The sequence below is a fragment of the Musca autumnalis genome, unplaced genomic scaffold, assembly GCF_047663935.1.
Source record: "Musca autumnalis isolate F117 unplaced genomic scaffold, ASM4766393v1 scaffold_4, whole genome shotgun sequence".
In the NCBI taxonomy this organism is placed as follows: Eukaryota; Metazoa; Arthropoda; class Insecta; order Diptera; family Muscidae; genus Musca; species Musca autumnalis.
The window spans coordinates 142,031,521-142,150,569 of NW_027411977.1; the positions used below are offsets into that span (position 1 = coordinate 142,031,521).

A 119,049-nucleotide genomic window follows, 5' to 3' on the forward strand; every position below is an offset into this window, starting at 1 on the left:
TTTTAATAAACAAAAAATTTAGATTACTATATTATAGAAATAACAAAAGAGAACAATAAATTTCAATACAACACAAGATTGTGGTTTTTATTTCAACACCGAATGGGGAAGACAAAATGAATCGCTTGGCTTTGTCAACAGCTGAATAACCTCAGCCTAGTACTGTACGAAAAAAGGAGTTGGATCTACGAACATATTCCAAATTTTAAAAGTAAATACCATTTTCCTAGATTACAAAGACGGTTCGGAAGTTTGCAGCGTACTATGGTTCAGAATTGGGTTTTCCTGGTCAAAACGGATAGAGGTATTTTCATATTTTTTATAATAATAATTCAAGGTCAAAGTTAAAATATTTAGTTTTTTTCATATTTTGCATCAAAATATGAGTGTTTTTGAGTTTTTCGTATGTTCCAATCTATTAAAAATTTTCAAACACCAAACATCTATTAAAAAGGTCAAACAACAATTTTTTTTGTAAAAATTAAAAAAAAATCCAAAAATGAAATATTTGTTCACAAATTAATAGTACGTTTATATATAACCGGATTTAACAAACCGACTGTGTTTCAAATGTCAATTCCATTGCTAATATTTCAAATAAATCCTTATAAAAAAGGTTAACCCTGCAAAAGGCTATAATATAAACATGGTCTAAAATAAAAGTACTCCTTGGGTTTTCATAAAAGCAATATAAAATTCATACATATTTTTAAAAATGTCAATTTGTGCAAAAAAGCTATAATTAGTATGGGGAACGGCATGGTAAAAAACACACATTTTTACACATGTGATTTCAATAAATTAAAAAAAGTGTTAAACGAGCGGAACGGGACGCGTACAAAAATATATATGTATGAGGGAAAAGAGGACATTCTCAGACATCATTCTGCGAAAACAATAACATGTTCAATCGGTGACTACAAAAATTGGGGTTTTCGCCAGGAAAATCGATTCTTGAGCCATTGTGCAGCGTCCGTTCGTTGGCATTTGTGCGGTAGCTATCATAAACAGTAGGCCTAATTATTTCACTTACAGACCAAATCAACAGAGTCTATGAAGAATAAAATTATAGAAAGACCATAAAGACAACTGAAAACTTCAGGACACAATCTCAGCAAGTATTAGATTCCTCTACCAAAAAAAAAAAAAAAAATAATAATAATAATAATAATAATAATAATAATAATAAAAATAATAAAAAATAATTTTGTATTACTGATCACAACGATTATCCGCTATTAAAATTTCAAACAAATTCAAGAAATGGTCCTTAACTGGATTAAAGCGCAAACATGTCAAGCTCTTGCGGAGCCGATACATGAAGAAAAAGGCCGACAAAGCTCATCTTGGAAGTGGATTTAATTTTGGGTGTCGTTCCTACTAGACTAAAACCTTATCTTTGAAATTAAATGAACTGGTTAACGTTGAGACGTGCCACCTGAACGATCGTTGTTTCCATAGTAATCTGCAGGGTAGGACCTTTCAAATTTTTTTTGTCGTTTTAGGGACGCCCTTTTGGTCACCGTTGTATTTTTTAGTGCCCTGGGTGATTTGCATGGGCTTGCCTGATGGCTACGAAACGGCTCTCTCTTTGCCAAGAGGATTTAATTTCTATTACTCTAGAACCTAATCACGTGATTCGATTCGATCGAGAATTTGCTCGTGAATAAGTTTTCGACACGAAAAAAAACAGCATGACAAGACTCGATCGAAAACGTTCAAGCAATATTATCGATTTTTTCGATAGTAACCGGTAATCGATCAGGTTCTTGAGGGGGGTTAATCCCACATACATACGGTCCGTTTAGTGACACGTTGGGACACGCGTTGTCCCAAAACAGTTAAATTATGTTTAACTTTAAAGCGCTCGGCACATATGGTGCGTTGTGCGTCGCGCTACAACAACCACATGAAAAATGTGTAAGTGATGCCAAGTTTTTGAAAAACAACAACATGGCTGGCGCATTAAAGTTAAACATAATTTAACTGTTTTGGGACAACGCATGTCCCAACGTGTCACTAAACGGACCGTATGTGCCGAGGGCTTAAGCCTTACATCATCACTTACACATTTTTCATGTGGTTGTTGTAGCGCGACGCTCAACGCACCGTATGTGCCGAGCGCTTTAATGCTTCAGCCATGTTGTTGTTTTTCAAAAAACTTGGCTTCACTTACACTTTTTTCATGTGGTTGTTGTAACGCAACGCTCAACGGACCGTATGTACCGAGGGCTTTAATCTGTATTGCGATGCGTTTGTGTTTGATATTTTGATATACGCTTCTGTATTACAGATTGCGCTGATGCCAGAAAGGAAAATGGGGGAAAAATTGCGAAATGAGATACGAAAAAGCATTGGAGACACATTTTATTTCCTTACGCATCGCATTATTCTTAGGCATCGCAATAGAGAGGTAGACAAAGGTGACGCCGAAAAATGTGTTTATTTTAAAACCAAAATTATGAATGAAAAATGTAAATATTTGTGGAATTTGCTGAATAATACATTGAATAATAACTTCGGAATGAAGTAGTGCTAAGAAAATAAGAAAATTATCTATGTTTACAAAACCTTTTTGACATTGTTGTAACAGTTTATTAGCAATAAATCTAACTTAATAGTTCTCTCCCCAAAAAAAATGAGAGAGAATTTGGAGGGTTTTTTGCTTAGTCTCTGAGAGAGTCTTTCCTTTGGTAAACAACGGATGATGTATTATATTAAATTAATTTTTTTGCGGAAATGCTTATTTTTATTTTAACTATTTTTAAAGACTGCAAACAGTAAATTTTGGCTAATGACACTGTGCAACATTTTTAAGGTGATCTTGTGCAAACAATTCGAACTGAGGATTTTTTGAAAGTACAGACCCAAACGACAAGAAACCCTAGTTGGGTTTTGTTGTGTCAGATCCAGCTCGTATTTTATGGTCCCATCTAAACATGGTTAAATATTGAGTTTTTAAAGAAATTCGGGGCTATATCTCTGAAACCAATGCGAATCTTCTTCTGACCTCTGAAACAAATTTGTAGATAAGGACAAGAATAAAATATTTTGAGAAATAATGAAATCGAAAAACTGCATTTATTGCCTCATATTTCAAAATATATGCAAAAATTCCACAATTTTTATACATTTCGCACCGTATCTCCAAAACCGTTAATTTTTTCTGAATATTTTCTTTTGGAAAAATATTCCGTGTAATACACAACTCTTCAGAACATGTCATTGTTGTAAAATGCCTCTATGCCGTTGTTTTCAGTAAAATTTTCAAAGACGATTTACCGCTGAAACAACATGAGGTAAGCATTTTAGAGTTTCAGAATGTTCTAAAGAATTGTTGAGAACTTTATTTGGAAGATTTTTGCGAAAGGTTACTTGGTTCAACTCCCAATAGTTTAGCCGATACTGACCAGAATTTCAGCAATTATGTAAAATGTTCTATATTTTATAGATTTTGATGCCCTAGATGGTGTTTTTCTTATGCGGTTTTTTTCAAAAGATAAGTTCTACTAGTTTATGGCTACAATATTGCTAAAGACAGCAATGCCAAATTCCTATTCGTTTCTGAGATAAAGGCCTGATAAATGCAAAAAGTGTAGATTTAGCCCGGTTTAGATGAGGCCATAAAATCCGAACTGGATCTGACCCTACTAGGGTTTTTTTAGTCTAAATATGTTTGTTCAAAAAATGCATACTAGAAGTTGATTGCATTTTCAGTGTTGCATAGTGTGAATGCATAAATTTTTATATATTTGTTTTAATTCTAGTTTTATTACTATTTCTCAAACGAGTGCAAAGGATTTTTCTCAATTTTTCTTATTTTGTGTTAAAAATGCTTAGATTTTTTTACTAATTTTATTTTTCTTCTAAAACCGGCAACAAACAACACTTTATTACATTTAATACAAAAAGGCATTAAGAAGTCTTTAATTTTATGGGTTTACGATAGGCAATTTAGCTACGAGTAAGTTCTCGCAAATTTATGCTCAATAACTCCATAATTTTACTCGATAACGAATGTTGTCATCCCAATTTTGAGTACTCGGTTCGAACACAATTCGTAAAATCGGACACGGACTTCTACTATCCCAAAGACAAACAATTCTCTACTCGAAAACGATGCTATATTTTATCTTATAAATTGTGCTAGATTCCATTTTAAATTCCGCAAATGAGCACAAAACCTTCTAAATTCCGAAAATTCTATGGAGGCTATATGGGTGATTATTTTGAACAATTCCCCGCGAGTTTTGATTTCCCGCCTTTTCAATTTGAAGGAAAATGTGAGAAAACTCATGTGGAGTTGGCGTTCAGAATTCGGTCTAGAAATAAATGTGCTAAGTTTTATCGCAAAAGGTTAAGATTTGGATATAGCTCCCATATATATTTTCGGCCGATTTCACGTATTTGCTACACCAAACACGCTGTATACGTCCCACTTTGATGAAATTTGGAATGTGTGACTGAATTTGGTCGAGAAATAAAAGTGCTAAATTACATCGAAATCGGTTCAGATTTGGATATAGCTCCAATATATTTTCGGCCGATTTCACGTATCTGCTGCACCAAACACGCTATATAGTCAGATTTCGATGGAATTCGGAATGTGTGACTGAATTTTGTTTAATAATAAATGTATGTACCAAAATATATTGAATTTGGTTTAGAAATAAATGTGCTAAGTTTTATCGTAATCGGTTCAGATTTGGATATAGCTCCCACAAATATTTTCGGCCGATTTCACGTATTTGCTGTACAAAAAACTATATACGTCCATTTTGATGAAATTTGGAATGTGTGACTGAATTCGGTTTAGAAATAAGTGTGCTAAGTTTTATCGTAATTGGTTCGGATTTGGATATAACTCCAATATATATTTTCGGCCGATTTCAAGTATTTGCTGCACCAAACACGCTATATAAGTCCGATTTTGATGAAATTTGGAATGTGTGACTGAATTCGGATTAAAAATAAATATATATTTTACAAATTCACAGTGGTGTAGGATACCATATAGTCGGCCCCTCCCGATTGGTTTTTAACTTATTTCTTTGTATTTTGTTTTATCTTTATAAAGCTTACATAGTTTCCTTCTCCGTAGTAATGTAACGTAGTAGAGCCCGAACAAAACTATTTTTTATTTTTATTCGTTTTTTTTTCGTTCTCAATTTAGAATATCATGTTTTTTATTTCGTCTTCCACTTGTTTTTTGTTTAGTCTTCTGTGGCAGAGTACGTAAAAATACTTTAAATAAAATTTCCAATCGTTTCGTTTCGTATTTTCCATAGGAACAATACAAAACGAAACATAACCCTCGTTGGCCGAGCTCGCTGTTTAGTTTCGTTTTGTTTACATTCGTGAGTACGAACAAAACGAAAAGCGAAAAGTACTCAACTCCACAACAACAGATAGAAAACTAAATAGTACTTAACACATGTGAATAAATCAAAAACGTTTGGTGGTTGATAAAATTCACTGTGGTATGCTGATGCCATAGACTAATGAAAAGATAGACGAAGGAATGCTCTCACCGAGTATGTTCGAATTGAGTATGCTTACAGAGGTACTCAAAATAAAATGCCAAAAAATACAAGTTAATAAATATTTTGTTTTGGCAAAAGGCTACATGGGGTTAGTTTTTGATGGGAACAATATCCTCAGACAAAAATATCCATGAAAATATTGCCATTTTCCGCAAAAACTTTTTTGAGTTTTCGTGTTTGAGTAGGTTTACGGCGCAAAATTGAGTATTCCTTCGTCTATCTTGCTTATAGGTTTGATGCTAACTTATAGGGTTGTTAAGCAATCACATGTGTGTGTCTGAGTGTGTCATTGACCATAACGCACGGCAAACGTTTCCCAAAAATACTTGTCGTTTCGGTGGTGAATGAAACAACTCGACAAAGCATAGCTGAAGTTACATTTCACCAATCGTACGGTTTCCATCTTTTTACGTTGAAAAGTTTGTGTTTTTGTTTTGGTTGTGAGAATGAAACGATTCAGAGAAGCTGAAAAGTTTGTGGCTTTGTGTGATTGGTACGGGAATCGTTTTGTTTCTTTCCGTTCATTGTTCTGTGGTGCCAGAATATGGTTAATTTTTTATGACTCAAAATATTACTCACATTAATTTTCGAGGATGAGATTTACCTAGCTCATGGAAGTGGTTCACTGTCGGTACGAATATAAAACAGTTTTTGTTATCAGCTTTCAACACAAAATTTTATAGTTTTCCAGATGTTATGCATTTGCCTAGCAATACACTATGACATTTTTATCAAAACTATGACTTAAGTCGCGTTCTGCGAGTACATGACCACAATGACTACCAAAACATGACAAAATTAAAATAAATAAATATCAAAAAATACGTTTTTTTTCAAAAACATCGACCCAATGGTCCTAATTTTTATTGATTCAGATACACACGTGTACTCATACTCGTCTAAAGTATAACAGATGTGACTTATATTGGGTAACTAACTATTCGTCAAATCCTCAATACATACTCAAATACAAATATAATTTTGAGGTTTGGATGTTTGTTTATAGACTACTTGTACATACATATAAAAAATTACATTATATATAATAATTATGTATAAATATGTTTGTTAATAAGTACGTGTTGACTAAAACTATGTTTCAAAAAAATAATATTTTCGTATTTATTTCTATTTTGTTGAGTTCGTCAATACTTTTTTGAATACAGATTTTAATACTTTAGAAGATTTTGTTAATACTACTGCAATGACATGTATATTTCTGATATAACTACATAGTATTATATATGTGTACATACATATGTATGTATGAATGTATGAAGGCTGCGCCCCTAATGAACATACATATGTATGTATTGTTACTATAATAACAATTAAATTATAATGTTTATTACTATACAAACAATTCATGGTGGGTCTATATTTATTCGTTTCAATCTATTTATTCGTGTTCTATTAATTATTTTATGTTTGATTTGATATTATTAATGTTTATTCTTTGTTTCTTTGAAGGTAATAAATATTTTATAGGGTTTCTTAATTCTAAGTGTAAAAAACAACAATAATAATACCAATTATTTCTTACGGAGATTGCTGATCATCAAGGAAATATATTTCGATACGCTACAAACCAAGGCATATTGAACAGGTAGTGGTATTACACCAGCTGTTCCAATATGAAGTATCAAATTCCTTTGTAACAAATTTATGTTTGGTGTAATTTCCCAAACAGCGTAACCCTGCGTTTATAAATGCCAGTATTGGCAAGATAATAGCAAAAATACAAACCTTTTTCACAAATACATTTATAAATGTTTAAATACCCAGCAAACCAAATGTCTGATGTCCGACACGTCTGAACAATTTCGGAAGCAAAGTCGTTCAGATTTCGTTCCGATTTCTAAACGATTTTTCGGAGAGGAAATAGTTCAGATTTTGTACCGATTTCGTTCAGATTTCGGAACGAATGTCGGATAGAAATTTCCTTTCCGAATTTCTTAAGGATTTTCTTCAGATTTCGTTACGAAATCGGACCGAAATCGATCCGATGTCGCTGCGACATTTTGTTCCGAAATTATGTCAACCACTTCATACAACTTTCGTTAAGATATCGTTACGATTTCGGACGATACCTCCGACATTTTGTTCCGATTTCGTTACGAAGTCGGTAAGATTGGTTTGCTGGGTATGTATAGAGAAAAGCAAGGCACATTTATAGAAGGTAGAAGTGACAATCAGCTGTATTTTAACTTTCTTTTTCGTATAATTTGGTTTTCAAAATGTAAAAGGGTTACTCGTGAAATTTGAAACTTCGAAATTTTGCTACCATAAAATACTTCTTTTAAACGTGTAATAAAAATTACCAACGAAAGTTTTGAATACGTTATATTTACATTTTGATTCAAATTTGTTCCATTTTAGATGATTTTCAAAATGTATTTACGTTTTTCTGAAAAATATTTGGGAACGACCCTATTATTCAATACTTATCTCTGACAATTAATTTTCAAAAACAACAATGTTGTTTTTGTAAATTTGTTAGTAGTTGTATTTCGTGCATATACCTTTTATAAATTTGCCTTGTAGAAAAGTATAAATGTATTGTTGAAAATGGTTTGTAACTTTGCTATTGTCTTGCCAGTGCATAATGGTCCCAAATCCAAATTTTCTGGCCAAAACTATTTCAACGTCCATTTTGTATTGAAATTAATTATTAATTTTAATAAATGTGTACAAACAGCAATTCTTACTTTTTGTCGACCAAAATGACCAAAAACTGCCAAAATTTGTTGAACAGGGTGGTCCCGTTGTGTGGGGTCTAAACCAAAACATTGACCTATGTTAACAATTTTTGGTACGAAGGATTCATATCTTCCAAGAGGTTGAAATACCAAATTTCAGCCGAATCGGTCATAAAGTGTCGCTAAAATTCACAAAATATCTAAAATCGGACGGTACTTTTATGTGGGGGCTATGACAAAAAATGGACCTATTTTCAAAAAACTTTCACATACTTGTTTTCTGCACTCTGAAACCCTTAAATATGAATTTTAAGAAAAATCGGTTGATAGATGCAGTTATTACCGTTCTATTCCAATTTGATACTACGTACAGTCACAACAGGTATTTACAAAAAATTCTCCCATCTTAAAATAGAAAAATCCACTTTATTTTAACTGTGGCAAATTTGAGCAAGAATTTATTTCTCAATTTATTAGTTCAGACCCCCAGCTATCTTCCAAAATCAATTTGGAGTTGGACAAACTTGGACATTTTTTTAAAAGTTTAAATATATTTTAAAAATATTTGTAAAAAACAATTTTTAATATATGTATATATATATATATATATATATATATATATATATATATATAAATTGATTTTACTACGCTAATTTTACAAATTTCATCGTCATTTTTTTAAATATTATGAAAGTACTCATTAACAGCTTCCCGATTCATAATAACTTTGGTCTCACTTCTGTATATTTATGCAGCGACGAAATACAACAAAAATTGTATATTTTACAGCACAAAGTCCGTTTTATTTTTACATAAAAAAGTGTCAACTTTGGTACTGCGCCAATCAACGAATACTAACGTTATTTACAAAAACTAATTATTTTCAGATGACTTGAGGTGTTTTTTATTATTCTGTGCAAAAAAAGTTAAAATTTCGAAACTTCAAAAATAGGGTTTTGGCCAAAAATTTCCTGATTGAAACCTAAGTGCAGTGCTGTCTGTGTGTGTCGTAAGGGTTCGTTCACTCCTCGACAGATATGCGAGAATATGGTGTGTAATGATTTAACAGTACTATGGATTTTCCGGAATCCATGCTGATGTTGTTACAATCGGCAGAAGGGAACTCGGGCAGTACGATTCGCTCGGTTGGAATTTTTATCTGGCTTCTGTAGCGGGATCACCCTGTCAACTTTCCAGGCCTGATATAATATGGGTGGCTAACGATAAATTGAGGACAATTGCTGCCATCTGTCACTCTCACGTCGATGAAATAACAGCCGTTCTATCATCCTTCATTCCCGTATTCGGAAGTAATTAAACCGTTGGCCACAATTCATTTAATCCTGTACAAATGTTCAGATTGTGAAGGCACTTGTGTTCGTCTATGAACTTGTTGATATCAAGAGTATGTTTCTGAAATCTTAGGTCTTTAGGGGTTGTAAGACAAAGTTTATCATTTCCATTTGCTAATCCCGTCACGGAGACAACGATGATAGGAAGGTGGTCTGTGCCAAATCCGGACACGTGAATTGCAGGAATAGACGAAGACAAACATATACATATTTATTAAGGTGACGGCCGGCCCCTGGTCGAAGATCCTTCCGAGTCAATCCGGTGCCGTGGGATTGGGCAACATTATTGGCTTTTTTTCGAAGTAAAGGGTGTTTTTTTAAGCCCGATAGAACTTGAAATTGTAAAAATAACACAAAAAATTAAATTGTAATCAAATGTTTTATTCGAAAGATCAATACGTGACATTAACATTTGAAAATGATTTCGGGCATATGGGCACCGCGGCTGTTCTTGACGAAGTGCATTCTGGACCTCCAATTTTTGGCCACTTTTTCGAGCACTGCTGGCCGTATGTCACGAATAACACGAACAATGCTGGCCTCCAAGGCATCAATTGTTGCTGGTTTATCAGCATAAACCAGTGACTTCACGTAGCCCCACAGGAAATAATCGAGAGGTGTCAATCGCACGACCTTAGAGGCCAATTGACAGGTCCACTTCTCGAAATCAACTTATCGCCAAATTTTGATTTCAATAAGTCGATGGTTGCGTTCGCCGTATGGCACGTAGCGCCATCCTGTTGAAACCACATCTCCTCCGGATCAATGTCATCCATATTTTCACACAAAAAATCATTGATCATGGTGCGGTAACGATCTCCATTGACCGTAACGCGAGCTCCGGCCTCATTTTTGAAGAAATAAGGTCCGATGATGCCACCAGCGTGAAAACCGCACCATACGGTGCATTTTTCTGGATGTAATGGAGTCTGTAGGGTCTCTTGTGGATTGGTCTCACTTCATATGCGGCAATTTTGCTTATTAACAAACCCGTTAAGCCAAAAATGCGTCTCATCGCTGAACACAATTTTGCGATAAAACAACGGGTCATTTGCCAACTGCTCTAGAGCGAATCGACGACTGATTTTCAAAGTAAATTTGGATAATTTCGTAGCGTTGTTCAAGCGTGAGTCTATTCATGATGATTTGTCAGAGTATACTGAAACAAATAAAAAAAAGTTTCATCAACAAAATATGGACTAAAGCTGAAATAAACACAAAGATGTAAAATAAACACAAAGATGTTTCATCAAAATTTAATTTTTTGTGTTACTTTTTACAATTTAAAGTTCTATCTAGCTTAAAAAACACCCTTTATTTGTTACACATATCACTCAAAAAATGAGACATCTCAAAAAACCAATTTCGAGAAAAACGCGTTTTAAGTTGGCGATATTTTGCAAACGTCTAGCCAGATATCAGTGCAAAATTTCTGTGCTAGATCAAGCATGATTTGAAGTGTTTTAGTGCTTCTTAAACTCAAAAGCAAAGTTCGGAAAAAGTGCAGATTAAGAGATGCTCTCGAATCTCTTTGTTTTTTTTTTTTTTGCAACAACTTCGCTACCCCATTACGACGGTACAAGTGTTTTAGGAGCACGTACTTACTTCCTGAGAAAATAGCCCGAAAGCTGTAACAAAACCCTATGACACCATGTATTGTGGCTAGAGGGCATTGGCCCCATCCATATTTTCAACATTTTTGGCACAAGTGCAGTTTAGGGACTATTGTCGATTCGACATGAAATTTATTTCCTTTCACGACGGTAATTAAAATAACGATGCCTTACCCCTTGGCGAGCAATGCCAAATCTTTTCCACTAATAAAATAGTTGTTTTAAAATATTAAAACAACAACAATGGGATTAAGCCAGACTATTTTGAAAAAACAAAATTGCAAACGCTATCCCAATAAAAAAACGCCACAATGCTTCAAATTGAAGACACTGGCACGACGTGTGTAGTTTTTGCTGTAAAGCAGACCAACCAAATTTTGGTGTGTGCATTCGTCAAAATTCGACGACACATACAAGTGGAAGAGGTTTGAATTGTTTTCGCAGACACTTTCGTCGGAGTTGTATGAGGTTGCCAAGGAAAAACTTCTCATTGAACTTTTTTCTTTGCTTACCTTTATACTTCGAGCTGACGATTGATGTTTGGGTATAAAAAGTTTATTGTTAAAGAAGATATTGAAAAATAACTTCGGTGGAGAATATCCACAAACAAGAAACAAGGGAACTGATGAGATCCAGTGGCGTGGATCGAAACTATAGTATTCCCTGCCTTACCCCTTGGCGAGCAATGCCAAATCTTTTCCACTAATAAAATAGTTGTTTTAAAATATTAAAACAACAACAATGGGATTAAGCCAGACTATTTTGAAAAAACAAAAGATGACTGAGTACGTAAAATTACAAATTGAGTAAATGATTTGGCCGAATCAATGCATTTCGAATTTTTTTTTTCCAAACGTATATCAAGTTCCGAGAAGGTCTATATTGGAAGACATCTTCCGGTACCTCCAGCACAAAAGTTAAAAATTATCGCTTAAGTGAAGTTTAAGGGCTGTTCGAGGGTCAATTGCAAATTTTTACAGAAAGTACTTCTTGTAGTCCTGTTTAAAGAGATATAATGTTTTTCGTGGGCAAGTCCATGCTTTCTTATATTTTGTCCTCTATTTAAACAAGTAAAAAAGTATTAGTTGGCTTTTCCGACATAGATATACCCTCAGCCTATGTGAATTAAAACTTTCATCTACGAACAGATGGAATGTATTTAGGGTCCATCCAGAATTTTGTGCCCTGTTTTGGCCATCTGAACTTGCCGACAAAAATCTGGATTAGGGTTAAAGTTCAAAAGTGTTGCGGGGGAAGTACTTTAAGGAATGGACCGACATAGTCCATTATGGAAGTGGATCTTATTTTGGAGTCAAATCTTTTTGATAGATTTCAAGCCCACTTGAAAACACGGAAAACATAATATCGCTGAAAACAGGACTACAATGAACAGACCCTAAACTGCACTTAGAGACAAATGTTGAACTTTTATGGGGGAGGTATCCTAAGAGGTATCGGCCAAGTTAGAAGTTAAACTAAATTTGGAAAAAATATTAGGAGATCTAAAGTTTGGACCAAATTGGTTGAACCGTACTAGAAATATCGTGCATACAATTTTAGTGACATTGTTTTAAATATTGGGGGAAGTACCGGAACTTGTTGCCCATGTTCGAGCTGTAACTAAGTCAAAATATGGCGGACAGCTTTCTCAAGAAGTATGGGCTTGCCCCTGAAGAAACTTTTATCGCCGTAATTGAGGCAGCGAATGCAAGTTGCTTCAATAGAATTTAAGAGCAGGCCTTAAAGTGAACTTATCCGAAATTTTGTGTGAGAGGTACCCGAAGGAGTAAACAGATATAGTCCATTTTTAAACCAGATATACCTCTGGTAGATATATTAGGATGTGTAAAGTATGGACCACATCGGTCACACCCTTCAAGAGTTATCGTGCGCCAATTTTTCCGAACATTTTTGAACTTTTGTGGGGAGGTACCTGAAGGAGTGGAACGATATGGCTTATCTTCGAACTTAAACTATGTTCGGACAAAATACCGAATCGGCATATCCGTTCGAATGTTATCTTGCGCTCCTACCACTGCACACGGTGTTATAGGGTTTTTTGAAACTTTCAGGCTATTTTCTCAGAAAGTATAGACTTGCCACTGATGAAACTTGTACCGTCGTATGGGGGACAGTGAATACAAGTTGCTAAAACAAAAATAAAAGCGATTCGAGAGCAGGTACTAAACTGAAATTTTCCGAAATTTTGTGTGGGAGGTACCCGAAGGAGTGGACCGATTGAGTCCATATTGGTACCTCATCTAAGTCTGGTAGAAATTTCACAATGTGCAAAGTATGGACCACATCGGTTACTCCCTGCAAGAGTTATCGTGCGCACAAATTTTCCGAACATTTTCGAACTTTTGTGGGGTAGGTACCGGAAGAAGCGGACCGATATAACCCATTTTTGAACTTAAACTAAGTTTGGACAAAATATTACAAATTTTGAACCGGATCCGTTGATCAGTTCGAGAGTGCGCTTCAGCAAGCCAGGCAGGCAGACGGACGGACATTGCTGAATCAACTCCAAATTGTCTGAAACGGATTTCGTCCAAAGATAGCTGGGGTCTAAAACCATTACTTCGATGAGGCACATTTTACTCGTATGAAAGTGTATATACCCTCGTTAGCATAAATGCTGAGGGTATACAAAATTAGAACCCAATAAGTTACAGAATATTTACTGGAAGTTTGGCAAAAATCGACAAACTATTTTATTAAGTTTACGAACCACTAAGAGACCTCAAAGCATGATTGTTCTTTTTGGCTCTTGTGTAGTTATCTCTTTAAGTTGGGAAGATGAAATTCAATCGTCAACGTAAATTGACGATATGGGAAATTAGGATATGTGTGAAAGTCGTAAATCCTGGTCGAAGACTATACAAAATAGATCCCATTTGAATTGAAAAAAAACGTTTGACTACAGAATTAAATAATAATAACAATGACTCTTATAAAAGTATTGGCGTTTCCATGCCAACTAATTGAATACAAATTCTAAGTGGGAATAAATAATCGATTAGAAATTCTTAAACTTTTCAATTTTTTATGTAATGACACGTTTTTGCTACAGTTTTTCTGTGATATCAATCAAGTCGATGAAGTTTGGCAGAAATGTGATGAAATGTTTCATTAAAACGTTATGGAATTTAATTTTAGAAAATAATTACTTTAAAACTTTACGTTGACCAAATTTTCAGTTTATGGCTAAGAAGGAAGAAAATGAGTTGTTCCTAAGTCTAAGCTCTCGACCAAAACCTTAAAAAAATTTTTTGATATTTTCCACGTTTGGCTTCGGTCTAAATTATTTAATTACATCGATTTGATTTACCTCATACATTTGTGTTTGTTTTTTCTATTCTACTTTTAATTAGAAATCAGAAATTAATTTGTTTTAGCTAAAATTAAATATTAATTCTACTTTACATATGTCTGTCTATTGATTGGTAATTATTCTATATGTATGTAGTTAACATTGATATGCACTATTTGCACTGTGTAAATGTTAATCTAAATGATATTTCAATCTTCATTACATATGTATGTATGTGTGTACTTACATATCGTCGAGTGATATTTGTTCTGAGTTTGTGTATATTAAATATTTATATATGTATTACTAATAATACTAAAAATATTAATAACAATATTTACAAACTATTTAAGGCGACATCAAACGGTTACTCTCGTTTCTACTTCTATGTATGAGTATCTGAGGTGACCTGTACGCGGTACTCACTTGACACAAATGACTCAGAAAACAGTGAGCTATGCAGATTCGTCATTCATTGCATGATGACATTTTTTGTTTCCTTTATTTGATTTTGAAATGATTTTCTTGGCACCTTCCTCTTCAAGCACTTCAAATAATATGATCACTGTCCTCGTCCACATCCACATCATCGCTTCTTCTTTCGTGATCCAATAATCCAAAATTGAATGTTGGTCCCTTTATATAGGAGTTACTTGCGTGCCAATCATAAAGTAAATCTCACAAAATCGTACAGACCGCAAACAGGGCTATCACGAAGAATACCATGGCGACAATGTCTTTGTGCAGGCTACGATCTCGATAGAATGGTCGGGTACTGTACGATTCTTTGCGTATTCGATTCAAGAGCCACAGTGGTATTACCAATTGCATTATATCGGGTACCATGAAACCAATGTCGCGTACAATTTGATGTGCATAACCTTCGCCTCGTACCACATTCAAGAAGAACTGATCGAAACTGCTGGCCACAATGTGCAGTATCGCAATTCCAACAATGCAAAAGATTTTCTTCGATGTCACCGGATTTGTACTGTCGGCTAAATGCATAACCATTACAGAGGCCACGATTTCAGTTAACTGTAAAGTAAAATGAGAAAATAAATCAAAAAATTATTTTAGATGATATAACAAAGACATTTTTAAATGATCCATTCAGATTCTCAGCAAAGTACCCTGCCAGCATTTGGAAGTGAGTTTCTCACTCCCTCGCCTAAGACGTCACTCCGCGGGCACTCCAAGGAAGATCTTTGATGAATTACACAAACAATTTCTATAGCTTTATTGGGATTACCTTTTATGGCGTATGCCGACACTTCGGAGTGACTTCCAAGGCGATTTTTTACATTTATTTAATAACTCAACACATTTGAACAAATATGGAATTTTTGTTGTTGTTGTTACAGTATTTTAAATGTATGTATGTTTGTTTTTCTGCTTTATCTGTCTCTAAGTATATCTCCAGTTCTAGGAATGTGGCTGTTTCGATGGGATATGACCACATATCTACTGGAGTTAGGAGTAGATTTGGCAGGGCAGTTAAAAAGTGCAGGGTGTCGTGCGGGCCTGTGGCGCATGCTGCAGATGTTTTGCACGGTGCCATCGATCCTTGCCCTATTCGAATTCAGACAGCTGAACCATCACGAGCGTAGTTGTGGCATTACTACTCTGGTTCGTCGTGGTAGCTGAAGCTCCTCAGCAGCGATAAATGGGGGATGTTCTCCGAAGACCGCATTCACAAGATAGTTTTTTGTGGCATAAGCGACTGCGTCCGTGTGAATGCTATTTAAAACAGGTTTGATAGGCTTGTTGTCCTAGGGGTTCTCTCTTGCAACGTTGGACCTATCTTTCTAGATCAAGAAGATCCCTCCTGACATGCCTGGGTGGGGTCCTGCAACGTGGGCACGGCATTGTGTTGCTATGCTGGAAGAATCTTTGTCTCCTCATGAAAATGGTGCACTGAAGACAGGAGGAGGCACCCTGCTACAGTTCTCTGGGCGACATTGTGGCAGGTTTTAAATTTTTCCATTACGCTGGACATACATTCGCATACCATATTGGCTCAACAAAGCTTACCACAGACCGACATATCGCATTATATGTGACCAACAAGGTTTCTTTATATGCACCCCAAGTTCTACCGGCTAGGACTTAAGGACCATGTTCCTACATGTCAGTTTTTCGCAGATAGCTGCGGCATGCGTAGTAGTGTCGAATGTAACCACTAGAGTTTTTAGCAGTTTGTGGTTGGAATTCTGCTACCGTTGACCACGACATTCAACACATAATGAGATGCTTACGTTGCACTACTTGCTTGGGTGTTTCCGTGAGAGCCATCCCAATCACCATCTGGTGGGTAGGCCCGACACATTAAGGCACATCAGTAAGGACATCCATGTTCTAGAGGGAGAGGTCCAACGATACAGGAGAGAACCCCTTCCTAACTGCGGCCTCCATGTGGTGAACAGATTGGCCGTAGATGTACTGGTGAGTATCTGCATAATTCTCGAGTGGAAAAAGGTGGTAAGTTCGGTTAAATAGGAGTTCAGTCTTTCACAGATGTCATCAGGGTAGGTACCTGACGCTAGGATCCTGCAATCATCCGTATACCTTACGACATCGGTACCGTCTGGAGGGGGCGGAGTGCAGGGGACGTAGAGGTTAAACAGTTCCAGAAATATCACACCGCCTTGGGGAACTCCCTGTTTGACTGTACGACGTTTGGACTTCTTGTTCCTGAATTCCACATATATAATTGATTATCCAATGTTTCAAACTTAGCAGGAGGTTGTCTGCTCAATGTCCTCAAACAGCGTGGAGTGCCTGACTGTATCAAAGGCTTTTGATAAGGCAAGCGCCACCATTACTGTTCTATCACACGGCGGTCTTTGGTTGAGTCCTCGACAAATATGTGTGAAGATGGCGTGCAGCGCTGTTGTCATGCTGCTTACGGAAACCATGCTAATGATCGGCAACTTGATTGCTATTTCTGACGCTGGGGAGTCCTTAAGGGTCTTTGCTACGGACGACAAAAGCGAAATCGGCTTGTACGAATCACTTTTGCTAGCATACTTGGCGTCAATAGTGGGACCACCCTGCCCATTTTCCAGAATTCGGGAACAATGACGGTTGCAAGCGACAGGTTAAGACATTTAGTGAGACACTCAACTCCCCGCATATTCAACAATTTTGAGCATTACCAAGGAGATTCCATCAGCGCCCAATGCTTTGAATGATTTAGCGTTCCTGATGGCATTGGCAACAGCATCCGTTGTAAAAAGTGGTCATACCTTCCTTCTTTTCAGGGTTCGAGAACAACTTAACCGTTGCCCACAATTCACTTATTCCGACTCCAATGTTGCAACTATTCAGATGATTTAACACTCGTTCCGCTTATGCTCACCGACCAACATGTGGATTTCCAGTGTCAGTTCCTTGACTCTGGGGTCACTGGGGTTGTCACAACGAAGCTCATCATACTCATTTGCTAATCCCGTCGCCTCTGCGTGGAAGTTTTGTCTCTCTTCGGGTATGCGACCAGTAGGTATATGACGAGCGGCTGCAGCAGTGATGATGTCTCGTCCTTTCTGCTACCCGAACATCAGAAGGGTTGGACAGATCTGTGAAGCGGCGATTAGTGAACTCTCTGAAACTCGGTCAATTAGCTTGCGGCGGTCAGAGGTGATGAAACCAGTCGGTCTGCTGATGGACACAATTATGGAGAGATTGTGTGACCCAAGAGAAACGACGGGTTGATAGGTAACGTTATTTGTCAGACCATGTGACACGATGGTTATATCTGGCGAACTGCGATAATCTCCATGAATTCTGGTAGTTCTTCATTGATCGTGCAAAACGTAGACCTATCAATCTGCTCAGCCAGCACTGTACTCCTCTGGTCATTTCGGAGGACCGAATGCCACAACTTATGATGACCATTAAAGTCACCCACGACCAAAATCCTTCCAAAAGCGGACTAATTGAGTACATATATTTATCGGCGGGATGTGTACGTTAAGCAACTCTACCTCGACAGAGGTATTGATATGATTGATATGCCTCTATTACAATGTACTGGGCTATAAGTTTAGAAACTTATACTAATGGGAGCTACATATATACCGTAAGTTCAGTAGACGTATATTTGAATCCAATAATACTTATATTTTCTTCTGTTTTTTAAGATGCTGAGCGTTCGGAATTCGCCAACAATTGCGCATATGACAGCGCTGTTAAAACTCAATGCTTTCCCCGCTAATTTGGGGTGATTGTAAAAGCGCTGTTTTAAACGCTTTCGCCTGCGATGTCCAGGTTAACTGAAATATGTTTTCACCACGGACTTTAGCGACTTAGCTAGCGCTACTAAGTCTAATGAAGATAAACTTAGTTTACAATAGTGAGAAAATTCCGTACGATTTTCTGCTGGGAACCTTGCTGAGGTTTCTACCTTTACTATTTTTAAATCAACAACTCCAAATAAATACCTACCGTAAAAAATAGCTGATGATTCCACTGCTGATAATAGTCATCGTTGTAATAATTCAAATATGCCCACCATGCATAGTAGTGCGAGAATATCGATAGACTGAATAGCACCAACATCGACCAACGTATCCGCTGTTGCATTATCAGTACAATCAGACGTTTGATACATTCGTACAGGCCAATTACAGCGAACACGGTGAGCAGCCACATTTTAAAGGTATTCTGCGTTGCATTGAAGTACATGTGTTTGTAAGCGGCCACCCCCGATTCGTATGGTCCCTTAAAGACGGTATCCCAACAGGAACAGGTACAGAAATGTTTATCGACATAGCGAGCGTAATTTTCCCAGAAATACCATAAAATCGCCATGTGTGCCGGTGGTATAAGTGCCGGCGCCAGTGTACCACAGGCAGCTGGCAGCCATTTGGCATCGAACATTTTGGTTAAGTGCACTGCCAGAATTTTCATTGTTGAATTGCGGATCTGTTGTCTAATGCCGACGTTGTTGAAATATGTTTTGTTGTTTGTTTTTTGTAAATCACAGCGAATGCAAAAAATCTGTAAGAAAGTGAATAAAAATTATACAAATTATTATTGAATTAACATTAAAAACATGTAAAATTCTAAGGAGTACCAAGGAGAATTTAACTGCATTATGGGGCCATGAGGAAAACTATCAGATTTTATATACTGTTCAAAAAGTGATTCGAATATTCAGATTCATGCACATTACGAATGTTGTTCCTAAAGCCAGAAATACTGGTTTCCTCTGCGAGAGATATAAAAAAGTTTTCACACGCGAAGGTGGTGGAAGGACTCAGCCTCAAAAGGCCTACAAAGGCAGCTTACGTAAAAACCCCCACAACTGTTTGGTGAAAGGACGCGTGAGTCCGTCCGGATAATCACCCCAGATGGCCATCTGGTAGCAATCATTGATAAGTCTCATCCTAATGGCAGGATCAGTGATTGGTAGCTAGTAGACAGTCGTGTGAGATCGTAACTTCTGAGTTTGGCGGGGCAGATGTTTTCAAGGGCGTCAAGACAAAGAATCAAGAGATTTTCTCATCCTGAAAGTAAATGGCTGTGACACACTTTGGGACTGCTGGCGGCGGCGGACGCGGCATTGAAAAAACAGGGGCCTCTAGACCGACAGTTGGAAACGGGTCAGCTTCTTACAGGATGGGGATAGTGCGATGATGAAGTTCACAATGGACAGTATGAACGCGAACTGTATCAACATGTATGGGAGAACTGTACTTCGGGTTGGAATAGCTTCGGTTTTGAATCCTGCAGTCGTCAATTTATGCGAAAACTAGCGGACAAGACAGTTTGATAATGGTCTGTGATGCTAATGCTCATCACTGACACCAATTTGAGAGAGGAGTCAATATTCGATTTTATTTCAAATAATTATCTAAGAGTATGCATATGGGTAATAGACCTCACTCTTACAAATATGGAGGGTACTTCTAGAACATTGATGGGCAGAAATGCTCTGCCTCACACACAAAAGTGTAAAAAATACATGAGTCTCTCGTAATTTTCCCACCATTGTTCTAGAACAGACTAAAGATGAGAAGTCTATGAGAAGTCTTGCCCATTAACGTATCCAGGTATGAGAGCTCGGACAGTTTAATGCAATAAAGATCTGGCCAACTCAGGAAAGTCAGCGTGAGGGCATACAACAAGTCTAGCAGGACCACACTTAGTACATATTGGGGTCAGGAAAGGTAAGATAAATTCTTAAATTAACTTAAGTGAGACAATAGAGGGAGTTAATGTAGCGGTAAGATTTCACAAGTTGACCTCAAAGGACCCAAAAACCTATTGGGAGCATTAAACTAAGTGATGGTATGTGGACGAACTTCGCTCTAGAGACTCTAGATCTACTACATGCAGAAAAATATATGTTAGAAATATGTTTAGATCCAAACAAATATTTGTTTGGGACTGATTGCAAACAAATATATGTTTGGATCCAAACATAATTTGTTTGTAACATATCTCAATTTTATTTCTTTGGGTACCAACATATTTTTTTTATGTTAGAACATATTTTTTATGGGTGGAGAGAGGATTTTTGTCAAAGAGAGTAACAACAGAGATCTCGCGGCAGCGGAATGCTGTTTTATAATAAAGAGCTGTGTGTAAGGTGTAATAGGAGGAGCAGAAGCTTTTTGTGCTTTGTTGTTGTTAACCAACGTAGCAAGCGAAGAGGAAAAAAGGGTATTGATTATGTTGTTCTTTTTCTTCAGTTTTCTAAATAAATCGTTGGGTAAAAACGGGAAAGTGAGTGAATAAATCAGTGTTTTGTCTTTTCTTAAAGAAATTGTGGCTTTTAGTAAATTAAATCCCCAATACATTTTATAATTGAATCAAAAAGGTGAATGGAAATATTTTACAAAGACATAAATACAACAAGATAAGACATTTTATTTGCTATCATTCTTCAGTGAATGGCTTTTGAATTTAACATAATGTTATGTTACGATATGGTGATATAACATTTTTTTCTTTTATACATTTTTACGTATTTATCCGAATTTACCGATCCAATTGACATGGAATTATTCTTGAATAGATCCTTGAATTCATAAGTTTCGTTTCTGATACCATTACATGAAATTTTCCTCCTTGGTTGCGATTTTGAATTAACTGCAACCTGTTAAGGGTAATGTTTCTATACAAAGTTTCGTAAACATTTTTTTGTTGCATGCATTTTGTCAGGTCTTTATTACTTTATGTCTTTGTATTTTATTGGACATAAATACATTTTTCATATACATACATATCGTCTGCTCCGTCGGAAAAGGTCGTAAGTCCACTTTTTTTGGAAATCGCGTTTTTGTTACAGGATGATAGTACAAGTCAAAACACGTCGTATGACACAAAGAAAATGGTAGTATGTCGCGTTTTTCTATATGTTTTGCCCTTGTCGGAAAAGGTCGTAAGTCCACAAAACGTACAAATTTGAGTACGAAAAGGTCGTAAGTCCACAGGAAAATGTATACTTTAAGAGAATACTACAGCTAACGTAGTTCAGATATAATGTTTAACGTCATCCATGGTTGGGGTACAATGTAAAGAACTAGCCTACACCTTTGGATGATAATCGGATGATATTTGGCGGTGCCTGTGGACCAAACTTTTGAACAAAAATGTGATAATGTGTATATTGCAACGAAAATTTACATTTGGAATTTATTTTCCCCTATAAGCGAATTGATTATGAAAGATGGACTTCTGGCCTTTTCACTGATACAAATTGAGATGCTGTATGTGTTCAAATCTATATATATAAAAGAGCTTAGTGATGACTGAGTGAGTGAGTGAGTGACTGACTGACTGACTGGCATATCATCGCCCAGACGAAACCGCTGAAGCTAGAAAGCTGAAATTTTGACTGTGCGTTGCTGTTGGTGTGTAGGCGTGAGATAAGGCTGGGTTTTTGGAAATTCGACCTAGAAGGGTACGAAAAGTACTAAAAGGTACTAAATATGGTACCCTTTGTATTAGGCAAACGGGAAGAGCTAGAATTCTGAAATTTGGAATGAGGGTAACTGATGGAGAGTTAGAAAGATGTACCAAAGGGTTTTTGGAAATTCGACATCTAAGTGTACGAAAAGTACTAAATTTAGTACCAATTGTATATTTTGAAGGGATTTAGCTTGGAAACTTGGAATTTGGTATGGAAATCAAGGTTGGCAAGTGGTGTTTATAAAAGGAAATGGTTTTGGAAATTAGTACTGATGTGTACGAAAAGTTCTAAATGGTACTAAATTTAGTACAATTTGGATTTGGGTGAACGGATAGAGCGGGAATTCTGAAATTTGGAATGTGGGTCACTGATGAAGAGTTAGAAAGATGTACCAAAGGGTTTTAGGAAATTCGACCTATAAGTGTACTAAAAGTTACTAAATTTAGTACCATTTGTATATTTTCAACTGATATTGCTAGAATCCTGGAATTTGGTATGGAAATCAAGGTTGGGAAGTGTTTTTTTATAGAAGGAAATGGTTTTAAAAATTCGTACTCATGTGCACGAAAAGTTCTATATGGTACTAAATTTAGTACAATTTGGATTTAGGTGAACGGATATAGCTGGAAACCAGAAATTTGGAACTATGATTATTGTTAAAGTGTTAGAATGAGATATGGGTGTAGTTTTGTAAATTCGTACTTATGTCCACGAAATGTACTAAATGGTACTAAATTTGATACAGCTTGGAGTTGGGTAAACAGATAGAGCTGCAAACCTGAAATGTGGATTATTGAGGTAGCTTTGGAAATTTGTACTTATGTGTACGAAAAGTACTAAATGGTACTAAATTTGGTACAATTTAGATTAGGAAAAATGGATAGAGTCGGGATCCTAAAATTTGGAGTAGTGATTACTGTTGAAGTATAGGATTGTGGTAGTTTTGGAAATGCGTACTTATGTGTACAAAAAGTACTAAACTGTTTGAAATTTGGTACAATTTGGATTTGGGTGAACGGATAGAGCTGGAAACCTGAAATTTGGAAATAGGATTACTGTTGAAGTGTAGGATTGAGTTATGTAGGTAGCTTTGGAAATTCGTGCTTATGTATACGAAAAGTAATAAAGTGTACTAAATTTGGTACAAATTGGATTTGGATTAATGGATAGAGGCGGAATCCTAAAATTTGGAATAGGGATTACTGTTAGAGTATAGAATTGTGGTAGTTTTGGAAATTCGTACTTATGTATTCGAAAAGTACTAAACTGTTCTAAATTTGGTACAATTTGGATTTGGGTGAACGGAGTGAGCTGCAAACCGGAAATTTGGAATTACGATTACTGTTGTAGGGTAGGATTGAGTTATGGAAATAGTTTTGGAAAATTGTACTTATGTGTACGAAAAGTACTAAGTGGTAATAAATTTGGTACAATTTGGATTAGTGTGAACAGATAGAGCTGGGAATCTAGAATTTGTAATAATAATTACTGCTTGAGTACAGGATTGATGTAGTTTTGGAAATTCGTACTTATGTGTACGAAAAGTATCGTGAAATTTGGAATTATGATTACTTTTGCGTGGAGGATTGGGACAGATTTTGGAAATTCGTTCTTATGTGTACAAAATACTTTTTGTACACATAAGTACGAATTTCCCAATGGTACTAGATTTGGTACCATTTGGATATGGGTACAATATGGTACAATTTGGAGTGGAGGATTGAGATAGTTATTGAAATTTGAACTTTCGTACGAAAATTATTAAATGGTATACGATTAACGGTGGAATTCTGCAATTTGGTATTATAGTCGCTGTTGGTGTGTAGGGTTGAGATAAGTGAACGAAAATTATCAAAATTGTTCAGATGAAATTGTAAATAAGTATCGCGGTTGGGATATAATTTGGGATATCGCGATGTTATTTTTGAAACTTTTACCTATTATAAGTACTAAATTTGGTTGTTTGTTGGTGTTCAGATAAGGAGTTTTTGAAATGCATACAAATTTTGAAATTAGGCATGGTGGCCGATAAGGACTGAATTATTGAGTTGGTATTGGAAATACAAAAAATACAAAATAGTACCAAATTTTTGATGCTGGAATATTATAGTTAGTGTGCGCAAAGTACGAAAGTGCAATAAATTTGGTATTAGGCTAAGGATAAGTTGTCAGTTTCACTGTTAGAGGTGTTTTACACTGAAATCAAACAGTCAAACGTATCTTTTGAACAAAATTATTTCTTTTTTATTCTGAACGTTTGAGAAAGTTCATTTGAAAACGTAGATCTATGCGACTATTGTTTTACAAGAAGATTTGTTATCCCCTGTGAACAAAAGGGGCTAAATTAAAATGAGTAAAAAATAACTGTTATATATGGGTCATGTCCAAGAAAGCGTGCGCATTAAGTAAGTGACTAAAGGTTTTCTACATGTTGGTATCTCAAATGCTGAAATTACAGATACTTCGGTTGGAAAATGTGAATAAAATCTTCAAAATGCCCGTACCGTTCTAATAAAACATGGACTGGAATTTAAAATAGGTATTTTTTGGAAATTCTAACTTAAGGTATATGAGCAGTACTTAAAAGAAATTAAATATCAATTAAAATAGGTATTAGTTCATCAAAATTTTCAGTATGGTGGACACCTTTTTCATATGAAATATTGTTTATTTTATATTATTCCCTTTCCGCATACGAAGTAGCGGGCATTTTGCTAGTACCTCATATATTGAAAAATTTGTAAAAAAACATTAACATTTTTACTGTCGTATATCTTACTTAACTTTATCAACTGGTAATTTGTGGTTTCTCTAGGGACATTTATTCACATAACGAGATTAGTTTGTATTCTGAATTCAATAAAGTAATACCTTCTAACGGACGGGTAAGGTCAATGTTTATATTACAGAAGACACGTGTATCGGCGTTTTAAAAGTTTACGTCGGGAAGTAACCTAAATAGGCGTGGCAAGTTTCTCCCATTTCTACAGGTTTTGAAATATTCGACATCAGATTCCTGGGAATCCTTGCATTTTAGGTATAAAGTGTCTTTGGCAATATTACTGACAACAGTGCGGGTATCTTTTTATGAAAAAAAATTAACCCTCAAGCGAGTCACTAAACGGGTCTTTTTGGTCTCTTTTTTCAAAAACGTTTAAAAACTCCTTTAAAATGTGATCGTATCAGATCAAAATATTCCACAAAAGTATTTGTCGTACAATTTTACTTCAGGTCCCCGAATACACCAAAACTCTAAATCGTACCTAAACGCCAGGAATCTGTCAAAAGTAAAATCACGTTTTAGGGTTAATGTTGTGCTTTATCTGAGTTTATTAAATTTTGTCACTCAAAACTTCATTCTAGATAAAAGACGTCAAAGACAAAAATCTTCTCCATCAAATTTCAATATAAGTCATCGAATAAATGAAATATGTAGTTGCAATATATATCAAGAAAATATATACATCAAGTTTGCCAACAAAACACCCAAATATTTTTTGAATAAATTTGTTTTGTTCTTTTTTCGAGTTGATGCTTTAAAGTAACATGAAATTTAGTTTTAGACGAAAGATGTTAAAAGATGAAATATTCTACACAAAATTTCACTGTAAGTCCCAGAACAAACTAGATATCTAAGTATAATACTTTGTTAAGAAAATGAAGTTGCAAAATTAGATGTTATAGGTAGAAATTATTTGTTAAACTTTTAGACTCTTAATTAAAATTTATTCCATACTTAGTCAAAATCTCTTTAAATACTTCACTTTTTGGGGATAGTGTGAAAAGAAGATATGTTCCAAATCAAATTTCATTATGAGTTTTTGAATAAAGGAAATTTGTAGCTATAATATTTAACATCTCCAGAAGCTTTCGCTTTTTATGTATGATTTAGGACCATATTCTACCGTTTTTATTCACATTTTCGTTATCTGCGGTCACAATATATATTTTATTGATGTTTTTCATAATAAATTCTTTCAAAATATTATGTGTGCTCGATCCAAACTGTACTATAATGATGGCAGCTACTCCTTTTGATCATAACCAACATCTAATGGGGTCACTTCGGGTCGGAACCCGACCTCTCCACAAAATTTCGTGACGATCGGTCCAAAATTGAGGCTTGGAGTTTTATTACAATTGTTAATGGATGGACGGACACACATAGCTAGATCGCTTTATCTCGGCAAGCTATGAAAAATGGCAAGGGGAGGGGTCTACGACGAATACTTCGCGATGTTACACGAATATTGGACAAAACAAGCTTATAATACCCTTTCCACATTGTTTTGTAAAGTATAAATATTTTATTTTAAAAACGTCCGTAAATTGTAGGAAAAGGTCGTAAGTCCCTACAAAAATACAAAACTGTACAAGGAAAAGGTCGTAAGTCCAAAGACATTCAATTATCTCCCAAACGCGAGGGAATTTTATTAAACATATACATATACTTTGTATTGAAGCGGAATAAAAAAACGAAGAATACTGCCTTTATCACCATAATTAAATCTTTAATACAGAAAGCGCTGGAATGTTTTTTCTTCCTCCTGAAAAATTAATTGAGAGGCACTTACGACCTTTTCCGACGGAGCAGACGATATGTATATTTGAAATATGGATGTATCTATTTATTACATTATATAATCATTTGATTCCAGATGCCGATTTCCCGCTGATGATTTTAACTTTGAGGAAAATGTGATTTATTTCACAACTAAGGAGAAGCGTTCAACGACGTTTCTATATAATTATACCCTACACCACACTGTGGTAAGGGGTATTATGTCTTTGTGCATTTGTATGTAACATACAAAAGGAAACGAAATAGACCCATAGTTCCTTTAGGGGATATACATACATATAATCACTTTCTGAGTCGATTTATGTATGTCCGTTCGTCCGTCTGTCCATGTATTTTTGTTCGCAACGTACAGGTCGCATTTTTTGTCCGATTCAGCTGAAAATTGGGTAATATAATTTTTTTAGCCATAGGAAGAACGCTATTGATTTTGGTGAAAATCGGTAAAGATTTGGATATAGCTCCCATATATATTTTCGGCCGATTTGACGTATTTGCTGCACCAAACACGCTACATACGTCCGATTTTGATGAAATTTGGAATGTGTGACTGAATTCGGTCGAAAAATAAATGTGTCAAATAACATGGAAATCGGTTCATATTTGGATATAGCTCCAATATATATTTTCGGCCGATTTGAGGTATTTGATGCAGCAAACACGCTATATACGTCCGATTTTGATGAAATTTGGAATGTGTGACTGAATTCGGTCTAAAAATAAATGTGCCAAACTACATCGAAATCGGTTTAGATTTGTATATAGCTCCCATATATATTTTCGGCCGATATGACGTATTTGCGGCACCAAGTACGCTATATACGTCCGATTTTCATGAAATGTGTGAATTTGGTTTGCCAAATTATATCGAAATCGGTTCAGATTCGGATATTGCTCCCATATATATTTTCGCCAGATCTGTCAAATTTTGATGAAATTTGGAATGTGTGACGGAATTTTGTTTAGTAATAAGTGTACAATATTATATAGAAATCAGTTCAAATTGATATACTATATCTCATATATTTTACATATTCACAGTGGTGTAGGGTATCATATAGTCGGCCCCGCCGGACTATGATCCTTTCTTTACTGGTGTTTTCTTTTTAAAAGTGCGACTTTTTATAAATTATTTCATTCAGTTTTTCTTTTATTAAAGTCTGTTATGTATTTATTTGTAATTTTTTATGTACCTAAGATTAACAGCCTGTTTCTGTATGTAGAAAGAAGAATGTGTGCGAAAGAAACACGTCCAAACACTTGTGTGTTTTTCAAATTTGTTTTTTGTTTTGAAGCAAAAGCAAAGGTAAAATTATTTCGAAAACTAAAGTTCGGGCGTGTTTCTTTCGCACACATTCTTCTTTCGACATACAGAAACTGGCTGTAAGTGAGCATACATGTCAATGTGTTTCACATTGAAATTTACGCCCCCTTGCTCTCAGAAAGCGCCCACAGGTGCATGTGTTTGTTTTTTTTTTTTTTTTGTGGCTTTATATGACAAGTAAGTGAAAGGACAACAACATTGAGTATTTCAAGTTATGCGAGGATGCGGAAGAGACTGAAACAATCTCTGCCAATGTCCTAGACTGACAGTCAAAGGACACAGACTGTTTGGTGTCCATGAGATCGTATCTCTCTCTTAATGCCCCTGAAAAATATTATATCCCTGTAAACAAGACTACATAGAGTACCTTTGGTAAACTGCACTTAAGCGAACATTTTGTGAGAGAGGTACCCGAAGATGTTGACCGATATAGACCTGCTTGGAACTTAATATACTTTTGCAAGAAATTGTAATGTTGCTACCTAATCGGATACTAAATTCGTAAGTTTCGTGTTCCTCAGTCAAATTAGTTAAGTCAATTTATCCGTGTCTGTTCGTCTGGCTAGAGCGCACGACAACTCTAGAACGGATCAACCGATTCGGTGTAAAATTTGACCCTCGTAATGTTTGGCCAGCCCACACAACCGGTACCTCCCCCACAAAAGTTCAAAAATGCGAAAATTCTCCATAAGATTGGCCTTTATGATATTTTCGTAGATTTTACCGTTTTTGAGATATAGAAGTTCAAATTTAAGAGCTGCTCTAGAAAAGTTTTGATTTTTTTGCAAACATATATGAGAAATACCACCAAAAAGTGCTGCAATATTCAGAAAGTCCCCTAAATATATTTTCCATAGATGAAATTTTCAATTCAAACATACTGAGGACATATATTTGTCGACAAAACTGATTGATACTTTTTTATATATTTAAGAGCTTTTGGACAATTATCTTAGGAAGTATGAACTTGTCCCAGAGAAATATTGTACCGTTGCAATAAGGCCCGCTAGGACAAATACTTCAGGAAGAAATTAAAACGATCTGAGAATGTCCTTAAACTGCATTTTTTCTAAAAAAAAGTGAAGTATTTTCGTCAACATTTTTGCTGGGCTATTTTGAATATAGGCAAAGACTGTTCGACAATGTCAATTGGGCTATATTTCGTACTCAAAACAGGCACGTTTAAAGTTAAAACAACAAATTTGAGCTAATACAAGAAAAACAAAATAAATCTAATCAAACCTCACTTAAATACCGCTATAAAAACAACTTTCAAAATATGATAGTTTTCCCTATGATTATCGAGTTTGCAGTAATGCATCAAGGTGAAGCTGGGTACACGTTGCCACTTTTGCATGGTAGTTTAGCTCAAATATCACTTTTCTTGACAGTGTGACCGCCCATGTTTGTCGGTACACGTTTATTTTGGTTGTTGGGCAGTCGGAAATCGACAAAAGCTGTCATTCAAAACTGACTGACCCCTTAAAGAGGGCATTAGTAGGAAGATAAGAAAGCTGTACTCATATTTGTTTATATTTTGTTTTACAACGAGATAGATATAATTCTTATTATATCTCGAAAACTTTTCAAGGAAGATTTTCATACATTAACAATCCTAAACGAAAATTTTCAGCTGATATTGCAGAAATCGAGTTTGGAACATTGTTTTCCTTAAAGTCTTTCGTGAAATTTTGGTCAAAATATAGTTATCGCCTTTTATTTCATGCAATTCTGGCTTACGTGAAAAATCGTCATTTTGGATCATAAAATCGTCAAATCGTCATTTTTCAATTTTGGGCCAAAAAATCGTCAAATTCTTGTTCTATGAAAATTTGAAATGAAAAATACATATTTCCTTTATAATTTTTTTCATTTGACAGTTTTTTCCTTTATAAAAGTTTTCATTTCACATTTTCATAGAAACAGAATTGACCTCCAGGCCTGGGTCTGGATTCTTGTTCTATGAAAAAAATGAAATGAAAACTCAAAACAAATTTTTTCTATTTTAGAGGATTTTCGAAATCTATTTATGTTTTTCCTAATGCCTTGTTCAGACTGACGGTAATTCGCTCTCTATTCTTTGTTCAACCCCAAATTACGATGTAATTACTTCATTTTCCATACAAATTTTTGAGAACGAACAACGATTTTTGTACATTATTTAATTCAAATTACTCTCAGAACGACGATAAAATATGTCCCATCTCTAACAAATGAGAGAATTTATCGAAATAAATTAAATATGACAGGAAAAATATAAAATTTAAAATTTATTAAAAACCCAAACATTTTTAGAAAAACTGCAAAATATGAATGAAAAGTAATCGGTTTAACGACGAGTATACATTCAAATTATAGCAAATTTTCTTTTCTCTTTTATTGCAGTTGCATTTCTTGTCCATCGTTTCAAATTCGCGTACAAATTTAGAAACAAAAATCAAATGCCTGCCAGAAAGTCTGTATACCAAAAAGTTATTTTGGCAGGTCTCTCTCTCTCGTTCATTTTGAAAGTAGAAAAATTAAAAAAATTGCTGAAACACCAAAATTGTGAGAAAAAATAGAAAAGATGAATGAAAATTATATAATTAAATATTAAATAGATATCTTATAGAAGGATAAATAGTTTTTCAGTTCATATCAATTAATTTTATTCGTCTTTTGGACGGAACTTTCTTTAAAATCTGTAAATATAAAGTATGAAAATATGAATCATGTTGCTATGAATTGTGTACCATGTCGTATGAACGGGTTAATTCGTGTACGTAATTATGAGAGCGAACAACGTGATTCAAATGCTGGTATGAACATGGCATAAGAAACATTTAACAACGACCCTATTATTCAATATTTTCTTTGACATTAAATTTTCATTAACAACAATGTTGTTTTTGTAACTTTGTTAGTTGGTGTAATTCATGTATGTATATACCTTATATAAATTTGCCGTGGGTAATATTTTTCATTTCAAATTTTCACAGAATAAGAATCCAGACCTAGGCCTGGAAATGTGTCTGGAGCAGTGTTGGTTTACTTTTACGGAAATAGCTGACTGCCAAAAATTAAACGTTAACAATATTCTTCAAACAGTGCTTCCTACTATTTGTCTCCTTCAGTGAAATACACTTCACCCCGGTTATTTACCTCTCTGCTTAACTGCCTTTCCCGTTTAATTGCCTCATAATCTAAATCCCCAAAAGTGTTTCATATAAATGAGTTCAAGCTGTCCCGTTTAATTACTTTTCTATAAGTACCCAATTCGGATATTTACCTGTCAAATATTTTCCGAAAAAGAACATTTATCAATACTTTTCTCGGTTTATTACCCGCAATGGTATATTTCTGAGACAATCGATTTCGATGACTACGTGAATTGTGATGAAGAAGACGGACTACACAATAATATAACCAATATCGATTTGTGTAATTTTTTGTTATATGCACAGCTTTAGAAAACATGTTTTTGCAGAATATGGCAGTGCCAATTTAAGATAATGTTTGCAATATGTGAATCCGCTCAAAACAAACAATACTTAAATTGTTTCGATGCGAAAACTTTTTTTCGCGATGGAGAGAAGAGTGCAATATAAGTGTATTATTTTGTTAAATTAAAAAAATAAAGCCCTAATAAACATAAGCTTCTTGATTTCAAAAACAATAGTTTGAAGCAGCCATTCATTTTTCATTAAATTTTTAGCGACCCCAAATATGTTTGTAACAAATATCCTTCCTGTAGTAGAATTCTGTAACTCATTTTTCGAGTTACCGACAAATATCGGTAAAATTAAAATGCTTATAATTTCGGTAATTAATGAAATTTTTCGGTAAGTTAACAACCAAACTAAAGCTGTTGATAATTCCTACCCAAGGCGAATTTAACAAGGTGATCCAATAGTTGACGTTAGGTTGTAGTCTTCATTTGCTGTCAAATTTTTTTTTGCGCGAAATATCCATGATTCCTGCCCATACTTTTCTTTCATAATTTTGCGTTTTAATGTTGTCGGTAACTCAAAAAATGGGTTACAGAATTCCACTACTGCTTGCAATTATCCATTTAGAGGATTGGGTTGGAAACATTAGAATTGAACATAAAACGAATTTTCATTCAAGATTTTCAAATGTATGTAACCAAATTTAAAAAAAATATTTATTTTTGAAATTAAAATAATTTATTGACACTTTTTAAGTTTTGTTTACAAATACCAGTGACATTAGTATTACTTACAAAATCAAATTTCTATGTGGTTGTTGTTACGTTTGTTGTACAACAATACTAGCCTCTACCTGTAAAATAATTGTACCATGATAAAATACGAATACATTTTCTTATTTGAAAAAAAAAAAATAAACAAAACTACAAACCGTCTCATGTTTTCTACTTATGAAATAACTAACCGACCGGCAACAATTGAATTCACACACACACAAACATACATACGTACCATTGGCCACTTGTTGCGTATACCTAACAAATGCTGAAACCACACAGTGTCAATCATACGCCCTGAAGGTACTCGGAATCTTCAACTGCATTGTCTTGGGCTTTATTTTATTTAATATGAATTTTTTTACTTGTTTTGCGATAACAGCTGCTGCTTCGGAGACTTGAAACCGTACAAATGACCAAAGTCATTGACAAAGCGTGTCGAGGCGCATATTCACCAAAAAATAAAAGAGAGTAAAAAACAATCGGCACATGCAGTCGGTCGGCAATTAGGTTGCTTAGGTGTTGTTGTTCTTAAATAAACACACGTATGAACATGCAAGCGAATGAACATTCACACACACATATGTATGTATATGCATGCATATGTGCGTATATGCACACATGCTAGTGTCATAAATATTTACATGAGACTTCGTCTATGTTTATAAATGTTGTGAATTAGGGTGTATTGACAATAACTGATGTGAACTTTAAGAAATAAATCAATTTATTATGTATTTGGGTTAGGCATTAATCATAAGCACCAGATTCAAATACAAAATAGTATGTTAAAAGAAATAAATAGGATTTGGCGACAGACATATACCCTCAGCCTGTGACATAAAGAAAAGAATGCAACTGTTTTTCCACACAAATCGTTCACAGCTATAGTGCGACTCTTTAACTGAGTTAACGACAAAAGTCGGTAGAATGACGCAAAATTGTGAAGGAAAAGTCCAAAAAAGTTTGACATCATTTTGACTCTATCGGCAGAACTTTACTACTACTGCCAGTCACATTCGCATCCACCACATTCAACCTTCAGGTGATGTTCTGGACTCGTCCATGCGAGGGACTACGACAGGGACTATGTTGCTGCATGCTGCGTGATTACAGCCTACAGTGAGTCGTCGTCATCATCAGAACAGGCGACCGCCCGCAGTCCCTCCAATAGCAGCCGCACACGCAACACCTAACACAGCAGTTGTTGTTCCAATCCCTAAATTTGTTTGCAATTTAATTGCAATTGACTCTGTGGTAAGACGGAGGAAATAGTGGATTTCATGAGTCGGAAGAATATCATGTTTGCTGCGGTGCAGGAAACCAAGCCCAACAACAACTGCAGCTTACAGCGTTGTGATGGTTACTACGCATTGAGGAAGGATCGCACCAGAAGTGGATCTGGGGGATTAGCTTTCCTATCGCACCAGTCTATTCAAAAGAACTGGCTCTAATGACCAGTACCTGAGGGTAACAGCCAGGTGTTAGTTCCACACCAAAGAAGATGAGCTGAACTTATATACATACATCCCGCCGATACGTATACATATATACATCCCACCGATAAATAGCTGTACTCCAGGTTATAGGCCCAATCTTAGTCCGCTTTTCGACCTTCAAAAACCGTCTAGTCTTGGGTGACTCTGATGCACAATATGAGTTGTGGCATTCGTTCCTCTGAAATGACTAAAGGTGTATAGTGTTGGTTGAGCAGATTGATAGCGCTACGTTTTGTACGGTCAATGAGGACGCTCCTACCAGAATTAGCAGAGAATGTCACACTTCGCCAGACATAACAATCGTGTCACGTGGACTGGCAAATTGTCTCCATCAGCAGACAGCTCGATTTGATCACCTCTGAACACCGCACTTTTATCAATAATGGGTAGGCAGATCTGCCCAACCCGTTTAATGTTCGGGAAGCAGAAAATACGTTCCGAGACATTAGCACTGCAGCAGCCGCTCACCGTATACCTGGTGGTCGAATACCCGAAATAAGACCAAATTTCCCCGCAGAAATGATGGGATTAGCAAATGAGCGTGATGAGCCTCGTCGTGTCAATCACAGTGACCCCAGAGTCAGGGAACATAAGCGGAACAAATGGTTAAATCATCAGAAGAGTTGCAACATTGGGACCGGAATAAGTAAATTGTGGTCAACGGTTAAGTCACTCTTGAACCCTAGAAAGAAGGAAGATAGGACCACAGTCATATTTAGCGACGTTACGCTGACTGATTCGAAGAGATGCGCAAGTTATTTCAATCGACAGTTTGTCGAGCACACCGGGAGTGACAGGGCGAAGAGAACAATACTACGTCACATTAGATCTCTTCCTGCCTAGGATGAACCACCACATTTTACAATGGATCATGTTGCAAATGTCATCAGAAAAGCTAAATCATCCAAAGCCTTATGGAATTTCCATGGTAATGCTGAAACAGCTGGATGTGCCTGGAGTTGAGTATCTCACTAAAGTTCTCAACCTGTCGCTAGCCACCAACATCCTTCCCAAATTCTGAAAAATTGGCTCCCACTACTGAAAAAAGTAAATCGTACAGACCTATTTTTTTGCCCGTAGCAAAGTCTCTTGAGGCTTTTCACCATTCCCAGCAACAGAAATAGCTATCGAGTTGCAGATCCGTAAACAGCAGAGCGCAACAACAGCGCTGCACACCATCTCCACACATATTTGTCGGCGACTCAACCAGTTCAAGCCATGTGATAGAACAGTGATGGTGGCGCTTGTCTTATCGAAAGCCTTTGATACTGTTTAAGGACATCGAGGACATCCGGCCAAGTTTGAAACGTTGGATAATCAATTATATGTGTGGACGCCAGTTGTACGTGGAATTCAGGAACAAGTAGTTGAAGCCCGATATAGTGAAAAAGGTAGTACCTCAAGGTGGTGATATCTCCGTAACTGTTTAACCTCTAACTCTCCTGTATTCTGCCAGGAATACGCAAATTGAATATCATGGTCGATGGCAGCACTAGCATCTCCCCAAGAATCTGGGGGTCACAAGGTCCTCAAGACAGTTTTTGGGGTGCAGAAAAGCAAACCTTGTTGAACACATATAACGGTCTGTGATAAGCTTTGCGGCGGCAATGTGGTCCACGAATATTAGAGCAACGTGATAGAAAAATATTCAAACCTGTCAGAATGCCGCCCTTAGAACTGCAACAGGGTGCCTTCTCATGTCTTCAGTCGACCATCTACATGATGGCAACACAATGGCATGCTCTCGCTGTAGTACTTGGTCTGGTGTTACCGTGAGAGCCATCCCAATCACCATATGGCGGTTAGCACTCTCCCACCCAGGCATATTGCAAGAGACAACCCCTAGACAGTTTTTGGTGGAGATGTTTTGTGATTACTAGAAACCTCAACTGTCAAATTACAGGTAGTTCGGTCAAAATGTGTAGTTAAAATCCACAAAATACCGAAAATCGGGCGGTACCGTTTTATGGGGGACTATACCAAAATGTGTTCCGATATAGCCCACCTTCGAACTTGAAAAAATACGCTCGGGTGCAAGAATATAGCGCTCTTGCCCAATTATTGCGAACGCTAGAGTGAGTATAACAGACGGACATGGCTAGATCGTCTTAGAATTTTATCCTGATCAAGAATTTATATACTTTATATGGTCGCAAATGATCAGTTCGATGTGTTACAAACAGAAAAACAAACATAATATACCCTCCATACTAAGGTGAAGGGTATAAAAAGGTACTCTACGTAAGTCATACGAACCCGGGCAGGGTACATTCAAAAGGGGAAAGGCAATACTTAGATATCACTATGCAAAACTGAAAATACAAACAACTTCTAGTATGCATTTTTTGAAAGTACATATTGAGACTACAAAAACTCTAGTAGGGTTTTGTCCTGTCAGATTCAGTTCGGATTTTATGGCCTCATCTAAACCGGGCTAAAATTACAGTTTTTTGCATTTACGAGTATTTGGTCTTTATCTCAGAAACGATTAGGAATTTGGTGTCTTTGCCAATATTGTAGCCCTAAACTAGTAGGACTTATCTTTTGAAAAGACCACATAAGAAAAACTCCATCTATGGCTTTAAAATCGATCAAATAAAATATAGAAAATTTTACATAATTTCTGAAATTGTGGTCAGTATTAGCTAAACTATCGGGAGTTGAACCAAGTAACCTTTTGCAAAATTCTTCTAAATAAAGTTCTCAGCAATTCTTCAGAATATTTTTAAACTCTAAAATGCTTACTTCATGTTGTTTCAGTGGTATTTTGCATCATATCTTTTACAACACGTATTTCAAACACAGTTCACACCAACAGTTTATTCTCGCATTGAGGATTTCACCACATTATTGACATTTATGAAATCGTCGTTAAAAATATCTCGAAAACAACGTGATAGAGGCATTTTACAACAATGTCATGTTCTGAAATGTTGTGTATTACATTCCAGCGAATATTCTTCTAAAAGAAAACTTTAAGAAAAAATTAACGGTTTTGGAGATATGGTGCAAAATCTATACAAATTATGGAAATTTTCTATATTTTATAAAATTTGAGGCAATAAATTTAGTTTGTTGAGTTCATCATTTCTCCAAATATGTTATTCTTGCACTTATCTACAAATTTGCTTCAGAGGTGAGATGATGATTCACATAGGTTTCAGAGATATAGCCCAGAATTTGTTTAAAAGTCAATATTCAACCATGTTTAGATAGGGCTAAAAAATCCAAGGTGGATCTGACACAACAAAACCCAACTAGGGTTTTTGTCGTTTGGGTCTGTACTTTCAAAAAATCCCAAGCTCAAATTGTTTGCACAAGATTACCTTTAAAATGTTGCACAGTGTATCGATGCTGAAAATGGAATAGCGCGAAAAATCGAAATGCTTTGAACTTTACTCTTCGTTCGTCTTCATGTCAAAATATTCTTTAATGTTATAGCCACAGAGTAAGATGAAGTTTGCATTGGATTGCAATTAAAACATTTTAATCGGAATATCCTAATATACAATAACTCGTATAAAATGCGTGAATGAATGTGTAGTGCATTTTTGGACTTCACACAAAGTGCATTCTATAAATGAAATACTCGTTCGCTCACATTTTAAAAATAGCTGATCCCAATGTTGATTTCAAACGAGGCCAAATTTTTCTCTTTGGAAACTATTCAAAGATAAATATGGATGAAACGGAAAAATATTAAAATTTCACCAAACCAGAAAAAATTTTGAAAATTAAAAAAAAAACTTTAAGCAAAGGAAGCATAAAATATGGGCCGATAGATTTCGCGAAGAATATGGTAAGGAGTAGTGCCCGTTTTAGGTCTTGAAGTTGCGGCGTGATTTCGATGTAAGACAACATGGAAACTGGATGCAGTAGATACTAAATGCCTACTTTGCTCAACTAGCCCGTGTGCTTGTAAAATCTTTGCTAAAAGAAGAAACAAAAATAAAACTAAAAAAACATAAGCGTGGGCATTGGCCCAATATCTATAGAAATTAGACTGAAGTTCGAGGATTTCCACAAAATGTTCAACATGAAATTGATGCTTATGGCCTATCCACATTCTCCGGACAAGATAACAAGGGATATCTGGTAAAAGGGCAAATAGTTTGGAAACTTCATTTTATAAAGCCTTTGGTATGAAATATAGGTGAAGCCTTAGGGAAGGAAGCCTTATAGTGTTTCCGGTGTAAATTTTTAGACTTTGTGGGAAAGGTATGGATATAGCCCATCCAAAATACCAATGGGGGAGAAATAACACTTGGAAATTATACCTGAAGGAATGGAGGGACTTAAAATAAACTTGGTAGTCGAGGACTTTGTCATGACCGTCTTCGGATATCTCCATTCACAAACTCATAAATTCTCTATAAATGGAATTACATTAAGGTAAGGGAGAGCTGTTGGGGTACTTTCGGCTCCGCATCTATGAGTCACATTGAGGAACGTAGGCAGCATGGTCTTAGCGTGGTGCAAATAAAGCTGCATCACTGCAAAGCGGCGGCTGACGAACTTCTTTTCTCCCTTTCCATAACTGAAGTAGACATTGCTTTGGTTCAGGAACCTTTTTGTACAAAAATAGGGTGTCTAGACGTTACTCTCTATTCTAAACTTCAGATGGCGAGAAGATAACAACATGTATTGTAGCTAAGAAAAGTCTAAATCTTATTCAACTCTGCAATTACTGTGAATATTGTAGGTTATGTGAGGATCTGGAAGAGACTAAAACAATCGAGCACCTTTTCTGTCGGTGTCCTAGACTGTCAGGTAAAAGTCGTAGGCTTTTGGTGTGCATGAAATGGTATTATTAACCTACTGCTGGAGCCTTAAGTGGCTATGGAGCAGGTCATCCTAGACTAAGCAAGTTCAATTTTCTTCCTCCATCTCACCGTTATATGTACTCCCCTTCTATCTCTTTCCTGTCTTTCTCCCTTTCTTTCCTCTCCTACCCCCTTTCTATCTTTTTTTGGGATGAGCACTGCGCGTCGTATAACATAACCGTTGTAATATAAATGTGCGAACTACAGTAAGATTAGTTACAGCAAATTGGATAAATAAAGTCAATGATTTTCTCGTTCCATTACGTCTTTGCCTGAAAAAATTGTATACCTAAACAATATTGCAATATTTGCATGAAAAAATCCAATTTAAAATTACTTAGAATAAATAACGGGATCACCATAGAAACAAAATTAACGTCACATTTAATATTCATATAAGCATAAAATTATTATTTTGCCAAACATGACAAAACAAATGTGAAAAAGTTTGTTCGATATACAAAACTACAAAGTGGAATCAATCACCCAGACCACAAAGTAAATTAAAATGACAAAAAGGAGAGGGTGTTTGTTTATCTGTTGCCATGTTCTCATTTATGAAGATATTTTTTTCCTTTGAAAAAACTATTTGTTTTAGTGGAATATGTGTGATTATTCTCAATATACGTATTTTTAAATGTTTGTACATTAGGATTATGACTTGTTGGCCTTTTTTCTCAAAAATGATTTGATATTGCCCAAATGAATGACATTTTACCCATTATTGACTATAATAACTTTTATTCCATTTAAATATTGAAAAAGGTCACGCACAAACCTCCTTTAATTGATATGATATATGAACAAAATTATATATGATATTGAATGATATGATATATGAAACAAAATTATATATGATAATGAATGATATATAGAATGATATGTTCCCAATTCCTTCATATTCCTTTTCCAAAAAAATTAAACATTTCTTTTCGCGCTACATCCAGTGATGCCAGATTTGCCGATTTATGGATATTTTGACGATTTTTAGACGAAAAAGCAGAAATGACGATTTGATTTGACGATTTTTACCCCTAAACTGCCGATTTTTAGTTATGGCAACTTTTTCACCTAAACATTTTCGACCAAACATTTCTGTCATCACTGCTGTTTAGAGAATGACTTGCTACATTTCGGATAAAAGATAAAATTTTCAAAATCAGCTTTATTTGCGCTCATGCTCCCACTAAAGACAATGACGAGCAGACCAAAGATCAACAGTCGCTTAGAACAAACATATGACGTTGCTTTGCCCATGACATTAAAATTAGTCTACGCGATTTTAATGCCAAAATTGGAAATGAGAATATCTTTCGTTCAACAGTAGGGAACTTTCGGCCCCACTGTGGAACGTCTGAGAATGGAACGAGGCGGAACACAGCGAAACGATCGTAGCATATTGTGTGGGGTGTGTGAAACTTTGCTAGAATTCACTTTTTCAATACAAACTCCTTAGGTCATTATAGCTCAATTAATTCAATTAAAAACAGACATTTATAAGAGCCTGTCATCAGACCAAAAAAAAGAAGAAATCAATTTGATCACCTTATGATAGATAGAAGACATTCATCGAGAAGCAAACATAGATTCAGACCACCACCTTGTTGCAGCAAAGGCGCGTACTCAATTAAATTTAGCAAATAAAGTCCGAACAGACACAACATGGAAGTTAGACATAGCACTATGGTTTAATATGCGAATTCTTTGGCCAAGAGTAAATTTTATGATATTTCTTTTCATTATTTTTTTTCGTTGTAATATGGAAGTAAAGAGTTTAAAACTATGACAATAAGGTTTTTTTGGAAATTTTAAATTATTTACCGTTATAAATATATGCCGTCAAAGTTAATAGGTCTGTCTGGTTACCCCAAAATTTGTAACAATTTGTACAAATTGCTGATGGAAATCGTATGTTAACACAAAAAGTCAGCAAAAGAGAGCGATTCGATAAAGACATTTTGACAGTTCTTTTACTGAAAGTTTGCAAATTCTTGCTGGGCAAATTTCTTCTAACAAGCACTTGCAACTCTTCTTCTTCCTGAAAACAATCAATCATCTGTTTTAATTATTCGGTGATTTATGTTTGCGAAAATGAAAAACAATTTTATTGTGGAAATAGCAAGCCTAAGTGTATCGTTTTTTTTTTTTTTTTGAGAACAAAGTTGCAAATTTGAAAATTTCCTTTTCTGTGTCATTTTCTTTTTTATTTTTAATTCCTTTAATGTCGGACAAATTGTTCTGTTTTGGCAAGTCAGCTGATTGCTTACAGGTTTTTGCTGGGAAGGTGTCTGTTTACTTTTTACAGTTTTCTTGCAAAAGATAATAAAAACTCCTTACTCTTTAAGAAAGTTCTTGCTGCACAATTCTTTCTGGGAAAGTAACCAGACAAACCTAATATTTGTTTATTCAGTTTATATCAAAGTAGCGTGGGCAGTATTTGTCATAGTTTTTGTTTTAGCAATATCGCAAAAACCAAAATAAAAATGTTTGAGCGCAAAACCTAAATTATTTAAAAAATCTGTAGGTATCGTAATATGGGACTATACCAAATCACTGACATATACCAAACATTTTTAGTAACCAAACTTCTTCATAAAGGACTCGAAATATTAAATTAGTTTTAGAGTTATCTTGCACAATAGACATTTTAGCAGGGTTATGGAGCTTTCGGACCATTATCTCAGGGAGTATTGACTTACTGCAGAAAAAAATTGTACTGTTGTAAATGAGGCCGGTAGAAGAAGCTACTGAAAAAAGAATCAAAACGATTCGAGAGGAGATCTTAAACTTCACTTTTTCCAAGGAAGGTACCCGAAAGAGTGGATCGATATGGTCCATATTCCAACCTGATACATGACGGGATGAAATAATAATAATAATAATAATAATAATAATAATAATAATAATAATAATAATAATAATAATAATAATAATAATAATAATAATAATAATAATAATAATAACAATAACAATAATAATAATAATAATAATAATAATAATAATAATAATAATAATAATAACAATAATAATAATAATAATAATAATAATAATAACCATAATAATAATAATAACAATAATAATAATAATAATAATAATAATAATAATAATAATAATAATAATAATAATAATAATAACAATAATAATAATAATAATAATAACAATAATAATAGCTCTTAAACTTCACTTTATCGGAATTTTGTGTGGGGGGTATCCGAAGGAGTGGACTTGATATAGTCCATATTCGAACCCGATATAAATTTGGAAAGAATAATACGATGTGCGAAGTATAGGCCAAATCAATTGCTCCCTTCGAGACTTATCGTTCACACCATTTTATAGGAACATTTTGAACTTTTGTGTGGGAGGTACCGGAAGGGGTGGACAAATAAAGCTCATCTTCGAACTTAAACTAAATTTGGACAAAATACACTGTGAACCGAAATTTTGGGGGGTGGAAAATTCCTATTGGAGATGAAAGCCCTTGTTGAGTATATACAGAACCCCGAAGGGCAGATTCGCCGTGAGTCGAACTTTCGCGATATGGCGTGATGAATATTTTGCTGGAGACCCTAAAAGACATCTGGAATCAGCGTTATATCTTTGTTCGCTGTTGTTTAAGCTTATATTTAAGATGACATGTCTTCAGTCAAATCAAATGAGGATTTTTTTCGTAGAACATTTCGACCTTCTAACTCGCTTCCTTCAATGTCCTTTTCGTCCTTTATTTCAAGATCCGTAATAAAAGTGGTACAAGATGGCATTTTTCCGCTTCGAAATATTCTACAAAAATGTGTCTCGGAAGATTTTAGATACGGTTCCCAAAGACATAAAATCGATAAAATCTTCTTTAAGCGGTAGTTTTTCACTTTTACCCGAATCTTGCTCAGACAGCCCTATATCTATTTATTTCAATATATTATTGTTAACCTATTGATGACCGAGAATTCTCGGAGTCATTAAAACTGTTGCATCTCGTTTTGCTAAGCACGTTAATTTAATAATTTTTTGGAATAAAGATCCGGATATCCGAATTATGGAACCGGTTATTCTGATATTAAAACCGAATTTTTAACCGGTTTTTATGAACCGATTAACCGTATATGTATATCATTAGAAAGCTATTAAAATTGTCAATCAGATATGATTAATATGCATTAGACATTTTAAGCGGCTTTGGTGCTGGAACAAAAAAACCGTATTTTCGAACCGTTTCTTAACGTTTGTGAGGATACATTTCTGTGCGTGAAAAAAATTATGATCATGACCTGGGGGGTGGAAAATTCTTTTTGGAGGTGAAAGCTCTTGGTGAGGACATACAGAATCCTGAAGGGTAGATCCGCCGTGAGTCCAACCTTTGAGTTATGGCGGGTTGAATTCTGGGATGGTGACCCATATTGCAAGTGTAAAAAGTTACGTAACTGAATTTCAAGTGGGTTTAGGGTTCTACTGGGACAGTATGTGCTAAGTCAAATCGATTTAAGACGATTTCTGTAGAACATTTTGTGTCTTACTCTTATCCTGCCTTGTTGTTTATGTCCTTGTTGTTGAAAAAGGTATAAAAATATACTTTAAAAATTCATCCGATTTGGCTAGGGCATATCACGAAAATAATCTTACGCCGACATAGCACATATTGTCCCAGTAGAACCCTAAATCCACTTGAAATTCAGTTACGTAACTTTTTACACTTGCAATAATGGGTCACGTAACTTTTTACACTTGCAATAATGGGTCACCATCCCAGAATTCAACCCGCCATAACTCAAATGTTGGACTCACGGCGGATCTGTCCTTCAGGATTCTGTATGTCCTCACAAAGAGCTTTCACCTCCAAAAAGAATTTTCCACCCCACAGGTCATGATCATAATTTTTTTCACGCACAGAAATGTATCCTCACAAACGTTAAGAAACGGTTCGAAAATACGGTTTTTTTGTTCCAGCACCAAAGCCGCTTAAAATGTCTAATGCATATTAATCATATCTGATTGACAATTTTAATAGCTTTCTAATGATATACATATACGGTTAATCGGTTCATAAAAACCGGTTAAAAATTCGGTTTTAATATCAGAATAACCGGTTCCATAATTCGGATATCCGGATCTTTATTCCAAAAAATTATTAAATTAACGTGCTTAGCAAAACGAGATGCAACAGTTTTAATGACTCCGAGAATTCTCGGTCATCAATAGGTTAACAATAATATATTGAAATAAATAGATATAGGGCTGTCTGAGCAAGATTCGGGTAAAAGTGAAAAACTACCGCTTAAAGAAGATTTTATCGATTTTATGTCTTTGGGAACCGTATCTAAAATCTTCCGAGACACATTTTTGTAGAATATTTCGAAGCGGAAAAATGCCATCTTGTACCACTTTTATTACGGATCTTGAAATAAAGGACGAAAAGGACATTGAAGGAAGCGAGTTAGAAGGTCGAAATGTTCTACGAAAAAAATCCTCATTTGATTTGACTGAAGACATGTCATCTTAAATATAAGCTTAAACAACAGCGAACAAAGATATAACGCTGATTCCAGATGTCTTTTAGGGTCTCCAGCAAAATATTCATCACGCCATATCGCGAAAGTCCGACTCACGGCGAATCTGTCCTTCGGGGTTCTGTATATACTCAACAAGGGCTTTCATCTTCAATAGGAATTTTCCACCCCCCAGACTTTGAGCTCCATTTTGTTGCACAGTGATATTACCACACACAAAATTTGGTTCGAATCGGTTTATCCGTTCGAAAGTTATCGTGCGCACCAGCCAGCCAGACAGATAGACAGACATGGCTAAATCGACTCTAAATTGTCTGAAATGAATTTCGTCCAAACATACTTGGGGTCTAAAACCGTTATTTCGGTGATGCACATTTTTGGTCGTATCAAAGTGTATATACCCTCGTTAGCCTAAAGGCTGAGGGTATAATCATTTAGAAAATAGCAGAATTGTGCAATTTCTTTTAACTTTATGTTTTTAAAATTTTTGAACGGGGTTCCACCGGTGCGTATGATATATATTACATAAAAAATAAAAAAAAGATCATACGCCCATTGTTTGATGCGATGTGTAGGAAGTGTCACCGTTTTGTTGAAAACAACAGATTGCGAGCTTCAATTTCAGACATCAAATAGTCGGTTATCACGACGCAATAACGGTCGCCATTTACGATAAATTCCTAACCGGCATAATTTTGAAGAAATAGGGTCCGACGATTCCATCGACCTCCAATTTTTTTTCCGGATGAAGTGGCAGCTCTTGAATCTCTTTAAGTTGCTCATCTTCCCAATTTTTTTGTGGCAATTTTGCTTCTTTATGTACCTATAAAGCCAGAAATGTGCCTCATCACTGAACAAAATTAGGCTCGAAACACACTCTCCACATAAGGCGAATTTTCGTAATAAAGTTGAACCATTTGTAAACATTGTAGAGGCGTAAGCTTTTCCATGATAAAACGTCAAACAGTACAAGAAAAAAGTGAACACGTGACACGACTCACGCGTGATCTGTCAAAAAAAGCTGTTGAAAAAAGTACCTATTGTTGGATCACCCTTTATAATATAGTTATATTTTCTACCCATCAGAATGTTATGTCAATCAGTTGTTTTTATTAGAAGTTTGTCCATATTTACATTAAGCAATTTTCCTTGCGGCAAAACTTTTGATCTTTAATCCTAATGAATATTTTTGTCGGTTCAAACGTCCCCGTAATACATACGTTTTTTTTTTGGGAAAAAATTGTTTCAATATACATAGGCTGAGGGTATATATCTGTCGGCAAAGCCGACTGACACTTTTTACTTGTTAAATAAATGCTTTCACAAGTGGTTTTTACATACGAACACTTTTGTATGACACTGTGTAATAGTTTTCATTGATTTCTAGTTGTTCCATTTCCGTTCGTTATTTGTACTTAATTCAATTGTTATTGTTAGCAACAAGTTGTTGGCAAATCAGATTACAAATTTCCTTCCTCTCACTTAGCAACTCTCAAGTTGTAAGTAACTCTCTATTCACCTTGCTCTTTTCCTTGTGGTTAACATACACCCGCACATATTAACCGGTATACATCACAGATTGTTTTTTGTTTACCATCATTTAACTGAAACAGGATTAAAAGCACAAATCCTTGATTTGGACATAAGTATTTGTGTAAGTGTGTGTGTTGGCATCTCTTGAATCATCTGTCATTGTTGTGGGGATAACATAAACAAACCATAGAATAAAATAAGTGTATACAAAATCAAAAAGAAAAAACAACAACAAAAAAGGTTACTAACCGAAAGATGCCGGTACACTGGATACACAAATATATAAAAGATTACAATATTTGAACGTACCACAAATTGAGATGTTTCTGGCAAATTATGAAAATAATATTCGCTTGGTCATTCTAAAAATATTCACCTAATGAAGAAGGCTATGCATATTTGTAGATATTTCGAGTTTTCTCCTCACACAGCATCCATGTAAATTGGTTGATTGCAGAAAAAAAAACAGACACACGATTTTTAAATCTTTATATACACACACGCCGCAGTAGGTACACCGTATGCCACCATATAAAATTTTCAAATTTTATTTTACGGTTTTCTGTTACGTTGTTTTTTCCTTCGGATAACACAATTGCACGGCGGATGATTTCTTTCTTTACACACACTTATCATTTGTCGTTAATTGCCCTCTTGTTAGACGTGGCATCATTAATTATTTGCATTATGCCGACAATTTGAGAAATCTTTGAATTTGAACAATTTATCGCCAGCCTGCCTGCCTGACACACAACAAATCACATTAACCCACCACAAGTTCCTACGAACGACTGACTTAACAACTGAACAGAAGAAATGTGTATTTTAAATTTGCACTTTTTTGCTCTCGCTATCTCTCTCTGTCGGTTGTTGGCCACCGAAGCTCCTTGTAATTTTTCACCATAGTGTGCTGTTGTTGTTGTTGGAATAAAATTGCAACTTAACTTACCGTTAGAATTGTTGTACTGGGAACCAATTTAACGGTAAATTATTTGAATTTTAATTTAAATACATGAATCGTTCCGCTTCAAATGTTATGAACAGGTTATACACACGAAAGAATGTCTCCTTGTCTTCTTGTCAGTCAAGGGCTGTTCTATAATCTATAAAAACATGGAAAGTGTCGATTTATATCTCTTGGGCCTTTTCCAGGATTCGCCACAGGGTGAATATCTGGTCAATGGTGGATTTGCCAGGTCTAAAGCCGCATTGGTACGGCCCAATTATTTCGTTGACCATAGGCGTTGGTCGTTAGAATAATATTCTCGACACTACTATCTTATAAGCAATAGGGAGCATAATTATGCCGCTAAAATTAGATCACACAGTCGTGTCTCCTTCCTATAGACGGGACACAGGATACTCAAGTTCCAATCGTCGGGTACGAATTCTTCCTGCAAAATGGTGCTAACTAGCTGATACATATGTATACCTTATCAGCTCGTCTGGTAAGCCATCGGCTACGGCTGCCTTATTATTCTTCAGCCGGTTTATTGCTGTCTTGTTATTGGATTTGTGGTATCTTTGTCATCTTCGCTAGTATTGGATACCAACAGTTTGGACAAATGTGTTTTCCATATCCTGAGCACACTATCTGTTTCAGTTACCAAATTACATTGCTGATCTCTACAGGAGAATGTGCCTGTGCCATAGCTATCAATCTTTTGTAGAATTTTCGGACTTCATTCCACTCCCACCACACTCCCTCTTTTCCATTTCTCCCTTTTTCCTGCGTAAAGTCCAACACGTTCGATGAATGTCTTCCATCACAACGTGATCAAATTGATTTATTGTTTTTTGCTCTGAAGGCAGCCACGTGATCTTATGCATGTTGATATGCTTAAATCTAGTGCCATGTTTTTGACAGCTGCACTATGGAAATTTTTGGACAAAACTATTTTTTGGAGGTTTCAAAATTTGAATTTTTTTGCGCAGTATAATAACAAACACTCGATTAATTCGATTAATTAATTAAAAAAACACTTCAATTCAACCGAAAATAATTATATATAATTATTCCACAAACTTTGATGTTTGATATGGAGGGAAGAAAGACTATATGGAAAGATTATATAGAAAAACTTTTCACGGATGAGCAGCGAGCACCTCTTGAGAATAATTTAAGCAATTATCTAGTTGGATCATCAATAACAAGATTAGAAGTAGAACGCGCCGTACAAACTCTAAAAGATAAAAAAGCCACAGGACCTGATGAAATACCCTCTGAAGTCTTAAAGCTAATAGATTCCAGCAATAAAGAACTCCTCATCACCCTTTTCAACCATGTATACGACACTGGACAATATCCAGAAGATTGGCTCAAATCTACATTCATAGCCATTCCCAAGAAAAACAATGCAAAACGATGTTGTGAATTCAGATTAATAAGTTTAATGAGTCACGTACTGAAAATATTCCTAAAAATAATACATCAACGAATATATAGCAAGTGCGAACATGCTATGGGAAAAACGCAGTTTGGGTTTAGGGAAGGGATGGGTACCCGAGAAGCTCTATTCTGTTTACAAGTCTTAGTCCAGAAATGCAGAGAAGCCCAAAAAGATGTTTTCATCTGCTTCATCGATTATGAGAAAGCCTTCGATACGGTTAACCATGATAAATTAATGAACATTTTGACATCTATCGGAGTACAAGGAAAAGAATTACGATGTATTAAAAATTTGTATTGGAACCAAAAAGCACGAATCGACGTCAATGGTGAACAAAGTGATGAAATTATTATCTCAAAAGGAGTTAGACAGGGATGCATACTGCATACGCTAGATGGAGGAAATATTGGAATAAAAATAAATGGACATATTGTGAATAATATAAGATATGCAGACGACACCACACTACTGGCTGAGAGCATATCAGGTCTACAGAAACTTATAGAAAAATTGGCACTCACAAGTGAAAAGTATGGTTTAAAAATTAATATGAAAAAAACTAAATACATGATAGTAAGCAGAAAAAACGACCATCGCAACGTGAAGCTTACTATAAAGGAAACGGAAATCGAGAGGGTACACGCATTTAAATATCTGGGAGTACTAATAAATGACCGTTGGGACTACTCAAAAGAAATTAACAGCCGAATAGAAATAGCGAGAGATGCCTTTTTTAAACACAAAAAAGTATTAACAAGTCACGACATAAATGTGACAACAAAAATAAGATTTATCAAGTGCTATGTTTGGTCAGTCCTCTTATATGCTTCCGAAGTCTGGACACTTAAAATGTCCGATGAAAGAAAATTGGCAGCTTTTAAAATGTGGACATTCCGACGAGTACTGAAAATACCCTGGACTTCAAAAATATCAAATGACGAAGTACTTAGAAGGATGAATGTGAACCGACAGCTAATCTCAACAATAAAAAAGCGTAAAGTCTCATACCTTGGACACATACTTAGAAATAATAAATACAAGATTCTACAAACAATCCTTAAGGCAAAAATCGACGGAAAGCGCGGAAGAGGTAGAAAAGAAACAACCTGGCTCAAAAATATCCAGACATGGACCGGCTATAATGATGAATACACACTTTTACAAGCCGCTAAGAACAGGGAGCTGAACATCATTGTGTAACAACAAATAATTATAAATATATACTTGGTATCATATATGTATCATTGAAATATTATTGTACGATCACCAATATCCGAATAACGGATGAGTAAATAAAGAAGAAGATTCCACAAACATCCCAGAGGGGTCAAGGGAAAATATGTAATTATACCCTCAGCATTTATGCTAACGAGGGTATATACACTTTCATACGGGCAAAATGTGCCTCATCGAAATAATGGTTTTAGACCCCAAGTTTGTTTGGACGAAATGTGTTTCAGACAATTTGGAGTCGATTGAGCAATGTCCGTCCGTCTGTCTGTCTGTCTGGCTGGCTGGAGCGCACGATAACTCTCGAACGGATGAACCGATTCGGTTCAAATTTTGGTTTTCGTAATATTTTGCCCAAACTTAGTTTAAGTTCGAAGATGAGCTATATCGGTCCACTCCTTCCGGTACCTCCCCCACAAAAGTTCGAAAATGTTCGGAAAATTTGTACGCACGATAACTCTTGAAGGGAGTAACCGATTTGGTCCATACTTTGCCCATCGTGGAGCGTGTACCAGACTTAGATCAGGTTTTAATATGGACTCAATCGGTCCACTCCGTCGGGTACCTCCCACACAAAATTTTGGAAAAGTTCAGTTTAGGAACATCTCTCGAATCACTTTGATTTTTGCTTTAGCAACTTGTATTCACTGCCCTCCATACGACGGTATAAGTTTCATCAGGGGCAAGTCCATACTTCCTGAGAAAATAGCCTGAAAGTTGCAAAAAAAAAACCCTATGACACCGTGTGAGGAGGATGGAGGGCAAAATAACTCTCAAACAGGTCTGCCGATTCGGTCCAAAGTTTGGCCTTAGTAATATTTTGTCCAAACATAGTTTAAGTTCGAAGATAAGCTATATCGGTCCACTCCTTCAGGTACCTCCCCCACAAAAGTTCAAAAATGTTCGAAAAAAATGTGCGTACGATAACTCTTGTAGAGAGTGGCCGAATTGGTCCATACTTTACACATCCTCATATATCTACCAGATATAGATCAGGTTCAAATATGGACTATATTTGTCCACTCCATCCGGTACCTCCCACACAAAATTTCGGATACATGTTCACTTTAAGACCTGCTTTCGAATCACTTTGATTTTTGTTGAAGCAACTTGCATTCGCTGCCTCAATTGGGATAGTAAAAGTTATTTCAGGGGCAAGTCCATACTTCTTGAGCAAACACCCCTGAAGTTCTAAAAAACCCCTATGGTACCATATGTAGTGGCTGGAGATCCATTCTTTTTAGTATCTCCTCCGCAAAACTTTTGATCTTTAATCCTAATCAACATTTTTGTAGGTTAAAACGCCCAAAATTTTTAAAACTCCCTAAATACATGCTTTTTTGGAAAAAATTGTTTCAATATACACAGGCTGGGGGTATATCTCTGTCGGCAAAGCCGACTGATACTTTTTTACTTGTTGTTAATGAAATTCACTCTACTGTTGGAATATTATTTCAAAAACATATTTTTTGGTTTAATACGAAAAATTGGAGAAACATTTAAGAGTTATTCTACTATTTCGCTAAATTTCCATACAAAACCTGAAGTATTTTGCTAAAAGTTCTTCAAGGAAAATAGTTTGTCAACGTGAAAGTATATTTGCTTAGTGTTTAGCAATAGAATTAAGAAGTTCAGAGTAATATTAAAATCACAACGAAAGAAAAAAGCACAATAGGTAAAAAGCGTGTAATTCGCGATTTCTTTAAAATCAGTTGAGGCGCATGCACTTTTCGGATACAGCGAGTGCATCTCTATCAATATGTATGAATTTATCCATGTTTGATTTAGCCGCCAAAGTGTGCCGTCAGTCGCATCTTACCATTCAAAAATCCTTCAAGTGGGTAAAAATATCGCGATGTGCATATGCCTGTAAGGCGCATCCGATTTCAGTGACCGCCAACGCGGCGCGTAAAAAAACAAAAATCAAAAACATAGGTTTTTTAAGAAAATTTACGCACCAAATTTTCGACTTTGGACTCCTATTACTAGGAAGCTGTACAGAGCACACTCATGAGATATACATCAAATGACGTGGAATCACGAGGTGTATAATCGTATAAATTGTTTATGTCATTATCTGGTTGCGCCCTCTAATTATAACAAAAATTCAAAAAAAAAAAAAACGCCGAAATCAAAACTTCAAAATATCAGCATCAATTTTTGTGTGATGAAGTGTTTATATCGAGAAACCATACATTAGAACTATCTTGCCCTGGCATTCTTTAATTCCTTTTTTGACCGTAGGTCTGAATGTGGCGTGGTTTGGCCACAAATCAGGAAAGAACTCAAAAAAACTTGTTTACTTCAACACATTTTTTACCCATTTTTTTGTATTACCATCGACACAGCTTCCACGTAAATCATTTGTTACGGTCTATATTATGAGATCGTGGCTAAAACACTTCAATCAACCTCAACTTTAACGATTGTAAAACTTTTTTGAATATTACCATATACACTTTCTTACGTACAAAATATGCCTCATCGAAATAATGGTTTTAGACCCCAAGTATGTTTGGATGAAAACCGTAGATGAGGTTCCAATATGGGCTCAATCGGTCCACTCCTTCGGGTACCTCACTTACAAAATGTCAGTTTAGTTCAGCCTGCTCTCGAATCGCTTTGATTTTTGTTGTAACACCTTGTATTCATCGCGCCACAGTGGGGAAAAATACCGATCTAGCGTACAGAAAATCAAAAAATTAACTTGAAAGAAAGTATGAAACCTTAGTACAGTATTGAACTAGAGTGTTGGCTGTACTTAATGGTATATATATAGTAATTAGAAATAGTTAGTCAGAACGGAATAACGGTGCATCTAAAATATATATTTTTTACAATGTTAACGTTGACCTTTTTTAGCTGTAAAATTGCAATAGACGTGTGCGTTCTGTGAATATTTTATTGTGGAATTTATTATATTTTTAATATACCGTAATGGTGATTAATTAAATGAAATAGTTTTATAATCCATATAATGTTTCGGGTTAAATAAATGTAAGGTTCATTTTTTGTAATTTCTTCGATTAAAATATCGAGTTCTTTTTCGATTTATTCTTTAATTTTTAATGAATTTTGTCTAGAATAACAAAAAACTTATAAAAATACATTTTTTTGCTTCAAAAGTTACATAGTTTTGATATATAACAGTAAGCAAATATAGGAACAAAGACTCTGCCCACACGGAATAATCACTTGATCTTAATTTTCAATTTGTCATGACTTGTAAGCGGTTGGAAGCAAACTCGTGACTTTTATTTTCTGGAAAACAAGTAAAGAAATATCAGTCGACTTTGCCGACAAAGATATGTATGCCCTCAGCCTGTATGCGAATTAAGACTTTTATCTATGACATATCGAACACCGGCTACACAACCAAAATATTTTCCCCATCAAATCAAATGCGAATTTAGAGAGTTTTCAGAATTTTATGAACTTCTTTGGACATATGAACTTGCAGACAAAAGTATCGAAACTTTTGGGGAATTTATCTGAACGACTGTGATGGTTCCGAATAAATGCTTACGTTAACAAATTTCATTTGGATTAAAGGACAAAAGGGTTGCACTTTTCGGAGAAGGTACCTGAAGGAATGGAGCGACATACCCATTTAGGAAGTCGATCTTATTTTGAGAGCCTTTCCTTTCGATAGTTATAACACCATATAGTTGGTCACCGTATAGTTTTTTTACCATTATGTCATGAAGCACGGACTTGCCTATGAAAAATAGAATATCGCTGTAAACAAGACTACAAGAAGGTCAAAATGTCCAAAGGCTCCTCGAACAGCGCTTAAACTGCAGTTATGTTGAGCTCCTGTAAGTGAGGTACCCGAAAATGTTGTTAAAATAATCTAAAAAAACTTAATTTTGAGACTGAAGGAGTGAACTGATATGACTTAATCTAAGTTTGGACAAAATATTAAGAAATCCAAAAATTTGGACATAAGCGGCTGATTCGTTCGAGAGTTATCATGCGCTCCAGCCATATAGACAGACGGTCGGATTGGGCTGAATGACACCAAATTGTCTGAAACGGATTTCTCCTACCGTTTAACACAAAATTTGTCTAAAATATGATTACAACATTTTGAAACTAATTTCTTATTAGGTTTCGAGATATATTTTACGAAAACCAATATATGGTACAAATTGTCCATTCCATGAACGTTCATTCACAAAATACTGTACGAGTAACTTTGATGGATCAAGGATGAGTATAAAGCCTCGAGACCTCCATAAAGATCGAACATAGCTTCTTATAACCTACACCACTATGCCGGGAGGGTATTATAAGTTGGTTTGGGCCAAAAAGTTTGTAACGCATCAAAATAATGGTCGTAGACCCATACTTATATATACCAAAATGAATGTCTCGACGAGCTGAGTCGATCTGGCTGTGTGTGTCCGTCCGTCTGTCCATCTAAACCTTGTAATCACGCTACAGGTCGCAATTTTGATCGAATCGCCACGAAATTTTTAATGTTGATGGGGGGTCCCGGAGGGGAAGAAGCCTGGTGATGGTGATGTTCGGATAATATTTAGGGGTCGGAATGGGCAAAAAACTTATGTGGATAAAAAGACAATGTTTTTTTCCAAAGCGAATATCTCAGCTTGAGGACTTTCCAAAAGCAAAGCCTGACTATAAAAGTAGAAAATCCCATCTTTATAATGATGCAAAGTAGGTTGGCGTAGGTGGCCAAATAACGGAGATATCAAAATAATCGGTAATACATTCATTTTTCGAAATTTTGAGGGTTAATAGGGGTTCCATAGAAGAAGAAGCCAATTGAGTTTGGTGGGAAAATTCAAAGTTTTACTCTTATGCGAATATCTCCGTTTTTAGTAGTCGTATTCCTAAAGGATAGCCCGTCAATGGATGAGGAAATTATCACCTTTATTATGATGCAAAGTAGTTTGGCGCACATCCCACTTTCCCATTTTTTATTTGAATTGTACTGACGTGTATCGCAGCTTTGGTTGGATGCGTTTCAACAATGAAGACATTCTGAGCTCTACCAAAATTGGTGAAATGCTTGTGATGAAATTGAAATTGATTGAAACAGACGCTGGTCCCAATTTCTAATTTTTGGAATTTTATTTCTATATCAGACATATATATACCTCTGCTTCTATTTGGTATATCAAACACTTGTAAAATGATAGTCAAGAAGACCAGCAAAGCGTTCAATCAGTACCAAGTAGATGTCGACAGCAGTCAAATATAAAATTATATATTAATTATTTTGGTTCAGTTCGCCTTAAGTCACTTGGTATAAAAGCCAGATAGGTGAAAACTTTAATGTCTCCCTAAAAGAAATGTGTTTACGAATGAAAAGCTTATGCACAGGAGTAGTGGTGTAGGGTCCCAGCAAACCAAATGCCGGATGTCCGACACATCGGAACAATTTCGGAAGCAATATCGTACAGATTTTGTTCCGTTTTCTATACGATTTTTCGTAGGTGAATTCGAACAGATTTCGTTCCGATTTCGGAGAGAATATCGGAAGTAAATTTTCCTTGGAATATGCTAAACCTAAAATTTTGCGTGTTGCGTCTTTTATCAGATATGACTTCAGCAATAATGCCATGCTTCCTATGTGTCGAGGCCTTAAAGGCCTGGGAACAGAATCAGCCTCCTCTTTGTGGTGGTTATTCTTGTTAAGCAGAGTTGCAAAACATAGTAAGAGAAATTGAAACAAAATGTATTTCTTTGCAATGAATTTGTGCATAAAAAATTATTTAACGCATAAAATGATTATTTTTTATAACCATTTTAAAAATTTTATAAAATATTTTTTATAAAATATGTAACAGTCTGTTTGAATAACTTTAATTTTTGCATTTTTCCACTACGGTTTGGAGTGCTTGAGTGGTATTGAAAAGGGCTGAGCTCGCCGGATTGGGGGAGGTTCTTTCCAAACCAGTAATGCTAAACTGTTCAAAGAGAAATAAGTTGTAACCACTCCAAGACTTGTTACTAGTACCTGACTTATTATAATTTTTGAATCACAGACTGTAAGAGTATGCGAATGATGTTTTCGCTGGGACACCTTTTTAAATTGTTCCCACCCGCTATAAAACATAAGTAACTAGTGTCCATGATATTCTGTTAGCTACTTCCCTAATCATCGATGAGACCAACTATACCGCTATGTTATCACTATCAACAATTCCAATAAAAAGATCTAATTAGTTCATTTTGAATACAATTTACAATTCATTTATTAATAGGAAATTCATTCATATGCTTTCTTTAAATCGATTACACTTTAAGTGTCTTATAAGTAAATGATTTTTTTTTTAAAAAAATTATCTCAAATAATGAGTAATTTAGAGATAATAGTCAAAGTATATCATAAATTATATAATCTGCATGTTATACGACTACTTACACGAAGTGGTATGAAATTAGGTTAGGATGATGATTTAGGTTTTGATGAATTATTTGTAGGTTATGTTACCTTGGTTTAAACTGCCGATGGATCGAGCTCAATACATGCGGTGTTGTATAATTCTGCAAATATAAAGAAAGCAATTAACACCTATCCAAACCCTAATCTCTTTTCTCAGTTTTGATGCAAATTCTTACATTTGATTATACCTTTTATTCCCGGGGTAAACCGTGCAATAAAAAGAATTTACTTTAATAAACTCTATTAGCCGATAGCCTTAGATGCTAGTGCTATTTTTTATATAATTTTATTGTAATTTTTTATTATAATAAATATTTGAAATAAATAAATAAATAAAAATAAACTCTAACATGCAAGTTATATAGAAATTATTTACAAATAATTACATTTTTAAACATTTTAAGATTAATTAATTAATGAAACATTCACACAAGTGAAAATTACATTGTTTTAAGCAAAATTGTATGATCCGTTTCTTATGTTTTAATTATCAAGATAAAATAAATTTAGCGAAGGCTAAGTTAATTATTGGCAAAAATAGAATCACGTAAAAAAATTACAAAATTCACAATAATACTTATAAAAGTTGTTTTTTTTATATAAATTATTGCTGGTTTTGTTTAGCCGACGGCAAATCATCGAAAAGCTATCATTATTTAGAAACTGTACATATCAGGAACAGCAGAGCTCATTAGAAATTATCATTAACACCATTAATATGTCTCACTCCTGTAACAGTCTGTTTGAATAATTTTTATTTTTTTTTTTGCATTTTTCACTACGGTTTGGAATGCTTGAGTGGTATTGAAACGGGCTGAGCTCGCCCGATTGGGGGAGGTTCTTTCCAAACCAGTAATGTTAAACTGTTCAAAGAGAAAAAAAAAAATTAACCACTTCAAGACTTGTTACTAGTACCTGACTTAATATAATTTTTTTGAATCACAGACTTTAAGAGTATGCGAATGATGTTTTCGCTGGGACACCTTTTTAAATTGTTCCCACCCGCTATAAAACATAAGTAACTAGTGTCCATGATATTCTGTTAGCCACTTCCCTAAACATTTATGAGACCAACTAAACCGCTATGTTATCACTATCAACAATTCCAATAAAAAGGTCTAATTAGTTCATTTTGAATACAACTTACAATTCATTTATTAATAGGAAATTCATTAAGATGCATTGTTTAAATCGATTACACTTTTAGTGTCTTATAAGTAAATGATTTTTTAAATTATCTCAAATAATGGGTAATTTAAAGATAAAGGTAAAAGTCTATCATAAATTATATAATCTGCATGTTATACGACTACTTACACGAAGTGGTATGAAATTAGGTTAGGAAGATGATTTAGGTTTTGATGAATTATTTGTAGGTTATGTTACCTTGGTTTAAACTGCCGATGGATCGAGCTCAATACATGCGGTGTTGTATAATTCTGCAAATATATAGAAAGCAATTAACACCTATCCAAACCCTAACCTCTTTTCTCAATTTTGATGCAAATTCTTACATTGATTATACCTTTTATTCACGGGGTAAACCGTGCAATAAAAAGAATTTACTTTAATAAACTCTAACATGCAAGTTATATAGAAATTATTTACAAATAATTACATTTTTAAACATTTTAAGATTAATTAATTAATGAAACATTCACACAAGTGAAAATCACATTGTTTTAAGCAAAATTGTATGATCCGTTTCTTATGTTTTAATTATCAAGATAAAATAAATTTAGCGAAGACTAAGTTAATTATTGGCAAAAAATAGAATCACGTAAAAAAATTACAAAATTCACAATAATACTTATTAAAAGTTGTTTTTTTATATAAATTATTGCTGGCTTTGTTTAGCCGACGGCAAATCATCAAAATCATCGAAAAGCTATCATTATTTAGAAACTGTACATATCAGGAACAGCAGAGCTCATTAGAAATCACCATTAACACCATTAATATGTCTCACTCCCTCTTATGGGTATCCATTGGCAAATTACTGATGGGCGTTGGTTATGAAGATTCGCTATGTAAGCGAGACGGTAAGGAGAGCCTGGATGCTTCCACGTTGGATGATGCACTTGTCCAAAAAACGGGCAAACTTTTATAATATCGCTGAATGATAAGGCATTAATTAAGCCATGAAAAATACCAGTTTTTTTGTTTTAAATTTCATTTATAATTTTCACGGTACTTTTTAAATTATTTAATGTTCGTCGTGAGCAATAACGAGATTCTCTTTAATTTTTTCGTGTACCAATTGAAGTTTTACATCATTTGAAGTATAGTTGAATTGTCCCTCAGTCATACACCCTAATTTGTCCATTACAGCATAAGAAGATCCATGTAGCACCATATTGTATCCAAATGCACCGAAGTATGGTGAGCACTTTATTGCCTCATGAAAGTCACTTCGGAGTATACTGGCTATTTTAGATACATGCAAATCCCACTTGTCTTGTTTATCTTTTAATAAAATCCTCAATTTTATAATAAATTCTCTGTTGCTGCGCTCTGAGGCATTGGCTTGTGGGCTATACAAGGCCGTTTTAATATGTTTGACTCCATATGATTTCAAGAATTCGGACATTTGTGCTGAAACGAATTGGCATCCATTATCGGAATGTATAAACTGGGGTACCCCGAATTGGTGAAATACATTCTCCTCTAAGTATTTTATAATAGTAGTACTATTCGCTTTTTTCAAAGGTTTCAAAAATATATATTTTGTAAAATGATCGATGGCTACAAATACCATGGAGTTCCCCAATTTGGTCCTAGGGTAAGGTCCTAACAAATCCATATAGATTCGTTGAAAAGGACGTTCGGTTAGGATTTGCTTACCCATAGAAGGTCTCAATATTTGGTTAGTGGGTTTAACAGATTTACAAATTTCACAGTTTGAAATAAAAATTTTAATATATTTTGCCATATTTGGCCAGAAATATTTCTCCCTAATTCTGTGCAAATTTTTACTAAATCCTCCATGACAGGATGCAACATTATGGACACGTTCAATCAAATCGGCTCTTAGTTCCAAAGGAAGCCACAATTTCCACAATGAATCTTCGTCCTCGAATACACCTTTTCTAAACTTAACTCGTTGATAAATATAACCTTCGGAAACAACGGTGTCTGGAAATTTGTCTGATTCTGATTCGAGAACTGATATAAGCTTCAAATATTCTGTTGATTTGAAATATTCCGACGTCAGATCTATTTCTATAGGTACAGATTCTTCAGATAAATCTACCTCGTCTACATCTAACCTAGATAACGCATCCGGAACAATATTGGTGGATCCTTTTCGAAACTCTATCTCAAAATCAAAGCTTTGTAACAGCAAACTCCATCTACCAAGTCGACCTGAGAGATCTTTCTGCGACATAAGCCAGCGCAAACTATGATGGTCAGTAACAATCTTGAATGGCAGTCCTTCAACATACGGTCGGAATCGTTTTAAACATACTATCGCGGCCAAACATTCTAACTCCGTGACCGTATAATTTTTTTGACACTTGTTCAATTTTTGGGAAACATACGCAATCGGATGTTCCTTATCGTCGTCACCAAGTTGTGTTAAGACTCCTCCTACTGCTACTCGGGAAGCATCGCATTGTATCGTGAACATTTTGTCAAAATTGGGTTGAACTAGTACAGGGGCTGTCGTTAAAGCATATTTTAATTTTTCAAAGGAAAGTTTTGCTTCGTCAGTCAATGCGAATTGCTTAGACTTTTTCAGACAATCGGTCAGTGGGGCAGCTAAATCAGCATAGTTGGCTATAAATTGCCTGTACCAGCCAGTCATACCAATATATCGTCTGATCTGACGTGGAGATTTAGGTATTGGAAATTTAGCAACAGCCTCAACTTTACTTGGATCTGTACGCAAACAACCCTGACCAACAATATACCCTAAGTATTTGATTTCTTTCTGACAAAAACGACTTTTCTCGACGTTGATAGTTAAATTGGCATTAGACAAGCATTTTGCGACCTCTTCCAACATCTCAAGGTTACTTTTGAAATCCGAGGTGCACACCAACAAATCATCTAAATAGATGAACACGTTTTCTCTGAGTCGACTGGGGATAACTTTATCCATCAGTCTACTCATTCTTTGAGCCGCGTTGCAGAGTCCGAACGGCATTACTGTAAAATGATACAATGGCCGTCCAGGCACTGCAAAGGCTGTTTTCTCTTTGGATACATCATCTAAAGGTATTTGCCAATATGCATCTTTTAGGTCAATACCTGATATAAAATGAGTATCCTGTAATCGGCTCAAAAGTCCATTGATATGTGGGAGAGGGTACGCATCTTTTTTTGTTAGGGAATTTAGTTTCCTAGAGTCGAGACAAAGTCTTATTTTGCCAGGTTTTCTAACCAAAACTATCGGGCTACAATACGGACTATTGCTCTCTTCTATTACTCCTAATGACAACATTCGGTCCAACTCTTTATATGCCTCTTCTTGTCGAGGTGGTGAAAGAGGATAATGTTTAATTTTAAAAGGTTCTGAATCTGCCGTATCAATGTTATGAATTTCCATCGAAGTCCGACCAAGACCGAGTTTTTTAAAAGATGGAAAAAGTTCAACGACACGTTTCAAATCATATAATTGGAAATCGGTTAAAGTATGCATGTTTTCAGTAGATGTCATAAAAGCTTCGCTATCTAAAGAAACTTCGGACACAAAAATCTCTGGAGCTATATTAAAACGTTTCCAAAAATTAATACCCAGGTAAACTGGTTGTCGCAAAGAAGGAGATAAGTAAAATACGATATTTTTAGTGGTGTTTTTGAAAGTAACAGGAATTTCTACAAAACCAATAACCCGTTGTGAACCCCCATCTGCTGTCTTCAGGGAGCTAAATATTGGTGTAAACTCAAGTTTTAAGTTTTCTAAGAGGTCTTGACAACCCTTACCCAAAACACTTATTGATGCCCCTGAATCCAGCAATCCGAAAAGCTCTACTTCACCCAAATTAATCTTGGCATACGGCCTTGAGTCTTGGTTCTCAAGTGGATTCTACTAATTTATTAAAAGCTTTTCGTTTCCGAAATCGTTCACGACATTTTATTATTTTTTTAGACAATGGTTTTTTATTAAAAATCCGATTTCTTATTTCTTCGTACCTTAGCTTTCTTTCATGCAACGATAATTGAGAATCTATTTGAATAGATGTAGTTTTAAAGTCTTGTGAATTGTTGGTTGTTGTGTCAATGTGACAATTTGTTGCTGATGTTGTTGCCTTTAAGTCTATATCGATAGAGGGATACAGAGTTGGGAACGAGGTACCCTCATTTACTCGTTCACTTTTCTGTTTTCCTGATGTCGCTTTGGACACAGCGGAGTCGTTACATTTTTCTTTCCACATCTATAACAAAAGAGAGTTCTTACATTGGATGGACATTCATAATAAGAATGACCCATCTGGTCGCAATTCCAGCATTTAAATCGAGAGGTATCCATCTCTTTTTTTCCAAAACTGGAATTTTTATGAAACTTAAATGCTTCTACGTCACAATCATTATCATCAACAGTTTCAAATTCAGTGGAGTTTTCTATTTCAGATACAAATTTGCGATTTTTATGCTGATGTTGCCGTTTTACATATCTCTCTGCTTTCCTCCCTGCATCTCTCAAACTATCCAGATCAAGTGAGTCATCCATAAATAATAAAGCCCCTATTGACTCTTTCACATTATTTTTAATCAAATCTATCATTTTCATATCACTCATAGGTTGAGATAAACGAGAATTCATGGTAATTACCTCGGTAAAGAAATCGTCAAATGACTCTTTTGGTAATTGTCTTCTCTCTATGATTTTAACAATTTTATCGCATTCATTTTCTGCTCTACCGAATTGTTTCCTCATGGCTCTCTTTAAATCATGCAATGAGGTATTTGGAACTTGCCTCAAATAGGCCCAAAACCATGTTTCAGCCTTTCCTTTTAGTAAAATGTGAAAACTGCCTATTAGAGTTTCGTCCGAACATTTGCTACGTTTGGCTAAGGTATCTACCTTGAATAGAAAGTCTGACACATCTTCAGTTCCATCATATGAAATGTTCCATTTATCAACTTTGATAGAAATATTTGGTGAAAGTGCACCTGAACGAGAAGTGTTCAAAATTTCGTTTAATGAAGGATCATTATTAGACATAGTTTCTCTATTTTGAAGGTTTATGTTTTCATTACCTGCAGACTGATTCCTATTTGCGTTTAAACTTTCGGTTAAAAGTTGTCGTAAAGCAGTAAACTCAGTTACGAAAACAGTTTCCAAACGAGCAGTTAAGTCTGCTACCCCGTTTGTGGAAGGTGCATTAATCGATTGCTGGGAAGTTCCCGGTTGATTATTTTGTTCCGACATATCCGAATAATTTATACGATTTTGCTGATATAATAGAGCTCTGGATCTAGTCCGAATAGGACTTATATTAAAACGAGGTCTATTAGTAGCCTGAACTACTGAATCTTCGTCAAAAGTATATTCTAATGTAGTATTTCTACTATGCGGATCTTCGCTATCTGACAAACTAACTACTTTTCTTTTCCTTGGCATTACTCAAACTGAGTCTGAAAATTTAAATGCGAGCTTTACTCGTATCAATCTATAAATTTTCATGTATATGGAATTGTTGATAGTGAATTAAAACAAAAACGGATAGTATGGTCTAAATTACAATCTGTGTTCCAAAAATCTCCTCATTTGTAAATTTTATATGCAATTCATGTCGCTATAATACTCCAGATTTCCAATCCAGTATATATATGACTTACATAAATTGCAAATAAAAACTATTGCAACTAATGGTTTAAGGCTATGCAAAAAAAAATGTCACGTAAGAATTGCTATAAAGAAATCAATAGTTTTAAATATGATGTTCTAGACTCATTCTATACATAGACACTTAGGTATATGTGCAAAAGAAATAGACCTACAACAACAATATGTTCTTATTCATAAAAAAAACATATGACCTGAAGTAAGTAACAATGAAAGATATAAAAACGAACGCACTGCGTTAAATCCAATACTAATAATCACGAGGATTCGTTTTTATGAATAAATAAAATACGACATTAACAAATTATTAAAACTTGCCAATCTCGTTGGGCGCCATTCTCTTTTTGTAACAGTCTGTTTGAATAATTTTTTTTTTTTTTTTTGCATTTTTCACTACGGTTTGGAATGCTTGAGTGGTATTGAAACGGGCTGAGCTCGCCGGATTGGGGGAGGTTCTTTCCAAACCAGTAATGTTAAACTGTTCAAAGAGAAAAAAAAAAAAAAATTAACCACTTCAAGACTTGTTACTAGTACCTGACTTAATATAATTTTTTTGAATCACAGACTTTAAGAGTATGCGAATGATGTTTTCGCTGGGACACCTTTTTAAATTGTTCCCACCCGCTATAAAACATAAGTAACTAGTGTCCATGATATTCTGTTAGCCACTTCCCTAAACATTTATGAGACCAACTAAACCGCTATGTTATCACTATCAACAATTCCAATAAAAAGGTCTAATTAGTTCATTTTGAATACAACTTACAATTCATTTATTAATAGGAAATTCATTAAGATGCATTGTTTAAATCGATTACACTTTTAGTGTCTTATAAGTAAATGATTTTTTAAATTATCTCAAATAATGGGTAATTTAAAGATAAAGGTAAAAGTCTATCATAAATTATATAATCTGCATGTTATACGACTACTTACACGAAGTGGTATGAAATTAGGTTAGGAAGATGATTTAGGTTTTGATGAATTATTTGTAGGTTATGTTACCTTGGTTTAAACTGCCGATGGACCGAGCTCAATACATGCGGTGTTGAATAATTCTGCAAATATAAAGAAAGCAATTAACACCTATCCAAACCCTAACCTTAATTACTTACTTAGCTGGCCCATTACAGAACATTTGTTCTATAGGCCGAACTAAGAAGAGATCTCCATTCCTCTCTATTTGTTGCTTTGCTCTCTGGAATACCGCGCCTTTTCATCTCAACATCCACTTGTTTGCGCCATCTATTCCTTGGCCTGCCAATTCTGCGTGCACCGCCATGTGGCATGTATTCATACGCCTTTTTAGCGGGTTCATCATCGCTCATTCTTATGATATGGCCTAGCCAACGCAATCGCTGCATCTCGATACGTTTAACAATATTCATGTCGTTGTATAGCAGATACAGCTCGTGGTTCATGCGACGTCGATATTCACCGTCAACGCAGATTGGTCCGTAGATCTTTCGAAGAATTTTTCTCTCAAACACACCAAGCACTGCCATGTCTGCTTGCGCAAGTACCCAGGCTTCGGAGCCATACATCAGCACGGGTAGTATCAGTGTTTTGTAGAGCGTTATTTTTGTTTGACGAGATGTGGCTTTGTTTTTAAACTGCTTACTTAATCCAAAGTAGCATCTGTTGGCCAATACAATTCTTCTTTTTATTTCACAACTGATGTCGTTTGTTGTGTTGACGGAGGTGCCGAGGTAGACGAAGTCTTTTACTACCTCAATATTATAGGAACCAACTTCCACAGTCGGTCCGAGCTCAATGGACGCATTGCGCGTCGACACCATCAACTTGGTCTTCTCACCGTTTACCGCCAGACCCACTTTAGCAGATTCTCCTTCGACCTTTATAAAGGTATCAGTTGCTTCTTTTACTGATCGACCCATGATGTCTATATCATCAGCATAAGCAAGTAACATGTGACTATTGGTGTAGATTGTGCCACTTCTTTTGACGTTTGCCTCTCGTATAACCTTTTCTAGCAGGATGTTGAAGAGGTCACACGAAAGGCTGTCTCCTTGTCTGAAACCTCTTTTGGTACCAAACTCTTCGGAGAGGTTCTTTCCTATTTTAACTGAGGACCTCGTGTCAGTTAAAGTCATTTTACAAAGCCGGATGAGCTTTGCGGGAATACCAAATTCAGACATGGCTTGGAATACCTTTGAGCGCAGCGGACTGTCGAAGGCTGCTTTATAATCGACAAAAAGGTGGTAGGTGTCGATCTGCATCTCTTGGGTCTTCTCCAGGATTTGCCGCAGGGTAAATATCTGGTCAATGGTGGACTTGCCAGGTCTAAAGCCGCATTGGTATGGTCCAATAATCTCGTTGACCATTGGCTTTAGTCGTTCGCACAATATCCCTGACACGATCTTGTAGGCAATAGGGAGTAGACTTATGCCCCTATAGTTAGAGCATACAGTCTTATCTCCCTTCTTGTGGACGGGGCACAGGATACTCAGGTTCCAATCGTCGGGTACTCGTTCTTCCTGCCAGATGGTGCTAACTAGCTGATGAATACACCTTATCAGCGTGTCGCCTCCGGTTTTGAACAGCTCGGCTGGTAAGCCATCGGCCCCTGCTGCCTTATTATTCTTCAGCCGATTTATTGCTGTCTTTACCTCATCTTGGCTGGGCAGTATACATTCAATACCATCTTCTGGGATTGGGACTGTGGTATCTTCGTCTTCTTCGCTGCTATTGGATACCAACAGATTTGAAAAATGTTCTTTCCATATCCTGAGTATACTATCTGTATCAGTTACCAAATTACCTTGCTGGTCTCTACAGGAGGATGTGCCTGTACCAAAGCCATCAGTTTGATGCTTGACTCTTTGGTAGAATTTTCGGACTTCATTCTGGCTCCTGTACATCTCGATTTTTTCACACTCCCGCTTTTCCATCTCTCTCTTTTTCCTGCGGAAAAGACGTTTCTCCTCTCTCCTTTTCTCCCTGTATCTCTCTCGTGCGCTACGCGTTGCTACGGATTGTAAAGTAGCCTTATATGCCGCATTTTTCTCTTCGGTGGCAGCACGACACTCCTCATCATACCATGGATTCCTTGGTGGAGGTCTCTGGTATCCAAGTATGGATTTTGCGGCTGTTTGCATGGAGTGGGCAATGCTTTGCCATTGCGCTGATATGTTATCGGGATGAGGAGGGCTTTGATTAAGCAATTGGGCTAGTTGAGTGGAATATGCTGTGGCTATCTGTTGTGATTGCAGCTTACCGATGTCTAACTTTCGTGTTGTGTCTGCTCGTACTTTGTTTGCTACGTTTAAGCGGGTGCGTACCTTTGCTGCAACAAGGTAGTGGTCCGAATCAATGTTTGCGCCTCGGAACGATCGTACATCCAACACGCTCGATGAATGTCTTCCATCTATCACAACATGATCAATTTGGTTTCTTGTTTTCTGATCTGGAGACAGCCAGGTGCCCTTATGAATATCGAGATGATTAAATCTGGTACTGCTAACTACCATGTTTTTTGCAGCTGCAAAGTCTATCAGTCTCATACCATTGTCAGATGTTTCACTGTGGAGACTGAATTTCCCGACTGTTGGGCCAAAGATATTCTCCTTTCCAATTTTGGCATTAAAATCGCCTAGAATGATTTTAATGTCATGGGCAGGGCAACGGTCATATGTTTCTTCCAAGCACTCGTAAAATATATCTTTGGTCTGTTCGTCCTTTTCTTCAGTGGGAGCATGAGCGCAAATAAAGCTGATGTTGAAGAATTTAGCTTTTATTCGAATTGCAGCAAGTCTTTCATTCACTGGAGTGAAGCTGGATACAAGATGTTTTAGTCTCCGACTAACTACGAATCCACAACCAAACTCATGCTTTACGTCATGGCAGCTATAATACAGTGCGTCACCTTTAGGTGTTGTTGTGACGCCTTTCCCAATCCATCGTATTTCCTGTATGGCAGTAATATCGGTCTTGTACTTTTCAAGTACGTCTGCCAATGCGAAGACTGCACCTTCTCTATAAAGAGTGCGAACATTCCAGGTGCAGATTCGCAGATCATGGTCCTTAAAACGTTTGCGGGGTTCGTCAACTTTAGAGGGGTTTGTTTTTCTTTTCTTTCGTTTTTTCATAGTAGGCTGTTTTTTCTAGGGGAGGGTTACTAACCCGACGCCCAAACCCAAGTTTTTAACGTTCTTATGGGTGAACGCGCGGCACATGTTAGCTCACTACCTTTAACGGGTGTTAAAGGCAGTTCCCCAGGTGACACCACGGGGAGGTCAGTGTCCACTTGGGATGAAAGAGGGACCAAGATAAATCCTGGGCTTTGCCATGTTAAAACCGGTCAGGACCGTTCCTTGGTATCTTCCATCCCCTACGTCACCCATCCAAACCCTAACCTCTTTTCTCAATTTTGATGCAAATTCTTACATTGATTATACCTTTTATTCACGGGGTAAACCGTGCAATAAAAAGAATTTACTTTAATAAACTCTAACATGCAAGTTATATAGAAATTATTTACAAATAATTACATTTTTAAACATTTTAAGATTAATTAATTAATGAAACATTCACACAAGTGAAAATCACATTGTTTTAAGCAAAATTGTATGATCCGTTTCTTATGTTTTAATTATCAAGATAAAATAAATTTAGCGAAGACTAAGTTAATTATTGGCAAAAAATAGAATCACGTAAAAAAATTACAAAATTCACAATAATACTTATTAAAAGTTGTTTTTTATATAAATTATTGCTGGCTTTGTTTAGCCGACGGCAAATCATCAAAATCATCGAAAAGCTATCATTATTTAGAAACTGTACATATCAGGAACAGCAGAGCTCATTAGAAATCACCATTAACACCATTAATATGTCTCACTCCCTCTTATGGGTATCCATTGGCAAATTACTGATGGGCGTTGGTTATGAAGATTCGCTATGTAAGCGAGACGGTAAGGAGAGCCTGGATGCTTCCACGTTGGATGATGCACTTGTCCAAAAAACGGGCAAACTTTTATAATATCGCTGAATGATAAGGCATTAATTAAGCCATGAAAAATACCAGTTTTTTTGTTTTAAATTTCATTTATAATTTTCACGGTACTTTTTAAATTATTTAATGTTCGTTGCAAAAACAGTATTTTGGTTACTTAAATCGTTTATCAAGGTTTATGATTAATTTCAAAGTTCTTTCAAAGTACATTTTATCTTTTTGTTTCTTATTATACTGTTCCACTAGAAAAATGTTTTAACTTGAGTGGTCAACGATCAGAATAGAAGAGATCGAAACAGAATTATTAAATTCCTCATTACCCTAGCAACATAGCAGGTTTTCTTGTCTTTCTTTTTATTAAATTTTGTAGCTTTGTCTTGTCGTGGTTAAACGATTTCTACCATTACATATTGTTTTTTTGGCGACTACATTTGCATACTAAAAAAAATGTCCACGGCTTGTAAAATAGAGCCACATGAAATGCCATACATTGTACTCGATAGTATAACAGTTGGCTCTTGTAATATTACAATCAAATATAACCATGGTATAAGTAAAGAGGTAGATTTAAATGAAAAAAATCTATAGAACCCTTGTTTTTCTTGAATTCTTAAAACTTCAAAATAAAAGCAACAAATGGGTTTGTTTACAATGTATTTTTTGAGCATTTTATAAAAAACGCTAAGAATGAATGAAGAGTTAAGTTTTCTCCACATAATCGAGTTGTGAATATGATAAACTGATTGTTTCAATGCAGTTGTCGTAAAGCAGTAAACTCAGTTACGAAAACAGTTTCCAAACGAGCAGTTAAGTCTGCTACCCCGTTTGTGGAAGGTGCATTAATCGATTGCTGGGAAGTTCCCGGTTGATTATTTTGTTCCGACATATCCGAATAATTTATACGATTTTGCTGATATAATAGAGCTCTGGATCTAGTCCGAATAGGACTTATATTAAAACGAGGTCTATTAGTAGCCTGAACTACTGAATCTTCGTCAAAAGTATATTCTAATGTAGTATTTCTACTATGCGGATCTTCGCTATCTGACAAACTAACTACTTTTCTTTTCCTTGGCATTACTCAAACTGAGTCTGAAAATTTAAATGCGAGCTTTACTCGTATCAATCTATAAATTTTCATGTATATGGAATTGTTGATAGTGAATTAAAACAAAAACGGATAGTATGGTCTAAATTACAATCTGTGTTCCAAAAATCCCCTCATTTGTAAATTTTATATGCAATTCATGTCGCTATAATACTCCAGATTTCCAATCCAGTATATATATGACTTACATAAATTGCAAATAAAAACTATTGCAACTTGTTTAATTGGGCAACAACAAATTCTCCAGTTCGATAGGATAAAATGTTGAGGTGAGGGAGGGGTGATCCATAGGTATATTTCTCAGTTACCGTATATGATGAGCAGTGGAGGGAGAAAAGAATAAGTGAAATAAAAACAACCAGTATTAATTATTTATATAAATAGGATTGCTGTTTATTGTGTTTCTTTTCTTACTACAACAAAGATTACCTTTTGTAATCTGGGGTTGGCGCAGAGGCCTTGGTGCTTTCGCTTCTAGAGATAAAACAAAAGTGAACGCAGAGGTTCACGTGGATCGCAGAGGATCTTAGTGATCGCAGAGGATCGTGTTGATCGCAGAGGATCTTCGTTTATTACTACTACAACTACAATTATTCCAGTGAGAGAACAGTCTCTCCTATGTATCAAAATGAGCATACCAACAACAACCGTCGCCCGTTGGTATCTACACTCTCCGGTCTCCGCAGAGGGAACTTGTAGAGGTGATACCCGAGCTGTCAATCAGCATCCGTGATCGACTGGGCTCGAGAAGTTGAAGGCCAACGTATCTAACTTATACATTGCCGCCCACCTTGATACACGTAAGCGTGTATCAACAATTAAAGCTAGAAATAATTGTAAAAAGAATGAACGTAAATTCAGATTTCAAGCGAGCTATAATTCAAATTAGCGATTTCTATAAACGAGTAATTAAGAAATGATCGACTCCGATATTCGCTCGATTCAAGAATATGGAGACGAGTCACTGAACAATTCAATTTTAGTTTTTAAGATATAATAGTACTGAATGTTTCTACACTTGACTATAGTGGTCGATTTTCAATAGTACTATCGATTGTGAGGTTATGTGCTAGAGACGGTAGGAACTGAACCCGAAAGGAGGTACCCGAAAATAGATTTTTGGGAAGCTACGAATTCAAAACTATCTTTGGCCGTTCCCAAAAGCAAACTATTATCAGAGGAGGAGTTTGGTGTTGTCCGAAGTCCGATCAAACAAACGAAGTTCTCGACTTTTGAAATCAGTAAAAGCCGGAGAGGAGGTTGAACGCGACAAAGAGGGACTAAATACTCGACTTTTGATCTTGGAAAAAGCCGGAGAGGTATTCGAGCGCGACAAAGAAGGGCTAAATACTTGGCTTTTGACCTTCGTAAAAGCCGGAGATGCGTGTGATCTCGACAATGAAGAAGTAAATGCTCGACTTTTGACTTTGGTAAAAGCCGGAGTGGGTTTCAACAAAGATGGCGCAGCAAGAACTTTACTATTGCGCAAGGTATTAGTGTCTGTATGATTGCTTTGGCGTTTGGAAGAAGAGCAAGTCGACACAGTACACTTAGACTCTCGACTTTTGACATTTGTAAAAGTCGGAGAAGTGCATGGCAAAGTAGAACTGCCTGGGGGGTGTCTGGGCTGCGACAGAACATAACTGGGATCTCGACTTTTGACATCAGTAAAAGACGGAGACAGTTTTGATGTGGCCGGAGCAATAACTCTTCTAACTTGTGGCCGATGGAGAAGGCTATGATGCCGTTGTTTACACCAGTTGCAATTATGTTTGCTCTGGCATAATTTAACTGCATGACCACGAGATAAGCAATTAAGGCAGCACTTATACTTTTTAACAATCGAGAATTTGTCCTCAAACGAAAGTTCTTTGAACCGGGGGCAGAGACGCAGAACATGACTCTGGTTAGGACAAATTGGGCAACAAGATTTCTGGGTTGAACTATTGGATGAAGTTTTCGATTTGGACAACGATTGCTTGGAGGATTTAGATAGAGCAACATTATTGGGTGACGAGTCAGTGAGTTGATTCCCGTACATATTGTGAATACAAACCAATGTTTGTATCCTCTCTGTGAGGAAAGCATCTAAGTCTCGCCAAGAAGGCAACGAAGACTTGTTCTTGATACTTTGCTCCCACAGAGTCAAAGTTAACTTTGGCAAACGCTGCAAACAAATACAAACTACTATTGGATCCCAATGATCCGTGATGACGTCATAGACGGTCATTGCAGCAAGACAACTACTAATCCCACGCTGAATGGTTTTCAAACCAGAGCAAGTTTCTTTATCCAAAGAAGGGAGACTGAGCAATTGTTGGATGTGACTATTTACCACGATACGTTTATTGTCATACGTATCCGACAATGCTTTCCACGCTAAGGGGAAACCAGAATTGGTGAGTGGAAATGACGAGACGATTTCGCGAGCCTCACCGGCGGTTTTCTGCAACAAATAGCAAAGGCGCTCAACGTCTGACAGACGCGAATTTTCAACGAAAAGGGTGGTGAATAAATCCCTAAACGTGGGCCATGACATAAATCCACCTGCAAAAACATCAATGTCGATAGGAGGCAAAGACAGATAATGGGTATCGACAGTTGACTTGGAGTGGTTTGCAATAGGGGCAGAAGAACAATTTGTGGTGGTGGTGATTTGAGGAGGTGAAGGACAGACATGTGAAGCATCAACCTGCAAAGGGATAGACTCCCTCAATAGCAAACCCGATGAAGACTGTTCAGAATAAAAGGTGATGTCGTCAGTCTGGGTACTACACGTTGTGGTGGAGGAAGTTTCTGTTGGGACAATTAAACCAAGAGGAGTAGACTGCACAGAAACGGGGGCCAAAGACTCGCTAGAAAGCAAACTGGGAGATGGTGTTTCCTTTGAAACGAACAACAATTCATTTGGTGGAGGTGGTGAGATTGCAGAAGCTATAGCAGGTGAAGGAGTTTCAGTGCCTGATGATTTAAGGCATTCAATATGTCTGTCAATGGTAGACAAACATCGGATATAGGCAATGTAGGATGTCCCATACTTTTCCTCAACGACATCAATAACATCAGCCTGTGCAGTCTCGGATGTCGTGAGGTAGTTTTTGCACTCGTCATAAGCGCACTTGACTTTGTGCCACAGTTTGTGAAATTCTGAATGGCGAATTTCGAGATAATGAACATTATTATTGGATTCACTACTTCGTTCAAACGATGCTACACGTTTCAAAAAGATGTCAGAAGCTCTAACAAAACGAGTGTGTGGGGTGACTGACATCTCGAAGTTTAAATTCAGAAAAATCAGTGAAAATCTACAATTGAATTTGCAACAAACTATGAGGAATGGTGAAAAGAGGAAATTCAGTTGAAGCACAAATTGCTATAGCTCAAAGGAAATAAGAAATTTCCACAAAAACCTCCAAATTTCTACTAATATAAAGGAATAATAGCAAGAGGTGATGATATTTGAAATTAAAGTAGGCGAAATAAGAGAAAATTTAAAGAAACTTCCTCAGAGCGAACAAGAACAAAACTACTTTAATTTAACCAAAAATGCAAAAAGTCCCAAATATACAAGAACTTATATGATAATACAAAGTGTAGGGTGTATTTGTTGAAATTCCAACCACAAATAAGGTATTTGTACGAAAAAGAACTGTTTGACCAAGAAAATCAACGCAGATAAAATGAATTGCAAGAAATATATCTTATTTGGTTGACACGTTGGTGCAAGATATGCCAAAAGTAGGGTGTATTTGTCCAAAAATACCAAAATCCCTACGGAGAGTCGAACAATTTTCACAAATGTTTAGCAAATATTGCCAAAAACAGAATAAAAGTGTCGAAAAACAAATATTTTTCACGTATGTTCTCTGCTAGTAATATGTGCAATAAATGCCGAGTGTAGGGTGAATTTGTCCAAAAATTCCAAAAACCCTACTGCCAATTAATTATATTTTTAAAAATTATCGAAAAATAATTTTCAAAATTAATTATTAAAAAAAAACTTTTTGTACTTTTGCCCCACTGTACTATTTGTACTTTCTTACTCCACTGTGCTGCACACACAAGCGACGCTAGCAGAGAAATGGCTATGTGTGAACAGTGCAGCTCCCACTGAAGAACAGACGTTGCAAACGACCAAGCAGTGTGTGGTGCTGATGAGCAGAATTTTGTTGGTATTTTTACAACGTAACTAAAAAAGACGCTTCAAAAAGGCGGGAAAAGAGATGTAAATTGTTGGTAGAATTACCATGTAATTTCTCAGATTAGAATAATTACCTGATCGACAAAAGGTAGAAGAATAGAAAAACGAATGTATTTGGTTGGTGATGGACGATCTATACAAGAAAGAAATCAAATGCAGCGAGAATTTGGATGGTGCGTTGTTATTGTAAATTTGGCTGTGCACATTTTCAAAGGGTTTTATGTAAAGCGAGGGGGAATAACAACGCCAAATATTTTTTTTGGGATGGAGAGGATCGTACCAACAACTAAAACCAAACGACAATATGTATATAAAGTGTAACAATGTATGTTATGCTGTTAGTGTAAATTTGCCAATGCAAATTCTCAACAGAAGGGCTTCGTTAGAAAAAACCCTGGGGAATAACAACAACAATCGGTGCAATGAGAGTTATTATTTACCAAAGGGAGAGTGCAATAACCGATGCAAATCCGATTGGAAATTTGATGAGTTTTGTTTTTGTAAATATCACAGCGAATTCTCACTAAAGGTATCGGCCTTTCAAATGAGATCAACAACTAAACGAGTTGTGTGATATTATGAAGAAAAACGAAGACGTTTTGTATGATCAACGCGACGTAGGGTGATCAGTACAACAAAATAAAACTAACAACAACTAGGGTTTCAAATGGAGGAACGAAATAATTAACACACGTAGTGATGTTAATGGTCGACCAGAGTGATTTTTAGCTACAATTAGGAATTGCAATGAGAATAGCAATTGGTTTTATGTGTGTGTTGTTATGGTGAGACCAAATGATTTGGAGCAAATCTAACAAGAATAACAACAGCACGGATAATGCTTTGTATGATCACCGCGACATTGGATAATCAGTACAACAACGATTTCAATAAGTTTTGTGTGGACTGTATGATGGGGGAAGGAAAGCAACGAATTAAATGCACTCGCGTAGGGCAATTGAAATTCGACCAATGATTTTATTTTTACTGCTCAAACGAAAAATATTAACACTCGCGGTAGCTCACTTTTTTATAGAAATCTGAGTTTACGTACCTGGTGTTAGTTAGTATGGTGATTTGTTGTTGTTTAGATATGATGCAAATTTATACAATATTTGTCCGTCCTAAGACAACAACAACGGCTTCAAATCTCGTTGTATCACAATACAAGAGGGGGGGGAATAGGCAACTGGAGCAGCGACAACAAAAGGGCTGGCTTCTATTCGGCTCGATGCGACCAAATGTTTAATTGGGCAACAACAAATTCTCCAGTTCGATAGGATAAAATGTTGAGGTGAGGGAGGGGTGATCCATAGGTACCTGACTTAATATAATTTTTTTGAATCACAGACTTTAAGAGTATGCGAATGATGTTTTCGCTGGGACACCTTTTTAAATTGTTCCCACCCGCTATAAAACATAAGTAACTAGTGTCCATGATATTCTGTTAGCCACTTCCCTAAACATTTATGAGACCAACTAAACCGCTATGTTATCACTATCAACAATTCCAATAAAAAGGTCTAATTAGTTCATTTTGAATACAACTTACAATTCATTTATTAATAGGAAATTCATTAAGATGCATTGTTTAAATCGATTACACTTTTAGTGTCTTATAAGTAAATGATTTTTTAAATTATCTCAAATAATGGGTAATTTAAAGATAAAGGTAAAAGTCTATCATAAATTATATAATCTGCATGTTATACGACTACTTACACGAAGTGGTATGAAATTAGGTTAGGAAGATGATTTAGTTTTTGATGAATTATTTGTAGGTTATGTTACCTTGGTTTAAACTGCCGATGGATCGAGCTCAATACATGCGGTGTTGTATAATTCTGCAAATATAAAGAAAGCAATTAACACCTATCCAAACCCTAACCTCTTTTCTCAATTTTGATGCAAATTCTTACATTGATTATACCTTTTATTCACGGGGTAAACCGTGCAATAAAAAGAATTTACTTTAATAAACTCTAACATGCAAGTTATATAGAAATTATTTACAAATAATTACATTTTTAAACATTTTAAGACATTGGATAATCAGTACAACAACGATTTCAATAAGTTTTGTGTGGACTGTATGATGGGGGAAGGAAAGCAACGAATTAAATGCACTCGCGTAGGGCAATTGAAATTCGACCAATGATTTTATTTTTACTGCTCAAACGAAAAATATTAACACTCGCGGTAGCTCACTTTTTTATAGAAATCTGAGTTTACGTACCTGGTGTTAGTTAGTATGGTGATTTGTTGTTGTTTAGATATGATGCAAATTTATACAATATTTGTCCGTCCTAAGACAACAACAACGGCTTCAAATCTCGTTGTATCACAATACAAGAGGGGGGGGAATAGGCAACTGGAGCAGCGACAACAAAAGGGCTGGCTTCTATTCGGCTCGATGCGACCAAATGTTTAATTGGGCAACAACAAATTCTCCAGTTCGATAGGATAAAATGTTGAGGTGAGGGAGGGGTGATCCATAGGTATATTTCTCAGTTACCGTATATGATGAGCAGTGGAGGGAGAAAAGAATAAGTGAAATAAAAACAACCAGTATTAATTATTTATATAAATAGGATTGCTGTTTATTGTGTTTCTTTTCTTACTACAACAAAGATTACCTTTTGTAATCTGGGGTTGGCGCAGAGGCCTTGGTGCTTTCGCTTCTAGAGATAAAACAAAAGTGAACGCAGAGGTTCACGTGGATCGCAGAGGATCTTAGTGATCGCAGAGGATCGTGTTGATCGCAGAGGATCTTCGTTTATTACTACTACAACTACAATTATTCCAGTGAGAGAACAGTCTCTCCTATGTATCAAAATGAGCATACCAACAACAACCGTCGCCCGTTGGTATCTACACTCTCCGGTCTCCGCAGAGGGAACTTGTAGAGGTGATACCCGAGCTGTCAATCAGCATCCGTGATCGACTGGGCTCGAGAAGTTGAAGGCCAACGTATCTAACTTATACACAACTAATGGTTTAAGGCTATGCAAAAAAAATGTCACGTAAGAATTGCTATAAAGAAATCAATAGTTTTAAATATGATGTTCTAGACTCATTCTATACATAGACACTTAGGTATATGTGCAAAAGAAATAGACCTACAACAACAATATGTTCTTATTCATAAAAAAAAACATATGACCTGAAGTAAGTAACAATGAAAGATATAAAAACGAACGCACTGCGTTAAATCCAATACTAATAATCACGAGGATTCGTTTTTATGAATAAATAAAATACGACATTAACAAATTATTAAAACTTGCCAATCTCGTTGGGCGCCATTCTCTTTTTGTAACAGTCTGTTTGAATAATTTTTATTTTTTTTTTGCATTTTTCACTACGGTTTGGAATGCTTGAGTGGTATTGAAACGGGCTGAGCTCGCCGGATTGGGGGAGGTTCTTTCCAAACCAGTAATGTTAAACTGTTCAAAGAGAAAAAAAAAAAATTAACCACTTCAAGACTTGTTACTAGTACCTGACTTAATATAATTTTTTTGAATCACAGACTTTAAGAGTATGCGAATGATGTTTTCGCTGGGACACCTTTTTAAATTGTTCCCACCCGCTATAAAACATAAGTAACTAGTGTCCATGATATTCTGTTAGCCACTTCCCTAAACATTTATGAGACCAACTAAACCGCTATGTTATCACTATCAACAATTCCAATAAAAAGGTCTAATTAGTTCATTTTGAATACAACTTACAATTCATTTATTAATAGGAAATTCATTAAGATGCATTGTTTAAATCGATTACACTTTTAGTGTCTTATAAGTAAATGATTTTTTAAATTATCTCAAATAATGGGTAATTTAAAGATAAAGGTAAAAGTCTATCATAAATTATATAATCTGCATGTTATACGACTACTTACACGAAGTGGTATGAAATTAGGTTAGGAAGATGATTTAGTTTTTGATGAATTATTTGTAGGTTATGTTACCTTGGTTTAAACTGCCGATGGATCGAGCTCAATACATGCGGTGTTGTATAATTCTGCAAATATAAAGAAAGCAATTAACACCTATCCAAACCCTAACCTCTTTTCTCAATTTTGATGCAAATTCTTACATTGATTATACCTTTTATTCACGGGGTAAACCGTGCAATAAAAAGAATTTACTTTAATAAACTCTAACATGCAAGTTATATAGAAATTATTTACAAATAATTACATTTTTAAACATTTTAAGATTAATTAATTAATGAAACATTCACACAAGTGAAAATCACATTGTTTTAAGCAAAATTGTATGATCCGTTTCTTATTTTTTAATTATCAAGATAAAATAAATTTAGCGAAGACTAAGTTAATTATTGGCAAAAAATAGAATCACGTAAAAAAATTACAAAATTCACAATAATACTTATTAAAAGTTGTTTTTTATATAAATTATTGCTGGCTTTGTTTAGCCGACGGCAAATCATCAAAATCATCGAAAAGCTATCATTATTTAGAAACTGTACATATCAGGAACAGCAGAGCTCATTAGAAATCACCATTAACACCATTAATATGTCTCACTCCCTCTTATGGGTATCCATTGGCAAATTACTGATGGGCGTTGGTTATGAAGATTCGCTATGTAAGCGAGACGGTAAGGAGAGCCTGGATGCTTCCACGTTGGATGATGCACTTGTCCAAAAAACGGGCAAACTTTTATAATATCGCTGAATGATAAGGCATTAATTAAGCCATGAAAAATACCAGTTTTTTTGTTTTAAATTTCATTTATAATTTTCACGGTACTTTTTAAATTATTTAATGTTCGTTGCAAAAACAGTATTTTGGTTACTTAAATCGTTTATCAAGGTTTATGATTAATTTCAAAGTTCTTTCAAAGTACATTTTATCTTTTTGTTTCTTATTATACTGTTCCACTAGAAAAATGTTTTAACTTGAGTGGTCAACGATCAGAATAGAAGAGATCGAAACAGAATTATTAAATTCCTCATTACCCTAGCAACATAGCAGGTTTTCTTGTCTTTCTTTTTATTAAATTTTGTAGCTTTGTCTTGTCGTGGTTAAACGATTTCTACCATTACATATTGTTTTTTTGGCGACTACATTTGCATACTAAAAAAAATGTCCACGGCTTGTAAAATAGAGCCACATGAAATGCCATACATTGTACTCGATAGTATAACAGTTGGCTCTTGTAATATTACAATCAAATATAACCATGGTATAAGTAAAGAGGTAGATTTAAATGAAAAAAATCTATAGAACCCTTGTTTTTCTTGAATTCTTAAAACTTCAAAATAAAAGCAACAAATGGGTTTGTTTACAATGTATTTTTTGAGCATTTTATAAAAAACGCTAAGAATGAATGAAGAGTTAAGTTTTCTCCACATAATCGAGTTGTGAATATGATAAACTGATTGTTTCAATGCAGTTGTCGTAAAGCAGTAAACTCAGTTACGAAAACAGTTTCCAAACGAGCAGTTAAGTCTGCTACCCCGTTTGTGGAAGGTGCATTAATCGATTGCTGGGAAGTTCCCGGTTGATTATTTTGTTCCGACATATCCGAATAATTTATACGATTTTGCTGATATAATAGAGCTCTGGATCTAGTCCGAATAGGACTTATATTAAAACGAGGTCTATTAGTAGCCTGAACTACTGAATCTTCGTCAAAAGTATATTCTAATGTAGTATTTCTACTATGCGGATCTTCGCTATCTGACAAACTAACTACTTTTCTTTTCCTTGGCATTACTCAAACTGAGTCTGAAAATTTAAATGCGAGCTTTACTCGTATCAATCTATAAATTTTCATGTATATGGAATTGTTGATAGTGAATTAAAACAAAAACGGATAGTATGGTCTAAATTACAATCTGTGTTCCAAAAATCCCCTCATTTGTAAAATTTATATGCAATTCATGTCGCTATAATACTCCAGATTTCCAATCCAGTATATATATGACTTACATAAATTGCAAATAAAAACTATTGCAACTAATGGTTTAAGGCTATGCAAAAAAAAAAATGTCACGTAAGAATTGCTATAAAGAAATCAATAGTTTTAAATATGATGTTCTAGACTCATTCTATACATAGACACTTAGGTATATGTGCAAAAGAAATAGACCTACAACAACAATATGTTCTTATTCATAAAAAAAACATATGACCTGAAGTAAGTAACAATGAAAGATATAAAAACGAACGCACTGCGTTAAATCCAATACTAATAATCACGAGGATTCGTTTTTATGAATAAATAAAATACGACATTAACAAATTATTAAAAATTGCCAATCTCGTTGGGCGCCATTCTCTTTTTGTAACAGTCTGTTTGAATAATTTTTTTTTTTTTTTTGCATTTTTCACTACGGTTTGGAATGCTTGAGTGGTATTGAAACGGGCTGAGCTCGCCGGATTGGGGGAGGTTCTTTCCAAACCAGTAATGTTAAACTGTTCAAAGAGAAAAAAAAAAAATTAACCACTTCAAGACTTGTTACTAGTACCTGACTTAATATAATTTTTTTGAATCACAGACTTTAAGAGTATGCGAATGATGTTTTCGCTGGGACACCTTTTTAAATTGTTCCCACCCGCTATAAAACATAAGTAACTAGTGTCCATGATATTCTGTTAGCCACTTCCCTAAACATTTATGAGACCAACTAAACCGCTATGTTATCACTATCAACAATTCCAATAAAAAGGTCTAATTAGTTCATTTTGAATACAACTTACAATTCATTTATTAATAGGAAATTCATTAAGATGCATTGTTTAAATCGATTACACTTTTAGTGTCTTATAAGTAAATGATTTTTTAAATTATCTCAAATAATGGGTAATTTAAAGATAAAGGTAAAAGTCTATCATAAATTATATAATCTGCATGTTATACGACTACTTACACGAAGTGGTATGAAATTAGGTTAGGAAGATGATTTAGTTTTTGATGAATTATTTGTAGGTTATGTTACCTTGGTTTAAACTGCCGATGGATCGAGCTCAATACATGCGGTGTTGTATAATTCTGCAAATATATAGAAAGCAATTAACACCTATCCAAAACCTAACCTCTTTTCTCAATTTTGATGCAAATTCTTACATTGATTATACCTTTTATTCACGGGGTAAACCGTGCAATAAAAAGAATTTACTTTAATAAACTCTAACATGCAAGTTATATAGAAATTATTTACAAATAATTACATTTTTAAACATTTTAAGATTAATTAATTAATGAAACATTCACACAAGTGAAAATCACATTGTTTTAAGCAAAATTGTATGATCCGTTTCTTATGTTTTAATTATCAAGATAAAATAAATTTAGCGAAGACTAAGTTAATTATTGGCAAAAAATAGAATCACGTAAAAAAATTACAAAATTCACAATAATACTTATTAAAAGTTGTTTTTTTATATAAATTATTGCTGGCTTTGTTTAGCCGACGGCAAATCATCAAAATCATCGAAAAGCTATCATTATTTAGAAACTGTACATATCAGGAACAGCAGAGCTCATTAGAAATCACCATTAACACCATTAATAGGTGTGTACGATAACTTTCCCAGCAATAATTACTCAGTCAGTTCCAGCAACCTCTCTCAGTGAATTTTACTCTCTCAAGCAAGAAAAATTGCAGAAAGTTATCGAACAGCATTTTGCAAAAACTTGCAAGAAAGTCAGCTGTTTCCGAAAATGTATGAAATTTGTTTTTGTTTCTTTTGATATTTTAAACCAAACGGAACAAAAACATAAATTTTAAAATTGCACTTTACTTATTTAATGCTTTAATCCTATCCACAACGCTTTAGAATCTAAAAAAATGTGCAATCGTGAAATTTTCTTGGTCGAAAATGTTAACATTTCGATTTGTTTACATTGAACATGTGATTAAAAGTCAGCTGATCAGACTTGCAAATTTTTGCGGGACAAATTTTCCCAGCAAAAATTTGCAAGTTCTCAGTCACAAAACTCTCCAAAAATCTCTCCAAACTCGCTCTCTTTTGCTGGATAATTTTGTTATCGAACAGCATTCAGCAAAAATTTGTACGAATTTGTACAAATTATTGGGTTATCGTACACACCTAATATGTCTCACTCCCTCTTATGGGTATCCATTGGCAAATTACTGATGGGCGTTGGTTATGAAGATTCGCTATGTAAGCGAGACGGTAAGGAGAGCCTGGATGCTTCCACGTTGGATGATGCACTTGTCCAAAAAACGGGCAAACTTTTATAATATCGCTGAATGATAAGGCATTAATTAAGCCATGAAAAATACCAGTTTTTTTGTTTTAAATTTCATTTATAATTTTCACGGTACTTTTTAAATTATTTAATGTTCGTCGTGAGCAATAACGAGATTCTCTTTAATTTTTTCGTGTACCAATTGAAGTTTTACATCATTTGAAGTATAGTTGAATTGTCCCTCAGTCATACACCCTAATTTGTCCATTACAGCATAAGAAGATCCATGTAGCACCATATTGTATCCAAATGCACCGAAGTATGGTGAGCACTTTATTGCCTCATGAAAGTCACTTCGGAGTATACTGGCTATTTTAGATACATGCAAATCCCACTTGTCTTGTTTATCTTTTAATAAAATCCTCAATTTTATAATAAATTCTCTGTTGCTGCGCTCTGAGGCATTGGCTTGTGGGCTATACAAGGCCGTTTTAATATGTTTGACTCCATATGATTTCAAGAATTCGGACATTTGTGCTGAAACGAATTGGCATCCATTATCGGAATGTATAAACTGGGGTACCCCGAATTGGTGAAATACATTCTCCTCTAAGTATTTTATAATAGTAGTACTATTCGCTTTTTTCAAAGGTTTCAAAAATATATATTTTGTAAAATGATCGATGGCTACAAATACCATGGAGTTCCCCAATTTGGTCCTAGGGTAAGGTCCTAACAAATCCATATAGATTCGTTGAAAAGGACGTTCGGTTAGGATTTGCTTACCCATAGAAGGTCTCAATATTTGGTTAGTGGGTTTAACAGATTTACAAATTTCACAGTTTGAAATAAAATTTTTAATATCTTTTGCCATATTTGGCCAGAAATATTTCTCCCTAATTCTGTGCAAATTTTTACTAAATCCTCCATGACAGGATGCAACATTATGGACACGTTCAATCAAATCGGCTCTTAGTTCCAAAGGAAGCCACAATTTCCACAATGAATCTTCGTCCTCGAATACACCTTTTCTAAACTTAACTCGTTGATAAATATAACCTTCGGAAACAACGGTGTCTGGAAATTTGTCTGATTCTGATTCGAGAACTGATATAAGCTTCAAATATTCTGTTGATTTGAAATATTCCGACGTCAGATCTATTTCTATAGGTACAGATTCTTCAGATAAATCTACCTCGTCTACATCTAACCTAGATAACGCATCCGGAACAATATTGGTGGATCCTTTTCGAAACTCTATCTCAAAATCAAAGCTTTGTAACAGCAAACTCCATCTACCAAGTCGACCTGAGAGATCTTTCTGCGACATAAGCCAGCGCAAACTATGATGGTCAGTAACAATCTTGAATGGCAGTCCTTCAACATACGGTCGGAATCGTTTTAAACATACTATCGCGGCCAAACATTCTAACTCCGTGACCGTATAATTTTTTTGACACTTGTTCAATTTTTGGGAAACATACGCAATCGGATGTTCCTTATCGTCGTCACCAAGTTGTGTTAAGACTCCTCCTACTGCTACTCGGGAAGCATCGCATTGTATCGTGAACATTTTGTCAAAATTGGGTTGAACTAGTACAGGGGCTGTCGTTAAAGCATATTTTAATTTTTCAAAGGAAAGTTTTGCTTCGTCAGTCAATGCGAATTGCTTAGACTTTTTCAGACAATCGGTCAGTGGGGCAGCTAAATCAGCATAGTTGGCTATAAATTGCCTGTACCAGCCAGTCATACCAATATATCGTCTGATCTGACGTGGAGATTTAGGTATTGGAAATTTAGCAACAGCCTCAACTTTACTTGGATCTGTACGCAAACAACCCTGACCAACAATATACCCTAAGTATTTGATTTCTTTCTGACAAAAACGACTTTTCTCGACGTTGATAGTTAAATTGGCATTAGACAAGCATTTTGCGACCTCTTCCAACATCTCAAGGTTACTTTTGAAATCCGAGGTGCACACCAACAAATCATCTAAATAGATGAACACGTTTTCTCTGAGTCGACTGGGGATAACTTTATCCATCAGTCTACTCATTCTTTGAGCCGCGTTGCAGAGTCCGAACGGCATTACTGTAAAATGATACAATGGCCGTCCAGGCACTGCAAAGGCTGTTTTCTCTTTGGATACATCATCTAAAGGTATTTGCCAATATGCATCTTTTAGGTCAATACCTGATATAAAATGAGTATCCTGTAATCGGCTCAAAAGTCCATTGATATGTGGGAGAGGGTACGCATCTTTTTTTGTTAGGGAATTTAGTTTCCTAGAGTCGAGACAAAGTCTTATTTTGCCAGGTTTTCTAACCAAAACTATCGGGCTACAATACGGACTATTGCTCTCTTCTATTACTCCTAATGACAACATTCGGTCCAACTCTTTATATGCCTCTTCTTGTCGAGGTGGTGAAAGAGGATAATGTTTAATTTTAAAAGGTTCTGAATCTGCCGTATCAATGTTATGAATTTCCATCGAAGTCCGACCAAGACCGAGTTTTTTAAAAGATGGAAAAAGTTCAACGACACGTTTCAAATCATATAATTGGAAATCGGTTAAAGTATGCATGTTTTCAGTAGATGTCATAAAAGCTTCGCTATCTAAAGAAACTTCGGACACAAAAATCTCTGGAGCTATATTAAAACGTTTCCAAAAATTAATACCCAGGTAAACTGGTTGTCGCAAAGAAGGAGATAAGTAAAATACGATATTTTTAGTGGTGTTTTTGAAAGTAACAGGAATTACTACAAAACCAATAACCCGTTGTGAACCCCCATCTGCTGTCTTCAGGGAGCTAAATATTGGTGTAAACTCAAGTTTTAAGTTTTCTAAGAGGTCTTGACAACCCTTACCCAAAACACTTATTGATGCCCCTGAATCCAGCAATCCGAAAAGCTCTACTTCACCCAAATTAATCTTGGCATACGGCCTTGAGTCTTGGTTCTCAAGTGGATTCTACTAATTTATTAAAAGCTTTTCGTTTCCGAAATCGTTCACGACATTTTATTATTTTTTTAGACAATGGTTTTTTATTAAAAATCCGATTTCTTATTTCTTCGTACCTTAGCTTTCTTTCATGCAACGATAATTGAGAATCTATTTGAATAGATGTAGTTTTAAAGTCTTGTGAATTGTTGGTTGTTGTGTCAATGTGACAATTTGTTGCTGATGTTGTTGCCTTTAAGTCTATATCGATAGAGGGATACAGAGTTGGGAACGAGGTACCCTCATTTACTCGTTCACTTTTCTGTTTTCCTGATGTCGCTTTGGACACAGCGGAGTCGTTACATTTTTCTTTCCACATCTATAACAAAAGAGAGTTCTTACATTGGATGGACATTCATAATAAGAATGACCCATCTGGTCGCAATTCCAGCATTTAAATCGAGAGGTATCCATCTCTTTTTTTCCAAAACTGGAATTTTTATGAAACTTAAATGCTTCTACGTCACAATCATTATCATCAACAGTTTCAAATTCAGTGGAGTTTTCTATTTCAGATACAAATTTGCGATTTTTATGCTGATGTTGCCGTTTTACATATCTCTCTGCTTTCCTCCCTGCATCTCTCAAACTATCCAGATCAAGTGAGTCATCCATAAATAATAAAGCCCCTATTGACTCTTTCACATTATTTTTAATCAAATCTATCATTTTCATATCACTCATAGGTTGAGATAAACGAGAATTCATGGTAATTACCTCGGTAAAGAAATCGTCAAATGACTCTTTTGGTAATTGTCTTCTCTCTATGATTTTAACAATTTTATCGCATTCATTTTCTGCTCTACCGAATTGTTTCCTCATGGCTCTCTTTAAATCATGCAATGAGGTATTTGGAACTTGCCTCAAATAGGCCCAAAACCATGTTTCAGCCTTTCCTTTTAGTAAAATGTGAAAACTGCCTATTAGAGTTTCGTCCGAACATTTGCTACGTTTGGCTAAGGTATCTACCTTGAATAGAAAGTCTGACACATCTTCAGTTCCATCATATGAAATGTTCCATTTATCAACTTTGATAGAAATATTTGGTGAAAGTGCACCTGAACGAGAAGTGTTCAAACTTTCGTTTAATGAAGGATCATTATTAGACATAGTTTCTCTATTTTGAAGGTTTATGTTTTCATTACCTGCAGACTGATTCCTATTTGCGTTTAAACTTTCGGTTAAAAGTTGTCGTAAAGCAGTAAACTCAGTTACGAAAACAGTTTCCAAACGAGCAGTTAAGTCTGCTACCCCGTTTGTGGAAGGTGCATTAATCGATTGCTGGGAAGTTCCCGGTTGATTATTTTGTTCCGACATATCCGAATAATTTATACGATTTTGCTGATATAATAGAGCTCTGGATCTAGTCCGAATAGGACTTATATTAAAACGAGGTCTATTAGTAGCCTGAACTACTGAATCTTCGTCAAAAGTATATTCTAATGTAGTATTTCTACTATGCGGATCTTCGCTATCTGACAAACTAACTACTTTTCTTTTCCTTGGCATTACTCAAACTGAGTCTGAAAATTTAAATGCGAGCTTTACTCGTATCAATCTATAAATTTTCATGTATATGGAATTGTTGATAGTGAATTAAAACAAAAACGGATAGTATGGTCTAAATTACAATCTGTGTTCCAAAAATCCCCTCATTTGTAAATTTTATATGCAATTCATGTCGCTATAATACTCCAGATTTCCAATCCAGTATATATATGACTTACATAAATTGCAAATAAAAACTATTGCAACTAATGGTTTAAGGCTATGCAAAAAAAAATGTCACGTAAGAATTGCTATAAAGAAATCAATAGTTTTAAATATGATGTTCTAGACTCATTCTATACATAGACACTTAGGTATATGTGCAAAAGAAATAGACCTACAACAACAATATGTTCTTATTCATAAAAAAAACATATGACCTGAAGTAAGTAACAATGAAAGATATAAAAACGAACGCACTGCGTTAAATCCAATACTAATAATCACGAGGATTCGTTTTTATGAATAAATAAAATACGACATTAACAAATTATTAAAACTTGCCAATCTCGTTGGGCGCCATTCACTTTTTGTAACAGTCTGTTTGAATAATTTTTTTTTTTTTTTTTGCATTTTTCACTACGGTTTGGAATGCTTGAGTGGTATTGAAACGGGCTGAGCTCGCCGGATTGGGGGAGGTTCTTTCCAAACCAGTAATGTTAAACTGTTCAAAGAGAAAAAAAAAAAAAAATTAACCACTTCAAGACTTGTTACTAGTACCTGACTTAATATAATTTTTTTGAATCACAGACTTTAAGAGTATGCGAATGATGTTTTCGCTGGGACACCTTTTTAAATTGTTCCCACCCGCTATAAAACATAAGTAACTAGTGTCCATGATATTCTGTTAGCCACTTCCCTAAACATTTATGAGACCAACTAAACCGCTATGTTATCACTATCAACAATTCCAATAAAAAGGTCTAATTAGTTCATTTTGAATACAACTTACAATTCATTTATTAATAGGAAATTCATTAAGATGCATTGTTTAAATCGATTACACTTTTAGTGTCTTATAAGTAAATGATTTTTTAAATTATCTCAAATAATGGGTAATTTAAAGATAAAGGTAAAAGTCTATCATAAATTATATAATCTGCATGTTATACGACTACTTACACGAAGTGGTATGAAATTAGGTTAGGAAGATGATTTAGTTTTTGATGAATTATTTGTAGGTTATGTTACCTTGGTTTAAACTGCCGATGGATCGAGCTCAATACATGCGGTGTTGTATAATTCTGCAAATATATAGAAAGCAATTAACACCTATCCAAACCCTAACCTCTTTTCTCAATTTTGATGCAAATTCTTACATTGATTATACCTTTTATTCACGGGGTAAACCGTGCAATAAAAAGAATTTACTTTAATAAACTCTAACATGCAAGTTATATAGAAATTATTTACAAATAATTACATTTTTAAACATTTTAAGATTAATTAATTAATGAAACATTCACACAAGTGAAAATCACATTGTTTTAAGCAAAATTGTATGATCCGTTTCTTATGTTTTAATTATCAAGATAAAATAAATTTAGCGAAGACTAAGTTAATTATTGGCAAAAAATAGAATCACGTAAAAAAATTACAAAATTCACAATAATACTTATTAAAAGTTGTTTTTTTATATAAATTATTGCTGGCTTTGTTTAGCCGACGGCAAATCATCAAAATCATCGAAAAGCTATCATTATTTAGAAACTGTACATATCAGGAACAGCAGAGCTCATTAGAAATCACCATTAACACCATTAATATGTCTCACTCCCTCTTATGGGTATCCATTGGCAAATTACTGATGGGCGTTGGTTATGAAGATTCGCTATGTAAGCGAGACGGTAAGGAGAGCCTGGATGCTTCCACGTTGGATGATGCACTTGTCCAAAAAACGGGCAAACTTTTATAATATCGCTGAATGATAAGGCATTAATTAAGCCATGAAAAATACCAGTTTTTTTGTTTTAAATTTCATTTATAATTTTCACGGTACTTTTTAAATTATTTAATGTTCGTCGTGAGCAATAACGAGATTCTCTTTAATTTTTTCGTGTACCAATTGAAGTTTTACATCATTTGAAGTATAGTTGAATTGTCCCTCAGTCATACACCCTAATTTGTCCATTACAGCATAAGAAGATCCATGTAGCACCATATTGTATCCAAATGCACCGAAGTATGGTGAGCACTTTATTGCCTCATGAAAGTCACTTCGGAGTATACTGGCTATTTTAGATACATGCAAATCCCCCTTGTCTTGTTTATCTTTTAATAAAATCCTCAATTTTATAATAAATTCTCTGTTGCTGCGCTCTGAGGCATTGGCTTGTGGGCTATACAAGGCCGTTTTAATATGTTTGACTCCATATGATTTCAAGAATTCGGACATTTGTGCTGAAACGAATTGGCATCCATTATCGGAATGTATAAACTGGGGTACCCCGAATTGGTGAAATACATTCTCCTCTAAGTATTTTATAATAGTAGTACTATTCGCTTTTTTCAAAGGTTTCAAAAATATATATTTTGTAAAATGATCGATGGCTACAAATACCATGGAGTTCCCCAATTTGGTCCTAGGGTAAGGTCCTAACAAATCCATATAGATTCGTTGAAAAGGACGTTCGGTTAGGATTTGCTTACCCATAGAAGGTCTCAATATTTGGTTAGTGGGTTTAACAGATTTACAAATTTCACAGTTTGAAATAAAATTTTTAATATCTTTTGCCATATTTGGCCAGAAATATTTCTCCCTAATTCTGTGCAAATTTTTACTAAATCCTCCATGACAGGATGCAACATTATGGACACGTTCAATCAAATCGGCTCTTAGTTCCAAAGGAAGCCACAATTTCCACAATGAATCTTCGTCCTCGAATACACCTTTTCTAAACTTAACTCGTTGATAAATATAACCTTCGGAAACAACGGTGTCTGGAAATTTGTCTGATTCTGATTCGAGAACTGATATAAGCTTCAAATATTCTGTTGATTTGAAATATTCCGACGTCAGATCTATTTCTATAGGTACAGATTCTTCAGATAAATCTACCTCGTCTACATCTAACCTAGATAACGCATCCGGAACAATATTGGTGGATCCTTTTCGAAACTCTATCTCAAAATCAAAGCTTTGTAACAGCAAACTCCATCTACCAAGTCGACCTGAGAGATCTTTCTGCGACATAAGCCAGCGCAAACTATGATGGTCAGTAACAATCTTGAATGGCAGTCCTTCAACATACGGTCGGAATCGTTTTAAACATACTATCGCGGCCAAACATTCTAACTCCGTGACCGTATAATTTTTTTGACACTTGTTCAATTTTTGGGAAACATACGCAATCGGATGTTCCTTATCGTCGTCACCAAGTTGTGTTAAGACTCCTCCTACTGCTACTCGGGAAGCATCGCATTGTATCGTGAACATTTTGTCAAAATTGGGTTGAACTAGTACAGGGGCTGTCGTTAAAGCATATTTTAATTTTTCAAAGGAAAGTTTTGCTTCGTCAGTCAATGCGAATTGCTTAGACTTTTTCAGACAATCGGTCAGTGGGGCAGCTAAATCAGCATAGTTGGCTATAAATTGCCTGTACCAGCCAGTCATACCAATATGTCGTCTGATCTGACGTGGAGATTTAGGTATTGGAAATTTAGCAACAGCCTCAACTTTACTTGGATCTGTACGCAAACAACCCTGACCAACAATATACCCTAAGTATTTGATTTCTTTCTGACAAAAACGACTTTTCTCGACGTTGATAGTTAAATTGGCATTAGACAAGCATTTTGCGACCTCTTCCAACATCTCAAGGTTACTTTTGAAATCCGAGGTGCACACCAACAAATCATCTAAATAGATGAACACGTTTTCTCTGAGTCGACTGGGGATAACTTTATCCATCAGTCTACTCATTCTTTGAGCCGCGTTGCAGAGTCCGAACGGCATTACTGTAAAATGATACAATGGCCGTCCAGGCACTGCAAAGGCTGTTTTCTCTTTGGATACATCATCTAAAGGTATTTGCCAATATGCATCTTTTAGGTCAATACCTGATATAAAATGAGTATCCTGTAATCGGCTCAAAAGTCCATTGATATGTGGGAGAGGGTACGCATCTTTTTTTGTTAGGGAATTTAGTTTCCTAGAGTCGAGACAAAGTCTTATTTTGCCAGGTTTTCTAACCAAAACTATCGGGCTACAATACGGACTATTGCTCTCTTCTATTACTCCTAATGACAACATTCGGTCCAACTCTTTATATGCCTCTTCTTGTCGAGGTGGTGAAAGAGGATAATGTTTAATTTTAAAAGGTTCTGAATCTGCCGTATCAATGTTATGAATTTCCATCGAAGTCCGACCAAGACCGAGTTTTTTAAAAGATGGAAAAAGTTCAACGACACGTTTCAAATCATATAATTGGAAATCGGTTAAAGTATGCATGTTTTCAGTAGATGTCATAAAAGCTTCGCTATCTAAAGAAACTTCGGACACAAAAATCTCTGGAGCTATATTAAAACGTTTCCAAAAATTAATACCCAGGTAAACTGGTTGTCGCAAAGAAGGAGATAAGTAAAATACGATATTTTTAGTGGTGTTTTTGAAAGTAACAGGAATTTCTACAAAACCAATAACCCGTTGTGAACCCCCATCTGCTGTCTTCAGGGAGCTAAATATTGGTGTAAACTCAAGTTTTAAGTTTTCTAAGAGGTCTTGACAACCCTTACCCAAAAAACTTATTGATGCCCCTGAATCCAGCAATCCGAAAAGCTCTACTTCACCCAAATTAATCTTGGCATACGGCCTTGAGTCTTGGTTCTCAAGTGGATTCTACTAATTTATTAAAAGCTTTTCGTTTCAGAAATCGTTCACGACATTTTATTATTTTTTTAGACAATGGTTTTTTATTAAAAATCCGATTTCTTATTTCTTCGTACCTTAGCTTTCTTTCATGCAACGATAATTGAGAATCTATTTGAATAGATGTAGTTTTAAAGTCTTGTGAATTGTTGGTTGTTGTGTCAATGTGACAATTTGTTGCTGATGTTGTTGCCTTTAAGTCTATATCGATAGAGGGATACAGAGTTGGGAACGAGGTACCCTCATTTACTCGTTCACTTTTCTGTTTTCCTGATGTCGCTTTGGACACAGCGGAGTCGTTACATTTTTCTTTCCACATCTATAACAAAAGAGAGTTCTTACATTGGATGGACATTCATAATAAGAATGACCCATCTGGTCGCAATTCCAGCATTTAAATCGAGAGGTATCCATCTCTTTTTTTCCAAAACTGGAATTTTTATGAAACTTAAATGCTTCTACGTCACAATCATTATCATCAACAGTTTCAAATTCAGTGGAGTTTTCTATTTCAGATACAAATTTGCGATTTTTATGCTGATGTTGCCGTTTTACATATCTCTCTGCTTTCCTCCCTGCATCTCTCAAACTATCCAGATCAAGTGAGTCATCCATAAATAATAAAGCCCCTATTGACTCTTTCACATTATTTTTAATCAAATCTATCATTTTCATATCACTCATAGGTTGAGATAAACGAGAATTCATGGTAATTACCTCGGTAAAGAAATCGTCAAATGACTCTTTTGGTAATTGTCTTCTCTCTATGATTTTAACAATTTTATCGCATTCATTTTCTGCTCTACCGAATTGTTTCCTCATGGCTCTCTTTAAATCATGTAATGAGGTATTTGGAACTTGCCTCAAATAGGCCCAAAACCATGTTTCAGCCTTTCCTTTTAGTAAAATGTGAAAACTGCCTATTAGAGTTTCGTCCGAACATTTGCTACGTTTGGCTAAGGTATCTACCTTGAATAGAAAGTCTGACACATCTTCAGTTCCATCATATGAAATGTTCCATTTATCAACTTTGATAGAAATATTTGGTGAAAGTGCACCTGAACGAGAAGTGTTCAAACTTTCGTTTAATGAAGGATCATTATTAGACATAGTTTCTCTATTTTGAAGGTTTATGTTTTCATTACCTGCAGACTGATTCCTATTTGCGTTTAAACTTTCGGTTAAAAGTTGTCGTAAAGCAGTAAACTCAGTTACGAAAACAGTTTCCAAACGAGCAGTTAAGTCTGCTACCCCGTTTGTGGAAGGTGCATTAATCGATTGCTGGGAAGTTCCCGGTTGATTATTTTGTTCCGACATATCCGAATAATTTATACGATTTTGCTGATATAATAGAGCTCTGGATCTAGTCCGAATAGGACTTATATTAAAACGAGGTCTATTAGTAGCCTGAACTACTGAATCTTCGTCAAAAGTATATTCTAATGTAGTATTTCTACTATGCGGATCTTCGCTATCTGACAAACTAACTACTTTTCTTTTCCTTGGCATTACTCAAACTGAGTCTGAAAATTTAAATGCGAGCTTTACTCGTATCAATCTATAAATTTTCATGTATATGGAATTGTTGATAGTGAATTAAAACAAAAACGGATAGTATGGTCTAAATTACAATCTGTGTTCCAAAAATCCCCTCATTTGTAAATTTTATATGCAATTCATGTCGCTATAATACTCCAGATTTCCAATCCAGTATATATATGACTTACATAAATTGCAAATAAAAACTATTGCAACTAATGGTTTAAGGCTATGCAAAAAAAAATGTCACGTAAGAATTGCTATAAAGAAATCAATAGTTTTAAATATGATGTTCTAGACTCATTCTATACATAGACACTTAGGTATATGTGCAAAAGAAATAGACCTACAACAACAATATGTTCTTATTCATAAAAAAAACATATGACCTGAAGTAAGTAACAATGAAAGATATAAAAACGAACGCACTGCGTTAAATCCAATACTAATAATCACGAGGATTCGTTTTTATGAATAAATAAAATACGACATTAACAAATTATTAAAACTTGCCAATCTCGTTGGGCGCCATTCTCTTTTTGTAACAGTCTGTTTGAATAATTTTTATTTTTTTTTTGCATTTTTCACTACGGTTTGGAATGCTTGAGTGGTATTGAAACGGGCTGAGCTCGCCGGATTGGGGGAGGTTCTTTCCAAACCAGTAATGTTAAACTGTTCAAAGAGAAAAAAAAAAAAAAATTAACCACTTCAAGACTTGTTACTAGTACCTGACTTAATATAATTTTTTTGAATCACAGACTTTAAGAGTATGCGAATGATGTTTTCGCTGGGACACCTTTTTAAATTGTTCCCACCCGCTATAAAACATAAGTAACTAGTGTCCATGATATTCTGTTAGCCACTTCCCTAAACATTTATGAGACCAACTAAACCGCTATGTTATCACTATCAACAATTCCAATAAAAAGGTCTAATTAGTTCATTTTGAATACAACTTACAATTCATTTATTAATAGGAAATTCATTAAGATGCATTGTTTAAATCGATTACACTTTTAGTGTCTTATAAGTAAATGATTTTTTAAATTATCTCAAATAATGGGTAATTTAAAGATAAAGGTAAAAGTCTATCATAAATTATATAATCTGCATGTTATACGACTACTTACACGAAGTGGTATGAAATTAGGTTAGGAAGATGATTTAGGTTTTGATGAATTATTTGTAGGTTATGTTACCTTGGTTTAAACTGCCGATGGATCGAGCTCAATACATGCGGTGTTGAATAATTCTGCAAATATAAAGAAAGCAATTAACACCTATCCAAACCCTAACCTCTTTTCTCAATTTTGATGCAAATTCTTACATTGATTATACCTTTTATTCACGGGGTAAACCGTGCAATAAAAAGAATTTACTTTAATAAACTCTAACATGCAAGTTATATAGAAATTATTTACAAATAATTACATTTTTAAACATTTTAAGATTAATTAATTAATGAAACATTCACACAAGTGAAAATCACATTGTTTTAAGCAAAATTGTATGATCCGTTTCTTATGTTTTAATTATCAAGATAAAATAAATTTAGCGAAGACTAAGTTAATTATTGGCAAAAAATAGAATCACGTAAAAAAATTACAAAATTCACAATAATACTTATTAAAAGTTGTTTTTTATATAAATTATTGCTGGCTTTGTTTAGCCGACGGCAAATCATCAAAATCATCGAAAAGCTATCATTATTTAGAAACTGTACATATCAGGAACAGCAGAGCTCATTAGAAATCACCATTAACACCATTAATATGTCTCACTCCCTCTTATGGGTATCCATTGGCAAATTACTGATGGGCGTTGGTTATGAAGATTCGCTATGTAAGCGAGACGGTAAGGAGAGCCTGGATGCTTCCACGTTGGATGATGCACTTGTCCAAAAAACGGGCAAACTTTTATAATATCGCTGAATGATAAGGCATTAATTAAGCCATGAAAAATACCAGTTTTTTTGTTTTAAATTTCATTTATAATTTTCACGGTACTTTTTAAATTATTTAATGTTCGTTGCAAAAACAGTATTTTGGTTACTTAAATCGTTTATCAAGGTTTATGATTAATTTCAAAGTTCTTTCAAAGTACATTTTATCTTTTTGTTTCTTATTATACTGTTCCACTAGAAAAATGTTTTAACTTGAGTGGTCAACGATCAGAATAGAAGAGATCGAAACAGAATTATTAAATTCCTCATTACCCTAGCAACATAGCAGGTTTTCTTGTCTTTCTTTTTATTAAATTTTGTAGCTTTGTCTTGTCGTGGTTGTAAAATAGAGCCACATGAAATGCCATACATTGTACTCGATAGTATAACAGTTGGCTCTTGTAATATTACAATCAAATATAACACTTTTGATTCTGCCAAGCATAGCTGAATAAAGGGAATAAATTGGTTTGTTTTGAGAGTGATGAATGCACAACAAGAGTATTTGTGGGTATGGAATATTCTATTAGTATGACAATGCAGATCTGTCCTACCTCTTTATGAATTTGCTTAATCTGCTACAAATACCTTCTTTTTACATTAAGTATTTTTAACAAAAAATGCAACCCCGTGTGTGAAATTTACGAATATGATCAAAGAGGAGAAAAAAATCTCGTACGAGCAATCGTTTAAATGTAAAACACCACATACATTGTTCCTCGAAATGCAACTAAATGTATCAGAAAAAAAGATACATGTTTGATTTTTACCTGCGTTGAAAATCTGTATTTTTGACGTTTAAAAACACACAGCTTCATAGTTGTTAATTGCAAAAGCAACTGACGATACGGAAGTCAGCCTGTGTTGCAGAAACGCTTTGTGTGAGTTTACTTATGGCCTGTTCCCGTACTTTATAAAGTGGTAAAAGTCGTAAAACTTGTAAAAGTCGTAAACGATTTTCATATAAATTTTGTGTACGGGAACGAAAAATGTGTAAAAGTGGTAAAAATTGTAAAAACTTTTTAGTTCTGGAACAGAGCTTTAAGGTGCAAGGTGAATGCCAGAACCGGTCCGATTGTGCGAATATTTTTGTCTGACACTGTATATAGCGAAAATGAGAGAATCAGGAAACATTTATTGCATCTTTCTATTGTTGTCATTCTAAACAATAACGTTTGAATTATTGTTTTGTTCTTCCCTTTCGTAACAAGCCATTTTCCTTATCGTTCATTTGCATCCCATGCCATTCTAAACAAAGTCGGGTTATCATTTTCAGTTGAATTTCCATTCGTTCAAGAAGAAGAAAAGCGATGTGTTGTCTTGTCTTGAGTAGTTTAGGTTTTTCGGATTAAATATAAAATTAAAAATAAATTTGCTGCCTAAAGCTATTCAGAATATTTGTGAAGTGCTAATTGCAAACTATTCGAAAAACTCCTGAAATGGATGTTGAAACATTGGCTGATGTGGTGTTTCTAGTTGAGGGCTCATCGGCAAACGGAGCCTACATAAATGAGCTCAAGTCCAATTATATTGTTCCAACTCTTGAACATTTCAGTCAAGGGCCAATTGAAGAGCGTGAATATCTAATATCGGAACGCTACTCAACGCAGTATTGTGTGGTTGTTTATCGAACAACGGCGAATCTGTTGGAACCGATTTGTACAACATTTGGACCCTATTCGTCACCACAAAAGGTTCTGGATCTTTTTGATCGATTACCTTTAGTTGGCGGGGGAATGGAATCATGTGCAAATCTTGCTGAAGGTTTTGCCACGGCCCATGTATGTTTTGATGACAAAGTCGTTCAGATTTCGTTCCGATTTCTAAACGATTTTTCGGAGTGGAAATAGTTCAGATTTTGTACCGATTTCGGAACGATTGTCGGAAAGAAATTTCCTTTCCGAATTTCCCAAGGATTTTCGGAACAAGATGAGTTGACGCACTATGCTCAAAAAATTTTTTTAAATTGTATTTTTTTAATTAGCCGGCCTGTGGCCTGTCCTATGGACAGGTGCAAATCTAGGGCACGGGAACAACTTTTTTTAATTTTTCTCTTATTAGCTGGCCTTTAACAAAGGAATTTTTGGAACTTCAAAGGATCATATCTCGGGAAGTATGGACTTCCGCAACAAATGTTATATATATTTGTGATCAGGGTGACGAGATCTACCTGTTATAAAAATTTCATTTCGATCCGAGTTGGCCAGCTCATTTTATGCCGGATTTTCTTCAGAATTCGTTACGAAATCGTTCCGAAATTATGTCAACCACTTAATACAACTTTCGTAAGATATCGTTACGATTTCGGATCAGACATCGGACGTATCGTCCGAATTTTGTTCCGATTTCGTTAAGATGTCGGTTCGATTGGTTTGCTGGGTCGTTACGATTTCGGATCCGACATAGGACGAAGCGTCCGAATTTTGTTCCCATTTCGTTACGATTGATTTGCTGGGTCGCTTCTCATAAGGAGCAGCTAAGTAGAACAAAATTTAAAGAATTAGCTCAGTCAGCAAACTACATTCTAACGCGTTACATAGTAACTACATAAGATAAGTTTGCTCAGAGTAATAAAAGTGTTTACTTGAAATTAAACTCTTCTGCCTTTCATTTAATGTACGTTGAGAGGCAGAACTGTTCCAAAGCGGATTTTTCTATTTTAAGATGAGAGATTTTTTTTATAAAAACATGTTGTGACTGTATGTAGTATCCAATTGGAATAAAACGGTAATACCGCATTTATCATTCTATTTCCCTTAAAATTGTAATTTGTATGTAACATCGAACTTTTAAACGCGACTTTCTAGAATTGGCATTTTTGTAAGCGGTGCACACTGTAGCTCGAAAACGATCTTCATACATATGTATTTGTGGGGTTTTAATCCTTTTCGGATAAAAAAACCATCGTGTAAAAATCATGAAAAATGGATTTTTCGTGCTAAATAAGTGACCATAACAACTTTAAGATCAAGTTTGACGAATCTGTGTTCACAATTTTTCCATGACTCAAGAAATTACACCCAATGACAATTTTTAATACTATAATTAGAGATTATGAAATATTTTATTTATGTTTTATAAAAAAACCTTTCCGTGTATATCACTTATTATTCAGCGAACTGACATGATAAATAAATACATACATATTTACATAAAATCAAAGTTATTATCGTCAAATGGTCGATTCGGACCACCGGGACCACCACCCATTTGATTTGGATTGGGCATTCCACCGCCCATACCAGGAACACCGCCAGGGCCACCACCCATTTGTGGGCGAAATTGCTGTCCAGGAGTTGACTGCTGCTGTAGCAAATGCCGCAAGCCTGGATTGTTGTTGTTCATCATTGGACGAACCATGCGTTGCATTTGTTGCTGTGGTGCCATTTGTTGCTGCTGGGGTTGATTGGGATTACCACCGGCCATCATGGGCATCCGCTGATGTTGCATCATTGACATTTGTTGTTGCATTGGATTATTACCGACCATTTGATCTGGACCGCCACCCATGGGTGGGCCACCCATCATTTGCTGATTCATAGGACCACCAGCCATTTGCATGTTCATCTGTTGTTGCGGATTGTATTGATTAAATTGGTGTTGTTGTTGCTGCTGCTGTTGTTGATTTGGATCCTGCTGCTGTTGCTGGGGATTAATTCCGCCTGGCCCCATGGTATTAATTTGTCCAGCCATGGGATTTTGCATTTGCTGTTGATTTTGTTGCTGTTGTTGCATATTATTGGGCGGCCCTCCGGCCACACCAGCTGTCTGTTGCATGCCCATGGACTGTTTCTGTTGAATGGCTTTGCGCAAGCGTTCTACAAACAAGGACTGATTGTTGGGTATGAAGCCCAGGAATGCATTTTTGTCAGCAGTATAGAGAAGAATCAGTACTTTGATGTCACAGGGGGGAGTATTTGCTGGCGTGGTAAAGTGGACACAACCAGCAAATATTGTAGTCATGTTCTTGGCCAGAGAATCTAAAGCTTCACAAGGTTGCGGCTTAAATACAACCATTTTCGACTCTTTTAGAAATTGGCCGCCAATGTTACCGACTAAATGCTTAGGCATCAGTTGCATTAATAACTTCGATGGCCAGTTGATAGCCTTAATTTCCGGCTCGCCATCCTTAATATTAGCTGTAACTGTACACTGGAGCGTACGTGTAATTTTCTGTTGATCCGATTTACTTTTCTCCACCCATTCCAATGTGCCCGACCAAATCGTGTCTCTCATTCCGGTCGGCTCGGATGGCTTATTTTGATTTTGTTGATTTGCCATCGACGTGTTGGGCTGATTGCTAGCGACAGACATCTGCTGTTGCGTGTTCGGACCAGGACCTGCCACAGCCATGTTGGGATTCATGACATTTTGTTGTTGCTGTTGTTGTTGTAATTGCTGTTGCATTTGCTGCTGTTGTTGTTGATTGAGCATTTGCATACGTATCTGTTGTTGTTGCTGTTGCAACATTGGGTTCATATTTTGATTCGGTGGAGCACTTAACTGTGAAATTAAAGCTGAATTTTGACCAGGCATACCCTGGTTGACAGCACCCATAGGACTAACCATGGGTCCGCCAGGAACATTTGGCCCTCCAATGAATTGAGGACGCGTTTGCGGTTGCTGCTGTTGTTGTTGGTTTGGATTGAAAACCCAACGATTGCCTTGATTTTGGAAGTTAGGATTTTGATTGAACTGCTGCTGTTGCAACATTTGTTGGTTAAGAGGATTTCCAGGCTGTTGATTTGGATTCATTACAGCCATTTGAGCAACTTGTTGCTGCATGTTTTGCTGTTGTTGCTGCTGCTGTTGTTGTTGGGCCGCGCCCATGGAGTTGTCCATTTGCATGCCAGGGTTTTGCTGGTTCTGCTGCTGTTGGACATTGGATTGGGCTTGCTGCTGTTGTTGTTGCTGTACCACTTGATTGGGGCCACCGACTTGGTTCGTTTGATTCACCATTGCATTAGCGGCACTGTTGGGACTCTGGGGTCGTTCTTTAAGATGATAACCCTTGAGTAAAACCAAATGCCGTATATTCTTCGCATAATTTTTGGCCGACAGTGGTTGATCGCCGTCTGCTTTCATGAAAATCTTAAAGAGAACGGGAATCTTTCGGGGTGCTATTATGGAGAGATTGATCTTCCGTTCATTGAATAGTGCTGCAAGTTGTTCCACTGTGAAAAAAGCAATGTAAAATTGAATTTGCAAATATTTACGTAGATCATTATTTACTAACCAGTCTTTCCGGAATATTTCCAACAATCCATTACGGGCATCAAATATGGAGGACTGTTGCACATTAGAATGCAATGTTTTTGGGTATTGAGATTTACATCGATGCACAGTCCAGCGCGATGTTCTTTCATGTCATCAAAACATACATGGGCCGTGGCAAAACCTTCAGCAAGATTTGCACATGATTCCATTCCCCCGCCAACTAATGGTAATCGATCAAAAAGATCCAGAACCTTTTGTGGTGACGAATAGGGTCCAAATGTTGTACAAATCGGTTCCAACAGATTCGCCGTTGTTCGATAAACAACCACACAATACTGCGTTGAGTAGCGTTCCGATATTAGATATTCACGCTCTTCAATTGGCCCTTGACTGAAATGTTCAAGAGTTGGAACAATATAATTGGACTTGAGCTCATTTATGTAGGCTCCGTTTGCCGATGAGCCCTCAACTAGAAACACCACATCAGCCAATGTTTCAACATCCATTTCAGGAGTTTTTCGAATAGTTTGCAATTAGCACTTCACAAATATTCTGAATAGCTTTAGGCAGCAAATTTATTTTTAATTTTATATTTAATCCGAAAAACCTAAACTACTCAAGACAAGACAACACATCGCTTTTCTTCTTCTTGAACGAATGGAAATTCAACTGAAAATGATAACCCGACTTTGTTTAGAATGGCATGGGATGCAAATGAACGATAAGGAAAATGGCTTGTTACGAAAGGGAAGAACAAAACAATAATTCAAACGTTATTGTTTAGAATGACAACAATAGAAAGATGCAATAAATGTTTCCTGATTCTCTCATTTTCGCTATATACAGTGTCAGACAAAAATATTCGCACAATCGGACCGGTTCTGGCATTCACCTTGAACCTTAAGTAAACTCACACAAAGCGTTTCTGCAACACAGGCTGACTTCCGTATCGTCAGTTGCTTTTGCAATTAACAACTATGAAGCTGTGTGTTTTTAAACGTCAAAAATACAGATTTTCAACGCAGGTAAAAATCAAACATGTATCTTTTTTTTCTGATACATTTAGTTGCATTTCGAGGAACAATGTATGTGGTGTTTTACATTTAAACGATTGCTCGTACGAGATTTTTTTCTCCTCTTTGATCATATTCGTAAATTTCACACACGGGGTTGCATTTTTTGTAAAATGGTACCAAGAGTACATTTTGTTAAAAATACTTAATGTAAAAAGAAGGTATTTGTAGCAGATTAAGCAAATTCATAAAGAGGTAGGACAGATCTGCATTGTCATACTAATGGAATATTCCATACCCACAAATACTCTTGTTGTGCATTCATCACTCTCAAAACAAACCAATTTATTCCCTTTATTCAGCTATGCATGGCAGAATCAAAAGTGTTATATTTGATTGTAATATTACAAGAGCCAACTGTTATACTATCGAGTACAATGTATGGCATTTCATGTGGCTCTATTTTACAAGCCGTGGGCAATTTTTTGTTTTTAGTATGCAAATGTAGTCCCCAACAACAATATGTAATGGTAGAAATCGTTTAACCACGACAAGTCAAAGCTACAAAAATTAATAAAAAGAAAGGCAAGAAAACCTACAATGTTGCTAGGGTAATGAGGAATTCAATAATTCTGTTTCGATCTCTTCTATTCTGATCGTTGACCACTCAAGTTAAAACATTTTTCTAGTGGAACAGTATAATAAGAAACAAAAATAAAATATACTTTGAAAGAACTTTGAAATTAAATCATAAACCTTGATAAATGATTTAAGTAACCAAAATACTGTTTTTGCAACGAACATTAAATAATTTAAAAGTACCGTGAAAATTATAAAGGAATTTTTATAAAAAAAAAACTGGTATTTTCTATGGCTTAATTAATGCCAAATAATTCAGCGATAGTATAAAAGTTTACCCTTTTTTTGGATATGTGCATCATCCAACGTGGAAGCATCCAGGTTCTCCATACCGTCTCGCTTACATAGCGAATCTTCATAACCAACGCCCATCACCAATTTGCCAATGGAAACCCATAAGAGGGAGTGAGACATATTAATGGTGTTAATGATAATTTCTAATGAGCTCTGCTGTTCCTGATATGTACAGTTTCTAAATAATGATAGCTTTTCGATGATTTTGATGATTTGCCGTCGGCTAAACAAAGCCAGCAATAATTTATATAAAAAAAAAACAACTTTTAATAAGTATTATTGTGAATTTTGTAATTTTTTTTACGTGATTCTATTTTTGCCAATAATTAACTTAGCCTTCGCTAAATTTATTTTATCTTGATAATTAAAACATAAGAAACGGATCATACAATTTTGCTTAAAACAATGTAATTTTCACTTGTGTGAATGTTTCATTAATTAATTAATCTTAAAATGTTTAAAAAGGTAATTATTTGTAAATAATTTCTATATAACTTGCATGTTAGAGTTTATTTTTATTTATTTATTTATTTCAAATATTTATTATAATAAAAAATTACAATAAAATTATATAAAAAATAGCACTAGCATCTAAGGCTATCGGCTAATAGAGTTTATTAAAGTAAATGCTTTTTATTGCACGGTTTACCCCGGGAATAAAAGGTATAATCAAATGTAAGAATTTGCATCAAAACTGAGAAAAGAGATTAGGGTTTGGATAGGTGTTAATTGCTTTCTTTATATTTGCAGAATTATACAACACCGCATGTATTGAGCTCGATCCATCGGCAGTTTAAACCAAGGTAACATAACCTACAAATAATTCATCAAAACCTAAATCATCATCCTAACCTAATTTCATACCACTTCGTGTAAGTAGTCGTATAACATGCAGATTATATAATTTATGATATACTTTGACTATTATCTCTAAATTACTCATTATTTGAGATAATTTTTTAAAAAAAAAAATCATTTACTTATAAGACACTTAAAGTGTAATCGATTTAAAGAAAGCATATGAATGAATTTCCTATTAATAAATGAATTGTAAATTGTATTCAAAATGAACTAATTAGATCTTTTTATTGGAATTGTTGATAGTGATAACATAGCGGTATAGTTGGTCTCATCGATGATTAGGGAAGTAGCTAACAGAATATCATGGACACTAGTTACTTATGTTTTATAGCGGGTGGGAACAATTTAAAAAGGTGTCCCAGCGAAAACATCATTCGCATACTCTTACAGTCTGTGATTAAAAAATTATAATAAGTCAGGTACTAGTAACAAGTCTTGGAGTGGTTACAACTTATTTCTCTTTGAACAGTTTAGCATTACTGGTTTGGAAAGAACCTCCCCCAATCCGGCGAGCTCAGCCCTTTTCAATACCACTCAAGCACTCCAAACCGTAGTGGAAAAATGCAAAAATTAAAGTTATTCAAACAGACTGTTACATATTTTATAAAAAATATTTTATAAAATTTTTAAAATGGTTATAAAAAATAATCATTTTATGCGTTAAATAATTTTTTATGCACAAATTCATTGCAAAGAAATACATTTTGTTTCAATTTCTCTTACTATGTTTTGCAACTCTGCTTAACAAGAATAACCACCACAAAGAGGAGGCTGATTCTGTTCCCAGGCCTTTAAGGCCTCGACACATAGGAAGCATGGCATTATTGCTGAAGTCATATCTGATAAAAGACGCAACACGCAAAATTTTAGGTTTAGCATATTCCAAGGAAAATTTACTTCCGATATTCTCTCCGAAATCGGAACGAAATCTGTTCGAATTCACCTACGAAAAATCGTATAGAAAACGGAACAAAATCTGAACGAAGTTGCTTCCGAAATTGTTCCGATGTGTCGGACATCCGACATTTGGTTTGCTGGGGAGAAACTTGTCTAGTTATCAGTTATTCCATGTTTACACTTGCGCTCCAAAATCCACTGGATTTCACGAAATCCTGAAATACACCCCCGTTTTTTACACTTATGGATACTTTACACGATATGTTTTTTTACATATGAGTTGTCGCGTTGCATATACATTTTGTATGGGGGAAGTGAAAACTCATATGTAAAAAACATGCCGTGTAAATTACCCATTATTATTTTTTTGTTGATTTCAAACATATCACAATAATCAAGGTGGATGCATATGCGCAGCTGATCAAACATGAATTTTCAAACAAGTTGTTGTAAATTGAATTAGTCATCAAAAATATACGACAATATAGAACTTATGCTCGGTTTACATTTACGAAATCCACTCGATATCAACTGTCAATTTCATTGATTAAACGTCAAACGAAATCTAATGGATTTCAGATGAGTTTTCATTTGACGTATACGCAAATGAATTGACAGTTGAAATCAAGTGGATTTCGTAATGTAAACCAAGCATTAACAACTTTATTTTATTATCTAAAATTATCTATATATCTTATTAATTGTGTATAGTGCTAACAAATAAAAAATAACAAATGATTTTATCGTTGAGACATCATAATAATAAATTTTGATAGATTAATGTTGCGTTCAGAACCTGCAAAATATTATCGTTTAGTGCTAAACATGCGTTTCCGTTCTCCGAAATCTAGCAAGACTTGCACTTCTCTTTAAACAAAAATGGTGCCGAATAAAACCCTATTATCCTGTTTTTGCCCTACAATTTTGGCCTATTAGAAACTATCAGCATGTTCATTGGTATCTAAATACCAGGGACGTACGCAGGGGGGGGGGCACTGGGGGCCCGGCCCCCCCCCTCCCCCCCCCGGAATGGATTGGTCGAACAAAATTTAGCAAGCTACTGTAACAAATTATTACATATTTTCTTTCTCATAAACATTTTTTTATTATTGGAGATTTCAAATGAAATGAAAACTTATATGAAAACTTATCTTTTTCTGAAGTTTCTGTTCTGAAAATATGCATCATTAATAAGTTTTTAAAGAAATGTTTTCAAATTTGTTTGTTGAAATGAAATCTGAATTACTTCTTCAGGTCATATCATTTCACTATTAAATACGAATTCCGTAATGAATATACTACATGTTTGTTATATTATATTCGAGGTATATAGAGGTCTCGAGGCATTACACTCAATGGACGTGCATGAAAAATTGTGTATTGGATAAAATGTATGAAGAGTTTTGCGTGGACTATATCTTAAAGCCAGTTAGAAATTTTTCTCACTGGCTTCACCAAATTTTGTTATTCTATTTTAGACAAATTGGTTGCTAAACAGTAGGAGAAAATAATTACGTAAAATGAATTTGTTTGCGTCAAAAACTGCTAAAATCTGATATATTTGGCAAATCCACTTGAATTTTTCCAACACCGTCCAACATTTTTAAGGTAGTCGTGTGTAAACAACTTCTATCGAGAATTTTATGAAAGTACAGACCCAAACGACAAAAACGCTACTTGGGTATTGTTTTGTCAGATCCAGCTAAGATTTTATGTCCTCATCTAAAAATTGGTAAATATTGAATTTTTCGAACAAATTGGGGCTATATCTCAGAAACCAATTCGAATTTTGCTTTGACGGTTTTAGGAAACTTAAAGATAAAAAAACAATTAAAATATTTTTACAAAAAATCGACTCGAAAAACTGCATAAGCGCTATAAAATGTATGCAATATCTGAAAATACCACAGTTTTGATATAGTTTGCACCATATCTTCCAAGCTTTCAAATTTGTCGTAATGATATCTTTGAAAAAATATTCGCTGAATGTGATACACAATTCATTTTAACATGCCTTTGTTGTCCAATGTCTCTATCACGGTGTACTTAGAATATTTTCCAACGATCATTTAATAAATATATCAATAAGTCACAACGAATTGCCAAATATGAGAATAATCTGTTCGTGTCAGCAGTGTTTGATATACATGATGTAAAAACAACGTGAAGGAAGCATTTTACATCTTCACAATGTTCCAAGGAATTGTTATGCGCTCTTTTTGGAAAATTTTCTGTAAAGGTAACATGGTCCAGCTCCCAATGGTTTAGCAGCTATTGACTAGAATTTCAGAAATAATTTAATCGATTTTTTGTATGACATATAAGTTCTGCTGCCTGAGGTCGGTAAATACTGGAAAACAAATAATGCGAAAAAAGTCATTTTAGACTGGTTTAGATAAAGCCATAAAATTCGAACCGGATATGAAAAGTCGAAACGAAAAATATCTATTAGAAGTTGTTTGCATTTTTAGTGTTGCACAATTGTACCCTCAACCCTTAGGGCCTCTAGCACAATACGTCTGTCTGTATCTCTGTTTGTCTAGCAGGATGGAGCGGATCAACTGATTTGGTCAAAGTTTTTGATCACGTAATATGTTAAGTTTAAGTCAAATCGGTACCACCGCCATAAAAGTTCAAAAATTTTTGCTAAAATGGTGCATACTATATCTCTCGAAGAGAGTAATCGATTCTATCTAAACTTTGCACATCACAATATTTCTTCCTTGACATAGATCGACTAATATGGGTTATATCGGTCCACTCCTTCAAATATCGTAAAATTGCTTCCAAATGTACATCAAGTTCCAAGAGAATATGTTTGGACAACATCTTCAGTTATATCCCTCATACAAGTTCAACATAAGCGCAGTTTAAAAACTGTTGGAGGGTCCTTCGGACATTTCTTTTTGTTGACACTTGTAGTCTTGTTTACTGCGATATCCTATTTGTCGTGGGCAAGTCCACGCTTCCTGACAAAGCTCAAAATACGATTTTTTTAATTCGTTACCAACTGATTTCAGGTTATGACAAATATAAAACTCTTTTGGACACAAATGGTCCTTCTTGATTAATTTGCTTATTATTAGCGAATAATTATGTGAGATTCTTAAAGGATCGATTGTTATTTTCCAAAACTATGTAACATTTGAAGCAATACATTTAATTTAAGAAATATTTAAATTCTAGTTTCAATAAGTTGCAAGAACTGAGTCCAGCAAAGTGTTTAATATCATCGAGTCCAAAAACGCCCACTCGTACAATTAAAAAATGAATGCTTCTTCTGTAACATTATACCGAAAGTAGAGAATACAGCCGAAACAACAATCAAGTAATTTTTTCGACTTAAAGTGTTTTGTCACGATTTAGCTAAGAGTTTTCCGGTTTATTTCGGATATTGGTTTCTAAAATATTTGTTCGACCATGCTTTGGCATAGTCCAAACATGGGTTTTGTAGCCTCATACAGTACTGCGAGAAGGATTCGGAGTATATGAGTCGTGTTCTGTATCGTACGATTTTAAATTTCTGAAGATTATAATTCTTATTCTTGGGCTATCGACACAATATCTAAATATATAGAAGTCCAAGCTGCACTAGCGGATTCGAGTTATTCTTCTTTTTCGAGGTATTTAATTCATAGAAGTAGAAAAAGGGGTTATGATCGGGTATACCCTCCAACACATTTAACCCGTATATAACTTAATTCGTCCTACTCGCGAATAGAATTATATTGGGATTGGATTATGAGGAATCCCAAAATGTAATCTAAGATCTTCGAAATACTGAGAATCTTGTGATAGCAAAAACAATTGCAATTCTCTGCTTTTGTAAAATTGTGGGGTATACCATTCCGTGGACCTACATGATTTATTTTCAATTCTAAATATACGAGGACTTATATTTTATACTCTTTAAAAAATTATAATTGTACGAGCTTTGGTTGCAGTTTACGCCCCGCTACAATCCTGTTCATTTTGGAAAAATATACATTAAATCTGGCCAAGTCGAAGAAAGGAAAATACATTAAAATATGTAAATATAATTGTACCCTAAATACTATTAAATTTATATACTCTGTGTCAATATTTCATATAGAATCAACGAACAAACCCTTTAAAATAGCTTTACGTAACGCTACACAACATTTCAAAATTTCATGATTTTTTGTGAAGTTGGCCCCCCCCCCCCCCCGAAATGAAATCCTGCGTACGTCCCTGCTAAATACAATAGCTAATACGTTGATTTTGACATTTCTGCTGAAATTTTTGCAATTTCCCTCATGTTTCCGTTCCCGTATTTTTTAAGAAATTTGTACGGGGAAGCAATTTTTGACAATTCGCTCTTTCTTCTACTATTAAAAAAGTACGGAAACACAATGAAAAATAACATTGTAACAAAGAACATGCTGATGCTAAATTTTTTTTGCAGCAATTAACCATCTACCTTGTTTATTGTGATACATGAAAAGTGTTTCAACTTTTGGTACTTTTTTATACTATGTTTACATTTACGAAATTCACTCGATTTCAGCTGTCAATTCCTTTGCGTATACGTCAAATGAAAACTTATCTGAAATCGATTGGATTTCATTTGACTGTTTAGCAATGGAATTGACAGTTGACATCTAGTGGATTTCGTAAATGTAAACATAGTATTAGGCAAAAACAGGGTTGTCAAGTCAAGTGTACTGTGATTTCGATGAAATCAAGAAATGAGATGATTTCATTTTTGTGTGCGAAATCATGATAAATTTTGCTTGATTCCGCTCGAAATCACGAAACGCCTTCGAAATCACGAAACGACGCCGAATGTAAACCAAGCATTTACTTGTAAATTCAATTCAGAGTTGCATTTTCTTAAACTAGGTTTACATTTAAGTTAAATGATATCTATAAATACGTTTACATTTGAATTTATCAAATATTTACACAATATATGCAATGGACCGTTTAAGCTTTATTTTAATTGTGACAAATTTAAACAAGATTTGATTTCTAAATTTAGAACCTGCTAGCTTCCTAATTTGGAAACTTCAAAAAATAGTATTGGCCACAAAATTCCTGATTGAAACCATCGTGCACCCAAAAAAATATATTTGGAACAGTATTTCAACAACAAGGTTTTTTCTTTTGTTGTTGCTATAATATGCAATTTATGCATTTATCATATTTTTTAAAGGTTTGTACGGACTCTGGGGCAGGATAATTTGGATTTACTTCAAGATTTTTTTATTATTTGTTGATTTTTTGCGAAAATAGAAATAAATTCTATGAATAGATATGGAATGCTGATAGCGTTTTATGTGTGATTTTTCTAATAAAAAAGATACGATATTTAAATATTTTTTTTTATATGAGAACTAGCAAAGTGCCCGCTACTTCGTATGGAGAAAGGATATAAAAAACAAATAAACAATATTTACAGCCAGTTTTTGTAAAAAATATTTTTCAAACGTATCGTTCGTACTCAACGAATCCGTTTAAAATTTGGTTTTTATAAAAAATTGAAAATCATTTATTTAATTCCGAAAAGCTTTGTATGTCCATATTTACATTAGGCAATTTTCCTTGCGGCAATTGTCAGTTTGTCAGTGAGAGAGGGTGTTGAGAGGCAAAGGGTTACCATATGCCTCACCTCTCTCTCCCACAAACTGACAATTGCCGCAAGGAAAATTGCCTAATGTAAATATGGACTATATCAGTGTTTACATTTGGCCTGTTCCCGTACTTTATAAAGTGGTAAAAGTCGTAAAACTTGTAAAAGTCGTAAGCGATTTTCATATGGGTACGGGAAAGCAAAATGTGTAAAAGTGGTAAAAATTGTAAAAACTTTTTAGTTCTGGAACAGAGCTATTATGTTAATTTTAAAAAATTGTTTGAATTGTTCTCATTGAAAAATATGTTCGTTGTGGCAATCCCAAAAATACACAAACAATATACCCAGCAAAAAGTTTGCATCCGCGGATGCAGTTAAATCGCTAGAACAATTGCCGCTGGAGTACATCTTTTCCTATGAATTTTACAAGAGAGCGCGCAGCTAGGATGCACTCCATTTTGCTTCCACGGCACACAGCTAGGATGCACTCCATTTTCGATCTAAATCACAGCCTTTGACGTAGTGTTTTGAATTGAATTTAAATGCAGTGTAAAGATGTTGTAAAATGCAAGCCATAGCAAATATCCCAAAATAAATAAAATACATTGCTTATTCGTGTAAAACAAGAATATTAACTTTATTACATTAACACAAATTATAAAAACTCTCCATTAAATTTGATCGTAACTAAGTTTACTACCACTACTCTGCTATTTATGACATCGAAATTGATATTGCTTCATCATCCAAATGGTTTTTCATTTTTCCTCCCACTACAGTTCAGATTTCCAAAAAACTCCAACTCCACTTCAAAAATAATTTGCGTCTCGTGAATTACAGCAATGTTCATAACTTTAGTTTGTATTTCTTTATTTTTTATAAAACAAATTCTTAGAATTTTAACACTCTTACTTGTGTTCAGAAAAAAAGACTGCGACTGTAGGGATCAAAAAATTGGCTTGCTTGGCTAGGGATCTTTAAGCGAGTGCTTCCAAAATGTATCGAGGGCAGTGCATTTTCATAACTCCGTGTGGACTGCATCGAAAGATGTATTGAAATCATAACTCTGCATTGCATTACTTCCAAATTTTTTGCTGGGTACCAACAAATTTTGGAAACAATTTTCTTAAAATGTCAAAATACATTTTGGAAAAATGATGATATTTGGCCAGTATGGCGGATTTTTACATGTATGAGTATCTAAAAATTTCTCTAGATCATTTTCCCATCATATGCGTGCATTTTCAGCGAAATTCTGTAACAAACAACTAAATTTCAGCCCAAAACCTTGGGTCTCTTTAATAACTGCAGATACAATTAATCATTGCTTTGAAGGTCGTTCGATGGCCCATGTGGCTATCAATGGCTACGAACCTGTGGAACCACATGGAAATTCGTTAGCTGAAGAATTGTTCTATAACAGCCAATGAAAACTCATGATATCATATTCCAATATGTATAGCCAAATATAGGTGGGTGATGTTATTGAAACTATGGTGACCGACAAGCCCCCAACTCCTTCGGCACAAACACAAGTTGGAATGGTTGGTGTTGTTAAACAATTGGCAATTACATTAAATAATGGATTCATGGAGTTTACAGTTTATTTCAAATGAACACATCTTTGTTGTCCTTTCTCACAACAAATTGCTCACCAATTATTATTTCCTTGTCTGCATCGACAGCTACTGCTAACTGGATCAACTCCAATATTTCTCCTATTAAATATACCTTATTGGTTTCCATTTTTAAGTTATTTAATGTTTTGTGGTTTAAATTTTTTTATTTATTCTGCAAATTATAAATTTATAATTTATATAATTTATATAATTATAAATTTGTGTTTATAAACAAAGAATGCAGAATAAAGAAGAAAAGCAAAAAACGTCAGTTTGACATATGACTTCAAACATGTGTGTGGACATGAATAAAATTGCAAACGGAATTTCATGCTGTTTTTTTTCAGTGAAACTACGCTAGTGTGGACGGGGACTTTCCATCATCTTTTTCAGACATTTTCGTTTGTATTTTTTTTTTTTTGTTATGAAAACCAAATATATGAGGGAAATCAAAAGATTCTTTCACTCACATACAAACAGCATTGAATACAAAAACCGAAATGTGTTTTTTTGTGTGACAAAAACGAAGGAATCGGAAAATTTGAGTTACAACAAGTAAGAAAAGCGTTAAGTTCGGTCGGGCCGAACTTTTTATACCCTCCACCACAAATTTCAGCCGTTTCGGTGGATTAATGTGGCCACTACCTTCAAAATACCGAAATTCGGAAGGTACCGTTCTATGGGGGCTATATGATGGGGTGGACCTATACCTACAAATTTCTGGGGTAAAGTTTTATACGCCTAAAGAAGACTAAATACCAAATTTCAGCCATATTGGTGTGATAATGAGGCTAAAACGTTCAAAATATCGAAAATCGGGAGATTTGTATTATGGGGGCTATGTCAACACGTGGACCTATATAAACATTTTATGGTAGAAATGTTTCTTAGCCTCTGGAAACACAAAATACAAAGTTGCAACCGATTCTTTGGTCAAATGGGTCTAATACATTCAAAATATATTAAAATGACGCGTACTTTATAAGGGGTCTTATGTGGGGACTATACCAAAACGTGGACCTATATAACCCAACTTTGGTAAGAATGTTTTTTGGCCTCTGAAGACACAAAATACCAAATTACAACCAATTCTGTGGTCAAATGGGTCTAATACATTCAAAATATGTTAAAATGACGCGTACTTTATATGGGGCCTTATATGGGGGCTATACCAAAACGTGGACCTATATAACCTAACTTTGGTAGAAATATTTTTTGGCCTCTGGAGACACAAAGTACCAAATTACAACCAATTCGGTGGTAAAATGGGCCAAATATCTTAAAAAATTCCTTAAAACGACGCGTACTTTATATGGGGCCTTATATGGGGGCTATATCAAAACATGGACATATATAACCCAACTTTGGTAGGAATATTGTTTGGCCTCTGGAGACACAAAGTACCAAATTACAACCAATTCGGTGGTAAAATGGGCCAAATATCTTAAAAATTCCTTAAAACGACGACGCGTCACGCGTCATTTTGTATGGGGGCTATACGAAAGCGTGGACCTACATAGCCCGCTTTCAATACCAAAAGTCCTACGTAAATATAACATATTTTCCCAAAATTTCATCAACCTACGTCAATCCGTTCGGACGCTAGAGTGATTTCCACAGACGGACATGGCTATATCGATGTAGAATTGCACGCTGATCGAGAATATATATACTTTGTGGGGTCTACAATGATTATTTCGAGTAGTTACAAACGTAGTGACAAACTTAATATACCCCCATCCTATGGTGGAGGGTATAAAAACTGGCTGTAAAGGCCTGGGTACATAAGCTGCCTCGCCTGGTTGCCTTGCTTGCTTCTGATAAATGAATAAAAAAGAAAAGGGCAACCCAGTTCGAAATTTGCTCGGCTTCCTTTATTCTTTTATTTTTATTATATCAAAAAAGAAGCAGGAAAGCAAGGCAACTAGGCAAAGCAGCTTATGTACCCAGGCTTTTAATGTGGAAATGGTGAACCATGATACAATAAGAAGGTAGCAGCAACTGCCGTTTTTGGTAACATAAGATGTCAAAATTTGACATAAATTTAATGCAATTGACACATTATGTTACCATCAGCTGGGCTGATAATGCTACCTTCTTATTGTATCATGCGGTGAACATAGAACATTTTAGCTCTGTTCCAGAACTAAAAAGTTTTTACAATTTTTACCACTTTTACACATTTTGCGTTCCCGTACACAAAATTTATATGAAAATCGCCTACGAGTTTTACCACTTTATAAAGTACGGGAACAGGCCATTTGTTGTTCTAAGTCCGTATCTACATTAAGCAATTTTCCTTGCGGCAATTGTCAGTTTGTCGATGAGAGAGGCAAAGGGTTAACATATGCCTCACCTCTCCATTAACCTGAAAATTGTCTAATGTAGATATGGATTAATACCAATTTTAATTAACCGCCTGTTTCTGTATGTCGAAAGAAGAATGTGTGCGAATGAAACATGCCCAAACTTTATTTTTCGAAATAATTTTAAATTTGCTTTTGTTTCAAAACAAAAAACTAATTTGAAGAACACACAAGAGTTTGGACGTGTTTCATTCGCACACATTCTTCGTTCGACATACAGAAACAGGCTGTAAGTATTTTAATTAAGGGATTTCTGTCCTCAGAAGGTAAAACATTCGTCTAAAAAATACACCCAAGACCAATTTTAGTAATTTTTCGTAGCTTTATACATTCCAACATGATTTCAGCCCTCAGCGATCTTCATGCCAAATATCAAAAAAATTAACTCCTTATATCAACCCTATATATACGGTGACCAACCGTACTCTATTATAGAGGACAGTACTCTGTTTTAGGTGTCCGTACTCTATTTTTTCAGCGTACTCTATGTGTCATCACGTGTACTCTATGTCCTCTATTTTTGATTTATTTTACAATTACATGTGAATACAAAGGAAATACAATGAAATCAGGCATTTAACCAAATATTGTCGTTGTTTAAATGAAATCAGTGGTTTCTAATCACTGATTTAAACATATCTGCGCGCGCTCAAACCAATTGATGAAGCACTTTTTCCACTCCTATTGAAACACCTCCAAAACGTGTTTTTTGAACGTGTCAACAGCGTGTTCTGTCGATTGCTGTTTTGTTTCGGGCTTATACGCATCGTATAAGGCTTATATAGCGATCGTATTTTTTGGGATTTCTTGCACCAATCGGTACGGAATCCATCGATAAGAAACCTTTTTTACGGCCAGGTTTTCATGCAGTATCGAATTGAACCCGGTGAAAGAAATGCCCAAGGATGCCTCTATCAAGGTGATCTTGATTTATCAGTTTACTCACGGAATCAATATTTTCTGTCACATGATTTTTCACAGAGCTACATATGCCGTAGTCACACGTAAACATTTTTCGGTGAAGGTAATTTTGGGATAGAGCTCGGTCAATGAGGACGCGCCTACCAGAATTAGCGGCAAGTGTAAGAGACATAACCATCGTGTCACCTGGCCGGCCAAATGATGCTGTTTCTCTTGGACATACAAAGTTTGAATAAATATATTGAGTGTTTGGTAGAGAGCGGAAAGGATAGAGCTCCTCGATTTTACAAATCTCAAATTACTTTACACTAAACTTTTTATGTGTGACTACCAAGGTTCGGAGTTGAGCCATTTTTGTTTCGACTCCGACTCCGGAGTCGACTCCGAGGGTAATTCCAAAAAGCACTCAATATGAATAAAATATGCACAAGTTTCCATTTTGTCCTATATATTGGCATTTTCTGATGTGTTCCTTGAAAATAACATTTGTCGAATATAATATACAACTACAAAACTTCTTTGTTTAAAACTTCTACAATTATAATAAAAATACAAGATCACCGAAATTTGAAACTCTGTGTAAGAGGTTCTGAAGTGGGCAGGCTTTCGCTCAGGAATATGAGCAATTTGAGATCATTATCTTCTTTGAATATCATTTATCATATTCTAGATCAAGAATGTGTGGGATCTAAAACAATTATTCTAAAATACTATACATTTCTTATCGTATATTAAGAAATCGACCCAGCTTGCAAATTCACGATAAAGTTACAACTCAAAAAAGTTCTTGAAATTTAATTTTTGATAAATGTAAAAAAAAATGTTGCCCAGAGTTGGAGCCAATTTATTTTGTCGACTCAGTCTCCGACTACAGCTTAATTGCTCGACTCCAACTCAGACTACGGAACCGTGGTGACTATTGACTATAGGATGTTGTTTCATCGCATCGTCGTCACGTAGAAAATTGTGAAAAATGGTCGGACGAAAATGTTCACAAGTAAATTCCATATTTTTTTGGGAAATTAATTCTTTAAGCCCAGTAAAAACGCAATACGTGGTACGTCAAACCGTACTGATTACTCTTATGCTAGAAAATGTTAAGCTTTCCAAAGGAAATGGCGCCTGGCATTGTTGCCTTGCCCAGAAACTTATTTAGTAGCCCTCGCATGTGTACTCCTTTTTCATTCAAAAATATTGGTCACCGTACCCATACCTATATACGTCCGTATACCCAGGGCGTGTGTGGTGAAAAAAGTAGAACACATGCATTCTTATGAGAACTACCGAAATACGTCGAGCGTATACTTTTTGTAAGTTGAAAAAGTTTAACTTTGACAGAACGTTATTGTTTGTATGTGTGTGTGTTTTGTATTTTAAAAACAGAAGCCCAACAAAGCATGAAATACAATTCATTGCAAAGGAAAATTATTTGTTTTACGAATAAAAACATTTAAGTAAGTATGGGTCGCGGTTTTTTGTTTTAAATGTGATTTGGGACTCAACGTATTTGGATAATACGGACGCTCAGAGAGCGTTGTTTTGGTAGGTTGGTGAAATATTTGTGTACGTCCCGTCGTTATTTAGGTTTAGCAGTATCAGAAGCAAGCAAGGTAATCAGGCGAGGCAGCTTATGTACTCAGACCTTTGCTTTTGCTTCAAAACAAAATCAAATTCAAATTTTAAAACACACACACAAGTTTGGTAGTATTTCATTCGCACACATTTTCGTTTCGACATACAGAAACAGGCTGTAAGACTGCCGTCTGTCTAGGCCAGTGGTGCTCAGAATAGTTCGTGTATTAGTAGTGGTAAGACATTCTCCTCATTACTAAGCAATGGCAAATGAGAAATAAAAGCTTCGTTCCCGTACTTTTTAATAGTAAAACTCGTAAAAGAGAGAAATAGAGAAAAATTGTGGTCACAAAAAAGTTTTTTCAAAAAGTTCGGGAACGGAAAAATGGAAAATACGTCAAAAAAACTGGAACAAATGTCAAAGTCGGCGTATCAGCCAATCAGACGCCGGCAACCATGTTACTATTTTTTTACTCGCCCAAATTTGTCGTGTAAAAAGTTTTTAAAGAGAGCGTCATTCAGCGCCATTTTTGTTTAAAGAGAAGTGAACATTTTACAACTTTTTTGTGTACGGGAACGCTTTTTCGAGTAAAATGTGTAAAAGTCGTAAAAATTGTAAAAACTTTTTAGTTCTGGAACACAGCTAAAGAGAGAATACGTGTGGTTTGTTTTTACGCTACCGTAAGGAAGTGATCACCAATGGTCTAGGCCATTGGTGCTCACGCCTTTACGCTACCGTAAATGGAAGATTCTCTTAAGTGTTGATAATCCTGCAATACATAGAAGTTTTTTGTAATATTTGAATTAATTCATCATAATTTTTTTTTAGAATTACAATTATGTTTTAAAAATGTAAAATGTCTAATGAAAACTCATGAAAAACAAAAATATAGACTTCTCTTAAATACAATTGTGAGCAGCCATGGTCTAGGCTATTACTTAATTACTTTTGGTCTGTTCCTTTACTTTTGAAAATGGTAAAACCGGCAAAAGTAGTGAACTGCTCTCATATGAATTGTATGGTGTCAAAAGTAAAGGAACGCTTTTCGAGTAAAAAGTGGTAAAACTTGAAGATTCTTGATTCAGAGCTTTTATAAACATTTTCTTTATTTCCTCCTTTCTGCTTCCACTCTCTTTCTTCCCCTTTTTTATCTTACAGGTTTCTTTTACAGCATCTTCCTATACCTTCTTTAGGTGATCACAATGGACCGGAAGGTCTCCGAGTGACGCAGTAGATGAATAAAAGACAAAGTGCTGCCAAGTTTCAATTTTTCTTTATTCTTCTACGAGAAATGACATAAAACGTTACTCAAACGTTGGATGTGTTTAGGGCTTAACCATTGCGCCGATCGCCCGATTTTGTGAACGCGAACGAATTTGAACCAAAATTTCTTCCTTATGCTATGTTTACATTTACGAAATCCACTCGATTTCATCTGTCAAATCCATAGGTTAAACGTCAAATGAAATCCAATCGATTTCAGATGAGATTTCATTTGACGTTTGAGCTATGGAATTGACAGATGAAATCGAGTGGATTTCGTAAATGTAAACTTAGCATTAACCTCTATACCAAAAATCGTAGATGTGTTTGCAAAAAAAAATATTATTTTTTAAATGGGAATGCAAAAGAAATTTCGTTTTTACCATATACCGCCTGGTATTTGACTGATTCGTGTTGTGCGCATATTGACGCCTTCTGGAGAAGTGTTACCCGTTGAGCATGTGCTGTGTTTGTTATACTAAAGCAGTGCCTTAGGTAATACAAACCTATTGTTAGAATTTTTGGTATGTGATGCTTAAACTGTATTTATGCTATCAATGAGCGCAAATCAAGTTTATGTGTTTATCCATTTCCACAGCAATGTCAATAAAACAAAAATATTTTTATTAATTTCTCGTTAGAGTTGAGCTGAATGATCGAAGATTTTTGCAATTGAAGAAGGAAAGCCGAAGATTCGATTATGTGATCGGTTTCACTGTTAGTTAGCAGCTCGGCATTTCGGCTGAAAGTACATTTATGTAATTATTTTTAATAAACATTTTAATAAAAAAAAAAAAAACAAAGAAATTATTAATCATTTCTTTAGTATTATATAATTAGTATTATATAAATATAAAAAAAAAAAACAAATAAAAAGGATCAGTCGGCTTTGCCGACAGAGATATACCCTCAGCATGTGTGAATTGAAACACATTTTTCCCAAAAATAGGTTTTGAAAATTATGGGCGAACCGACAAAAATATGGATTTGGATAGAATCTCAAAAAGTTTTGCGGGGAAGGTATCGAAAAGAATGGACCGACATATTCCATTTTGAAAGTGGGTCTCGTTTTGGGTGTCATTCCCCTCGAAAGATATCGCGAGCACCTGTCGTTTCAGTCGGTCACCATATAATTCACAGGTTTTGGACCATTATATCAGGAAGCATGTACTTGCCTACGAAAAACATGATATCGCTGTAAACAGGACCACTAGGTAAAACTTTTCAAGGGATCTACGCACAGACCCTTAACCGGGTTGCTCTGTTTATGAGATATCACGCGTACTATTTTAGCTAATATTTTCGAGTTTTTGTGGGGGAGGTACCGGAAGGAGTGGATCTACAAGCATCACATTCGAATTTCATCTAATATTCGAAGAAATATTACGATATGAAAAGTGTGGATCAACTCAGTATTTGGTTCGAGAGTTGTCGTGCTCTCCAGCCACTAGGTGGTGCCATAGAGAGTTTTTACACCGTTCGGACTGTTTTCTCAAGAAGTATGGACTTGCCCCTGAAAAAAACTTTTACCGTCGTAATTGCGGCAGCGAATGAAAGTAGCTTCTACAAAAATCAAATTGCTTCCAGAGCAGTTCTTAACATGAACTTATCCAAAATTTTGTGTGGGAGGTACCCGAAGCAATTGACAAATATAGTCCATATTCGAACCTGATATATATTTGGTAGATATATTGGGATGTGTAAAGTATGGACCAAATCGGTCACTACCATCAAGAGTTATCATGCGCACAATTTTTCCGAACATTTTAGAATTCTTGGGGGGAGGTACCTGAAGGAGTGGACTGATATGGTTTATCTTCGAACTTAAACTAAGTTTTGACAAAATATTACGAAGGCCAAATTTTGGACCGAGTCGGCAGATCCGTTAAAGAGTTATCTTGCGCTCCAACCACTACATACGGTGTCATAGGGGTTTTTTGCACCATTCAGGCTATTTTCTCAGAAAGTATGGACTTGCCCTTAATGAAAGTTGTACTTTCGTATAGAGGACAGTGAATAGAAGTTGCTACAACAAAAACCAAAACGATCCGAGAGCAGGTCCTAAAGTGAACTTTTCCAAAATTTTGTGTGGGAGGTACCCAAAGGAGTGGACGGATTGGGTCCATATTGAAACCTCATCTAAGTCTAGTAGAAATTTCACGATGTGCAACGTAGGGACCAAATCGGTTACTACCTTTAAGAGTTATAGTGCGCACATGTGTCGTCGAGATCAAATGATTGTGATCCGGCTGTTTTAGGTGTGGATGCCTTGGCACCTACAGCTGTACCTGCTACAAGTGCATCAGTTTCTAACCCCAAAGTTGACGACTCGGTTTCTCGTAAGGATCATGATTTGACCAGGGCTGGTGAAAGCCAGTCCAAGGCAGACAGGACTGCAAGTGTGGGCGGGGACGACCCTAAGACGTATCTCAAAAAAACTATCGACGACAGTTTAGAGAGACAGAGTAGGGAACTCCTCGACCAGCTGGAAAGGCTTGTGCCGGAAGAAACCACTGAGGACATGCTCCCGGAGGAACTGCTGCACAATCTTACTCTGACTGACGACGAGCTGGACACCACGGTGATCCCGGCCAAGTCTACACGGGTAGATCGTTGCAGCCCTGACGAAGGGGGTATGAGCCTGGTGACTCAACCGGAGGCAAGTCGTATTCCGACTGGTCCTGT

The 119,049-nt window shown here is 35.3% G+C and overlaps 2 protein-coding genes across 8 annotated transcripts; both read right to left on the reverse strand.

The window, feature by feature from the left end:
• Window positions 1-10,633: 10,633 nt before the first annotated feature.
• LOC141400655 (uncharacterized) lies at window positions 10,634-56,040 on the reverse strand. Of its 7 annotated transcripts, none has more exons than XR_012412164.1 (4): window positions 46,281-46,697; window positions 18,967-19,521; window positions 14,947-15,558; window positions 10,634-10,753 (listed from the first exon to the last, which is right to left on the reverse strand). XR_012412164.1 is itself a non-coding variant. In XM_073980008.1 (4 exons), exons 3-4 carry the CDS (start codon window positions 19,429-19,431, stop codon window positions 15,199-15,201), a joined length of 825 nt encoding a protein of 274 aa, XP_073836109.1. In that variant the 5' UTR covers window positions 19,432-19,521; window positions 32,567-32,625; window positions 32,784-32,966; the 3' UTR covers window positions 14,504-15,198. The 7 variants fall into 7 exon arrangements, 6 of the variants coding, with proteins under 6 accessions (XP_073836109.1, XP_073836108.1, XP_073836111.1 ...); XM_073980008.1 differs by lacking the exons at window positions 10,634-10,753; window positions 46,281-46,697 and adding exons at window positions 32,567-32,625; window positions 32,784-32,966 and having other exon boundaries at window positions 14,504-15,558; XM_073980007.1 differs by lacking the exons at window positions 10,634-10,753; window positions 46,281-46,697 and adding an exon at window positions 55,988-56,040 and having other exon boundaries at window positions 14,504-15,558.
• Window positions 56,041-97,153: 41,113 nt separating this feature from the next.
• Window positions 97,154-100,016, reverse strand: MED25 (Mediator complex subunit 25). Its single transcript, XM_073980001.1, has 2 exons — window positions 99,345-100,016; window positions 97,154-99,282 (listed from the first exon to the last, which is right to left on the reverse strand). The coding sequence occupies exons 1-2, from the start codon at window positions 99,829-99,831 to the stop codon at window positions 97,256-97,258; spliced, it is 2,514 nt and encodes an 837-aa protein (XP_073836102.1). The 5' UTR covers window positions 99,832-100,016; the 3' UTR covers window positions 97,154-97,255.
• Window positions 100,017-119,049: the final 19,033 nt, after the last annotated feature.

Excerpts from the sequence above, each read along its gene's own strand:
- LOC141400655 (XM_073980006.1), bottom strand. The coding sequence starts at position 32,840 with ATGATTGACACTGTGTGGTTTCAGCATTTGTTAGGTATACGCAACAAG. Across the intron at positions 19,522-32,783 it reads TACGCAACAAGTGGCCAATG|ATTTTTTGCATTCGCTGTGA; the intron begins GTACGTATGTAT and ends ACTTTCTTACAG. Across the intron at positions 15,559-18,966 it reads ATCATCAGCTATTTTTTACG|TTAACTGAAATCGTGGCCTC; the intron begins GTAGGTATTTAT and ends TTTACTTTACAG.
- MED25 (XM_073980001.1), bottom strand. The coding sequence starts at position 99,831 with ATGGATGTTGAAACATTGGCTGATGTGGTGTTTCTAGTTGAGGGCTCA. Across the intron at positions 99,283-99,344 it reads GAAATATTCCGGAAAGACTG|TGGAACAACTTGCAGCACTA; the intron begins GTTAGTAAATAA and ends CTTTTTTCACAG.